This window comes from Notamacropus eugenii, chromosome 4 (assembly GCF_028372415.1).
Source record: "Notamacropus eugenii isolate mMacEug1 chromosome 4, mMacEug1.pri_v2, whole genome shotgun sequence".
Classification (NCBI taxonomy): Eukaryota; Metazoa; Chordata; class Mammalia; order Diprotodontia; family Macropodidae; genus Notamacropus; species Notamacropus eugenii.
In genome coordinates this window covers 395982545-396126723 of record NC_092875.1, presented here as the reverse complement: position 1 = coordinate 396126723, position 144179 = coordinate 395982545, and the positions used below count along the sequence as shown (strand labels likewise).

Here is a 144179-nt window from a genome sequence, read left to right as displayed (position 1 = left end):
AGCAGCAGAAGACACAGAACAACAGAGTGAAAGAGGTTTTCAGCCAAAGGTAACCTGGAAGGCCTACAGGAAAGGTCTATCCCATGGGACTCTGAGTGGAGCAGAGCCCAGCCCTGGCCATATGGAACTGGGAAGAACAGGACCTGAACAGACCTCTGGGGGCACAATTCCCAGCAAAGAGGGTTTCAGATCCCTCAACCTACAAGTGACAAAGAAAGCTCCAAAGGACACTGTGAGAGGGATTTCCCAGCTAGGCAAGAGAGGAGCGGGATCCCTCCAGCAGAGGCAGCAGCAGCAGCAGCAGCAGGCAGCTATGGTGGCCACAGAAGCAGCCTGGGTTCATTGCCCAGGCAGCTCAGCTTAAAGTCTCTGGTGGAACTGAGTAGCTGATGTGAACCTCAGCACTCAGTGTGGGCCTGCTGCCACCCACAGACCCTGGAGGAGTTGAGCAGCTGATCTGAATCTCAGTCTTGAGCAACACACTGGAGAGAAGAGGAGCTCTAGGACCCTCCTCTGGACAAAGGATTCAGAAGGCAAGTAATTGGCTAGGAAAATGCCCAAAAAAAGGGAAAAATTAAGACCATAGAGGGTTACTTTGTGGTGAGCAAGTGTCTCCTTCGACGCTTTAGGATGAGGAAGAACAAGGCATACTTTCAGAGGAAGTCAAGGCCTCTACCTACAGTACCACCAAAATCAATATGAAATGGGCTCAGGCCATAGAAAAGCTTGAAAAGCATGTCAGTAGGCTGCTAAAGGAGAACCAAAAAAATGCTAAGGAAAATAACACCTTTAAAAAGAGGCTAACTCAATTGGAAAAAGAGATCCAAAAAGCCAATGAGGAGAAGGAGGCTTTAAAAAGCGCAATTAGACAAATGGAGGAGAAGGTTCCAAAGTTCACTGAACAAAATAGTTCTTTAAAAGAGAGAATCCAGTTCAGGGAAACTAATGACTATGTGATAAAGCAAGAAGTTAGAAAACAAAACCAAAAATTTGAAAAAAATAGAAGGTAATATGAAACATCTCATTGGAAAAACAACTGACCTGGAAAACAGATCCAGGAGAGACAATTTAAAAATTATGGGACTACCTGAAAGCCATGATCAAAGAAAGAGCCCAGACATTATCTTTCATGAAATTATCAAGGAAAACTGCCCTGATATTCTAGAACCAGAAGGCAAAATAAATATTGAAAGAATCTACCAACCACCTCCTGAAAGAGATCCAAAAAGAGAAACTCCTAGGAACATTGTGGCTAAATTTCAGAGTTCCCAGGTCAAGGAGAAAATATTGCAAGCAGCTAGAAAGAAATAATTCAAGTATTATGGAAATACAATCAGGATAACACAGAATCTGGCAGCTTCTCCATTAAGGGATTGAAGGGCTGAGAATAGGATATTCCAGAAGTCAAAGGCACTGGGATTAAAACCAAGAATCACCTATCCAGCAAAACTGAGTACAATACTTCAAGGGAATAAATGGTCATTCAATGATATAGAGGATTTTCAAGCATTCTTGATGAAAAGTCCAGAACTGAAGAGAAAATTTGACTTTCAAACATAAAAATAAAGAGAAGCATGAAAAGGTAAACAGGAAAGAGATATCATAAAGGACTTTCTAAAGCTGAACTGTTTACATTCCTACATGGAAAGATAACATTTGTAACTCTTGAGACTTTTCTCAGTATTTGGGTAGGTGGAGGGATTACACACACACACACACACACACACACACACACACACACACACATATATAGACAGAGAGGACAGATTGAGTTGAATCAGAAGAGATATCCTTAAAAAATAAAGTAAAAATCAAGGGGTAAGAGAGGAAAGTACTAGGAGGAGAAAGGGAGAAAAGGAATGGGGCAGGCTTTAACTCATAAAAGAGATAAGAAAACTCTTGTTCAAAGGAGGAGAAAAGGGAGGAGGTGAGAGGGGAAAAGTGAAGCTTACTCTCTTCACATATGGCTTAAGGACAGAATAACATGCTCATTCAATTTGTATGAAAATCTATCTCACACTACAGGCAAGTAGGGGAGGAGGGGAGAAGAGAAGTGTAGGGGGGATGATAGAAGGGAGGGCAAATGTGGGGAGGGAGTAATTAGAAGTAAACATTTTGGGGGAGGGTCAAAGTTCAAAGAGAGAATAGAGTAAATGAAGGGGCAGGACAGAATGGAAGGAAATATACTTAATCTTTCACAACACAACTATTATGGAAGTCTTTTGCAAAACAACACATATATAGCCTGTACTGCTTGCCTTCTCAGTTAGGTAATGTGGCAGATCCTGCAAGGGGCTGGGGAGAATCTTCCTCAGTTTCTCCACACTTGAGAAGCCAGTTTGGGCAGTGGATAGAGCACTGGACCTGGAGACAGGAAGACTTGAGTTCAAATCTGGCCTTAGGCATCTACCAGCTATGTGATTCTGGGGAGGTCATTTAACCTCCATTTGCCTCAGTTCTGCACTTATAAAATGGAGACACACCAGAGAAGGAAAGGGCAAACCACTCCAGCATCTTTGCCAAGAAAACCTCATGGATAAAGCCCATGGGGTCATGTAGAGTTGGACATGACTGAACAACTAAATAACAACAAAGACAACCTGAGTGCTATGGCAGAATCCAAGAAATGTTCAAAGAACTCAATAAAGGCATTCAATACACTGAATCAATCTTCCATGAAGAATTTATGAGTATGTAGATAAAAATCATGAGGATGACAGTGCATGCATGTGTTGACATAATGTACCTGCATACTTACTAAAGCTAGTAACACACTGATCGAGATAGAGTGCTCTCTACACTTGGCAGCATGTGGTTCTGAAGAGATCTCATTCCCCCAAGTTCTGCATCACAGAAATCACATGTAATGTGGGACCTCAAGCAAATCACATAACCTCTCCAAGTTTTACTTTCCTTATCTGTAAAATGGGGATAATTATACTTGTATTACCTCCCTCACAGGGTTGCTGAGAGAAATGTGGTGAAAGGAAAACACAAAGGTGGATGCTAATGAGCACTATCCTTATAATAGACTATAATAGTCTTTATATTTTCTTAGCTCTAAGAAGAGATCCCAAACCAGTCCAGTATCTTTGCCAAGAAAACCCCAAATAGGGTCATAAGGAGTCAGACACAACTGAAACGAATGAACAACAACAATATAATCAATCAATCGACAAACCCATTATGTAATTTCATAAGTATGCTAAATACAAATCTAAACACAGCCTGGATGTAAAGATCTTCTTCAATCTGGTGCTGTTGAACTAACCTCATTTCATGTTCCCTCCCAATTCCCACATTAGGCTACACCCTAATTTGTCATCTACAAGTTCTGCTCCATGCTTGGCTCATACTGTAGCCCTGCACCAAAGTCCTCTCCCTTCCTCTCATTTGGTTCAGAAGGCCAAACCCTTACCTTGCTACTTCCATGAAATATTTCCCAACTATTCCAACCCACAGCGATCTCTTCCTCCCTTCCTTCAGTCTGTCCCATACAAACAGCTCTTAATCGCATACTCTGTCCTGTTCAATGCTGATTATTTAATGTGTTTCATTTTCAATTTAAATCAGCAAGCTTTTATTAACTTCCAACTAAGTGAAGGTAACACACTAGGCTTTGTGAACACAAAGACAAAAATGTTAAAAAGTCCCTACCCTCAAGGAATTTATATTCTATTAGGGTATAAATCCAACAAAAAATCAGATACATAAATATTGGTCAAGTAGATAAGAATGTAGCCCCTGGTTCAGGTACGGTTTTCTATACAAGGTGACACCTAAACTGAGGATTCTTGGAGGAGAAAGTGAGGAAGAAGCATGATTATTTTAAAACCTGTGTGGCATGCCTGTCATAAACCTTTTCCCTAATTTTCTCAGCTGTCTCCCTAACGTGAGCCTGCCCTCACACTGACAGCTCTGGGGTTTCAAGAGAAGAACCACCACCTATATCCTATGTATTTCAGTGTCATATGTAATTATATTATGACTCATAAATATAGCTCTGAAGCCCCCACCAGCGTGATTTCTATTTACACAAAATCATCTATTCACTATTGATGGCACATTAGATTTTAATCGTGACTGTTTACTTAACAATAAAGTGAAAGTAATGAGAATCATAACATCAGAGATAGTCACATAAGATAAATGAGGGGATAATAACTACATTCCAATACACACATAAACCTGGGTCATATTCCATTTCCAATGCACATAGTATCTATGGAGAAGAGTGAGCATATACTTATAGAAATGTAGCAGAGAGTTACATGAGTGGGAAAAATCCATATGCTCAAGGTAACATAGATTTGGAACTGTACATTTTGGTGTCTGCCAAGCCTAGAGGCCTGTATTGGGCTACCCGAGTCTTCCTTACCTCACCTCCCGAGGTCTTCGGCTGGCCAAAACCGGATGCACATATGAGAGAAAGGACGTTCCAGAGTCGAACAAGGGTTGAGCTTTATTTCAGGGTCTAGTTACAAGTGCAGGGGAGTCTTCCTTAGGAGGAAGAGGGGGAGATTTCCTAAGGAGGCTAAGCTTAAGGGATTGGAAGTAGAAGTACAAGCAGGGAGAGAGGGGGAGGGGAGAGAGGAAAGAAAAGAGCGGAGCCTACTGTCCTCTTGGCTCCTCACGTGCTAAGAGAGCTTTCAGGCTTCCTCAATCCTACTTAACCTTCAGCCGCACAGTTTGCATCTCAATACCGTGCTGTTAGGTAACTAGGTGTGCTCCAATCCGGGACAATCTCGAGGGCAGGGAGACTCCACCCATCACGTATCTCCCGGGGAGAGGCGGAAATACCCGAGCTAGCCGAGCTAGCTCAGTCTGACCTTCTCGAATCCCCGCTGTTCATGGAGGGCCTCGTAAGACTCTAAGATTTAGAAGTCCCACTTTTACCCGCCCGAGACCGTCCACACGGAATTGAGCTTCCAATCCCAACAGGTGTCCTCTTTTTGTCACCAGAACTACCCATAAAACTTCCTTGATGAAAGTAGGATCAGTGTTAAACAGATCCTTCCACTGTTGGGTTGAGTGGATTACACAAAATACTTGATTAACATCCCACTAGGATATTTCTGGCAAATTTTTTGATCTCCTGGGTGACTTCTCTGATTCTTTGGTTCCAAGTTGTTCCTCTGTTCAGTTGGACTTACTTCTCAACAGAAAACATACCACTAGTTACTTCCACCTTCAGGCTGCTTCCAACTAAAGTAATGCTATACCCTTTTGGGAAAAGATTTTATCCTCAAACTTTTATTCTAAAGTGTGCCAAAGTTGCCTCAATCCTACTCATTTGTAGAATTCTTCTCCTTTTTCACATCCCAACAACAACAGGTAACTATGCTGCTAAGTATTTTCTATCCTCCTTATTTTTTCTTCTCAGCAGAAAATTATGCTAGAGAGCTATATAAGTTCTCTCAGTATTCTTTTCTCAGCAGCAGGTGGTAGTAGAAAGCACTTCAAGCCCTCTCTGGGCAACAAGTGATGGTCTCAGAACTTGGAGGTAGGGATTAACTTCAATAATTTCTTCTTCTAAAACTTTAACCATACCTGTCAAATGTCATTCCTTTACCCAAACATAGACAACAGCCTTTACAGAGGAAGACAAATAGGAGATAAAATGACAAGTTTTGGACATTGAGTGCAGGCTAGTTTCTCTGGAACATTGAACGTGAGATGAAAGGTGTTATGAAATAACTTATTTCATGATAAATCTGGAAAGGTTAGCTTAGAGATATATTATGTAAGGTTTTTAAATATCAAGCTGAACATTTTATATTTTAAAGGATCCACTGACAGTTCTTAAACAGAGGAGTAATATGTTAAGATCTGTACTTTAGAAAGGATATCTGGAAGCTCTGGGTGGGCTGGATTGGAGACAGGGACAAGAAGAAAGAAAACCAATGAGGAGAACTTTGCAGTAGTTCAGGTGTGAGGTAATTTGGCCCCCAGCTAAGGCAGTAGTGGAGGAAGCAGACAGGATAGCTGTGAGAATGGTTGGGAAAATAAAATACTCTGTCTCATATTTTTCATGTACCCCACACATCACATATCCTAGTACTCAATAATTCTACACCCTATAATTCTATGAGTCACTCAGTGATTCAACAAGTATCCTAAGCACCCACTGTGGAAAATACAAAGGGCACGTGGTGAATTGAATAGGAAGGGATGATGTCGAAAAAAATAAAATTAAGGGGTGAGAGAGCAATGTATTGGGAGTAGTAAGGGAGGAATAGAATGGGGCAAATTATCTCTCATAGAACAGGCAAAAAAAAAAGCTTTTTCAATGGAGGGGGTGGAAAAAGGGAGGTAAGAGGGAAAAACTGAAGCTTACTCTCATCACATTTGGCTTAAGGAGGGAATAACATGCACACTCAATTTGATTTGAAAATCTATATTACACTACAAGAAAGCAGGGGAGAAGGGGAGAAGTGGGGTGTGGGAGGATGATAGAAGGGAGGGCAAATAGGAGGAGGGGATAATTAGAAGTAAACACTTTTGGGGAAGGACAAGGTCAAAAGAGAGAATAGAATAAATGGGGGGGAGGATAGGATGGAGGGAAATATAGTTAGTCTTTCACAACATGACTTTTATGGAAGCCTTTTGCATAACTACACATGTATAACCTATATTAAATTGTTTGCCTTCTCAGTGGGAATGGGTAGGGAGGAAGGAAGGGAGAGTAGTTGGAATTTAAAGTTTTGAAAACAAATGTTAAAAAATTGTTTTTATATGCACCTGGGAAATAAGAAATACAGGTAATGTGATATAGAAATCTATCTTGCCCTACAAGAAAATAGAGGATATGGGGATGAGGGAAAGGAGGAGTGTAATAGAAGGGAGAGCAGATTGGGAGAAGGGGTAATCAGAATGCACAGTGTCTTGGGGTGAGGGAAGGGGAGAGCTGGGGAGAAAATTTGGAACTCAAAATCTTGTGGAAATGAATGTTGAAAGTTAAAAATAAATAAATAAATAAACTTAAAAAAAGAAAGAAAGAAAACCAGATCTAAGAACCTGTGCAGCAGGCCCTCCTGGGTGCCAGGGTGCTTGCTGATATACCTACCCTCACAATTCACACATATCAGGTACCTGGAAAAATCTTTTGTGGCATTGAGATTAGGTGAATGAGTGAATACTTTTAATGACCTCTACTCTGTTAGGCATGGGGAGATAAGCCCCATGGTCTGTCATAGATAAAAGCCTTTCAAAGGAGCAAAAGAATGGAAGCTCAGGAACTCTGCTCTAGTTACTTGAACTACAATAAGGGGGCAGGGACCTGCTTCTGGAAGAAGACATCTGGCATAGCAAGCCATGAACTAAGCTGGATGGCGCAAGGTCTACCTCCCCAAATTCTGGGCCCTGTGACCCTGAGAAAAAGGCTTAAGGTTTGAGTCTGGTTAGTTGGTGTGTTTGTTTTCTCCTTTTCACACACAAGAGCTCAAGCCATGGTATTCTTGGAGGTCGGATTTCTGGCCAGAATTTGCTAATAGTCCAGCAAAGGAACCCTGAGAAATCAGTGTGCCAGGGCTAGAGACTCAAACTTAGGAGAACTTTGCACTTGGAATTTGGTAGTATCATGCTGTATAGAAACTGAATCAAGCTGAGGTAGTATAAGGAGGAATATTGAATGGATTTTGTATAATCATCATTCTTGCAATACCTCTAAAATAAATATCCTTTGCAAAAAAAATATTTACCAAAATTGAAGTAGGATAAAGGGGAAATATGACTCCCAGACATTTAGGGGATACATGTATACTGGTTCTTGAAACACCTTTCAAGTAAACATTCCTTTATAAATAATAAGTTATGAAATAGCAAGAGGATACATGGCACCCCTGAAATTGAGGGAATACAATTGGTGGGAACTTGAGGCAATGGCAGAGAGATTAGATACCTGGATACTCCTAAGTCCTCTTAAGGATGCCAGAGAACACTGGGGAGCAGTGAAATGTATAGCACACCTGGCCTTTCTGGCAGTGGGGGGCAAAGTAGTCACTGATATATTGATATAGAGATAGTTACATGCATACATATACATATGTATATATACACATATAATATATACAATATTATGCATGTACACATATGGTATTGTGGTATATATGCATGTACATGTGTATGATGTATATACACCCTATACTCCCCTTGCTTTTGTTGGGTCAGTCACTTTCATCATTTCAGTACCTCATGGTAGTATGGCTTCCTCAACATGTCCTAGAATAGTGGCATTTAGAAAAATCACATTGGACTGATTTTACTTTTTCAGTTCTGGATTTTGCTTAGATGTAGAGTAATTTTTAGTTGCCCTATTACCACATTGTCTTAGTTTCTCAGTGTCAATAAATGTGGGGTGATTTTTTTTAACACACTGATACTAATCAATGTTCAGTAATGTGGTACATAGGTAGGATGTTGTACTTACAGGCAGGATGACCTGCATTCAGATCTTCCCTCAGATATTCACTGTTATGTGACCCTAGGTAAGCCAAGTCAACAAGCATTTATTTAGCACTTACTATGTGTCATTAACTACACTAAGTACTAGGGATTCAAGGAAAAACAAAAAACAGTCTGTGTCCTCAAGGAGCTCACATTCTAACATGTGAACAACTGCATAAAACAACATAAGTGAGATATATAAGTATAAAATTGTAGATATTCTCAAAGGGAAGGCATATTTGTACTAACAGGAACTGAGAAAGGTTTCTGGGAGAATGTGGAATTTGAGCTATGCCTTGAACAAAGTCAGGGAAGCCAAGAGAGAGAAAAACAAAGAAAAAGAACATTCCAAGTATGAGGAACAAGTTAATGAAAACGATGATAGAGCGTTGTGTGTGAGGAACAGCAAGGAGGCCAGTGTCCTTGGATAGTAGAGGACATAGGAAGGAGAAAAATTTAAGACTACTGCAAAGGTAGGAAGAGACCAAGTTGTAAAGGGTTTGTGTCTCAAAATAGGTGGCCCAGTGGATAAAGCACCACGCTCTGCTGTGTCAAGAAGACACAAATCCAGCCTCAGACATGCATAGCTGTGTGACCCTGGACAAGTCACTTCATCCTGTCTGCATCAGTTTCCTCATCTGCAAAATGAGATGGAAAAGAGAAAAACTATTCTGGTATCTTTGCCAAGAAAACCCCAAATGGGGTCATGAAGAGTCAGACACAACTAGACAACAAACAAGATTTAGGAAGCTGTGGAATACTTTGGTATTTGGTCCAATACAAGAAATCATGGAGCATACAAGACAGTAAAGCAAACCAGTTTTATTGAGGGTACATATTTACAATGGGAGCAACCAAGGAGAATGGCAAAAATGGGCCAGGTCCACTGACTGGGGCCCTGAATGAAACTGGGACCCAAAACTGGGAAAGTCTGATGAGTTTTTATTGGTTTTTCTTACCCACATTGAGCAATATCAGATACTGGAGGCAGGAAGCAGAGAATCTACACCTGGAGACTGATGCTGATTCATACAAGCTGGAGGATGGGGGAAAACATTCCTCTGGAATTTTAAAGATAGTTGATGTCTAAACTCTCCAGAAAAGGGACTTTCAACCCTTATTATAGGTCTTACTCTGATGGATTTAATTTACCAGATTTGAGTTTTCCCAAGGCATCGTTAGTTTAATGGGGTGAGGAGCCTACCTAAAGTCCTTAGGGATTGAAAAGTCAAAGATGATCTTCATTTGACCCCGGAGGTGAAAGAAGCATGGAGTAGGAGAGGGGGAGGTGATCTGATCAGACCTTTGCTTTAGGAGCAGCTAGGTAGGGGACAGACAGAATTGAGGAGAGACTTGAGGCAGAGAGACCAACCTAAAGGCTAATGCAATTGTCCAGGTATGAAGTGATGAGGGCTTGCACCAGGGTGACAATAGTTTCAGCGAAGAAGGAAGTGAAGCCAAGAGGATAGAACTTGGTGATAGACTGGATATGGGAAGTGAATAAGAGGAAGGAGCAGAGAATGACACCTAGGTCATGGACCTGGGTGACTAGGAGGATAGTGGTATCCTCAACAGTAATAAGGCATTTCAGAAGAAGGAAAAGGAAAGCACTCCAGACTGAGCTGGGGAATGGCTGATCCAGTTGTGGTGTGTGATCATGACAAATATGACTGTGATACAAGAAATGACAAGCAGATGGTTTCAGAAAAACGGATGATGCCAAGTGAAGGGAGCAGAATCAGAACAGCGTACACAGCACTAACGACACAATAAAAATCACCTCTAAGAGATTCAGTAACTCTCATCGTTGGAATGACTGGCCACAGATTCAAAAACAAAATGAAAAATCTGGCCATCTCCACCTAGAGAACTGAGATGGCCTCCACAAGGATGACTCAGAGTGCAGACGGATGTCTAGTTTTTCCCCATTTGTATAATGGATATTGTATTTCTTGTCTTCTCCATGGGAGGGGGAAGTATAGAAAGGGAAGAGTTGAAACCAAAAACAAGAATAAAATTTTAAATAAAAAGAAACATCCCAGTTATTCCAACCAGTTCTCATTTGGCATGAATAAATTCAATTCAACAGACATATGGATTTGTTAAGTGCCTTTTATGGGACAGGTTCTGTGGGGATACAAAGACAACAGTGGGACAGTTCCTGCCCTCAACGAGCTTCTACATATTGGTTCCCAACTGCTCTTTATTAAGGGGCAGCAACTCTGCCATAGAAGAGAATACTCTTGCTTTTGTTGTGTCGAATGAGAAAGAGAAATGGATGGTCACAATTAAATTCTTCCTTTCTAGAAGAGTTATATCCAACTACAACACCGGTGGCAGCTGCTGCTTCAGTGCCTTCCTCATTCACTTCCACATAGGACTTATGGATAATTTTGGACACAGCCAAGCCCTTCTGGGTTGTCATTCCTGAAAAGTCAGCATTTTGTGTATCAAATATATCTCTCATCCCCATAGCTTCCAATATGGGCTTCAGAGAGTAAGTCTCTTCTACTCTAAACCGTGGAAAATGCAAATTAACTTCTTTTCGGGCCATATTCTCAGGATTCATCAACTCTACTAATTTCTCAAAGGTGAGATCTTGTTCGAACTACAAAGAAAAAAGGACAAATTTCATGATTATAAGGGAGGTTTTAAATCATCAGAATCATAAAATGTGTGTGTATGTGTGTGTAGAAAACTGGTTTCCATTCATATTGTACATGAAAAAACTGAGGCATGGATTAACAATGTATTTTTATGCTTGAAAAGTGTTTTTATCCCTGTTCCCCACAGTCAAGAAAGGGGGCTGCTGGAAGCTGTCTGCCTGCCCCTCACCTTCTTCTCTTCCCTTCCCCAACCCTGCTCCTCCCCTGTCACACCCTACTCCTTCACTCTGCTCTTTCCATACCCCACTTCTCCTTTCCCTTACCACATTCCCCTATCCATCCCCTCCTTTATTCCCCTCTCCTTGCCTGGCAGATCCCTGAGGAGCGGGTGTGTGCATGCATGTGCAGAAGGGTGTGTGAGGAAAGGGAAAGTCAGTCCAATCTGTTGATGCATTCAGAAAACATGTGCAGTGTCTAACACCTGGGGATCCCTCACCATCAGGAAGGAGGAGAAAAAACTAATGTCAGCTCAATATGTAACACTTAAAGGACAAGATATTTGTGACTGGAGACATCTCAGAGAATGATCTGGTTGCTATAAGCTTGCTCTCTGTGGAAACATATCTAATCTCAGAACCCTCAGAGGATAAGATACTTGGGACAGGAGACACTTCTGAGAACAGTCCCTGTACTAAAGCCTTGTTCTCTGTGAAAACACATCTAATCTCAAAACAATGAGAAGACAAGGCACTTGTAGCATGATGCACAGTAGCAGATAACATTTCAGTTGCCTCCAGCTTACTCTCTATAAAAGCTAATCTTTTTCAAGAAAACTCAGACCTCTCATCCTGGTGATGTTTTGTGAGAAATAAAGGTAATCTGAGGCACCAAAAAGTATTCTTTCATGCCTTTTACTGTAATCAACCACAAGGAAGGTGACTAATTGTGTCTATTTGTGATTTCATAAACTTAAGAGCAAATTGCCAAGAAAATGTTGGAATATAATCTGAGCAAAGAGCCTCAGTTTCTTTACCTTCTCTAAACTGATGTTATCAGAAGGTAGCAGCACAAACATACTTAGATGGTTGTTTGTATATGGTAGTTCAAGAATCTTCCCCTGAGATTCCTCAATGTATCCTATATTGAAGAAGCCTGTCTGTTTCATCATCTGTACAGGTCTGCTTGTGTCCTATAATAAAAGAAAAGAACACATAATTATCCAGTAAATACTTTATTTCTCTGAGAATTTAGCCTTTTAAAAATTCAACATAAAAATGTCAGCATATTTTCAAAGAAATAACTAGCAACTTCAGCAAACTGTTCAGCTTTGGCCATGCGTGCATGGGGTTTACTAACTGATCATTTCAGAACCAACTTTAGGGTGCAGGCCATGTTAACAACAGATTTCTCTAGAAAAAAAATCAGATTAACAATCTGATTTCTACCTTGGAAGTATTTCATAATCCTTTTTTCAGTTTTATAAATATAACCATCAAGCCAGGGGATATGAGATATATAGCTCTACATTAAAAAGTCTTGAAATATAAATTAAATGCAGTGATTAAAGAGTAGTGGGATGCATCTGAACCTTCAAAAAAGTGTCAGGTTGTTATTTCTGCCTTCCCTCAAATGGAATCTAGGAGAAGCCTTGCAAGTAGTGTGAATAAAATGGCTAGACGATAAATTTGAACTGGTTAATTTCAGCAGGTTCATTCAAAATCATCTTTCATTTTAAGCTTAAAATAACTCTTCCTTTCATGACTAAAATGTTGGCATAGAGTAGTACAAAACAGGAATTTTTTTCTCATCTTATCATCAAAGTTCTCATAGATGTTCCATCATGTCTGACTCTTCATGACCCCATTTGGGGTATTCTTAGCAAAGATACTGGAGCACTTTGCCATTTCCTTCTCCACCTTATTTTATAGATGAGGAACTGAGGTCAACAGCCTTAACTGACTAGGCCAGGGTCACACAATTCCTAAGTGGCTGAGGCCACATTTGATGTCAAGCCCAGTGTTCTATCCATTGCACCATCTAGCTGCCAACATGAGTGAACCAACGTTAATAGAAAAAAAATTTATCATCCCTTAAAATAACGTTTGATTATGCTAACATACTGGCCATTTTTCATTTCTAACATTGTTAAAATGCATTAAGAGGGATGATTTTTTTTCTTTTAATGGATGGTGGCTAAATAATTCCAAAGATCAAGCTCAATAATAGAGCCACAGCATTTACCTCTCCTTCCCCTTCCCCTTTCCAACTCCTCTTTTTGTGTTGTTTTCTCCCATTAGAATATAAGCTCCTTGAGGTTAGGATACATATGCAAACATACATGTACGTTTCAGTATATGCACATATATTTACATACACAGACATATATACATAAAAACATACACAATCTTTAACTTTCACAGGAGTAATGTTCCTGGAAAACAGCAATTAAAAATATGAATGTTGATACATTAAACCAATAGGTAACAGGGTTAGGTTCCTGTAACTACCAAAAACTGTATTCTTTCACCAGAGAGAGCTGAAAATACACTTTTCTGCATAAAATTCTCTATAACAAAACATTAATTCTGATAATATGCACTTTTCCTAACCAATAACCATGAAATAAATCACAAAATTCAGTACACAAAATAAAACTGACATTTTGTCTTGCTAGTAATTCCCTAGAATTCTATGACCTTTTGTGCTAACATTTTAAATCTATATACATATATAAGACAATATTAACTTTTCATAATATAAAATCTACAGTACCATAAATACTATGCAGCAAATAAACTGCTTAAAACGAAAATATTTTGTAACCTCCATTTTACCTGCCACTGCATGTGGTATGAGAGTGTTGCACTGCTGACTACATGCCATAAACCTCTCTACTTTAGCTACCATCTGAAAACCAAGGGAGAGGTTGCTAGGATTTTAATCACTCAGCTCAGTTGCCCAGCACCCCAGCATGATCACCATGTACCAGGTTTCTAGTCCTTTTTTTGAGTGCTCCAGCAGGGCCCAGGCTTCCCAAGGGCTTCCAAAAGAGGATTCCCTCCTTCTTCCAGCCAAGCATCCCAGGCCATGCAGCTGTAGTGCCTTCTTTCCTTCACTCCCTCGGCAACCAAAAGAGTTTGGTTCTAGCCTGAGGACGCAGCTAAGTTTTGCTTCCAGCAACTTCCCCATTTGCTCAGAAGCTTCTGAGACTAGTGAGGTCTCAATATCACCCCTGACGTTCCAACATTCTATCTCTGCTGTGCATAGCTGAAAAAGTGCATCATTGCCAAAACAAAATCACATGAATGTTTAAAGTTATGCAAGTTAAAGGCAGGGATGCTGAAAATTGACTGTATATATACACATGTATGAATATGTACATATATTCATAAGTGTATATGTATGTATATATAACTATACCTCTAGTTATATAACATATATTATTTTAGAGACATTATAATTTATAATATATGTGTATATAATTTATATATATCTTAGATACATATTTCTCTTTCTATATCTCTATCTCCAACACCAGTCTCTCTCCTAAGTATTAATTGTGTTATATATGCTTACACGTGTACTTGTTTCCTCCTTTAGAATATAAGCTCCTTGGGAGTAGGAATTCTTTCATTCTTTACGCTTGTATTCCCAGCACACAGCACACTGCCTGGCAAATAACAGGTACTTAATAAATGCTTGTTGACTGACTGAAGATAAAATAAGGGAGATAACTTGGAGTATGGTATCTTCCTGGTTCTCCTCAAATCATGTATTTCATGTATTTCACCTACTCAAGGCTTTACTTACTTGCTCTCTATAATACAGTCCATGCTTTCTATAAGACAGATCCTTCTCTTGAATTTACTGAACCCCAGTTGTCCTTAACCAGAAAAATAACTCAATGTGACTGATTTCTAGTATCTAGTGGTCCCCAAGAGTCTGTCATTTTCCTTTTCTTTAACATAACATACACAAAATAAATTCAGTGAAAAAAGTATGCACTAGATTCCTGGAAGAATCAAGTCTCAACTAATACAGGTAAAAGCCAACAAAGAGAAGGTTTGTGCTGACTATCCAAACACACTGCACTCAACCACAGAGGGAAAGCCAGGAAGCCTGCAGCAGGCTTCAAGAACAGGAAAGGGATTGTTTTTACCTCCTGCTGGAGTCTAGCATTGGCCTGAAGGTTGTGGAACTCTTTCTGTGTAGGGACAGTGGGGGTGGGTGGAGGGTTGGTTAGGAAGGATGCCCACAAAAAGAGAAAATGTGCCTGGCATAGTGGAAAAGGACTAAACAAGGAGTTAGATCGGTTCTTGGTAGGATTTTATCTCTGGTTATTTGAGTAAATATGAATAATTTGCTTAACTTTTCTGAGTCATTTCCTCTTTGGTAGAATAAAGGGATTAGGCTCAACGATCTCTAAGATTCCTTCTAGCACTAGATTTATCAACAACAATCAATTAATAAGTATTCATTAAGTGCCTACTATGTGCTAGGTACTATGCTAAGTAATAGAATCAATCATAAATTTAAGAACTCAATAACCAAACATTTATTAAAAACTACTATGTACTATACCAACGCACCTAGGTGGCACCATTGTGCACAGAGCACTAAGCCTGGAGTCAGGAGGACCTCATATGGCCTCAGACACTTACTACCTGTATGTCTCTGAGCAAGTCACTTAATCCTGCTTGCCTCAGTTTCCTCATCTGTTGTTGTTGCGTTTGTCCTTCTTTGTCGAAGAGGACCATGCCATCAAGATGAGGACCTAACTTGCAGCTGACTTTGATTTGAGTGAGGGAGGGCCATGCGAGGTCACCAACCTCAATTTCTTCTCCTGAGTCATCTGCAAAATGAGTTGGAGAAGGAAATGGCAAACCACTCCAGTATATCTGCCAAGAATATCTCAGATGAAGTCACAAGACTCACACATGATTGAGAAGCAAGTGAACAACAACACAACGCCCTGATTCAGGCCACATCTGTGTTTAGTCCTGAACATTACAATTTAGGAATAATTTTGATAATCTGGCAAGCACTGACCAAGGTGAACATAATGGTGAGGCACTTAAAAATAAAAGTACGAAGAAGTAACTGGAGAAGCTTAGCTTATAGTAGTATTCCTTTTGGACATGGGTTGTACTAAATGGTCAATGGACAACCTGAATCTATGATTCTATGCTGTAGAATTTTTTATAAGGTCATGGAATCACAGATTTAGAGCCGAAAGGTACTTCTAATGGCATTTATTTCTAAGTCCTTCATTTCACAGCTGAGAAAACTGAGGACAAAGCAGGTTACATGACTGAAAACAAGGCAAGTCCATCATCATCAGAGATGTTTGAACAGGTATGGTGAATGGACTGGTCTCTGAGGTCCCTTCTAACTCAATAACCTATGCCTGTACCCTATGCACTAGGAATATAAATCTGAAATAAACCTCCCAAATAAAATAAAAATAAAAGACTCCCAGGGTGATTCTACCTGCTTCTTCATGCAGGAAATAACAATGCCATTTGTGTTTGCATGGAATTTTTAAAAATACAGTCTTTATCTTATCATTATCCTTTCCAAGTAAAATTCCCTTTGCTCTTATCTTGTGCTTCCCCTCCTGCCTAGGATACCCTCCTTCCTCTGGTATGACTTTTGAAAGCTTGCCTGCGTTTAGCAGGTACATCAAATTCTTCCACCAACACCAGCAAGATTTCCTAATCACTCTAACCTACAGTTATCTCTCCATGCTGGAAACTATGGTATTTCTTATCTGTAACCATGATTCAGAAATTTACTATGATACTGTGTTGAGAAATCTCTTCCACTGCTTCCAGATACTTTACCTGTTGGAGTCTTCTTTCCCCAGCTGAATTGTAAACCTCTTATGGATAATAGCTCTGTTTCATGTGATTTGTGTGGAGCTTCTTCCTATACTGTCTGGTACATAGTTCTTGGTTAGGAAGTACCTGCTAGTTTGTTCCTTCGTTAGGAGACCTTGTGAATGGACATAACCTTAGGATGTAAAATAACATTTTTTTTCCTAGTCTAGTGATATAAAACGACTTTTTCTTTTTGCAGGTAAAACAGCAAGCATCATTGAAAAGTTTAACAAAATTGCCATGTTTGTTGGCTTTTCTGAACTGCATTTTTCTCTTCATTATTTTATTCTTTGTTAAGAGGTAAGGCTTGTTGATTAAAGGAGAAGTGATATAAAGGTAATACAAAAAACAAAAATATCAATTAAAATAAAATTAATAAAAGGGAAACCAGAAAACATCTTTTCAGTACCTTGTTTGTCCTGAAATTTCTTTCTTGAGTATTTTCTTGCTTAAATTTCATGGCCCACTTTCCTTTGAAATAAATGGCATTTGCCAGTACCAGGACAGTAGCTGGGTCAATAGTACCTGCTGAAAATAGCTCCTTGATTTTTCCTTAGATATAAAGAGACAAAAGAAAAAACATCACATTTTGTAATAATTGTTTTCATTTACAAAAACTGAGTCAAGAAGTTTGCCAACAAAAGCTACTTCTCGGTATGTCAGCAGATGGCATTCTCCTGGTTGGAAAACAGTTCTCCCTATGGTGTGGAACTAACGTGTAGTCTTTGTAGGGTAGAGATGAGGTTAGAGAAAAAAAATTCATCCACATTTTGAAACAACTCATGTTTGCAAGTCCAGCTCTTAGAAAGGGATCACAATGCATCAGTATCCTTTCCCCCATCCTCACACCACTTCTGGAGTACCAAAGGCCGCACCTACTCTATTCAGTTCAACCAGTGTGTCTTCAATGCCTTCTATAAACAAAAAAAATGCCTTCTATACTAAACTCATTTAGATGAAGAGGGAATCCATCCTCGTAGAGCCATGCCTACCCAAATATAACAGCCTTCAATGGTGGCACCACCCCCTACTAAAAAGTTTGACTAGCCAGAATCATTAATGAATTAGACAACAAAAACAAGTATTGTCTCAAAAACGTTTTGGTTAATATTTCTTGGGAGCAGGTCCTCTAGCCCTGCCTCATTAGCAAATTACCACAGGAATTAGTTTCTTGCCATAGGTAGTTAACCCCTTGAGTCAGAGGAGATTAGTTTCAGTGAAGACAGGGGTTGGAGCAAAGCAAGCACAAGAAGTTAGACTATGAGGAGAAAAGGATGCAGCATAAAGGTTCTAGGACACCAATGTGGCACAGTGAATAGAGTGCCTGGCCTGAATTCAAGAAGACCTGAGTTTAAATCTGGCTTCAGGACATTTACTATCTATAAGACCCCAAGCAAGTCATTTAACCCTGCTTGTCTCAGTTTCCTCATCTGTAAAATGAACTGGAGAAGGAAATGACAAACCACTCCAGCACTTTTTCTGAAACAACAATAACAAATAAAGGTTCAAAGCTAGAGACAGCATGTGAGGAAGCCCCTCCTATGGGAGAAAAAAGACTTTTTTTAAAAAGGTAAAAAATACGAATAATGGGAGAAAATAGGATAGCATCAAAGACTCATTTATTTCACATGCTTACCGAAGGACATCCCTGAATTTCCATGCCACTAAAAGGATTCCCAGGTTGATAAAGATACCTCTGCTTCATTGATATCCATCTTTTCCCCTGAGATTATTTGTTCCTTCTCACATCTTTAGTTGAGTTCAAAATATAAATCTGTGTCATTAGGATCTAAGTCACATCTAAAGAAATTGAACTGCTAGGGCAAATGCAGTCAAACTGCAGCCTCAGTCCCTAAAACCTCCAGCTGATCCGACACAGATGGGGCATGGCACACACTACCAGGCCACCAACACCATGCCAAGCTGCTCATTTAGAGCTGCAGAGGCGCAAAGAAAACAGTTAGTTCCATCCTGGCAGAAGGCTTTCAATACTATAAGACCCTGAGAAGTAGCAACCTGGACCAGGCAAAGGAGTGGGCAAGACACTGCTTGGCCTTCCCTGGGAAGGGACAAGGGAGCCCTCCAGCCTATCAGAATCTGGGGACTGGTCCCTGTTGCTCTATGTTCATTTCAAATTCTTTGTTTTATAAGCCCTGCTGATACTGTGTGGATCCTTCACAGTTAGAGATTATATCTTTGCCAGAGGACAGACCATTAAGCAATGGAAAGGTCAAGGTTCCAAGTCATTCCAAAGAAGTATCAGACTGTATAAGAGCTAATACTATCCTTCAAAGATTCTTTCTTTCCATGGCTGGAGATCTGTGTCGATCAAGTTGCATAAGTCAATAAACACTGACCATTAAAGGAAATTAGAGGAAAGAAAGCACCAGTAACTGCAATCAGTGCCTCTGTCTTCCCCTGAAGTGAAGCTGACATAGAGTGTCCAGAAGCAAGAACAGGTGATGGACAGAGATTGTAGTCTTTGAAATAGCAAATAGTTGGGTGGGAGGGGAGAAGGGAGTGGGGTGGATTCAAGAGAAATCATAAGAGGGATGAGAATAGAACTGTCTTTGGTGCTAGATCCATCTTAGATGCTACAAGTGTGACAAGTCATTGATCAATTCTTCTCAATAACAGCCTTGTCTAAAGCACTGGAGAGGACTCAGAGGTTATCTAGTTAACACCCTTGTTTCCAGATTTAGAAACTAAGTCATTTACCTAGATTACTACCAATTATTACCAATTAAGACAGACCCCAGACTTCCTGGAAATTCCTAGCTCATTAATTTTTCTATGTCTAGCATCCAATTTAACATGTATCTAAATATTACCCTTTAGAAACATCAGGAAAATTAAAGCTCTTATTCCTTACTTACCATTTGTTTGATTCTCAACCCATGAATTAATCTTCCCTCGACTGTCTTCTGAAGCATGTAAAAAGTCCATAGTTTCCAGCCCTGCTTTGTAAACATCCTTTACACCATCTAAGTAGGGCTTTGAAAAAACAGAGGCATATGAATATATACATCCATGGACTGACCAAGTAGAGGGGACAGAGAATAAAAATAACTAATGCCATGGGAGAAAGTGCCATATCTTAAACAACATGGAATTCAAAATCTAGACATATAGTCTCTCTGAATCACTGTACTACTCAACCACTCTAAAACATGGCCCCAGTGCTTACAGACTGAGAGCTGCAAGGAACTTAATAGATTATCTAACCCAACTCCATCATTTTGCAAATGAGGAAAACACCTATAAAGAGAAGTTAAACATGCCCCAACTCACACAGGTAATAAGTGATAGGCCCTTTGGCTCCAAGTTCAACCCTCTTTATGTGGCCCCATATTGCCTCAGTGGTAATTGGTCATGAGTTTCTGTGGCTAGTCACAAGAAAAACAATGATCAGCTCATCTGGAAAGTTCAAGTAGAAACAGAACCGAAAGAATATTAAGAAGACAGGCAATGTTTACAAGTCCTTTTCTTAATTATAAAAGCTCTGGTTATAAATATGACTAACTGACCTACTGACAGATTAATGAAATGAGAAAAGAGCCATTTACATAAATAATTATAAAAAGCATGTGATGGCACCTCAAATACTACCCTAACAGTGGAACAGGAAAAAAATAAATGAGTGTGGATGAGTATGGAACATAACTGTCAGTTATGTTCTTCAGTAATCACAGAAGATGGTGGCATGGGAACCCCACATGACTGAGTGGTTCAGGGGGTCTTCTTTAGAGTTGAATGGTTTCTTCTAATAATTTTCCCATTGTTGGATATGGCTTCAGGAACTGCCACCTCAACACTTAATGATCACCTGGACTGAATACAGGAATCAGATATCTAGAGCAGGGAGGGACCACAGAGACTGACTGGTCCGGAGTGGTCATTTCAGAAATGAGGAAACCAAAGTTCAAAAGAGTTAGAGTGACTGGATCAAAGTCACACAGACAGTAAGTGGCAGAGCTAGGAAGTGATTCCACATCTCCTGACATTCTAATCCAGCACAATTTCTACTGCAACAAGCTAACTTCTAACATTAGACATGTGGACACTCTCCTCAGATGCTCAGCGGTTACAGAGTTCCCATTCTTGGAACTTCAGGAGTCTCATGAGAATCTAAGCTTGCCTACCAGCACTTCAGAGCAACTCAAGGCAAGCACCTTGGACAGGTCAGCAAAAAGCCTGTAGAGATTCAATTCTGGAGCTACAGGAAGAAGGCCTCAAAAATTGGATGAGATATTATGGAAATAGTTCACCATGATATAGTGACTACTTGCTTTTTTGTTCTGGATGTATGACAGATCTCCTACTATCACTATAGGAGAAACCCCTCTTACAATGCAGATCAGCAAGCATGCTTAAAGGCACTGAGAGGTTAAAGAACTTGCCCAGGGTTACATAGCTAATATGCACCACAAAGATGGGACCTGTTTGTACTCAGATGTTCCTGATTCAGGCCACCTCTCCATCTAAGATTCCATAAAACCTCATCAGAAGATGCTACTCTCAAAAGGTAGCCAATTTAAGATAAACTGGAATTGTCACTGCTGTGATTTGCCCATGATAAAGTAAATGTTGCTATAACAGAAATGTCAGTGCTCTGTACATGTCAACACCTTAAGCAAAACAGAGTACCACATATCAGCTGACAACATCAAAATTGGCACCCTACCCATGATGTAACCATGTGTAGCCAATGCCACAGTCATAGCTATTATACCTACCAGATGAGCATGTTGATACTGGCAATAAGGACGATTCTTCCTTATTGATGGCTATCTCCACCATTATGGGCACTACCCAACCCCAATTTTCTGGGTTATTTCCTTTCCAAATGAACCAAACTTCGGATAGCCTCTGCAGTAATAATATTATAAGAGCACCTCTAGACTTCTTTGTAAATGGTGTTTTATTCTTTGCCTTTGCTTTGCTCAGAATCAAGGATTTTGGTTAGGGAGCCAGGACAGTTTTCACATCTTTGTTTCTCAATAAATGGTGTTTGTTTTGTAGAGGCCCGCTGATCTGGGTGGGCTGCTAAGAGTGGAAAATCCATTTGGGAAAAGGTCTCAGTATGCATAACTAATGCCTGTTCTTGATCAGTGAGACAGCGTGGCTCCCACATCATAATTGAAATGGAATCAGAGACCACACTTTGCTCAGGAGAAAGGACAAATGGTAGAAGAAGTTTACAATTAACTGGAAAAGAAACATAGTGACAAAGAGGCAGCTGGGAGTACAAGGGATACAGTGTTGGATTTGGAGTTAGGAAGACCTAACTTCAAATCCTGCCTAGCCATTTAGTCACTTTGTAACCCTGGGTAAGTCATATAACCTCTTCAGCCTCAGTTTCCTCTTCTGTAAAACAGGGATAATAGCTGCACTTACATCACATGACTCTTAGGAGGATCAACTGAGTTAATATGTAAAGCGCTTTGCAAACCTTGATGCTTAATATGAATGCTAGTCATCATTATTTTTAATACTATTAATAAGGAATACTGAGAAAAATCTGATTGGATAGTAAAAAATTCATTGGTCCATCTACAATGTCACTATTGTAGGGGAGAAGGATTATATACCAAGCTATAATAGCTCATTGTAAATCGCCTTTTGTCAACAATCAGGTTTCTTTTCTGATCCTTTACTTACAGAGCAACAAGGTGATCTATAATTTAGACTCTTGATGGGACAAGCCCCAGTAGGCAGAGTCCTTATGCAAATGACTAGTCCTGTATATCATACCAAATATATATCCTCACTGTAAATTAATAAATTAGTAACCTGTTTTATAAATCAGCCTCTAGTGCTCTCAGTTAATATAAACTCTTACTTCTGGGCTAATCTGAAAACTGAGTTTCTGAACCTAAAAACCTAAGGATTCTGAACCCTGAACACACAGTGAACCCAAAAAGGTGAAAACACTTCTGAGAACCAATGTGAAAATGTCAGACATCCACTATGCATCTTCACCTATTACATCTTGTGACTTCTATTAACTGGACTTTGTTGGGGGAAGAGAAAATGATGTGATCTTGAGCACCAACATATTCAGCATCTACATTGAAATTATCAGTGATAGAAGCAGAGTGCTTACCTGCAGGAACTCAAATGTCTGGCTTCCATAGAGTCTGTTAGCAACAGCCAGTGAATAATCATCATTGGGTTTGTTGATTTCTTCCAATAGGGAATGAAACTGGGAATGGATCTCTCCAGGTGTGCCAGAGACAGCCTTCAGATAAAGAGAAGATTCTTGAGCTGATCCTAGCCCAGGAAAAGCTTCCTTCTGCTCTCTTCTGTATATTTTTAATGTATCATGGATGCTCTTTTTCACATCACTGTCAATGCCCCCCACAACTCTTCCAACCATCTCCTCCCAAAAAATATAAACTCCCTTATGACAAATAAACAGGTGTACATGGATACAAGTCTCTGGCCTAGAGTCAGGAAGACGTATCATCCTGCATCCAAATCTGTCTTCAGACACTTACTACATGTGTCATCCTGGGCAAATCACTTAGCCCTTTTGCCTCAGTTTCCTCATCTGTAAAATGAACAGAAGAAGAACATGGCAAATCACTACAATATCTTTGCCAAGAAAACCCCAAATAGGGTCACAAAGAGTTGGACATAAAACAACTGAATAATAACAACTGTATCTTTTTCTTTCCTCCACACCCAGAGCATGTTGCAACATCTTCCACATTTCAAATATTGTACAACCAGCTGAAAGCTCCTTCCTTGAACATTAAAGGAGAGTTTCTTCCTTTTTGAGTCAACAGAAAAATCCTACTAGTGAGATCTTTCCTTATCAGATGCTAGTCTAGATCCCCTTTTGGGAAAACTGGTATGCCAGAAGGGCTAATTTTTTCTGACACTCCCATTTGTGTAATAGGGGGCTGAATCTGGAGCATGAATTGGTCACGGAGGGATCACCCAGTCCCTGCTGTTATGTAGCTTACCTCTACTGAGATACCACGACTGTCTCCAACACTTGGCCTGCCACCTTTTGTAACTTCATCTAAGCAAAGCACCTGAAAAATATATGAAATATTGTTATGGGAGTTAGAAGGAAGAAAAATATACATCTCTCAATTATACATTTGGGAAAAAGTACTAAATGGATCATAGATATATAGCTGGAAGGGACCATAGAGATCAGGTCCAACTTTCTCATTTTACAGCTAAAGAAACTGAGGCCCACAAACTGAATGAGATGATTTTCCCACGGTTACACAGCTAAAATGGGATTTTAATCCAGGACTTTAAATCCAGCACTATACATACATCCATATTTTATTTTCAGTTTCTCAATTTCAGTTAACACCCCTTCCCAAAGGAGTCAGTTAATACTTCCTAAACAGAAATATCTTTACCTGTGATATGGCATCAGACTGAGAGCTCCAGATTCCTACCAAGCAGTTTTGTGCTACTTTATAGTTAATAACAGACATGCTCCGTATACTTTTCAGATTATGAAAATAAAGTTGCTTTAAAAATGTAAGAAAACTTCCCTCCAATTTGGTGTATGCTAAGAAAATGCAAACAAATCTTAACTTGTAATCTAAGCCAAGTACAATTCAGAATACATTTCAACTGTGTAAGGGATAAGCCTTAGGCAAATCTGACATGAAAGTCTGTTTTTATATGCCAGACCTTGAATTAGTATTTGTTATAAAATTTCACAAGTCCGTATTTGGAACACAGCCTAAAAAAACCAAAAACCCTCTTTCTGTAACAAAACCACCAGAAGACCATTGGAGGAAATGAAACCCAGCACAGTCTGCATTTATTTACCTTCTGCATCTCAAATGCAGTTTTCTCTCTGGCTCCAAGTAAGACCATGGCCATTACCGTTGAAATGCTCAGAGGGGAAATGACCAGATTATCCTCTGCATTTTGCTTGAATTCTCGGAAAATACTAAAGCCAAATTTGGCATTTGCTTCACTGAGAGAAGGCATTGTCAAGCTGCTGAGTCCTAAGAAAACAAGAAACCCCAGATTCTGAATTAATCAGGCCAAGTGCTGAGCTGGATAAAAATACAGAAGAAAGAGGAAGAGGAAAAGCAAAAGAAAGAAAGAAAAATGATTCCTACCCTCAGTGACTTTGTCATAGTGGATTAAGTCCTAGACTCGGGGTCAGGAAAACCTTGAGTTCCACTTGGAACGCTTTCTAGCTGTGTGACCACGGACAGGTCGCTTTACTTGTCTAGCTTCCCCCTGTCCATCTGTCAGACGAGGACGAAAGTCACTGATCACAGGGCTGTTGTGGAGAGTTGGGAAGGTCCTCCAGCTTAGCCAGTAACAGAGACAGCACTGGAAGCCACTACCCCACACTAGCGGTGATCCCTTCCTTCCAAGAGCCTAGCACACCGCTTGGCACACTGCACGCCCTTAATAATGCTTACTGATTGATAGATGGCATCTATTACAGGAGGGACGGATGTCCTCGGTCAAAACTGATCTCGTCAACAAAGTTAAAGTATATTCTACACGACCGCATCGTAACCAGTGCTCTCAACATACAGCACATGGCAGGCCAACGAATACTGACTTCGGCTTCTGTTTTTCTTTGTTTACGGTCAGCCTTAACACTTGACTTTCTTCCCAAGAAACAACTTAAGCAGTGTTCCCCTCTTCCAGAAGCGCACGGCACGAGAACGCCTAAGAAACCTAGAGCCAAGAAAAGAATAGTAAGGCATGGCTGCATTTACCTTCTGATTTTCAGCTGCAAAGTTGTCGGTCCGTCCAGCGAGTTTTTCTTTTTGTGACCAGAAAAGAATGAAATTGTATAAACCCCAGGGTGGCTACACCCACTCCGCCTCTCCCCAGACGGGTGATTCATCTCTGCGAGGGTGGAGGTGCCTGTGCTGTGTGCGCGTGCACCTAAGCGGAGGCGGGGCGGGGCGGGGCGGGGGGGGGGGGGGCGCGCGCATGCGCCTGGATTCGTGCCTGCGCGTGGAAGTATCTCCCGGCCAACTTTGTATTAAATGTGAAGTGTGCGATGGGGAAGGAGCATTAGATTTGAAGCTAGAAGACGAGGGTCTGAAACCTGGACTTGCTAATTAATGTTTGTGCCAAGTCACTTCGTCTCTCTTGGCCTCAGTTTCCTCATCTGTAAAATGGATGGGACCGTCCAGCTCTCAAAGAGGTAATACTTTAAAGCACGTAGTTTTCCTCTACTTTTTTCTTTTTGAAAATTGGAGATTTCCACGTAGGATTTGCCTATACTGTGTTAAAAACTTGAATGCTAAAAAAAACAAAAACAAAAACAATTTTCCACCCACTTGCAGAAAGAAAAAAGTCTGATTAACGGGTGAATATTTGCTTTACAAATGGTTACCATGGGATGCGTCTGTTAAGTAGAAAGTTGTTAATGTCTCAGAAATTTGACGCCATTTACCATAAAAATATTCTGTCATGGAACTGTTCAGGAACACATCTGCTTCGTGTGGGGAGGGGGAGGTCTGCTTTGCCTCAAGGAGACGCAAACAGGCGCATCTTCTGGGAACACTGATCCTCCAGAAGTGGCCGCACACCCTCCGAGGGCCATAGAATCCTGCTGCTAGCACAGCGTGAATGGATGCTCAGGACGTCCTGGCTGAAAGCTGTACCTCGGCGTCTGTCTTGCTAAATGGTAGGACATAAAACGTGGATGGGACGTTTTGCCTAATGGTCGTTTTCCTCAACTCAAACACTTGGGTAATCAGGGATTTCCTAGGCTACCCTCTCTATTGCTGCAGACCAAAGTCCCTCTAAACTTTAAGCAGCTAATCTTTGTACTTGTTCATCTCTCTCCTCCTTCTCCCCTCAACCTGCCCCTCGTGGGAAAAAAAAAATCTATACCCTGAATCCAACCTTCTGCTGATGAGCTCCTCTTAACTCAGCTGACAGTCCTGGGACAGCACAGATGCAGTTTGCTGCCAGACCCCTATTCAAAGTGGATCTTCCAGAACTTGGGCTTGGCTGATATAGGCTTGGGAAACTCAATTGTAAATGTGAGACGGTAATAACAGCACCGATCTCCCAGGTTGTTATGAAGATCAGTCAAATGAGGTGGTATATTTAAAACATATATTGTATTATGTATGTAGGTACATATGTATATTAACACATGTAAAACATTTGCAAGTTTTAGATCACCGAATGAATATTAACCATTAAAGTTCCTTAACCAGCCCCTAACAAGTCCTACTCCAATACTTCATTGTAGCACAGAGATGAGCACAGGTTCTTGAAGGCTATGTCAGCAGAGCATTACCTCGGGCTTAAGTCCTCCTTTCCAGGACCAGCCGAGCAAAGGAAAGAGAATCTTGTTATTTATAGGACTGGTCACCATGAGATAATTTCTTTGGCCATGGCAATCCATGAACTAAAGGAAAACAGGAAATGATTCTCTTCAGCCTCCACAGTGACAATGGTCAAGTGGTAGGAAAAAGGATAGGGAACATAAGGAATTAAGTAGTTTTAAATGCCTTGTAAACATTAACTTAAATGTTCTAATGTAAGGTTCCAGGGAGACCCCAACCCTCTCAGATGACCACTTTGCCTCATTCACTGAAAAACTTGAGGCCATTTGCTGAAAACTCCCTTTTCTCCCCTCCTCTGCATCTCCCCTCCCCTGCATCTCCCATCATTCATTTCTCTTCCTTCAGTAAATCGTCCTTCACACCAATCTCACATTAAGAGGGTGTCCTCTTTCCCAAGACCAGTCCCTCTCTACGTCCCCTTAATCCCATTTCATCTCATCTTCAGCAGATTGTTCCCTCTAGCATTCCCACTCTATCATTTATCTTCAATCTTGCCCTGTCTACTGGCTGCTTCCTTTCTCCATACCAGCACACTCATGTCTCCCCCATCCTTAAAAACAAAAAACAAAAGGAAAAAACTTTCACATTTGATCCAGCCATCCCTGACAGCTATCATCCTACATCTCTCCTCCCTTTCATAGGTAAACTCCAAGAAAGTCTTCTACAATGGGTCCCTTCATTTCCTCTCCTCTCACTCTCTTCTAAACTCTCTGCAGTGCAGTCTGACGTTCAACCTCAACACTCAACATAAAAATCTATTCTGTCCAAAATACCAGCGATCTCTCAATTGACAAACCTAATGACCTTTTCTCAGTCCTCATCTTCTTGACTTCTCTGCAGCCTCTGACATTATCACCCTCTTCTCCTTGATACTTCTTCTTTCTCTAGGTTTTCATCACACAGCTGTGGTTCTACTTTTACTTGTTTGAACACTCATTCTCAGTCTCTTTTGCTGGATCATCATTCAGGTTCTTCCTACTAATTATGGCTATCTCCCAAGGTAATGTCCTGGTCCCTTTCCTCCTTTCTCTCTATTCTACTTTGCACCATGATCTCATCAATTCCAATGGATTCAGTTATTGCTCTGCAGATTATTATCAGATCTCTTTATCCAAACTTAATATCTCTTCTGACCTCCAATCTTATATCTCCGACTGCTTATTGAAGATCTTGAATTCAGTGTGCCTTGAACATCTTAAATCCAACATGTCCAAAACTGAACTCATCTTTGACTATGTAATTCCTACTTGTCACTCTCACTCCATGTATCTGATCTGTTACTAGTTCCAGTGTATTCTACCTTTGAAACATCTCTTCTGTAGTACCATTCTCTCCTTTGATAAAAGCCACCACCCCAGTGGAGGCCTTCATCATCTCAAACCTGAGCTACTGCAATAACCTTCTCCTTGTTCTCCATGCCTCAAGTCTCTCCCCACTCTAGTTCTCAGCTGCCAAAGTGATCTAGCTAAAATGTAGGTCTGATCATGTCACCCCTTTCCTTAATAAACTTCAGTGGCTCCCTATTACCTCCAGGATCAAATAGAAAATTCTCTAACTTTTAGAGCTCTTAATAACCTGATCCCTTCCTATCTTTCCAGGCTTCTTGTACCCTCCTCTTCTCTACATACTCAGCTATTTAAGGACATCAGCCTTCTAGCCACTTCTTAGGCCTAATACTCCATCTCCTGACTCCATACACTTTCATCAGCTGTCTCCTATACCTGGAATACTCTACCTCTTCATTTTCACCTCCTGGCTTTCCTGGCTTCCCTTGAACGTCAGTTCAAATTCTAGCTTTTATAAAAAGCTTTTCCTGATCTCCCTTTAGGCCAATGCCTTCCCTCTGAGATTAGGGCTCCTGGACCCCCCTAGCTTTAGAGTGATTATCAATAGTAACTGTTGCAGTTTCCCTCCTAGCTTGATGTCTTTCTTTTTCTTGGCCTCATTAAAGGGACTGGCTATTTCTTAAACAGGCCTATTCAATAAATGGGCATTTCCTCACCCTAAGTGAGTACCTGCAAAGACCTTGACCTAAAGGGCCCAAGGTCTTCCAGTGCATCCTGGGCCATTCCTTCTTTTATATGTGATCTCTGTACATGCTTGCAAGTGGGAATTAAGTCACAGTGCCCTGTGGGATACCAGGCAGAGATTTTCCCATGTTCCTAGGATAGGATCTGTTGGGGGTGTAAGCTCAGTTCTCACGTGGACAGTCTCGGGCAGGTAAAGGTGAGGACTTATAAACCTCAGAGTTCTCATGAGGCCCCTCAGGGAACAGCTGGGAATTGAGGCCTGAAACACGGGCTATCTCGTGCATTTCCGCCTCTTCTCAGTGGGAAACGTGCTGGGGAGAGCATCCTGCCCTTGAGATTGGCCCAGGGTCTGAGCACACCTGTTGTTGACTAGCTAAAGGCTGAGAGCACGCCCAGTATTCACGTGCAAACTATGTGGTGGGAGAGCTTAAGTAGGGTCAGGAAAGCCTGAAGGCACTCTTCGAGCTGAGGGTCCCTTAGAGGGCAGAGGGTCCCTCCCCTCTCCCGCTCCCATCCTCTTGCTATACAATCTTTGCCCCTTAGGAGGAGAAGGATTCCTCTCTCCTGAGGAAGAATTCACCCTGCACATGTAACCAAGACCCTGAATAAAGCCTAACCCTTGTTCAACTCTGGAAAGTCTCTTCTCTCAATACGTTTATCTGGTTGGCCACCAAAGACCTGCGAAGGTGAAAGGTAAGACTCAGGTAGCCCATCGGAACAAGGATCCCTGTTCAAAGGAGTAAGAAATCTCACAAAATCTACCTCGGCCTTTTGTGTCAAGAAAGAGTCCCAAAGCAAGGGTCAACACATATGCTTAAAACATTTTTTTTAAGTTTTCTTCGTGCCTTTTGGTTTTACCTAACAGTCATTTTGGATATACTCCTCAACTCCAACCATCCAGTGTGACTTCCTTGTAACAAAATCAGCTAAACAGGGGGGCGGAGCCAAGATGGCGGAGTAGAAAGACACAAATATGGAGGCTCTCCCCACACAGCCCATAAAAAACCTGTAGAGTGGGACTCTCAACAAATTCTGGAGCAGCAGAGTGGATAAAAACAGAGTGAAAGAGATTTCCAGCCCAGGGTTACCTGAAAGCCCCACGGAAACGTCTGTTGCACAGGACGAGGAGCAGAGCCCAGCCCATCCTTGGCCCTGCGGCAGGGCTCACGAATAGCCCTCAGGGGCAGAATCTTCAGTCATGGAATCTCCAGTCCCAGTAGCAGTGCTTCCCAGATCCCTCAACCCACAGGCACCAAAGGTCAGTGACGGGGTTTTTTCAGCTGTCCTGGAATGGAGAAGTACCTTCCCATAGCTCCAGCAGCAGACAGCTGCCTCAGAGGCCACATTACAGGCCCAGCAGCTGATCCATTGTTGGAGTGTAAAACGCTGGGGGCACCTAAGGAGCTGATTCTTGCATTGGCCCTGTGTGGAGGCCCTGGGGGAGCTGGTCTTTGTCTCACACTGAATGGTGGCCCTGCCCATCCAGCTTATCTGAAAATCAGCCCCCAGTGCTGACTTGGCAGAACTGGAGGACAGGTGGCTGTGGAAAGGAATCTCTGCTAAGATTCTGGGCACAAAAATTCCTCTCTGCGCCCAGACCAGTACATGCTTGATTGTGCCACCTTGGAGGAACTGAGATCTTACAGATTCCCAGAGTATACCCTACTCTTGACAAAGGACCCAAAAGTCAAGTAACTGGTTGGGAAATATGCCCAAAAAAGGGGGAAAAAATACGACAATAGAAGGCTACTTTCTTGATGAACAGATATCTTCTCCCATCCTTTCAGATGAGGAAGAACAATGCTTACCATCAGGGAAAGACATAAAAGTCAAGACTTCTGTATCCCAAACACCCAGAATAAATATTCAATGGGCTCAGGCCATGGAAGAGCTCAAAAAGGATTTTGAAAATCAAGTAAGAGAGGTGGAGGAAAAACTGGGAAGAGAAATGAGAGAGATAAAGGAAAAGCATGAAAAGCAGGTCAACACCTTGCTAAAGGAGACCCAAAAAAATGCTGAAGAAAATAACACCTTGAAAAATAGGGTAACTCAATTGGCAAAAGAGGTACAAAAAGCCAATGAGGAGAAGAATGCTTTCAAAAGCAGAATTAGCCAAATGGAAAAGGAGGTTCAAAAGCTCACTGAAGAAAATAGTTCTTTCAAAATTAGAATGGAACAGATGGAGGCTAATGACTTTATGAGAAACCAAGAAATCACAAAACAAAACCAAAAGAATGAAAAAATGGAAGAAAATGTAAAATATCTCATTGGAAAAACAACTGACCTGGAAAATAGATCCAGGAGAGACAATTTAAAAATTATATGACTACCTGAAAGACTTGATGAAACAAAGAGCCTACTCATCATCTTTCATGAAATTATCAAGGAAAACTGCCCTGAGATTCTAGAACCAGGAGGCAAAATAAATATTGAAAGAATCCACCAATCACCTCCTGAAAGAGATTCAAAAAGAGAAACTCCTAGGAACATTGTGGCCAAATTCCAGAGTTCCCTGGTCAAGGAGAAAATATTGCAAGCAGCTAGAAAGAAACAATTCAGGTATTATGGAAAAACAATCAGGATAACACAAGATCTAGCAGCTTCTACATTAAGGGATTGAAAGGCATGGAATATGATATTCCAGAAGTCAAAGGAATTAGAACTGAAACCAAAAATCACCTACCCAGCAAAACTGAATATAATACTTCAGGGGAAAAAAATGGTCTTTCAGTGAAATAGAGGACTTTCAAGTGTTCTTGATGAAAAGACCAGAGTTGAAAAGAAAATTTGACTTTGAAACACAAGAATCAGGAGAAGCATGTTAAGATAAACAGGAAAGAGAAATTATAAGGGACTTTCTAAAGTTGAACTGTTTACATTCCTACATGGAAAGACAGTATTTGTAACTCTTGAAACTTTTTTCAGTATCTGGGTAGTTGGTGGGATTACACACACTCACACACACACAAATATAGAGAGATAGAGACAGACAGAGACAGAGAGCACAGGGTGAGTCAAATAGAATGGGATCATATCTTTAAAAAATGAAATTAAGGGGTGAGAGAGAAATATACTGGGAGGAGAAAGGGAGAAATGGAATGGGGCAAATTATCTCTCATAAAAGAGGCAAGTAAAAGACTTTTCAGTAGAGGGGAAAAGGGTGGAGATGAGAGAAAAAACATGAAGCTTACTCTCATGACATTCGACTAAAGGAAGGAACAAAATGCACACTGATTTTGGTATGAAAACCTATCTTGCAATACAGGATAGTGGTGGAGAAAGGGATAAGCAGGGTGAGGGGGAATAATGGAAGGGAGGGCAGTGGGAGGAGGGAGCACTCTTAGGGAGGGATAGGATCAAAAGAGGGAATAGAAGAAACAGGGGGCAGGATAGGATGGAGGGAAATATAGTTAGTCTTACACAACACGACTATTATGGAAGTCATTTGCAAAACTACACAGATATGGCCTATATTGAATTGCTTGCCTTCCCAAAGGGAATGGGTGGGGAGGGAGGGATGAAGAGAAGTTGGAACTCAAAAGTTCTTGGAATAACTGTTGAGTATTGTTCTTGCAACTAGAAAATAAGAAATACAGGTAATGGGGTATAGAAATTTTTCTTTCCCTACAGGACAAAAGAGAAGATGGGAATAAGGGAAGGGAGGGATGTTAGAAGGGAGGACAGATTGGTGATAGGAGTAATTCGAATGCTCGACATTTAGGGGTGAGGGGAGGGGAGAAATGGGGAGAAAATTTGGAACCCAAAATTTTGTGGAAATGAATGTTGAAAACTTAAATAAATAAATTTTTTTTAAAAATCAGGTAAACAAAATCAACTGCAAGGCAAATGTTCCCCATTCATAATCCCCAACTCCCGTTGGAAAGGAAGGATGTTTGGTTCTTCATCTCTTCCCCAGGGTCAAGATTAGTCTTTAGGATTAAGCCCTTGGCCCATAGTAAGGACTTAATAAATCTTATTGATTGATTAATTACCTAAAATTCAGTTTATACAATATCCTTTCTGATTAATTTTTTTCAATTAACAACTTTTTCTTTTCTGTTGACTTGTAGCAAACATTCATGATCAAGCAAAATAAATTCCCATATTTGCTATTCCAAAAATATGTTTTGTTTGGCATATTTGATCCATTACCAATCTGTCAGGAAGTGGGTAACATGGTTCATCATTAGCCCTCTGTAATCATGGCTGGACACGCCCTTGATCAGAGTTCTTAAGTCTTTTAAAGCTGTTCATTTTTACAATATTTTTGTATAATATAAAGTGTTTTCCTGGTCCTACTACTATTTTGCATCAGTTCATACAAGTCTTCCCTGGATTCTCTGAAACTGTTCCTTACATCACTTCTTATGGTACAATAGTATTTCATTTCATTCATAAACAAACCATAATTTGTTTAACCATTCCCTAACTCATGAGCACCTCCTTAGTTTCTAGTTATTTGCCATCATGAAAAGAGCTCAAACATTTTTTATAGGTATAGGATATTGATCTCTTTAGTACATAGACCTAGTAGCAACTATAACTTGAACAAAGCTTTTAAAAACTAAATTAGCAAATTACCTATGCATCTGTATCAGTCTCTTTAGACCAGTGCAGTTAGTAAGATCTGAGTTCAAATATGGCCTCAGACATTTACTAGTAGTCTGACCCTGAACAAGTCACTTAACCCTATTTGCTTCAGTTTCCTCATCTGTCAAATGAACTAGAGAAGGAAATGGCAGACCACTCCTCATACCTTTGCCAATAAAACACCAAATGGAGTCACAAAGCGTTGTACTGACTGAACAAAATCAAATTCAAATAGAAAGGAAAGGGATCCCAAAACTCTATATTAACTTAGAAAACCACAAACTATTTTCTGTTTGTACTGTCTTTTTATTGATTTTGTTAAACATTTCATAATTATATACCAACCCATTTTGACAACACTAGCTATCTCAGCAGAATTTCATCCTTACTTATACTCCATGGCTTAGTAAAATGAGGAAGCTGGAATAAACAACATCTAAGTTTCCTTCCAGTACTTGATCTATGATCCTGGGTCAACTTCCACTATAGAAGTATAGACATCAAGCCTATTCTTCTTTTTTTTTATCTTCTCTTTTTTTTAATTTATTTATTTAACTTTTAACATTCATTTTCACAAAATTTTGGGTTCCAAATTTTCTCCCCATTTCTCCCTTCCCCCCACCCCAAAACACCCAGCATTCTGATTGCCCCTATCACCAATCTGCCCTGTCTTCTATCATCCCTCCCTTCCCTTGTCCCCATCTTCTCTTTTGTCCTGTAGGGCCAGATAACTTTCTATACCCCATTACCTGTATTTCTTATTTCCTAGTAGCAAGAACAGCACTCAACAGTTGTTCCTAAAACTTTTGAGTTCCAACTTCTCTTCACCCCTCCCTCCCCACCCATTCCCTTTGGGAAGGCAAGCAATTCAATATAGGCCATATCTGTGTAATTTTGCAAATGACTTCCATGATAGTCGTGTTGTGTAAGACTAACTATATTTCCCTCCATCCTATCCTGCCCCCCATTGCTTCTATTCTTTCTTTTGATCGTGTCCCTCCCCAAGAGTGTTGACTTCAAATTGCTCCCTCCTCCCACTGCCCTCCCTTCCATCATCTCTTCCCCCTCCCCCCCAGCCCCCCACCTCCGCCCTGGCTTATCCCCTTAATCCCTACTTTCCTGTATTGTAAGATAGGTTTTCATACCAAAATGAGTGTGCATTTTATTCCCTCCTTTAGTGGAATGTGATGAGAGTAAACTTCATGTTTTTCTCTCACCTCCCTTCTTTTTCCCTCCACTAAAAAGTCTTATGCTTGCCTCTTTTATGAGAGATAATTTGCCCCATTCCATTTCTCCCTTTCTCCTCCTAATATATTTCTCTCTCACTGCTTAATTTCATTTTTTAAAGATATGATCCCATCCTATTCCATTCACTCTGTGCTCTGTGTGTGTGTGTGTGCGTGTGTGTGTGTGTGTATGTAATCCCACCAACTACCCCAGATATTGAAAAGTTTCAAGAGTTACAAATATTGTCTTTCCATGTAGGAATGTAAACAGTTCAACTTTAGTAAAGTCCCTTATGATTTCTCTTTGCTGTTTACCTTTTCATGCTTCTCTTCATTCTTGTGTTTGAAAGTCAAATTTTCTTTTCAGCTCTGGTCTTTTCATCAAGAATGCTTGAAAGTCCTCAATTTCATTGAAAGACCATTTTTTCCCCTGAAATATTATACTCAGTTTTGCTGGGTAGGTGATTCTTGGTTTAAGTCCTAGTTCCTTTGACTTCTGGAATATCATATTCCATGCCCTTCAATCCCTTAATGTAGAAGCTGCTAGATCTTGTGTTATCCTGATTGTATTTTCACAGTACTTGAATTGTTTCTTTCTAGCTGCTTGCAATATTTTCTCCTTGACCAAGGAACTCTGGAATTTGGCCACAATGTTCCTAGGAGTTTCTCTTTTTGGATCTCTTTCAGGAGGTGATTGGTGGATTCTTTCAACATTTATTTTGCCTCCTGGTTCTAGAATCTCAGGGCAGTTTTCCTTGATAATTTCATGAAAGATGATGTCTAGGGTCTTTTTTTGATCATGGCTTTCAGGTAGTCCCATAGTTTTTAAATTGTCTCTCCTGGATCTATTTTCCAGGTCAGTTGTTTTTCCAATGAGATATTTCACATTCTCTTCCATTTTTTCATTCTTTTGGTTTTGTTTTGTGATTTCTTGGTTTCTCATAAAGTTATTAGCCTCCATCTGTTCCATTCTAATTTTGAAAGAACTATTTTCTTCAGTGAGCTTTTGAACCTCCTTTTCCATTTGGCTAATTCTGCTTTTGAAAGCATTCTTCTCCTCATTGGCTTTTTGAACCTCTTTTGCCAATTGAGTTACCCTATTTTTCAAGGTGTTATTTTCTTCAGCATTTTTTTGGGTCTCCTTTAGCAAGGTGTTGACCTGCTTTTCATGCTTTTCCTTTATCTCTCTCATTTCTCTTCCCAGTTTTTCCTCCACCTCTCTTACTTGATTTTCAAAATCCTTTTTGAGCTCTTCCATGGCCTGAGCCCATTGAATATTTATTCTGGGTGTTTGGAATACAGAAGCCTTGACTTCTGTGTCTTTCCCTGATGGTAAGCCTTGTTCTTCCTCATCAAAAAGGATAGGAGGAGATATCTATTCACCAAGAAAGTAGCCTTCTATAGTCGTATTTTTTTTCCCTTTTCTGGGCATTTTCTCAGCCAGTGACTTGACTTCTGAGTGTCCTCTCCACACCTACCTCGCCTCCAGATCCACCCAGCCAGTGCTTGGCGTCTGAGATTCAAATGCTGCTTCCCAGCCTTAGGGCTTTGGGTGGGGGCGGGGCTGCTATTCAGTGTGAGATTAAGTGCAGGTGCTCAGGTTGGTGCAGGGCCACCACACCTCAGGGGGTTTATGTAGAGACCTTCAACAATGGATCCTGGCTCCTGCCTGCTTTGGGAGCCCTTGTCTGCTGCCGCCTCCACTGCTGCCTCCCGAGGGGGCCTGAGTTATGGGGACACCCCACTCCCCTCTCAGCGAGCCAAAAAGACTCTCTCACTGACCTTTCCACCCGTGGGTACAGGGACCTGCGTGGCTGCTGGAGATTCTGTCCCTGAAGCCTGCTCAGATCTGCTTCTCTCGGTGCTGCGAAGCCAAGTCAGGGCTGTGCTCTGCTCCAGGTCCGGTGTGTGACAGACCTTTCGCATCAGTTTTTCAGGGCTCTCTGGCACATAAATCTCCTCCACTATGTTGTTCTGTGGCTTCTGCTGCTCCAGAATTTGTTGGGAGTTCTTCTTTACAGGAATTTTATGGGCTGTGTGTTCAGAGCTAGCATATGTGTGTCTTTCTACTCCACCATCTTGGCTCCTCCCCAAGCCTATTCTTCTTCTGAATTTCCTAAAGCTAAAAAACTTGAACAGTGATCCTTCCAAAGTGTGTGTGTGTGTGTGTGTGTGTGTGTGTGTGTGTGTGCATGTGTATAAGGAATGCTAGTCAATAATTTTAGTAGAAAGAACAGTACTTTACCCTTTTTGTTGTTTAATTATTTTTCAGTCATGTTTCACTCTTCCATGACCCCATGAGGAGTTTTCTTGGCAAAGATACTAGAGTGGTTTGCAATTTTCTTCTCCGCTCATTTTACAGATGAGGAAACTGAGGTAAACAGGTTAAATGACTCTCCCAAAGTCACACAGCTAGTAAGTGTCAGAAGCCAGATCTGAATTCAGGTCTTCCCAAATCCAGGTCTGGAACTCTATATACTGTGCTGCCCAGCTGTCCATGTTTTACCATGGCAGATACTAAATAAATGTTGGATGAATTGAGGGATTCAATTAGTCAAGAATCAGAAAACTGGGGCTCTAGTCCATATACCTCTAACTAGCAGGATAACATTAGGTAAGTCACGGAATGCTCCTGGGTTTCAGGTTTCCTCACCTGTGAAATACGACTTATAAAACCTGCCTTGTCAACCTCACAGGCTTGTCTTGAGGATCAAATGAAATAATTGTAGAGCCTTATGAGATACTTTGAACATAGTAAGTGCCCAATAAATATCTTTTAGTGAATAGGGGAAGAGTTTCTGCTTATTTGTAAAAGGGCAGTGTTTCTTGGTTTGTAGTATTTATGAAAACTGTATCCAAGTACTTTTCACACCATCAAGTGATATTGTTATAGTATGTCCTTCATTTTCGAAAAGGACCAATGCCATGGTAAGGCCAGTGAATCAGAGAAAGTGAGCAAATAAGAGAAGGGTAAGCCAGGAGCCTCATAGGAGGGCAGGGGTAGGAAATCTGCAGCCTGGGGGCCACATATGGCCCTCTAGTTCCTCAAATGTGACCCTTTGAATCCTCACCCCTGGACTAGAGTCTTCATACACTTCTTGTCAGAGATCTGCAGGTCCTTCCACAAGAGGGCAGCAAGAATCCATCTTGGCTCATCTACAAGTCTTGTCCCAGCAATTCCCCACCTCAGTTACCCGTTGGTCTTACTAACCGATCGCCTGAAATCTATGCTGTGTTTTTCCTTTAACTACTACTATTTCTCAGTATTGAATAACTCAGATCCACAACTGTGCTGATTTGAAACCTAGTTGTTTTTTTTTTTATGATACTTCTCTCACGTAGCTTCCTTGATAGAACTGCACAGCCTGATTGCCCTGCCTTCAGCTTTCTCTGAATTGTCTCTCAGAGATCTTAATGAGATGTTTTCTTTATCAACGGATCTGAACTCTCCTCTCTCATTCTTTCATTATTTTATTATTATTAATTTTTAGATTTTGACATTCATTTCCACAAAATTTTGAGTTCCAATTTTTCTCCCCATCTCTCCCCTCCCCCATCCCATAATACCTTGCATTCTGATTACCCCTTCCCTCAGTGTATCCTCCCTTCTGTCACACCCTACCCTTCTCTTATCCCCATCTTCCCTTTTCTTGTAGGGCAAGATAAATTTCTATACCCCATTACCTGTATTTCTTATTTCCCAGCTATATGCAATAATAATTCTCAACATTCATTTCTAATACTTTGAATTCCAACATCTCTCCCTGCCTCCCTCCCTATCCATCCCCACTGAGAAGGCAAGCAATTCAATACAGGCTATATATGTGTTGTTTTGCAAAAGACTTCCATAATATTCATGTTGTGTAAGACTAACTATATTGCCTTCCATCCTACCCTGTCCCCCCCTTTTTTTTCTATTCTCTCATTTCACCTTGTCCCTTCCCAAAAGTGTTTACTTCTCCCATTTGTGCTCCCTTCTGTCATCACCTTCACCCCACTTGTCCCCTTCTCCCCTACTTTCCTGTAGTGTAAGATAGATTTTCATACCAAATTTAATGAGTATATTATTCCCTCCTTAAGCCACATGTGAAGAGAGTAAGGTTCACTTTTCCTCTCTCATCTTCTCCCTTTTCTACTCCATTGAACAAGATTTTTCTTATCTCTTTTATGAGTGATAGCTTGTCCCATTCCATTTCTCCCTTTCTCCTCCCACTATTTTCCTCTCTCACTCCTAAATTGTATTTTTTTTTTTTTATGGATATCATCTCTTCTGATTCAACTCACCCTGTACTCTCTGTCTATGTCTGTCTGCGTGTGTGTGTGTGTGTGTGTGTGTGTGTGTGTGTGTGTGTGTGTGTGTGTGTGTGTGTGTGTAATCCCTCCAGCTACCCAAATACTGAGAAAAGTCTTAAGAGTTACAAATATTATCTTTCCATGTAGGAATGTAAACAGTTCAGCTTTAGGAAGTCCTTTGTGATTTCTCTTTCCTGTTTACCTATTCATACTTCTCTTGATTCTTATGTTTGAAAGTCAAATTTTCTATTCAGTTCTGGTCTTTTCTTCAAGAATGCTTGAAAATCCTCTATATCATTGAATGACCATTTATTCCCCAGGAAGTATTATACTCAGTTTTGCTGGGTAGGTGATTCTTGGTTTTAATGCCAGTTCCTTTGGCTTCTGGAATATGCTGTTCCAAGCCCTTCAATCCCTTAATGGAGAAGCTGCAAGATCCTGTGTTATCCTGATTGTATTTTCACAATACTAGAACTGTTTCTTTCTAGCTGCTTGCAATATTTTCTCCTTGACCTAGGAACTCTGAAATTTGGCCACAACATTCCTAGGAGTTTCTCTTTTGGGGTCTCTTTCAGGAGGTGATTGGTGGATTCTTTCAGTATTTATTTTGCCCTCTGGTTCTAGAATGTCAGGGCAGTTTTCCTTGATAATTTCATGAAAGATAATGTCTGGGATCTTTTTTTGATCATGGCTTTCAGGTAGTCCCATAATTTTTCAATTGTCTCTCCTGCCTATTTTCCAAGTCAGTTGTTTTTCCAATGAGATGTTTCACATTACCTTCTATTTTTTCAAACTTTTGGTTTTGTTTTCTAACTGCTTGGTTTATCTCATAGTCATTAGTTTCCCTGAACTGGATTCTCTCTTTTAAAGAACTATTTTGTTCAGTGAGCTTTTGAACCTTCTCTTCCATTTGGCTAACTCTGCTTTTTAAAGCCTCCTTCTCCTCATTGGCTTTTTGAACCTCTTTTTCCAATTGAATTAGCCTCTTTTTAAAGGTATTATTTTCCTCAGCATTTTTTTGGTTCTCCTTTAGCAAGCTGCTGACTTGCTTTTCAAGCTCTTTTATGGCTTGAACCCATTTCATATTCATTTTGTAGGTACTGGAGTCAGAAGCCTTGACTTCCTCTGACAGTATGCCTTATTCTTCCTCATCCTAAAGAACAGAAGGAGACACTTGTTCACCAAGAAAGTAACTTCTATGGTCTAATTTTTTTTCTCTGTTTTGGGCATTTTCTCAGCCAGTTACTTGTCTTCTGAATCCTTTGTCAATAGGAGGGTCCTAGTGCTCCTCCTCCCCCCAATACCTTGCTCAAGGCTGAGATTCAGATCAGCTGCTCAATTTCCACAGGGGCTTTGTGTGGGGGCAGGGCTGCTACTGAGGGCTGAGGTTCAGATCAGCTGCTCACCTCCCCCAGAGGCTTTAAGCTGAGCTGCCTGGACAATGGACCCAGGCTGCTTCCATGGCCATCGTGGCTGCCTGCTGCCCGCTGCTGCTGCTGCCCGCTGCTGCTACTGCTGCTGCTGCTGCAGCCACCCACCACCTCTGCTAGAGGGACCCTGCTCCCCTCTCATCCGGCTGGGAAAGACACTGACATTTGGAGCTTTCTTTGTCACTTGTGTTGAAGAATCTGAGACCCTCCCTGCTGAGAATTCTGCCCCAGAGGTCTGTTAAAGTCCTGTTCCTCCCAGTGCTGCACAGCCAGGGCTGGGCTCCACTCCACTCAGTTTCCTGTGAGATAGACCTTTCCTGTTGGCCTTCCAGGTTACCTTTGGCTCTAAACCTCTTTCACTCTGTTGTTCTATGGCTTTTTCTGCTCTAGAATTTGGTGAGAGTCATTTTTTACAGGTATTTTGTGGGCCCTGGAGGAAACGCTAGAGTATATGCATCTTTCTACTTCACTATCTTGGCTCCACCCCCTCCTCTCCCATTCTTGTGTAAACTGGACAAGTCTTATAATGAGGATCAGTAATAATTTTTTATGTTATCTCTGGAACCTTGGGTAAGTCACTTCATCTTTCTCAACTGTCTAAAACTGAGGGTACTGGGCTAGATCAGATGTTCTTAAGTCCAGTCTTTTCCAAGTCCTCCTCCACCTCACCCTTTTCAGCTTCCTTTTAATGTGTGTCTTTCCCCTTTAGAATGTAAACCCTTTTAGGGCAGGGACTTTCTTCCTTTCTACTTGGATGTGTGTCCCCAGCACTTAGCACAGGGCCAGACACAAATAAGCTCGTAATAAATATCTGTTGATTGACTTACTGACAAAGGGTCAAAAGATGGATTTAAAGGGATCCAAAGAATTTGGAAGGGGAAAAGGCATTTTTTAAATTTTATTTACCCTTTTACTAAAATTTAGCATTTCCTTCCATTATAAATTATTCCAAGAAGAGGTTCATAAACTTCACCAGACTTCCAAAGGATTTATGATAATTAAGTCTTAAAGTTGAGAATCCCTGCACTGGATAGATGATCATTCAGAATTGTTTCTATGATTACATGATCTCAAGGCTTTCTCCCAGTTCTAGCCCAGTGTGGTATATACAAATAGCACTGTATTTGTCTGTAGATGATTTGAATTTGAATCCCCAGCCCTGCCACTTGAAATAATGTGCTGAAGCTGGTTCTTACAGCTTGGAGAGCTAAGAGTTCAATTTTCTATCTGAGCATTTATACCTCAGAAATCTGCAAAATCTACATATCTGGGCCTGATTTATTGTTTTATTGATTGTCTAGACTTAACAAAATGATGGAGGAAATATTAGTAATGCATATTAAACTTTAAAATGTATTATAGGCATTTCCATCCCATCCCTCAGCCTACTATAAACATTTGCCAATACAGCCCTACTTATATTTTATGATCTTAGGCAAATCAGCAGATCACTTCGTCCCAAAGGGCTTCCTCTGCCATAAAGTAAAGAGTTTGGAAAGATGACCAATAAGGTCTCTTTGAGTCCCAAAATCTAAGATTTCGAGAGCAGCTCCTATTATTAACCACTTATTTACCAATGGAACCATGGACTTTGGATTGTAGGAAAGATTCTTTGCCAAAGGTAATAAATAAATGCTGAGTCATCCACACCCCAGCCTCCAGCCTTGCATGTCCTTTGCACATTCTTGCGAGATGTCTGGATAGGATAAAATGTATAGGCTTCGGCCACTGGGAAATGTTTTTACCTTTCAGTAGATTTAATAATAAAAACTTTATAGGGTACTTTAAGGTTTCAGAAAGCATTTTACATCTATTATTGCATTTGAACCTCAAAATAACACTGTGAGGTATATAACACAGATGTTATTACACACATTTTAGTGATTAGAAAACCAAGCCTCAGAAAGACTGCCCAGGACTGCTTGGTTAGCAAATATCTGAGACAAAATTGGAACCCATGGCCCTACCAACTTCAGGTCCATGGCTCTTTCCACTGTACCTTGCTTCTAATCCATGGTAACAGACTCATTGATGCAAAAACTGGATTGTCCGCCTTGATTAATCTTTAATCAGTAATCTCAAACTTCCTTTGTGATACTAGCACTCTAGACTTCCCAAAGCCCTTTGGTAGGGTTTAAACTAGTCAAAATGGGCAGCATCTTTGGGCACAATATATATAGTAGTGGAGAAATTTTTGTATCTGCTGTCTATAGTTCTTTATTTGGCAATCAGTTAAATTGCATTCTTCCCAGTGAAGGATCAAGAAAGAGAGGGTCCTCCATATAGAATAATACACAGAAGGCATTCAGTGTTCAAAAATTGCCTCAGATATACACATGCTCCATTTTGGCCCTGTAGTTAAGTGGCCCATAGGGAATCAATCTTACTGACCTGACAAAAAGAGTCACAAAACATCGCTCTGGAAAAATTAGTCTCTGTTGCCAGGTTCTGCAGAGCAATTTGGGATCAAATCCTGAGAGGCAAAGAAACAAAGGATCCAGATAGGTACTCTAGAACAATGGCAAGAGATCTCCACATGAATGGGTTCCACAGAAAATCTTTCAGGTAAGGTCAATCTAAATTGGATATCAAAGAAACTGAAAGTCAGTGAAAGGAGTCTGCGAGGTACAATGGATAAAGACTGGAACCTGGAAGATCCAGGTTTCAATATAACTTCTGATACTTGTCAATTGAGTGATCCTGAAACGTCACTTAACCTGTTTTTAGCACCAGCTTCCTCACCTGTAAAGTAAAAATAATACCTAGAACACTGGAATACATCCATCCTAGGGCTGCTTTAGCCTGAAAAATAAGTAGTCAATGTTTCTAAAAAATGAAAGATAAGAGCAAATTTCTGAATCAGGAAAACAATATTCACAATAACTACAAAAAAGTAATAGAAAGAAATTAAATTAAATGCTATTATAATGATCTAGCTTGGCATTGGGAAGAGTTGAGAAAATGCACCTCCCTTTATTGTGTATCTGGGGATATGGGTTTGAATGTTTTATGTTGCTAGACACAATTCAGTTGGTCAGTTTTGCTGAACTACTTTTTTCTTCTCTAATTTTATAATCTTGCAACAAAGAAAGGCTTGTAAGACTGGGAAGCAAGTCAATAAAAATCAAAAAGCATTTATTAAGCACTTCCTATGTACCAGGCACCAGGCTAAGCACTGAGTTATGAACAAAAACAAAAACAAAAACAACAGCCATCCCTATCCTCAGGAATCTTATATTCTAATGGAGAGAAATAATACATGTAAAGGAAGCTAGAAAGTGGGGGAGAGGGGAGGAGAATGTACTTATCCCAGGGCATGGTGGCTTAATTAGAACAATCTTGAGTTATTTGTAGGCTTCCCCAAAACTGAGGTTCCAAGAAGAATCCACCAATGAGAAAAAAGGCCTTCAGGAGCAGAGTGAGGAGACTGCTGAGGTATGATGGTATTACATATTATATATTTGGAAAAAAATGTGATATAAAAATAAAAGCTATTAATGAAAATAAGATCAATATTTTTAAAAGTCAATGAAAGAATGAAAAATGAGATTTTTCATTTGATTTTGGCAGCATAAGAAATGTCCTATCCTGTCCCCTTCTTCTCTCTTCAAAAATAACTTGAAAAAATTTAAAGTGGAAAAAAAAGTATTTTAAGTCCAAAAAAAGCTTCAAAATTTAGTTGATGGCAAAGAACCCTTATAAAGAAGCAGCTTCTGCCTCTCTCTCTATTTCTGTCTCTGATTCTATCTTTTACAGTCTGAAGAAATTCTGAAAGAGGAACAATATTCAGCTTAAATATACTGAATTTTTAAAAACTTTGTAAAGCATCACACTCATCACTTTCCCATTTTGTCTTATAGAACTTTTGAGACTAAACACTAAGAATGAGAGCCTCTATCTTTTTATTCCCTCTGGACCATTGGTGTCAGTAAGATGGCTCAAGTTTTGGTGCCCTGTAATTCCTCTGGGAATATCATGTTAAAAGATTTGGATTGTTTGAGCATATGCTCAGATTTGTTTCCATTCTGCAGTCAATGTACATGGTAAACGAATGCCAAAATAAGAACGAGACTAAAAAACTAATTCTCAGAAATAAAAATAATTTCTCCTAACTTCAAATGGGAGCATGGAATACATAAAATTGCAAGTCAATCAGAAGTGATTAGCATTATTTCTTGGATTTGATTAAATTAATTTTTCAAAATAATAAACAATTAAGTAACAACGTGCACTTTCACATCTTTACTATTTTGTCTTATATCCCTAAACTATTGGGAGCGATTCACCCTGTTTTGCAAAACTGCTCATTCCAATTGATGTAGTTTTTTATAGCCTCCTGGTTCTTAAAGATAACATATTACTGCAGCCTTCATTAGCAGAGAGAAGACTAGACCTTTTGATCCCATTTTCAACACCCCATTCAGCCAATCAGTGCCTTACAAGCCCAAGGAACAAGAAAACTAAACATCTCTAACATTCATCACAGATGGGACATCTAGGATAGATAGCCTCTTCCCTTTCTCCACGTTTTCCCCATTGGCTGATCTAAAACTGCAAGCTTCTGTTGTCTGGGCTCTGACAACTTTTGGAGACCCAACTCAAGACAGAGACCTAAGGAACATTTCATTTTATTTCTTCTGGGCCTGAAATCTCTACTAGGTAGGAAGAATATGCTTAAATAAGTCTCATTCTTAGATTTTTTTTGTGTGAGACATGCTTTTTCTCTTCCTTCAGTGTGATAATTTATCACACATAAGAGAGAAGTTGCTGATAAATGTGGGAAGTGATATAAATAGGAACTGATCAGTCCTCAGTTATTTTGTAAGACCCCCAAGAGTGCTGAATCCAAATGGAAATCTTGTATCCAAATGGAAAATTTTTAATTCATATAGGAAAAGGATACTAAAACACAGCTCATTGTGTGTTTATGAAGTTGATTTCTTGAACATGAATGTAAGAATTTTATCCCTGTTAGATTTCATCTTATTGTATTCAGTCCAACTTTCTGACTTTTCAAAATCTTTTTTCAATTCTCACTCTACAATTCTATGTGTTAACATTCCTTCCAGCTTCCTGTCCTCTATAAATCTGTAAACCTTTGCCTTCATTCAAATCCCTGATAAAACATTAACCAACACAGAGACAAGCACAGATCCATGATGTGAGTCACTAGAGGACTACTTTCAATATGATCAGAAACTGTTAATGACTACTTTTGGGCTCCAGCCATTCACCATTTTCAAATCCATCTGATAATACATGTCTCTCCATCTTTTTGACAAGAAAAAGATGAGACACTTTACCAAATAGGTAAACTATATCTACAACTTTCCTTTCATCTGTCAGGTTACTAATCTTGTCAGTAAAAGAAATAAGGTCAGTCTAACATGATTTGACCTTAATTGATCTTAATCAATTGGACTTAACCATCCATATTGGTTTTCTGTGATTAATGAAAACTAACTTTTCCTTCACAAGAATCTGCAGAGTACTTTACGCTACTTTGATGTTCATAGCATATTTTATATTTGTCATAAGGGTATATAGCATACAAGAGACTGGAATTGACATATATTCCTATCCCTTCAGAGGGAGCTTTCAATGCATGATCCTCACAGAGAAAACCTTGAGAGTTATAACTGGAGGATATGGAATTTCAATTATTAATTGTGTGGCCCCTCAGAAGTTATGTAGACACATACATAAAGCTTTTGTATAAATCATTTCTTAATATGATGTTCTTCAGACTCTATCTTCTTCAGGAACTTGTCTCTACCTATGCCGGCCAATCTGCCTCTCTCTCTCTTTTATGAATTCCTCAGAAAGGCAGTTTGTCATAATGAAAAAGCATAGGATTTAAAGTCAAGACCCTGTTGAGTTCTGGCACAAACATTTATTAGGTTTGTAGCTATGGATAAATCACTTAACTTATCCCTTCTCTCCCCAATAGAGCATAAGTTTCTTGAGGACAGGAATTGTTTTTCTTTCTTGGTATATGTGCTTTTTTTGGGGGGAAAAGGAATACAGTCATTGTATGCCTAGTGCTTTGCACACTGTAGGTGTTTAATGTTGATGAATTAAACTAAGTCAACCTCTCCGAGTCTAAGGCTCCTGCCTATCATGTGAGGATAATACTCATACTACCTATTTCACAAGGTTGTTGTGGGGGAAAAAAGCTGTTTACAAACCATTAAACTCCATAGAAATGTGAGCCATTATTATCATTGCAGTTACAGAAAGTACAATAGAGCTTACCATTTATTTGTTTTCACACTCCATGAATATTGTCTTTGTCTCCCCAAATAGATTATAAGTTCCCTGAGTAGAAGGACCATGTAGTATTATGGAACCTGATCAGTCATTGTGATATTGATATAGTGTGAATTATGTCTACAGATTTAAATGGCAGGCTGTGATGTATGACTTTGCGTATTGCAACCCTCCATGGCATTTGCTTCCAGGATAATTCTGCTAGAATTTGAGTACAACACAAGGTTTCCTTCCCTTCTGATATTTACACCTTGATTGCAACAATGGTGCCACAGATTGGTTTAACAAGGCAACGCAGCAACACTGGACTCATATTTTCTGATTACCCTACATGCTTTGCTTATGTTGTTCCAGTTCTGCCTCTTCAATTTCTACTCATTCTTTGAGTCCCTGTTTCAACGACACCTCCCACATGGAGTCTTTTCAGTTCCATCCAATCTAAGGATAGTGTTCTTTGCCTCCTTGAAATTCCCTCAGTCTCTTCTGTCTTTCTTACTGTCTTTTCAGATTCTACCAAATGCAAGTGTGAGAGAAAGACTTCTTGATTTGATATCAGAGGATCTGGATTAGAATTCCTGACTTGTCACCAACTAGCTTCCCCTGCCTCTGGACTCTTTACATCTGCCTTTACACCTTTGGGACTCTTCATCTGTAAAATGAGCGAATTAAATTAGATGATCTCTAGACTAGATGATGTATAAGATTTATTATAATTTATTGTAAAAAGTATTTCTTGTTAATAAAACCATCAAAGAGATCTAAGAATTCTATATATAGAATTCACCAAATCTACTGGATCTTAGGGCAGCTAGGTGATACAATGGGCTTAGAGTGCTGGGTCTGGAGTCAGGAAGACTCATCTTCCTGAGTTCAAATCTGCCCTCAGACACTTACTAACTGGGTGACCCTGGACAGTCATTTCACCCTGTTTTCCTCACTTTTCTCATTTGCAAAACAAACTGAAGAAAGGAAATGGCAAACCACTCCTATAACTTTTCCAAAAAAAAACTCCAAATGGGGTCATGAAGATTAAGACATAACCAAAAAATTAATGAATTGAATCAGATTTTACTTTCCTCATCTCTTAAATAAAGGCACTAAACCAGATGATACCCAAGGTTTTTTCCATCTCTGACTGTTTTTATGATTTTATACTTTGTAACCTTGTGACTCCTAGCATAGCACTCTTAACTCATTAAATGCTTACAAACTGATTTATCCAGCAGTAAAGACTTACCAACCCTGCTGTGCATATATGCCCCACATCTACCTCTAGCCAGGTATGCTCAGTTGAGTCCTCCAGTCAGATAGCAATGGCAAAATTGCACAAGAATTGTGATAGATAATTAATCAGACCCCTATTTTATTCCAATCAGCATTAATCAGCTTAATATGATTCCACAGGGGTAGTGATTAAAAGTTCTGTATATTAGGCCCCTGAGTCATGAACTACTACTTATGAAGTTTACTTGCCTAACCACAAGAATACTGGTGACCAAACCCAGCATGGATAGGATCCCTTGACATGATATAGAAAGCCCCCCAACTTATTTTTGTACCTCCCAACCACCCTCACTTGCTCAACATAAGCAGGTGACCATTTTATGACCATTTAGTCAGCAGAGATGATCCCTGCCTTGTCCATCCTGTGACCACCCATGCTGATGCATCTTTCTTGGCCTTCCTGGAGGCTCGAAAACCAAGTTCTGTCAACCAATGAGACTCCAAATTTTACTTTACCTCATCTCAGTGTCTGGGTATCAAGCCTTATAAAAGTAAGGCCCTGGAGAAAGGAGGCACATCTCAGGTCATGAAGAAGTTCTAATGTCCACTTCATTAGAGAGAGTCATGGACAATTTAATAAAGTATTACGTAGCCTTGGAGCTCTGCCTCAGTAGTTCTTCCAGTCTGGATAATTTTGGACCCCACAGAATCTCTCTTTTGGTTCCAGTGAGAGCTCCTCCTACCTAGAAGGATTAAAAGTCCCTTCCTTATATCCCTGTCACCCCCCTTGAAAAAAACCAGCTGATGAGGCATGTGTATACTGAAGTAGAAACTAAAAACTACATGAGCTTTCACTGTTGATTGTCAGGTGCAATGATGTCTCCCTACTTTGTTGCTGAAGATTTGAATTTAGGCTAAGAGGCCAAGAATATTTCTAGAGTGGGAAAAGAACTCTAGCAATGACTTGGTCTACCCTTTAAGAGGGGAGATGAAACCATTGAAGATATTATCTGATATTAAGATGGATTAAAATGAAACACTGAATAAATACAACAGTATACGTAGGGTTTAGGGCCAGTACAGCTGAAAATTAATTAGGAGACATAACTTCTTACTAATATTTTTTTTTTTATCTCTTATGGCTCTAAACAAATACTTCTTGGTGGTACAGTGGAGAGTGTCAGACTGTCAGACCTGATGTTAGGAAAATCTGGGTTCAAATCCAGCCTCAGACAATTACTAGCTGTGTGACCCTGGACAAAGCATTTAACCTCTGTCTCAAACTTATTTTGCAACATCTCAATGGATCCCCAAACACATGGTGGCATAATAGCAGAAAATCTCCAAGGAAAAATAAAATATAACAACTATGTAAAGATATAGTAAAACAGACGGTTTCATCCACTGTTGTGACAACTGCTTGCTCTCTGGATAATCTCTGCAGTTTTGTCTAAAAGGACTGCTTTCAACAATAATAAAAGTATTTGGAACTTCCCTTTGTTTCCTGCCCTTCAACACAGAATATTTTCTTGTTTCTGTAATAAAGCTTATCAGTTGCAATCCATATACTCCCTTTTTCTCCCCTGCCTGGTACCCCTCTTTCGCAAGCCCTTCCTCCCCTGTGTTTGGGTTTTGATGGCTCTGAGTGAATATAAATTGTACCTGTCTCTTTTCTGGCCAGAAACCCTGAGGGTCTTCCCCTCCCAGAATGATTCTGTTGGGAAATCAAACTAGGCCATCTTTTGCCTCAATTCTTAGCTAGTCTTTAATCGTTGAATGGGTGTTGCCTCAGACAGTAAACTGTGTTATGGGAAAGATCATAGCTTAAAAAGGCCAAAGTCTCCACTGCATCTGGGGTCATCGCCAATCATCCTGACCTGTTTTCCCACTGAACTTTAATGACTCTGGAGGAGAGAGTGAGACTGATAACTTTCCATGGCCCTGCCTCACTTAAATCCAATTTACTTGCAAATCAAGACATCACCCTCCTGATTGTCATTGGCCCTCTTCGATAATGAAAAACAAACAATGACAATCTTTTCTGTGAAATGTTTTAGCTATCTGTCCTAAGTTACTGCAGAATGCTGCTGATTGGCTGTGTACTCTAAGTAGGCCTGAAAGTTTATAAAAACCAAATCTGTATCCTAAGAAGTTTAAGATGCTATTTGATAAGAGCAGTATGCCTTAGCATGGTAATAAATTTTCAGATTTTCAGTCTATCCTCCTATCTTTGACTCATAGTCATGAGACCCTCACTGACCAGTACACCTGTCCCAGGAGGTATCATTTCTCTTGGTCCAGAAAATCCCCCAATACCTCCTAGGTTATTGAGTAGATAAATTGAAAAAATATGTGCAAAGTACTTTGCAAACCTTAAAATGCTATGTAAATTAATTAGGAGATATAACTTTTTACTAATATATTTTTTTAATCTCTTATGGCTCTAAACAAATACTTCTTGGTGGCATAGTGGAGAGTGTCAGATCTGATGTTAGGAAAATCTGGGTTCAGATCCAGCCTCAGACAATTACTAGCTGTGTGACCCAGGACAAATCATTAACCTCTGTCTCAATCTTATTTTGCTATTTTTATTATTATTCTTTGTGGTATTTAATGCCATTGTCCACTGTTTCCTTCTGGATCAGGTCTCCTTTCTTGGCTTCTATGACCCTGTACTCTCAAATATTCCCTTCCATATCTCTGACCACTGCATTTTTGTCTCCCTTGCTGACTCTTCAGCCTTTTCTTGTCACTTAAATTAAGGGGACCCCAAGATTTTATCCTTTGAGCTTTGACCTCCTCTCATATTTTCAAGGCAGCTAGGTGGCACAGTAGATAGTGCACCTGGAGTCAGGAAGACATGGGTTTAAATCCAGGCCCAAGCACTTACTAGGCGTATAACCCTAGATGAGTCACTTAACCTGTCTGCTTCATTTTTCTCATCTGTTAAATGGGGATAATAATAGCACCTACAAAGATCAAATGAGGTACTTATAAAGTACTTAACATAGTGCCTGGCACATAGTAGGCACTTAATGCTTGGCACCTTCCCCTTCAACAATATACTATGGAAATTAGCTATTTGGCTAACATAAGAAATTTAATGGGAGAAAGGGGAAAGTGGAAGAGAACATTTTAAGTGTAAGAAGTCAAATACTTCTTCTTATGAAGCCCCCCTTATGGCTAAGGTTTAGCCTTGCCCAAAATAACACCTGAAACCCCTCTGGAATGAGGAATCATACATGCTAAATGATTTCAAACTGTAAAAGGCCTTAGAGGACATTCCTTCTAATTGCCTCATTTTACAGATAAGGAAACTTAAGGCCCACAGACTTGCCCAAGGTCATAACAGGTACAGCATCCATTTCTGGCTCAAAGGTAAATGAGATTTTAAGCCACAAGAATGTGACATTATTTCATGTGGAGGTAAAAACTCCTTTGTAGCTTGAAAAGAAAGCTCCTCTCCTTTGGGATGACCATTTATTAAACACTGTTCCAGACACTATGCTGAGTGCTGTGCATAAACTAAATAAGACAGTGCTTCAGTTTCTAATCCTTAGTACCACAGCAAATCTGGGCTTTTTAAAATAGTCATGGATTATCCTTGTACTTTTCCAAAGCATTTGTTTCCTATTGCATCTTGCTTTGTACTATCTTTGACTTCTCCAGGTTACACTGCAAAAGCAACAAACTTTATGTAAGATCAAGAGGTGTGGGCCACAAACTATGATGGCCTTGCATAAAATTTATGAATTACACATAGGCTCAGCTGCATTACACTATGGCACCTATTGTGTTCTAGATAATTAAATGATACTACATAATCCCTGAAATTAAAAATGAGTAAGGAAATGCTGAGTGACCCAACCAAAACCTTTGGAGTAGCCAAATGGTATTAGATGCCAACCCAGGACAAAATTAAGGAACCTCCCCTTTCTGTGGCACCTTTCCATTTTCTCCAGCAGGGTCACCAGGACTTATCTTTCATTTGATAACTACATTCCTACTATTAGCTCCCTTATCCTACAAAAACCTGCTCTCACACAAAACTAAACATCATTTCTCAATAGTAACTGAACAAATGATATAAAGTTCTTGAAAGAAGCATAAACTTAACCATATGAAAGAATGTTTCATGCTACAAATAATAAAATGCAAATCAACATAACTCTGGTTTTCACCTTGCACCCTGCAAATTGACAAGAAGGCAAAATATTAGACTAGTTAATGTTGGAGGAGTTGTGGAAAGATGGACATACTAAGACACTATTGGTGGCACTGTAAATTGGTCCAACCATTCTGGAAAGCAATTTGGAATTATGTTAAGAAAGTGACTAAAATAAATCCAAGTCCATAGACTATTCATTATTCAGAAATCCCACTGTTAAGCATATACCTCAAGAAGGTCAATGATAAATATTTACATCAGCACTTTTTGTAGTAGTAAAGCACTGGAAACAATGTACAGTATCCTTGGAAAATGGTTAAATTAATCATGAGACATGAACATAAAATATTATTGTGCTCTGAAAAAGAATGAATATGATATATACAGGGAAACTTGGGAAGATATATTAACTGACACAAGATGAAATAAGAAAAACTAGGAAAATTATATTAATAATGAATAGAAAGAACACCACTACCAAAACTATTGAAATTTAATGCTGTGACCCCAACCCATCCTTTCATGGAGGTATTTACACATTACACATGTTTTTGGACTTTTAAAATGTATTGATTGTGCTGGTTATTTTTTTCTTCTGTTTCTTTTGTTGTTTTTTGTCTTTAATAAATACTCTTTATTGTATGAGATGGCTCTCTAAGAGGAAGAAGGAGAAGGATAATGAGGGAAACTAAGATGATGTAAAAAGAAAGACATCAATAAAACTTATTTATAAAAAGAAACTTAATGGCAATAACCAAGCTTGGCCCCAAAAAAGGACATGAGAAAAAACCATCCATCCCATTTTTACAGAGGTGGGGTCCATGGCTGTAGAACAATGCATGTACTATCAAACTTTTTCTGTACTGGTTGGTCTTACTGGGTTTTTTTTCCCCCTCTTTTCTATTCTATATTATAGGAAATGACCATCTGTTGTGGGCAACATAAAGGGTGAGAAAACAAAATATATTAACAAAAAAATTTTAAGTTCCTTCAACATTTCTCCTCAGGTGCACCTGTTCAGTGAGCTTCTTCATTTCTTTTCCCAATTGGTGACCCATTCATATTCATGAGCTTTATTCATCAGTCTAAATGGCCTCAGGTCTCATTCTCTAAAAGTTTCACACAAATACATTTACTTAAGAGTCTCCAGAGTCACCCCTTCCTTAGGATATAGCCCACATAGATAGAAATAGCAACTCCAGCCAAACGTCATCATTTCTCTCTGCTAAACACTGAATTCATCGTCTGGTATAATGAGCACCATTTCTCCTATGATCACCATCTTGTGGTTATCTGGAAGTCTTCAGTCTCCTCTGGCTTTGGACCTCCCTCCATATAAATCCTTTGGTTCTACAAATGGGTTACATGGTTTCAAAGAGAATTACCAGGTAACAAAAAAAAAATTAAGAAAAATCCAAAAGTATGAGGATTTATAAGGGTACAACACTTGAAAATCTTTCCCTATAAAAGCTATAATCTAGCTACAGATTTGCTGGCACAATTGCTCCATCCCTATTCTTTTTCTTATGTCTGTTTGAAGAACCTGGTTGAGAATGGACTCTTCCTCTTCTGGCTGCCAAGGGAGCCTGGAATTTCTATAGTAGTTGTGTCACCTTAGTTGCGTCAGTATACTTACCTCTACAATGAGAAAGTTGTAGTACATGACCACTGAGGTGTCTTCCAGCTTTAAATCTAATATTCTGTGACCCTATTACTTTCTTGCCCTTCTCCTAGAGATCTGTCTTACTGTTGCCCCTGGAAGGCCTGTTCTCAGACATTTCTATATCCAGGTCAACAGCCCAAAACATTCTGGTTGGCCATGACACTGATCATATTACTGCCCTTCCCATTAGTAACTCCAACGGCTCCCTTCTCAAGCCCTTCTTAACCTAGCCCCTTCCTACCTTTCTAGTCTCCTTATAACTTCATATACACCGAGATCCAGTAACATTGCTATTGTTCACACAGGACACTCTGGAATCCATGCATTTTTCCTGGCTGCCATCAATGCTTGGAGGCCCTGCTCTATTTCCTGACTTCCCTAGCTTCTTCTTTTTTGAGGCAGTCAGGGTTAAGTGCCTTGCACAGGGTCACACAGCTATTAAGTGTTAGGTGTCTTGAGGTCATATTTTAACTCAGGTCCTCCTGATTCTGCCATGCACTGCACCACCCAGCAGTGCTTCTTTCAAGCATTATCTAAAATCCCATTTTTGCAAGAAGCCTTTCCTAATTCCTCTTAATGATAGTGCCCCTGAGGTTATCTCCAATGTTTTCTATATATACATATACGTATTATAGTCACCATGCTTTCCTGAGCACTTAAGAGTCAACTCACTTTTTCTTCCTATTTTAAAAGCCTTGCCTCCAGTTGGCTCTCCATCCCAATTTCTCTTTCCAGACATCTCAGATAATTAGAGGTGTCCATTCCCAGAAGAGAAATGAGGGTCACACCCTGGGCCTAATGAATGATCACAGCTTTCCCAGGACTGATTATCAACCTCAACTATTTTCCCAGCTTAAGTCATACTTGGGTGCCTTTTCCTCCCCAGGTGATTAACTTTCCACGATTCCACAAAGGATTACATATAGTAATAATAATATAGCATCCTCCCATGGAAAGAGAAGGGTCATTTCTCCTCCCACCTAGAAAGACACATTAACATTATTGACTTTATAAGCTAGCCTAATGCTATCCTTTTTTTCACATCAGTATTTCCAAACCTATATTTAAATTTTATTACATCCACATATCCATCCCAGCCTGTCTTGGGTTACCCTTCAATCCATACATATTTGGGAAGGGGAGAAGGGACAGTAAGGGACATTCCTTCACTATAGCCTTTCATTTTCCATTAGTAGTTGGGAAGATTTCATTCTAATCTACTCATTTGTAACTATCGCCACAAGACCTTGTTGTTTATTTCTATCTTGACAATGTGCCAAAGGCTTTGGGAATTCAAAACTCATCCAGAAATGAACCAGCGTCCCCAAGGTTGTTGTTTATCCTTTTCGAAGATTTGATTTACATATGAATTGGATTTAAGTGAGGCAGAGTTGCACAGAGTCATCAGCTTCACACTCTCCTAGTCATCGAAGTCCAGTGGCAGGATAAAAGTTGAGATGACTGGCAATGGCCCAGGATGCAGTGAATGACCTTGGCATCTTCAATGTCTGACCAAGCTCTAACTCCTGATTCACCACTTTATTAGGAAAAACATGGTAGAGTTGATAGAAGACTGGCCTTGGTGTCAGGGAAACATGGGTTCAAATCTTACCTCTGACATATATTATTAATCAATAAACATTTATTAAGCATTTGTTCATTATTTATTAATACTAGCTGTGTGATCATTAGTAATGTCACTTAACCTCTGTTTTCCCAGAAACTCTGTGAGTGAGAGATTTGCATCAGTGACTTCATCAAAGAAAACTTGAATTCATTACAGATCGAGACTTAGATGAATAGGGTTTTTGAGTAGACAATGACATATATATATATATACACATATATATATGTATATATATGTGTATGTATTTTGAAGTCCTTGACTATGAGAATAAGAATTGTAGTGTCCAGGTACTAAACTCCTGAAAGGCGAATGACTTGGAGGCTGATCAATATATATGTCATTTTCTCCTGAAATACTCTGGCTTCCCAGTCCATCAGATTCAACTCCCAGAAGGAAGGCAGCCTAGCAGTACCAGATCTTAAACTATACTACAAAGTGGTAATCAACTTTTTAAAAATCTGGCACTAGAACATTTAAAAAACTTAATACTCATAATCTATATCTTCATTCCACCTCAGCCATACATAAAGATGATCACAACTTAGATCTCACCATCACCCATAATTCTGCTATGATCCAGAACTCTGAAATTCCTTTCTCTGATCATAATCTCCTATCTTTCTGTCCTTCCTTTTGACTTATTCTTCCTATCTCTACTGGGAACTACAGTCTCTCTACTTCTCAGAGATCTCCCCATTCATTACCTTGTACTCTGGCCTCATTTTCCTCCCTTCAGCTTTAATCCTATTGTTAACTAGTTCAATTATACACTAACACAGGAGTAGGGAACCTGCAGCCTCAAGGCCATGTGAGGCCCTCTAGGTCCTCAAGTGCAGCCTTTTGACTGAATCCAAACTTCACAAAACAAACCACCTCAGGAAAGGGATTTGTTCTGTAAAACTTGTACTCAAAAGGCTGCACTTGAGGACCTAGAGGGCCACATGTGGCCTCAAGACTGCAGGTTCCCCACCCTTGCATTAATATATGCTTTTCAGTCATTCTCAGTCAAATTCCAAATCTGGGTTACCTCCACAATATGACTTCCCTACCACATCCATTCTCCATGAAAAATTACATAACCTTATCAAATAGTTTTATCTAATTTTAACTGAGCTCTTACTGCTTCATAGCAATTCTTCTATTGTCTCGATGGACCATATAGCATGCTCTCAACAATAGCTATTTCAAACATTCTCTTCTCTCCTCAAGTCCTTTATATTATCTCCTATCCCCTTCCCTCTCAGCAAAGAACATTTCTTTCTGCTTTATCAAGAACCAGGAGACCCACTGTGAGGTCCTTCTTCTTCCCTACTTCATACCTCAAAATTCCCTTTATTTTGCTCTCCATTTTCATTTCCCTCACTCCATTCACTTTTACCCTTGATCTCATTCTCTCTTGTCTCATCCAGGAGTTTGTCCCCTACGTCTTTCCTTCTCTTCAATCTCATCTTAACTCTCTTTACCTATTGTGTCTTCTTATTTGCTGCCTGTAAATATGATCAGATCTCCCCATCTATTAAAATATATTTTTCATCTGACCTTCATCTTCCCAAACTATGATGTTTCACTTTTTCCTTTCACATCCAGTTCCTAGAAAGTTGTCAACATTTATGGATTCCATTTCTTCACTTTCTATTCCTCAACCTCTTGAATGTTTCTAACCTTACTACTTAACTAAACTTGTTGTCTCCAAGGTACTAATGATCACTTAACTTAAATTCAATGCCTTTTCTCAGTCCTCGTATTTTGGCAGTTAATTTTGGCACTGTAGACTATCCACTCTTTGGCTTCTGTGAGATTTCCCTTTCTTGACCCTCATCCTACTTCAGTATTCCCTCTTGCTCTCCTTAGCTGGATCATCATCCTGCTCCCTTTGAAAAATCCCTAAGGCTCTGTCCTGATCTTCATTCTACATTCTCTCTCAGTTATTTCATCAGCTTCCACTGCCTCAGTTATCTTTGTGTAGATAGCTTCCAACTCGACATATCCAGTCCTAATCACTGTCTTATATTTCAGTCCCATAATACCAACCAACCTTGAGGTTTCATTGGCAACTCAAACTCATTCTGTCCAAAATATAAATCATTGTCTTCTCTCCTAAACTCACCCCTCCTCCAAACTTAACTGTTTCTGTTTCTCACCTTCTATTCACCCAGGTTCAATCAAAGAATCTCAACACTGGAAGAGACTTTAGAATTCATCTATTCCAATCCCTATGTAAACATAAATGGGACTGATACCCTACAAACCTAACAAGTAGTCATTCAGACATTGCTTGAAGACCTCTCTTTAATTCTCAACCTCAGTGTCAGCTAATTCTTCAACACTCTTCTTTACCCCAGCCCCCAGTCATGCTACTACCTATTCAACATCTCTCATCTCTGTCCCCTTCTCTCCACTCTACTCTAGGCTTTCTTGCCTCCTAATTGTACTTCCAGTTTCTAGTCCTTCCCTTCTGTCCATTTCTCACAGAGCTTCCAAAATAAAATTCCACAAGTTTAGCCATTTTATTCTTTTGAAAATCTTCAGTGCCTCCCTGATGCCCCTAAAATACTCGACCTAGCACTTAAAACCCTCTGCAATCTATCTCTATCTCTCCAGATTTATTTCACATTGTTCCTCTACTACATTCACTATATTCCAGCTAAACTAGCCTACTAGCTGATCGCAAAATTCAGTGTCTCCATGCCTTTACAAACCCTGTTCCACACACACCACCAAAAACATCAAAGAAAGTAGAAAAAGGTCCATATATACAAATATGTTGATATAGTAGCTCTTTTGTGCTAGCAAAGAATTGGAAACTGAGGGGATGGCCATCAACTAGGGAATGGTTGAACAAGTTATGGTATATGAATGTGGCTGAATACTATTGTGCTATAAGAAATTTATGAAGGTGATGGTTCCAGAAAAACCTGGGAAGACTTATATGAACTAATGCAAAATGAAGTGATTAAAACTAAAACAATTTATGTAATAGCAACAATTAAATTAACTTCAAAAGACTCAGAAACTCTGATCAACACAATGACCAACCATGGCACCTAAGGATTCACAAAGAAACATGCTATCTACCTGCTATCTACCTCCAGATAAAGAGCTCTGAGTGCAAATTAAAACATTTTCATTTTTTTTAGACACTGCTAATGCAGAAATTTGTAATATATGATTATAAATATTTGTAATGGGTTTTGTGTAATAGGGAGGAAGGAGAAGAGTATTGAGATTTAAATACAACAAAAAAACCTGTCCCCTACGACACCTGTTGGAGTCCTTAGCTTCATTTAAGGTTCAGCTTACTTACTATCTCCTAGGCAAATCCTTTCTTAATACCTCCACAACTGTTAGTGCTTTCTCTCTCCTGAAATTATCTTGTATTTAGTTATCTGTGCAGATGCCAAGTCCTTTCAGTAAAATGTACACTCCTTCTGGGCAAAGATTATTTTATTTTTGTCTCCCTACCCATAGCTCCTTGAACATAGTAGGTACTTGTTGTTCAGTCATTTTCAGGTGTAGCCGGCTCTTGATGACCCAATTTGGAGAGTTCTTGGCAAAGATACTGGAGTAGTTGGCCATTGCCTTCTCTAGCTCATTTTAGAGATGAGGAAACTGAGGCAAATAGGGTTAAATGACTTGCCCAGAGTCACCCAGCTAGTAAGTGTCTGAGGCCAGATTTAAACTCAGGAAGATGAATCTTCCTAACTCTAGGCCTCACACTATCCACTGTGCCACCTAACTGGTACTTAATAAGTGTTTACTAAAGTGATGCCACCAAACCAAAATCCTTAAGGCAGACACCAGAAGGTTATGCCTAAATTGAAGAAAAGATACTACTATTTTTCTAGAAAAAGTGGGCAGTAAAGTTCAAAGTTCAAAACTAATACTAAGCGTAAAATTACAACAGCCCAGATATAATAAAACCAACCAAGACAGTGTCATAGTCTGAAAAGAAACAGTAACAAAGAACACAAAAGATTTTTGTGTTTGTTTTTAAGGGATTTTTTTGTTTAAGGGATTTAAATCTCTATGTACAGTGAATTTCAATTGTATGTAACACAACTGAAGACTCTGAGCCCATACAGGTTACATTTGTAAGGTCTCTTCCAGGAGAAAAGTCTTTAATTTTTCTGTTTTGTGTCTCAGTTTTTTTTATCAGCATTGATTGAATTTAAACAAACTTTTGCAAGCATCAAGGCAGCCCTGGGCCTGGAGGGACAAGCATTAAGAGTAAATTGAACTAGACATGGCTGCCCAGTTATGGTAGATCTGAAGCTATACAAAGGGTTGTTGCTATATATGGCTATAGATTGTTAGGGTAGTATATTATTTCTGGGGAAAATATTAAATAGGACAAATTAGCTGCTATGATAAGTGAAATGACTAATACTCTGAAGTCCTCCCAAGTCACCAGAGAAATAACCAGTATTGGGGCTGCAAGTAGGGTAATTTTTTGCAGATGAAAAATTATAATTGAGTGCACAGGGTGAGTGGTATTGGATGGGAATGAAAACGGTAGTAAGACATAAGACAGGTTGAAATTTCCTTTATAAGATTTACTTCTTGTCAAAGTAAGGTTCCTGTAACAAAGTTAAGAGGGCTAAGGTCCTTGTTATGTCATTAATCACTTCAGATTATCCTGAATACTTTTTGGCTCACTAAAACCACATTTGGAGAAGATGGATTTTGTGGCTAGCCTTGATACTGGAGTTTATTCATTTGGACTTAGTTACTGAAAAAAGAGCTTCTAAAGCAATAATTCTTCACCCTTTTTTGCGTATGCTATGAATACAGAATATTCTTAAATTCATAAAATAGGAAAAATTACAGTGGAAACCAATTATATTGAAATGGTTATCAAATATCAGTTTTTTTATAAAGCTTACAGACTACCTGTTTAAGAGATTCAGAGAACAGAAGGACTACACAGAAGGCAACCTTAGATCATTTACTGGTGGTAAATCTGTAGATCTGTGCAAAGCACCCTGGAATCTTTATACACTCTAGAGATGGCAAAGGTGAAATGGCAACAGCAGAGAAACATAGTTCCCAAAGAAACATGCAGTGGAGAAAATGCTGCAACAAACAGAGCCAGGAAGTAACAAGGCAGAGACATGACATGAAGTCAACAGACCGTGCGCTTCAATTGTATTATATATAATTGTGTTTATAGTCAAGTAGACTACAAATGTTTAGGAAGGCCAACTCTGCGATAAAGAAGAAAGCAGTAAACAAGTCTGGAAAGTTGTCTAGGTTTCTCAGAAGATGAGGCTCTCCAGATGGAGACATTTCAACCCTTTCTTTTTGTAGGAAGGCTTCAACCTTAAGTTAGTACTCTTAAGTCTGGATAAGTTTCTGTTGAAAGTTGAGACCCACTGGGAAGATAGTTATGTTGACCAATTATGGGTTCAGATGCAAGTCCTTTCTAGCTTATGTTTTCTATAAGGTTTGCCTGTATTCAATATCCTAAGTTTTTTGCATAAAGACTTACAGTCTTCTTCCTTTGCTGCAGATACTGAGGCATGAGTTAGATTCTGATGTCCTCAGAAGATACAAGGCAGAAGCCAAAATGAGAAATGTGTAAGAAGATTGAGGCTAGTCTGACTGCACCCAGAGCTTAAGGTGGGTCATGGCTAACATAAGCAACTATCAATTCCTGTCCCTCCTGAAAAAAGGTAAAGGAATTTGAGGAATACCTGTCCTTCTATGAAATTATCAGATGGAATGAAGAGTTAATTTTTAAAATGCTAAAAACAAAGAGAAACATGATCAGAGACTGGAAGGTAGAAGAATGTGACAAAGAGACAGAAGAAGAGGGAAAAAGAACTACTGAACACTTGTAGTTAAATAAGAAATATAAGCCTTTCAGGAGAGGAGGGATCTTCTTAAAAGAGGAAGGAATCTTCTTGTTATCAAAGAAATAAGGACAGGAATCTGTAGATGTCATCAGGAGAGAAATCATTAAGAAGAGGCAAGTGGTGTAGCAGGTAACTCTTCTGTATACTAAGGTAACTATTTGTCAATGTGACGTTAACAATAGAGTTCAGTTGTATTCCTAAGGCATGTATCCTAGATATGATGGAGAACCTGCCAAGGCTTATCAAACTTGATAGCTATTACCAACCAATTTCTGTTGATTCACTTGGGGACAAATAATACTGCCTAATGCATCTAGAAAAGCATGGGCAAAATAATAACGACCTCAGTACTAGAGGTAACATTTTAATCACTGCTGATGGTAAAAGGAAAGGGCTTCTGAAGAGATTTGGGAAGTAAAGAGATAGTTAAAATGGTATTTAAGAAAAAGTTTTGTATTTCTGAACCATGGCTTAAGATACAGAAATGATGGGCACTACCAAGGATGGAATGTACCTAATAAGAGCTGGTTTAGAAAATCCAAATTATAAGATGGCAGAGTAAAAGTAGGGACTTCCAGAGCTCTCCCCCTAAACCTACCCCAATGCCTATAAAAAAATGAATCTGTAAAAAACAAGATTCTGGAGCAGCAGAACTCACATAATGACAGAGTAAAGCAAATCTCCAGCCCAAGACAGCCTGGAAATGTGGTACGAAGTGGCTATCTCAATGGGCAAGGAGCAAAGCAGAGTGTAATATGGGCCACACCAGCACAGATGGGACCCGAGCAAGGGGGTGGGAGTTGGGGGTGTGAGGGTACTGAATCTCTGACACCTGTGGCAGTTTCCAGACTTCACCACCCCAAAACCCCAAGGACAAACTGGAAGGTCAGTGGAAAAAACCTGTCAGACCTGTGTGAGGGAATAGAGTGGTCCTTTCCCCAGCCGCAGGGCAGCAAAAGGGGTGGAAGAGCCCGCAGCAGCAGCTGTTTCTGGAGCTCTGGGCCGACAGATTGCGAGGGTATCAGAGTGGCAGACACCCCACTGGAAGCAGAGAATTACCTTGATAAAGAGCTCAAAAGTCAAGTAAATGACTGGGGAAATGAGCAAAAACCAGAAAAAAGAATCAAGACTATAGAATCTTACTTTGGTGATAAGGAAGATCAAAATATACAAACAGAAGAAAACAAATCAAAGCTTCTACATCCAAAGCCTCCAAGAAAAATATGAATTGGTCACAGGCCATGGAAGAGCTCAAAAAGGATTTTGAAAATCAAGTAAGAGAAGTAGAGGAAAACTGGGAAGAGAAATGAGTGATACAAGAAAATTATGAAAACCAAGTCAACTGCTTGCAAAAGGGGACCCAAAAAACCACTCAGACTAACACAAATGGCAAAAGAGATCCAAAAAGCCAATGAGGAAAATGCCTTTAAATGCAGAATTGACCAGAAGAAAAAGGAGGTCCAAAAGCTCACTGAAGAAAATAATTCTTAAAGATAACAATGGAGGAGATAGAAGCTAATGATTTATGAAAAATCAAGAAATTATAAACAAAACCAAAGGAATAAAAAAAGAGCAGACAATGTGAACTATCTCATTGGAAAAACAACTGACCTGGAAAATAGATCCAGGAGAGACAATTTAAAAATTATTGGACTATCTGAAAGCCATGATTAAAAAAAAGAGCCTAGACATCTGTATTCTAGAACCAGAGGGTAAAATAGATATTGAAAGAATCTACCAATCACCTCCTGAAAGAGATCCCAAAAGGAAAACTCCTAGGAATATTGTAGCCAAATTCCAGAGCTCCCAGGGTCAAGGAGAAAATACTGCAAGCAGCCTGAAAGAAGCAATTCATGTTTTGTGGAAACACAATCAGGACAACCCAAGATTTAGCAGCTTCTGTATTAAGGGATCAGAGGGCTTGGAATATATTCCAAAGGTCAAAGGAGCTAGAATGAAATCCAAGAATCACCTACACCGCAAAACTGAGTAAAAGGGGACTGTCAAGCGTTCTTGTTGAAAAGATCAGAACTGAATAGAAAATTTGACCTTCAAACAAAGAATCAAGAGAAGCATGAAAAGGTAAATAGAAATCATAGGAGACTTACTCAAGTTGAACTGTTTATATTCCTACATGGAAAGATGATATTTGTAAACTCATGAGACCTTTCTCAGTATTAGGGTAGGTGGAGGGAACACACACATATAAATATACATGGAAAGATGATATTTGTAACTCATGAGACTTTTCTCACTATTAGGGTAGTTGGAGGGATTTTATATCTAGATATCTAGGTATATAGACAGAGGGTACAGGGTGAGTTGAATATGAAGGGATGATATCTAAAAAATTTAAATTAAGGGGGTAGAGAAGAATATATTGGAAGAAAAAAGGGAGAAGAGAATGGAGTAAATTAACTCAAGTAAGAGGCAAGAAAGAGCTTTTTCAATGGAGGGGAAAAGGTGGAAAAAGTGAACTTTACTCTCTTTGGATTTGGCTTAAGGAGGGAATAACATGCACACTCAATTTGGTATGAAAATCTCACATTACAGGAAAGTAGGGGAATAAGTGGTTGGGGAGGAATGATAGAAGGGAGGACAAATGGGATGAGGGAGTAATTAGAAGTAAACACTTCTGAGAAGGGGCAGGGTCAAAAGAGAGAACAGAATGGGAGGCAGGATAGGATGGAGGGAAATATAGTTGTCTTTCACAGTATCACTGTTACGGAGGTGTTTTGTATGACTACACATATGTAACCTATATTGAATTGCTTGCCTTCTCAATGGGGTGAGTCGGGAGGGAGGAAGGAAGTTTGAATTTAGTTTTAAAAATGAATATTAAAAATTGTTTTTACAAGCAGCCAGGAAATAAGACATACAGGCAATGGGATATAGAAATCTATCTTGCCCTACAAGATAGAGGGGAAAATAGAGGGGAGGTGGATAAGAGAAAGGAGGGGTATGATAGAAGGGAGGGCAGAATGGGGAAAGGGTTACTCAGAATGCATGCTGTCTTGGGGTAGGAGGAGGGGAAGGGGGGGGAATTTGGAACTCAAAATCTTGTGTAAGTGAATGTTGAAAAGTAAAAATATATAATTTTAAAAAGGAAAAAGCTCACAACAGCTTAGATCCAAATTATTGATAAAAAAAAAACATACAAGACCAAGCACAAATCCTTGAGACACTATATGGGAGCCTACTTGTTTGCCTAGAGTCTGGCTTATCTAATTTTTTAAAAAAAGGTTCTGAAATGAAAAGGAAGAAACTTGCCTATTTATAACTACCAAACTAGATAATACAAAAGTGTAGCTACAGAATAGGAAAAAAAAAAAAAAAGCAGATGTTTCAAAAGTCAAGAAAAGCAGCTTACAATAAAACTCTGGGTTCTGTTTACAAACACAGATTGGATAATAAACAAGGTATACTAGAAATCTAAATTCAAGGAAGCAAATTTAACCTTAAGAGACTTGAGATGGGGTCCATGTCTAGAAAATTACTCTGGAAGGACATGTGCCTTATATAAAAGATTAAAAGGGGAACAGAAAAGAATAGCTAATTAAGAAAATGTTTATGTGAGAAAATCCATGAGTCAGAAGGGGAAGCCTGGAGAAAGAGCACTTAAGTGAAAACCAGCTAAAAGAGGAAGAGAATATCACTGTGAGAGTATACTATAGCTCACACATTAAAAAGGAGCAAATAGAGCTTTTTAAAAACCCTAAATAGGAAGATTGATACAGTAGTGATAGCAAACTACAACCACCCGGATATCTACAGCTTTCCGTGCCCAAAGCAGAGCAGCCAGCAGTTTTTTGGCTTGCCTTTATAACTGTATCCTTCAAAAGGTAAGAGAAGCAACAAGGTGAACTGTATTCTAGGGCTGACTCTCACTAACAAAGAGAAACTGGCTACTGAAGTAGAAATGGTAGCAACCTAGAAGAGAACAGACCATTCCATCAATTAGCAAGCACTCTGAGATAGGTGAACAGATTTCATAGTTCAGAGAAAGTAGGATCCCATGGAGTAAAATTTTGCAAAGCAATCAGTCCAGAAGGGTCTCAAGGATAAAATTCTGAAGATATAAAAACAAGCAACTTTGAGAAGGAAAAGGAGGCTTTGTCTCAAAAGTCCTATGTAGATACACAAGGAACTCATTAACCAACTCTGATTTTTAAAAGGTGGAAGACTGAAGGAAGGTTAGGTAATTGAGGACAAATACACAAGCATACTATGGTACTCTAAAAAGTGAAAATACTAAATACAGAAAAAGCTGAGGCTGATCAGGAATATAAGGAAAACAAAAAAAATTGGATTTAGCTTATATTGGTAAAAGGAGAAGAATAAAAGATGGGATAGTACTACTGATTAGAATGCATAAAGCATAATTAAAAGTTAATGCATAACAAGTAATAATAACAATAATAAACATAGCACTCTAAGGTTTACAAAGTGCCTTACATAGATTATCTCATTTGATCCTTAGCAAAGTTACTCAATTCTTTATTTCTCTTCCAAATGGAATAGTCTTTGGACTGGAAAGGACAGAACAAAAGTGGGTAACAGATAATAGAAACATAAGCAAGAATATATCAAGAAATCATGACTGAATAAATTCAAATGACTAGGCCCACATGAACTACTTTCCAGGGTACTTCACTTAAAAGAGTTGGAGAATATGATTGCTAAACCAGTCTGTGATATCTGAAATAAGTCAATACTTATATACTTAAAATTTGTAAAGCATTTTACATGCATTATTTCATTTGCACTTCATAACGACCCTGTGGGGTAAATACAAGTATATTTTAGTGAGAGGAAACAAGTTCTGAGAGATTACAAGTTCCCCATGATTACATATCTGCTGTCAGAGGAAGGACTTGAAACCAGATCTCTCCTATGTCTAGAACTCTTTCCAGAATAGAAGTGCCCCAGACTTGGAGAAGGGTGAAGTTGTACTGATTTTCAACAGCTATAAAGGCCAAAGAAATTAACTTTTTGATACCTATGAAAATAATAAAATGTATTGGAAAATAAATCATTCATGAGTATCTAGAAAAGGTTACAGTGCTCATAGTAAACCAGCATGGATGGCATCAAGGAACAGGTCATGCCAGACTTCTTTTCCTTTTTTGATGGTGTTGCTACACTGACAGATAAGAGGAATGCTAAGAATACAGTTTATCTAGATTTTATTTATCGAGATCTAAAAATTAACTTTTATTAGTTGAGTGATCAGGAATTGACAACTTAAGATTATACATTTTAGAGACACCAAGGCCTAGGCTCTGAAGTTTTGCTCAGCCTCTTCCAGCCCTTGATAGGGTTTTATGGGAGAGGCATCATAAATAGAGACAAGGCAAGGTTAGCAGAATGGCTTCAGGTCATTACTTCCCAACCTTTGGACAAGCTGCTCACTTCTTGGCCAGGGTGGGGAAGAGCCAACACATTTGGGGGGAAAAAAATCCAATAAATAATTCTAGATAATACCATCCTAGTATTACAAGTTGGAAAGTTTTTGTTCCAGGCTTATTTTGCTTAAGATCTAAGTTCTTTCCAATGTGTCTTTCGCCTTCAATAAATAATCTAATTTCCTATGTATGAATATAATCAAGCAATCTCTTATCACATAGTTCAAGAAAAATCTTAAAACTTTATGACAGCTTCATCTTGCTGGAGGAAGGGGAAATACAATTATTCTGCTTCTCTCCTTTAGAAGGCCAAACCCATCCACAGAGTAAAAAACATCTAAAATATAATTTATGACATTGAAATAAGCACAAAAGCAGCTGTTTTCCTTAACTGGCTCATTAAAGAAAGTGACCCAAAGAGGGCAACTTTACCATTCAAACAAGTTTCTTTGGAAATTTCCCCTTCCCCAAAACAATAAGTAGTCCTTTAAAACGTTCCATGATTGTGTCCAAGTCTATAAGGTCCAAATAAATGCTGCTTTGCCATCTCATGAACCAGGCTCAAGGCTAGCATGGGAATTATTGGGATGAAGAGGTACAGTGGCTCCACGTGGTGTGACTTCAATAATCCCTGGTTTGTCGATGATGCGGGCAGTCTGGTTCCCTTTTTCCACAATGCCAATAATCCATGCTTGGTGACCTTCTCCATACTTAGGAGACTTAATTTCAGCACAGAAGCGAGCTGCATGCTCTCGGGGCAAACAAATCAGTAAACCCCCAGAGGTTTCTGCTGATGTTCCCTGGAGAAGACCAAAACGCCCACTGGCCTTACTAATAGCAGCCATCTTAGCGATGATTGGAAGATTATGAATGACAAAGGATACTTGACTTCTTTGTTGCTTCGCCAAATTCTGAGCGTGTCCCAAGATTCCAAAGCCAGTGACATCGGTGGCAGCATGAGCATTAAAAGTGTGCATCAGTCCAGCTGCAGTTCTATTCAGCATGGCCATATTAAACATAGCCTCCTGATAGGCCAGTTCTACATCTTCTCTGGTTACCACCAACTTGATCTTATTCCACCTCTCCGGATTATCGAGCCACTGGTGGGCATTGACGGCCACCTGAGTTCCTAGAGGTTTGGTCAGCACCAGCACATCCCCAGGCACTGCACTGTCCGGCATGATGAACTCATTCGGCTGACAGACCACAGTGGCAACCCCTCCAATGATGATCCAAGGGTTGATCACCGTCTGCCCCCCGGTCACCGACGTTCCCCCTTCCTCAGCCGCATCCCTAAAACCTTTGATCATAAGAGGCATGATCTTCTCTTTCTCCTCCTCATTCATCTTTTGGCTGACACTGAGCAGCATCAGCATATTATCACATTCGGTAATGCCCATGGCATAGAGATCGCTCAGCACGTTGGCGCAGGCGATTCGTCCCATCATGTAGGGGTCTTCCACCAAAGGGTAAAAGAAGTCCGTGGTCTGCACCAGCGAAAGCCCTCCGTGTCTCAACGGGATCACGCAGGAGTCCATGCCTATGCCGAGGGTGGGGGGTGAGGGGCTGGTGCCCGCCGCCGGCGCCAGGAAGGGCCCGGCATCCGGCCCAGGCTCGGGGGCGGCCGGCCCCGCAGCCTCCTCCGCGGCGCTGTCCCCGAAGCCGAGGCCTAGGCCGGGGGCCCGCGGGGGCCGCTCCTCCGGCCGCGTCAGTCCCGCCAGGAGCGTGAGCAGCGCCTCCTGGGGGACCTTGCAGCCTCATCCCTTCATGTCGGAGAAGCTCGTCAGGCGCCAGTTCGGACTCAGCCCCAGCGACTGGGGCTCGAAGGGGCGATAGGAACCGGCGAAGGAGCCGCCGACCGCCGGGGTGACGGCTCCGTTCCCAACCGTCGCTGCCGCCGCCGCAGCCATAGCGCCTGCTCAGTTGCCCCCGCCCGCGCCCGACTCTCGCGAGGTTACCGGTAACTGCCCTTTTACCGAGCGTTCCTTCCGCTGAGCCTCTGACGAGTAGAAAGAGCGGAGCGGCTCACGCTGCCTGGTGCGCCAGCTCCCGGGCCGCCGCCGGACGCCCGACGAGGACGGGGTTCCGTGCTGCCGCTGCCTGGGGCGGGAGCTTCCAGTGCGGCGCTGGGGCGCGAGCTCCCGGCGGCCGCCGAGCGGGTCTCGTGCTGCCTCGTGCGCGAGCTCCGGGGCCGCTGCCGCAGAGCGCGCGACGAGTGGGAGGAGAGGATGCGGAATGCGCCGAACGGCCCCACGCAAAGAGCGCCGCTCTTACTGGCTCTGGGCCTTCTGGCGGAGAGGCGGCCCGGGCAAGTGCCCTAAGGGGGAAGTGGGACCGTGCTCTGGGGGCCCGCGGTTTTATCGGTGATGAAGGCGGGTCTGGCCGTTAATAATCAGCTTATGATTGGCAGCCAGGTGTTGGAGCTAAGGAGCCGCCTCATTTTTACTGATAGGAAAACTGTGGCGGGTTAAGTGACTTGTCCAGGGTCACACGAGTGATTTGGGAGATCAGATTCAAATCCAGGTCGACCTCACTCTAAGTCCAGCCCACACGCTGCTGCTTGTCTGCAGATGAAACAAAGTTGCAACAGTAAAGGTCCAAAAAGCTCTTGACGGACTGTATGAGTCGGGTCAGTTTCATAAGCTTGTCTGCAGATGAAACAAAGTTGCAACAGTAAAGGTCCAAAAAGCTCTTGACCGACTATATGAGTCGGGTCAGTTTCATAAGAGGGAATTTAATAGAGACAAATAAATGAAAAGTTTTTATGTTTAAAAACTCATTTACAGATAATGACAGTTTTCTCCTCCTGCGCTCCCCTCCAAAAAATCTGAGGCTACGAGCTCAGTATGGACTGTGATTTGACAGCCAAGAAATATGGTCTTCACTTGCATTAAGGTTCAGTGTCCAGGACTAGGTAGGTGATGCTCCTTCTACTCTGATCAGACTCCAGCTCCCGAGGATTGTTTTCATTTATGACCCGCACATGTTTGGAAGGAACTTGATAAGCTAGCGAAGATCCAGAGGAGGGCAAACTAAGGGCTTGGAATTCACAGCTATGTAAGTTCTGAGGCAGCTAGGTAACCCAGTGAATAGCACCCAGGGCCTGGAGCTCCCAGTCCAGCCTCAGACACTTCTACCTGTAGGACCTTAGGCAAGTCACTAAAACGTCCGCCTCAGTTTCCTAAACTGTAAAACAATAGCACCTACCTCAGGGTAGGGAGGAACAAAAGAGATTTTTGTAAAGTGCTTAGCACGAGTCCAGCACGCTGCCGGAGTTTAAAAAGTGCTTGTTGGCCCCACCCCCTCTCCCTTCTTGGGTCCTGTGGTTTGTTGATGTTTGTCCTTGGTTCTGGAAGAGGACCGCCTACGACATCAGGAAGGCAAGAGAAAGATCTGAATGACTAGAGATAGCTCTGAAGCGGTGGAGACCTTGGCCTTTCCAAGCTAAGGTTTTCGCCAAGTCTCAGTTCGCCTGAGGCAATGCCCCTAACGGATTAAGGCTAGGTAAATCTAGAATGGCCTTTTTTACCTTGTCAAGATAAGAAAAAAATCACTCTGGAGGGGAAGACCCTTTGGGTTTCTGGACAAAACAGAAAGAATTGCTATTGACACTTACTCTGAGCCATCCGAACCCAAACAGTGATCAAGTAAGGCTCCCCTCCCTATTCCTGCCCCATTCTTAAAGGAATTCTTGCTATTTAGACTGGAGAACAGAGGACTGCAAAGGGGAGAGGAGACGATGAGGAACAGCAGGTATCTTACAGTCTGTTCTTCAGTGATAGACTCCGTTTATTTTGCTTAACATCAGAGGGCAGAAAGGCTATGTTTTATTATGGTTTTCTTCATAGCCATAGCAACGGTAATACTAAGTAGGATCACCGAAATGTGATTTTAATACAGTTAGATTTGATGTAGGCTGTCTTCCCATCCAAAATGATTGGGGAGGGAATGAAATTGGATTCCCATAAAACAGAGATTTTAAAAGACTGATTTGCCTCTTATGTATCTCCTCTTACCACCTTTCCCTCCACCTCCCAGCCCCATTTTAGATAGGATAACACTTTAGCTCCTTTTAGTTAAACTAGAAGATTGTAGATTTAGACCAGGTGGAAGAGACTTCAGAGCTAATCTAGTCCATTCTCCTTTGTCTAGATGAGGGAAATGAGTCCAGTAGAGGTTAGACCTAAGTAACAGGGGTCTTATGACTGGACCGTGAGGGTTATAGTTGGTCTTGGGAGTTTCTGTCTGTAACTCTTTAAGTCGAACTGTGAAACACATACAAGTGGCCAGGCACCTACTAATGCCTGCACCCAATGTTCTCTATAAATGAGTTTCTATATAGTCAAAAAAGGTGTCCAAAAGAATAAAGGGTGTCACTGTTCTTTGTTGTATCAGATATCTAGAGAATTTTGCATGGGAGGAATTTCTTTTTCTGTATTGTATAAATGAATATTCTCATTTGAAACCTTTCTTTGAACTTTTGACAGTGTGACAACTTTAACTGTCACCACTGCTTTCCTGGGATACCTGGGATTGAATTAAGCAATTCTATGAACTAGAATCTTTTATACTCTTCTTTTTTACCTAGCTGTTTGACCCTGGCCAAGTCACTTAACCTCTGTATGCCTCAATTTCCTCAACTGTAAAATGGGGATCATAATAACACCTACCTTCCAAGCATATTATACGGATTAAATTTGATAGTATTTGTAAAAAACTTAGCACAGTGCCTGGCACATAGTAGGTACTTAATAAATAAATATTTCCTTCCTTTCTACCTTAACTATTTAAATAACATAGGCAAAGGTTATATGGATTGTGCTTTACATCTTTATTGTTTTGTTCAGTAAAAAACAATTTTTTTCATTACTTGGTAACATGATTTGGACATTTAAGTTAGCAAAATATCTTTGTTTACTTAAAAAGAACATTTTGAATCCATGTAGATGATATGTTAGCAAGGAAGACAGATAAGAAAGGTTAATTATCTCCCCAAATTCACCAGTCTACAAATGTGAGGATTTTATTACAGTGGACAAAACATGATTTTTCTATGATTCCTGAGAAATATCATCTTGGTTCTCTCTGAAAAAGGTAGATACTTAACACACTCCTGTTTACGTAGGAGAGAATAAGTCTGATTTTCAACCTTTGGTAAGTTTTAACTTAGGTATTTGTGTGGACTGGAGCACTGTTTAAATTTCTGTAGTAGGCAAGTGTTTATGGAATGGAATTAGCACAGTGTCTGACATAATAAATGCTTGTGAATTGATTGATGGATGGTAGAGAGTAATTTTTCCCTGCAGCTAAAGATGTAAGGAAGAAAGACAGTACATTTTCCCTGCTGATATCCCTGTATGTCCTCTCCCCAGGACTGTTATCTCCCCTGTAGAGGCAGATGTGACTTATGGAAAACATTGCCCATTTAACTGTGATCTCAGGCTTCTGTTTTTCCTAGGTTCTCTAATAGAATCAGTTCCTTTTCTGAGTAGTCTAGGGAATCTGATCACTTGGTTTCTTAGTAACACAGGAAGACAAAATAGGAAAGATAATAAGCTTTTTTCTAAACTTTGTTGATGTGGAAATCTGGGGGTCAGTGAAGATAAGTGGACCTGGGAACTGGCAGGGGATCTGTCAGCAAAGAGAGAAATAGTACTGGCTAAGTATTGTGTGGAGTAAGCGTCCAGGAGAGAGGAACAGGAAGTGACACTAGCAGATAGCTGGGGGTTGAGGCTAGTGGGATTAGGCAACTGACTGATAAACTCTAATTCAGGTCCCTAATGCCCATGTTATAACAAAGGGAGGCTGCTACCATTTTCTTGCTGCCCCATAAAGTAGAGAGAAATAGACCCATTCTCAAGGGGAGCAGACTTTGCCATAGAAAAGGATGGTGTCTGTTTTGTTGTGTTTGATGAAAAATAAAAATGGGTGATTGACATTAAATGTTACAAGAGGTGACGCAGACTTTGTAGTAACCACAGCTCCAGTGGCAGCTGCTGCCTGGGTACCATCCTCATTAACCTCCACAAATGTCTTGTGGACAGCTTTTGACAAATACAGGTGGGAATTTGAAGATATTCCACTAAGATCAGACTTGGCTTCATCAAAGACATCTGTGATCCCCATTTTTTGGAGAATAAAGTTGAGATCCAAGTTGCTCTCCATGGTGAATTGGGGAAAGGAGATATCTACCTTTTCCTCGCACATAATAGTGGGACTGGTCCATTCTGTTATTTTCTCATGAGTCATCTGCTTTTCAAGCTACCAGGATGAAAAAGGATAACCAGTATTAGTAATGAAAAGTCTGTTTCCAAAAACTGAGGTTACTATCCATAGGTGCTGAATATGGCAAGGGTTTCTCTCAAGCATATTTCATTTTAAAACTGTTCCAGGTTAGTTCTTTTTTTAAAAAGCTATCTTAAATACTTCTGTCCTCAGCTGGAGTAGTGACACATTTCCTGATCCTTTAATTATCTTTGGAGTCTAGTGGTTGTGGTTTGTCCTTGTTTCTCAAAGAGGACCTCATATGACATCAGGAAGATGATGACACGACTTGCAATTGAATTGGGTTTAAACAAGGGAGGGCCGTGCAAAGTCACCAGCCTCACTTTCTCCTCCAGAGCCACGGGGGATCCTGTGGCCAGATATAGATCAGGAAGACTAGAGATAGCCCAGGATACAGTGGGAGGCCTTGGCCTTTTTAACCTAAGGACTTTCTGAGTTCTCACTTCAAGTGAGACTGTGCTCTTTCAGTGAATAGGCCTGTTTAAGAAGTGAGCCTAGGGATGGCCCCTTTAATAAAAATAAAAAATCAAACTGGGAGGGGAAGATTGCAGAAAGAGAAACAGTTACTATTTACATTCACTCTGAGCCTTGAGGGCTCAAAAAATAACCGTTAAGTGGTGCTTAGGCAGGGACTTATTGTTGGCACATCTGTGAGAGTGGGAGTGAATTGGGTGTAAGAAGTGGTCTTTAAGAAAGAAATCTAGCCAGTAAACCCAAAGATAACTAGATAACAAAGAAGGCGCTTTCCGTATTTGATGTCTACCTTCCCCTGATTTGTAATAGGAAAAGATTAAGATTTGAGAAGGTATAAATTTCCCTTTGGCTATAAAGACAAGAGAGAGAAAGATCCATTTAATTTGAGCATATTGTCTATTCAAGAATTTGTTGGACAGATATTTAAGGATAAATATGTTTAATTGATGGATGTTTTTCTCAGTATTTCTGACAGTCGAGGTACAGTTGAACGTCAAGAATTAAAGTCATCAAGTGTCTCTTCTATGTGTGTAATCCACAGAATAACAGAATTTGGGGGTTAGAAAGGACCTGGGGACCAGCCAATCCAGTATGTCCTCCCCACTACAGGTCCCTGATAAGTGATCATCCAACCTCTGCTTCAAGACCTACAAAGAGGGAGAGACTACTACCTCTTCAATCGTTCCATTCCACTTTTGCAATTCTAATTGTTAGCAAGTTTTTCTTTATTTAAGCTAAATTTGATTCTTTGCAAACTCCCACTCATTGCTACTGATTTTTCCCTCTAGTCAAGAGAAACAAATTTAATCCTTCTTCCACATGACAGTCTTTCAAATTCTTGAATACAGCTACCATGATGTCCCCTTGAATCTTCTTTTCTCTAGGGTAAGCACCCCCAATTCTTTCAACTCCCTCCCCTTGTGGCATGGATTCAAGCCTACTCACCATCCTAGTTGCTCCATCTCTGAAACTCCCATATTTATCAGGGTATATTTAGTTAATTCGTTTGCTTTTACCTGGCCTATGATTTCATTAGGTAGTTCCCAGCCGAGAGACAAAAATATTAATTTACCTCTTCCAATCCAGTGGAGTCCTCAGCAGGGAATGTGGGCAACAGCACAAACATGCTGAGTTTTCCCTTGATGTAGTTCATCTCAAGAATCTGTGTCTTTAATTCCTCAATGTAACCAATTCTAAATGTATTCTGTTGTCTCATCATTTTCACATTTTTCTGCTCATTCTGTCAACAAAGGCAGGAAAGGTTAAGAGAGAACTAGCCTTTCTCACAGATATTCAGTCTTGCTCATGATTGCTTCAAGCAAAGGGGCATGTTTTCCCGGAATTCAAGAACTTGCTGAAGTTAGAATGATTAGGTGATCTGAATTACGCTGATTTCAGGCTTTTGGTGCATTATCCTCTGTGAGTCACTGCTCTTTAGTACATGGGAGTGACCACATTATATAAAACACTAGTGCGGGATGCTAAGGGTAATGGCAGATTAGAATTCAAATATACATCTTACTCTTCCCACTCACTCTGATTTTTAGAATAATAATCCATGGGAAATTAAACAAGTAAAATCGATACTCTGTATTTCATTCTCCATTGAGTTACCAATATCAATATATTTTGAAGTTGCAATTATACACAAAAAGATACTTAATAGATCTTGGTATTTCCGTGTATGGGCTTAACCATGGTTCACTGTGTCAAGGATATATGATCTTATCCATGCAAAAAAATACCTCCACTAGTATAGAACACAAAAAATCTACAACTTAGTGGATAGGTTTTAGGAAATTGCCTAAGTCTCGAAGAAGCAAAATGTCATGGTCGTGATCAGGTAATAAGTGTCAGACTTAAATCCAGGTCTTCCTCACTGCCAAGTTCCATTAGGCCATGATACCTGTGGTTAACCATAGGGATCTAGACAGAATCTGTGATTTCATTAACTTTGGGAACTCACAGGTGAGGAATTTCTCTTTCCCAATGCAGGTTAGCACATTCTCTGCAATTTATATTCTTAGAAAGTTACCTAGAGCAGAGGTATAAAACTCAAATATAAATGGGTTCTTCTGATGCTTATTGACTTAGAAAACCACAAATTAACATTGTCTATTTTGCATTGTATTTTTATTTTGTCTAACATTTCCTTATTACCTTTAAAACTGCTTGTGGCCTTGCTTCCTTCCCCTGTTTGAGTTTAACACCTTTGGCCCAGAATACTAAGTAGTTAATTAGCAGGGTCACACAGCTAAAATATATAAGAGGTAAAACTTGATCCCTGTTCTTCCTGGTTTTGAGGTGAACTCTTTACTCACTGCTCCATGCTGTATCTATTTAATACTATTCTCAAAACTGATATAATGACTGGTGTCTTTAGAGTAATATGTATTTAGAGATGGCTACCTTATTTATCCAGAAAGGTGAATCTTCTGTTTTTTCATAGTCAAAACTTTTTTCCCATTTGGCCTTGAAGTAGACAGCATTCACCAGCACCAACACTGTAGACTTAGTAATGTTGTCTTTGTCAAAAAGGTCCTTGATTTTACCTGAAGGAAACATCCCAAAACGCATTCTAAGTGTGAAACATTTTGCTGTTGTTCACTCGTTTCAGTTGTGTCCACATCTTCATGATCCCATTTTGGGTTTTCTTTGCAGAGCTACTGGAGTAGTTTGCCATTTCCTTCTCCAGCTCAATTTATGGATGAGAAAATGAGGCGAAAAGGATTAAGTGACTTGCCCAGGATTACATTGCTAGTAAATATCTGAGATCACATTTGAACTCAAGTTTTCCTGACTCCAGGTCTAGCAGTCCTAGCACTGTCCACCTAGCTGCCCAAGTATGAAATACCACGGTCATGTTAAAAATTATGAGCTGATATTTTTTGTCTTTAAAGTTTGCAATTTTAATTTCCTCCTTACAAAAACCCTGAAAGTTGGTGTTTTATTCTTATTCTCATTTTAAAGATAAGGAACCTGAGTCATGGATCTTAAATGATTTTGCCAAGGGTCATAGAATCAGTGTCTGAGGAGGGATTTGAGCCTAAATCCCTAATCTGAGTCCAGCATTCTGTCTACACAATCATGCAGCTTCAACCAATAGTGAGCCAGGGTTCCATGATATTTCTTTTGTTTGTTTGTTTTTAACTTTTTAGGCTATTTTAATTATTCACATGAAAAATGTATACCTCAGAACACTGAGTGGGCAACACTCCCCTCTCTATAATGTGCCTCAGGCTTGATCTTAAAGATATAACAGCACAATCACAGAATCATGGAATCTGGAAAGGGCATTAGGGTCTATTTAATCCATACTACACCCAAGAAGCAGCCATTTATCACTAAGTAATCAAGAACCTCTTCCCTCCCAAACCAGTCAAAGTCACTCTGCATGGGCTCTAATTGTCAAGAAGATTTCCTTATATCAAGATGAAATCTTCTTTGCAGCTTACACCTAATACTTGCTCAGCCTACTGAGAACTAGAACACGTGTAATCCCTCTTTCATGTGACAGCCCTTTAAATCTATAATAGCTAGCATGTCCCTTCAAGGTTTTCTCTTCTGTAGGTAAAATATCCCCATCTTCTTCAACTAATCCCCTATGGCATGTTCTCCAGTCCTTTTACCATCCTGGTGACTCGTTTCTTTCCCAAAAAGTGTCACCCAGATCTGAACACAATACTGAAGATATGGTATAACTAGGTCAGTGTACAGTGGGACTGTTGCCTAGACACTATGACTCTCTTAAGCCTAGGATAGTATTTACTGTGTTTTTAGCTTTTGTATCAACACTGTTGACTCATACTAAGATTGCGGGTCAACTGAAACACTCCCATCTCTTTCACGTAAGCTAATTTCTCACCATGCCAGTTTCATCCAGTACATGTTCTGGTTTTTTTTTAATTCAGGCACAGAACCTTGCATTTATTTTTATTAAATTTCATTTTATTAGACTGAGCTCAAATGTCTAGCCTGTAGAGATCTTTTGAGTCATTGTTCTTATTGAAGTTTTTAGCTCCCCTCTCCGCTTTGAGTCACATTTCTCTTGTCAATGCTGCAGATTTAATAAGCATGCTACCTTTATCTAAGTCACTAATAAATATTATACAAATAATAAATATGACTAATATAATAAACATAACTAACATGAATACAAATATAACTAATATGATAAATGTATCTAATAAATCATATATACATAATATAACTAGTAAATCATATAAATATATAATATGGCAAATATAACTAAAAAATACAAATGCAACAGTAAAGGCCCAAGGATAGATCCCTGAGGCACTAAACTAGAGACCCTGCTCCAAGCTGATATCAACCTATTAATCAACTACTTTTTGGATCTTGCCATTCAGCAGTCTGATTCTACCTAACTATACTGTTGTCTAGTCTGTATCTCTCCATTTCAACCACAAGGATGGTAGGAAAGACTTTTGTCAAATATGTTGCTGACTTCTAGATTAACTATAATACTGCCTGTGATTGACCAGCCCTATAACTGTTCTAGGTTAACTATAATACTGCCTGTGATTGACCAGCCCTATAACTTTTCAAAGAAAGAAATGAGATTCATCTGTCATGACTTGTTCTTGAGAAAGCTGTTTGGGTTTGTTTTTTGTTGTGTGATCACCAGTTCTCTTTCTAAATGTTCCCTAACTCTCCTTTTAACAATACAGTAAACTCTAGAATTTTCCAGGTTTTGAAGTCAAGCTCGTTGTTTGTCAATGCTACATTTGTCTCTCTTTGGTCCTGCAAATTTGGTCCCTTCCATTCTCCATGATCTGTCAAAGATTACTAACAGTAGCTTGGAAATCTCATCTGCAGTTCTTTCAGTATTATCTGGCCCAAATGACTTGAACTCATAAAATATATCTCCCCCATAACCATGATTAGATGGACCATTTAATTTGGCTCTGAGAATACTCTTCCTTACATTGCTATTGACCTTTTTATTGAAAAGAGGCAATACGTTCTTGTCCAAAGATCACTGACTTTGGAGTCAAAGGACCTGTCCTATTGTGCTCTAGTACTTATTATTTGTGAGTCCACCATCATGTCAACCTTTCTGAGTCTTAGTTTCTTCATTTCCAAATAAACAGGTAGATGAGAAGACCTCTATAGCCTCTTCCAGCTCTAAATCTTATCATATTATACATACATCCTACCTCCCCAACTGGAATATAAATTCCCTGGATGCCTAAAATATGCTTGTATCCCACACAGAGCCTAGAGCAGTACTTTGCATATAGCAAGAGCTCAGCAAATATCTGTGAATAAATCAAAGACAACATGCATAGCTCCATTATTAGAAATCCCAGCAAGTAGCCTGATGGTCAATGAGAGAACACGGGAACAGGGTGAGAGTTTGTTTTGTTTGACCATACCCATTTGTTACAAGGATTTTGTTTGTCTTCCTTTTTTCCTTTTAATTTGTGGAATTTAAGAGAAATGTTCATTGAAAAATAAAGAAAATAAACAGATGCATTAAAAGACACACACATGCTACAGACGCATTCCCACACAATTCCAGTAGTCTTAAACTTAACAGAATTAAGCTTCTTATTTTACCAACTTAAATACAAACGTATTATTTGTATGTCACAAAGGTAGCATCTTATTTCCAAATATGATAGTAGAAGTAATGGAAAGAATACTGCTCTTGGAATAGGAAGACTAGAGTTTGGGTGTGACCTTAGGCAAATCATTTTAGAACTCGGGGGCTCATTTTGCTCATCTATAAAATGAAAGGGTTGGGACCAGTTATGTCTAAGGTACCTTCTAAGCTTGACAACGTATAACCTGCTTATTAGAGATAACCATAAGAATACATAATTATGACAGGGAGAATAAAGTTGGAAAGAGGATCAAGGGGAGAGAGATGTAACTTCATAGTTACTGGGTCATGGCCCACAAAATCACAGTAATTAACCCTGAGGAAAATGTGGCTGGTATTCTAGACTATAGGTATTTAAAGGTAATATTTAAATATGATTGGAGTTGAATGGCCACTTTTGAGGCTTCATCCATAGAAGGTCCTGTCCAATGACTTTTTAATATAGACATATCAAAATTCGAAGTATTTTGATCCTACCCACTGGTGATCTAATCACAGTCAAAGCTGTGCCAAGAAAGGGAGAGGTCCCATTTTTAATGAGTAGTTCTGCTGCCTCTTTAAAATCGTGGATTGAGTGTTTTTAAAAGGACTATGTATATAGATGTGGCTTCTCTTTTTCAATTCATGAAAATATTCTGTTGACGCTATATTCAGATCTCTACCTTTCTCCATTCTCTCCAGGATCCCTCTTCACTCAGGATAAAATATGCAGTATTGGAAGAAAGTATGAGGAAAATTGACCTTTATTGCTTCAATTTTGTTTTGGTAAACCTATGTCTTTGCAGAACTTAAATTCTGTGTGGTAGCTGCTTTATATTTAATAGAAATGGAAATTCTGAATTTCCTGCTGGTGTTCTCCTTTGTCATGTGGATGATGTTTTCCTCACTCTGCAACTAATTATTTTAAAGAAAAATATCTAGGTTCCATTGCCAGCCATGTTGGCACTCGCAAAACAATCTTTCTTTAAGCACCAACAAATACTTTACAGAGCCACTCACTGGGTGGTTAGCAGTATAATGCAGGAGGCAAAGCATTGGATCTGAACCAGAAAAACAACATTTATTCAGTAATAGCAACATCAGAAAGACAATTTGGGAGACTTAAGAACTCTGAAGTTCCAGGAACTGGGTGAGAATCCCAACTCCAACACTTGCTCTATGACCCTAGGTAAGACACTTAAGCTTTTCCATCAGCCTCAGTTTTCTCACATCTAAGATGAGAATGATAACACCTATAGGCGAACCTCATAGGGTGGTGGAGTTTGATCCTGTCAAAGACTTTTCAAACCATCAAGTACCATTTAGATGTCAGTTTATTTTGTCATTAGTGTTATTACTACTATTTTTATGTATTTCCTTGTGTCTTAGCAATCACTTATTCTCTCCAGACCCAAGTTATTTTATCTTCAAAGGAAATGGTTTGAATTAGATGGATGCTAAGATTCCCTTCTAGATCTAAATCCTGTGATAAACATGACAATCTAAAAATCCTTAGTTTTCCAACTCATGTTGTTGACTCCCACTTTCTTACCTTGAGTTTGACATTCAACCCAGAAATTAATCTGTTGTCTGGATTTTTCTGTGTCTTTTCGAAAATCCACACTCTCAATGGTTGTATGATAAAATTCCATCATACTATCTGAATATGCCTGTTAGATTAGGGGAGTAGAAGATATTACAATAAAATCATATACAATTACTAAATCACCAGCTAAGTAATCCAATAGTAGTAGGAAAACAAACTCAGAAAATATTGATAATCATTGAATATAGTAGAAATGGATCTTCCCATTCCTACCCATATCCAGTCTGAATGAATCAGGATCATTTGAGCAACTGCATTGAGTTAGCATGGTCATGCATTAGGGCAAAGTAAGAATAACAAATTCCTTTCCACCCCAATATCCTTGTAATTCCACATTCCATTTATATAGCCTGTGTACAAGCTGGATATCTTTTAAGGGGCATAGACTATATCATCATCATCACTAATATTCTTGTTATTATTATTCCTTGTGGAGAATCAAAATCCAGTACACAAAAATCTCTTTTTATTTGTAAGAAGAAAGTTTGATTCTACTCTAAACTAGGAAATACCTTGAAATGTCAGCCCCTTCCAACTCTAACGCATCTTAGTATCCTTTCACAAATTTAATTTTGATTCCTAAGAATTGTGGTGCCCCCAAAGAGCAAAAGGCATACTTCCCTGTTCTAGGAGTTATTAAGATTACATAAGGCCCCAACTGATAAGTGGTCAAAGGATATGAACATGCAATTTTCAAAGGAAGAAATTAAAGATATCTATAATCATATGAAAAAATGCTCTAAATCACTATTGATTAGAGAGATGCAAATCAAAACAACTCTGAGGTACCACATCATACCTATCAGATTGGCAAACATGACAGAACAGGAAAATGATAAATGTTGGAGAGGATGTGGGAGAGCTGGAACACTAATTCGTTGTTGGTGGAGCTGAGAGCTCATCCAACCATTCTGGAGAACGATTTGGAACTATGCCCAAAGGGCTACAAAAATGTGCATACCCTTTGACCCAGCAATATTGCTACTAAGACTGTATCCCCAAGAGATCATAAAAAATGGGAAAGGGTCCCACATGTACAAAAATATTTATAGCAGCCCTCTTTGTAGTGGCCAAGTACTGGAAATCAAGGGGATACCTATCAATTGGGGAATGGCTGAATAAATTATGGTATATGAATGCAATGGAATACTATTGCGCTATAAGAATCTGATGAACAAGAGGACTTCAGAGAGGCCTGGAAAGACTTATATGATCTGATGCTGAGTGAAAGGAGCAGAACTAGGAGAACTTTGTGCACAGCAAGGACCACAGTGTGTGAGAGTTTTTTCTAGTAGGCTTGGATCTTCATAGCAATGCAAGGAGTTCAAAAAAAAAAATCCCAATGATCTTCTAAGGCAAAATGCCTTCCACATCCAGAGAAAGAACTATGGAATTTAATCACAGAATGTAGCAGATCATTTTTCTGTGTGTGTTTAATGTTTTGGTTTATTATATGATTTCTCCCATTTATCTTAGTTCTTCTTCGTAGCATGACTATAGTGAAAATGTATTCAATAGGAATGTATGTGTAGATACTATATAGAATTGTACGCCATCTCAAGGAGGGATGGGGGAGGTAGAGGGTAGGTGGGGGGGAAATCTAAGTTTTATGGTAGTGATTATAGAACACTAAAAATAAATAAAATTTATATTAAAACAAAACAAAAAAAAAGATTGCGTAAGGCTTGATCATAGAATCATTGGTTTAAAGCTGGAAGGAATTATTAGAGGCCATATAGTTCAGTCTCATTTTCCAGAACAACAAGGCCCAGGGAAACAGTGACTTGACCAGTGTCACAGAGCTAGTATCTGAGGTGAGATTTGAACCTAGGTCTTCCTAATTCTAACTCTAATATGTTATCTGTTCTACCATATTGCTTCTCTTTCTGTTTAGAATGTCTCACCATCAGTTGAAATGGAACAAATGGATCCTTGTAGGGCCCACCACTCCATAGAATCCATTGTTGCTAGAGAAAATAGTTGCTAAGGGGAAACCAAGACTGGGTATGCAGGTAGATTATGCAAATTGGAATACTTCCAGTCTAACCCAACACCTTGTTCCTCACTGATTCAAAAATCATTACTATATTTCCTCAGTTTCAAGCTTTGTCTCCCATTGCACACATACCCTCTCCCTTTTTTATACTCCTTATACTTTTTACCTGGCTTCTTCTTCAGATATGTAGATACATAAGATACTACTACCTGCAGCCTGTGAAGGTCTGTAATTGGCAACCCCATCTACTGACTTTGGCCTTTGTTGCAGACATCATTACTCTCTTTTCGTTCTAGTTCTAAAAACTCTATCTCTGGTCACTGACCTCTGCTTCCCATACGATTCCCATCTTCACCTTGTTGACAAGATGTATGGTGCCCAGACATCTTGACTGAAGCCTTTCAGGGAGGCTTCAGGGTAGACCATGCAGTGCATAGAACCACAGCTGAAGCTAGATGGTTAGGCCATGGGAAATGGAATAGTGAGCCAGAGAAGTACACAAAGCATAAATGGGAGCTGTTTCAGTGTGAAAGCAGAATTTGTTGTGGACTGTTGCCAAACTGAGGTTGGACAGGAATGACCTAGTATGCAGCAATCATGGTAACTTTCTCAGAACTAGCAGGAGGAACATATGATTCTCAGTGACAAAGCTACAAACCAAAAACAGGAGCTGCAAGGAGGAGCCTTGTATGGGAAAAAAATCATAGTGCAAAGTTCAGACACACAGGCACAAGTGGTTACCAGTTACCATCTCTACCATGTTCTTTTGTCCATCTGTTGCATTGCCCTCAAGAGGAGCGTTGTAACACACTGCCCTGAAAGGGGAAGAATTTCAAACTTACTTGCTAGCTGTGTTTTACTTACAGCACAAATTGGAAATTCCTGCTCTCCATACAGCCTGTTGGCCATACTCAGGATATAATCACATTTTATCCTGTCCAGCTTCTTCAGCAGCTTCCCAAAGCAGGAGTCAGAATCTCTATACTCATTACTCAAGCACTTCGTATTCTTGATAGGACATAACAAAATTGGATAAAGTGTCATTAATCTGTCCCTTGAAAACACTCTCTTATCAGGCATTCACTTGTTATTATTTAACTAATTTCATACAAGTATAGTAGTATTTCTATGTCGTTTTTAATTTTTAATTGTAGTACAGAATACTTAAGTAACAATAAATATTTTTAAAGGAAGCCACATACAAGGCATCTTCTTTCATCCTACTGGATTGCCCTTAAAAGGAATGCTATAAAATATTGCCAAACTTCATACAACCCCCTTACCTGGATATCAGGATCACAACAGGAACTTGCTATCCATCCTCCCCTGAATTCTACAAGATGGTCCCAAGAGAATTTTTTAACTATTGCTGCAGCCAAATTTCTGATAATTGAACAAAGAAAAACTTCTTTGTATTTTTTAGGTGAGAATCATTATAGATACCTCCCTGAACCTGCCCTGTCCTAAGTCACAGCCTCATCTAGGGTAGGTAATATCACCTTTAGACCTCTGGGGTAGCAATTCCTACCTTCCTTTTTGCAGTTTCAGAAAAAAAAATTACCAAATCCACTAACCCAGAAACTGGCAGGTGAGAAGAATCACAGAGATACTTTTGGTCTCACATTGGTTTTTTTCCTTGGTTCGTTGGGTTGTTTTTTTGTTTTTTTTTTTTTAAGATGCATGGGATCCAATGCTGTCTTGAGCTTTTATCTTCAAAGAAAACCCAAGCAGCAAACAGAAGACTGTCTTTATTGAGAAGGGAGATCAGTTGATTATGATAAGATAGATACCTGTGGATTTGGAGGTTCTGATGTCTTTTGCTGGTCCTTTTTGTCTTCTTGACTTATTTCTTTCGAAGAAATTTCAGGTTCTGTGCCTTTACTTTGTGAAACTTCATTGAAGTGTAGCACCTGCAGAATGGGAGTGTGGATATAATTTAATTAAAAAAAACAAAACACCTAGACCAAGAGCCAGAAATTTTCACATCTAATCCTATCACTTAACAGTCCATGACTTCAGAAAAGTCATTTAGCCTCTTGAAGACTCAGTTCCCTCATCTCTAAAGTAAGGACCATATCCACATCTCTCGCTCCTGCCACTCCCCTTTTCAGGGTTGTTACAAGAATTGGAGGAGGTCATTGGAATGAAGGCACTTTCACAGAATTGAGTTGAAAAAGACTTCAGAGATAATTTATTCCAACCCATACTTGAATATGATCCATATCTTATTCAATATTCTCACTTGGTCCTCCAACCTGCCCTTGAAGACCTCCAGAAATGTAAAACCCACTACCTTGTGAAGCAATCTATCCACTCTTGGGTAGCACTAATAACTCTAATTATTAGGAAATATTGCCCTAAAGAGAGGCCCAAATCTGCCACTATATCACTTCCTACATCGCCACTCATTCTGCCCTCCAGAGTCAAACAGAACAAGTCTAATTCTGCCTTCTATATGTCAGTCCTTTGAAGATTTGAATATAGTCATATTCTTTCTAAGTGTCTCCAAGATTAAACATAAATCTATCCTTTCTGGGAATATCTTCCAGTCCTCTCACCAATATTTCTTCTGTCTCCTGGAAGCATTCCAATTTCTTAATATCCTTGCACAGAAGTGAACATGAGAGTTTGGATGTAGCCAGATCATGGCAAAAGATAGTAGACCTATTACATTAACTGACAGAGCTGTGGCTTGAATCCAGATTTTCTGATTGCAATGAACTTTTTAAGTGTTAGGACTTAATTAGTATAATGCCCATAACATTGGTTTTCTGCTTCTAAAGCCCTTTCCATGTGTTAAGATTATTAGATAAATTCCCATGTTACAAATGTTAAGGGAAAATTAATACTGTCCTTCAGACAGACTTTTGTAATCAATCAATTAATAAGCATTTGTTAAACTCTTAGGATATACCAGACACTGTGCCAGGTAGTAGCAACACAAAGATGGAAATGATACAATCCCTGCCTGCAAGGGACTTAGATTCTTTTAGGAATTAGTATGGATTCTGTGGTTTTCCTTAACCTGAAGTTCTTTTCTTTAGTAAGTGACCATTTAAAAAAATTTTCTGGCCAAAAAACTCCATTTATCTATTAATCATCCACTATAGACACTGTCAAAAGAGAAACTAAGGAAGCATGGTTTGAAGCCCTGCAATAGACATGAGGAAAGTGAGTTCATGTCTCCATATGCCGCTTGTGGCAACTGTGACAGGCCCTTATTCACTCCCCTCCCCCGGGCCTTAGTATACTTGTCTGTCAGATGAGGGCCTTGGGCTAGAGGTTTGCTCTCTCAAATCCATTTCAGCTTTTAATATTCTGCAATTCAGATTGTGTTTCAAAGGCTGCTCTGAAGGTTCGTGAGGGTTTCCTATGATGATGTTTTGCAGTAAGCAAAGAGTTATTTAGGCCCTTATGAAAGGGCACCATTCTAAGATCAAGGCCGCAGCAAGATAGGACAGTGGTTAGGGCGCTGGCCCTAGAGTCAGGAAGGCCAGACTTGCCCTCCAAGATTACCTCGTATCTGTTTTGTAAGTGTTTTTGTATTTGTCTTTACATGTTCATATTGTCTGTCCCATTCAAACATGAGCTCCCTTAAGGGCAGGAACCATATCACTTCTGTCTTTGCATATCCAGCACCTAACACAATGCCCTCACACATGATGAGTGCTTAATGAATGCTTGTGGATTGATTGATCAATTCCATCCATAGTCAATACTAAATCACTAGAGCAAGAAACTGAAGGTATTGTGGAATCATGAATGGAGACCCAGACTCAGAGTCAGGGAAAGTGGATCAAGATCCTCCTTTGCCATATATAAGCCATGTGAAACTGGGAAAATCACTTAACATCTCAACTCTTAAGACGGCAAGTTGCAGTGTAAGTGCTGACTTACTTAGTGGAGATTCCTATGCCCATGAAATCACAGGTCTGGTTCACCAAAAGTGAAGGTAGGGAAAGGAAGGAAGAGAGGAAGGGAAAGAGATAGGGAGGAAGAAAGGAGGAAAGAAAAGAAAGGAAAGGAAGGGAGGAAGGAAGGACAAGAAAGGAAAGGAAGGGAAGGAAAAGGAAAGAAAGAGAAAGAGAGAGGAAAAAAGAAAAAAAGGAAAAGAGAAAAACCAATAATTGTGTAGAGAAACAGAAAAGGAAGCATACTTCCTCAGAAAGAGAGGTGAGATACTACTACTGTGTCAGAATGTTATATGCATTGTCAGCTAAAGTCATTTTCTCAGGTGTTTTCCCTTAATTGATTTGCTTATTACAAGGAAAGGTTAAATCAGAGTGGGGAGATGGGGCATTTCCAATAATGACTGTGATGTAAAAACAAAAGACATTAACAACACATTTCAGAAAGAACCCCAATACGTTGCATGTAAGTAAAAAAGTATAGCACCTAGAACAGAGTGAGTGCTTAATCAGTGTCCATTGACTGACTGATTTACAAATCAGCTCCTCTTAGCAACATTTACATACAGTCTCTTCTCTTAGTCTGACTCTCTACAAGGCTATTGAGTGATAACTGTGTACATAATCTTAAACTTTTGGAGGTTGAATTATTGCAAGGATCAAATGATATCTTGTAACTCACTTTATCAATATTACATATATGAATGTGAGTATCCTTCCTCTTTCTTGCTTTTTTCCTCCTCGTCCCTTTTCCCAATAAAAGAAGTCCTGGGTTGGAGTCCTCACTTTGGCCTCTGGGAAATCCCAGCCTCCATGAATCTAATTTCCTCATTCATAAAATGGAGATAATGATACTTGTTCACTTTCCTCAAAGAGTTACTGAAAGAACCAAATGAAATAATGGATGTTAAGCACTACCTAAATGAAACATATTATAATTATTTAGCCCAGAGGTGCTGCCTTCAAAGAATTAACCAGACAGTTGAAGAGACACTAGATTGGGAGACAAGAAACCTAAGGTTCTAGTCTCAGCCCATCTACAAATCATCTGTATGACCTTGGACTTGACCTGTCAGCCTTAGTTCTCTCTTCTCATAAATGTTAAAGTTGGCCTGGGCCCTTTCCAGATCTAAAAATCTCTGAGTCTATGAATCTGCAAAATATACAAACAGAAAAATCATGTCCAACACCAATCAGGATATCATTGGTACCACATGAATGATACTGACCATCACTGTCGCTCCTGGGAATTCAGAAAAGGGACAAGTCAACATGGCTTTGCAGGCTTTGTGAGAGATAGGAATACAATTGGTGCTTGAAGGACTTAGATCAAAGGAGAAGAAGGAGGAAGGGAATTGTAGGCAGAGACAGTATGAGCAAAGTGTTGAAGAAAGGAGTATGAGATAATGAGCAGATACTGGGCACAGTAAAGGATTCAAGTTCTTAAACTGAGCTCTTATTCAGACAAGAGAAGGGAAAGGCATTGAGTAAGTACTTTCTATATACTAGACACTGTGCTGAGCACTTTGCAAATATTATTTCATTTGATCCACATAACAATCCTGGGAGATAACTGCTATTTTATAATCCTCATTTTATAATTGAAGAAATGGAGGCAGACTGAGGTAATTGATTTGTCCAGGGTCACATAGCTAGCAAGTGTCTGAGGACAAATTTGAATTCAAGACTTCCTGACTACACCCTGTGCTTAATCCACTATACCACCTAGACCCTTAGAGAATAACTTTTACCATGCAGGTAAAGATACTAAATCTGAAGGATAGTAAGAAATGAATCTTGGGCTCTAAAAATGTAAAGTATAAACAGAATGGGGTCCTACCTGAGGAGGACTTTGCAAAATCTCTACAAAATCAACTTAATTTTTTCCAGGATACTTTTGATAAATTCCCTTTTACCATGTTTGCTTGGGATCCTGGTGGAGTTTGTTTTGCTTCTTTTGGTTAAGTAGCTGGTTTTTTGGGAAGGACTGGCCTACCCAGCATATAGAAGTCCTGATGTGACCTCTCTAGGTCAGGCTTTTCATCATGGTTGCCACAGAAACAAGACAATTCCTGGCCCTTCATTTGGAATCAATTCAGTCTGAACCATAAGTAATGGTGCTGCCAGGTTCAAAGAAGGAAGCTATCTGTGGCACAAAAGATTCCCCAAATCTTCACAAAGATGTGTCTGCATATAAACTGTTATTTCACACATCATTTTCAATTTAAATTTCTTCTTCAGTTTCTTGATAATGAAATGAGTTTGATTATATAGGGACTGATCATGGCAGTCCATTGAGGACAAACAGCAAACAGCAACTTTGTATGAGTACTTGCAGTGAGCACCGAGGTATGGGAAACATGACAAGAGACACTTACTTCACTGATCTGGTCTGCAGTAGAGCCTTTAGCCCCTAGGCTGATCATGCCAAAGGCAGCTGAAATGCTCAGAGGACAGATGAAGATGTTTGCCTGTTCATCAACTTTACTTAGCTCTTGGAAAAAGTCCAAGCAAAACTTGGTATTGGCTGTCACGAGGGAGTCCATTGTGAAGCTGAAAGTAGGCTAAAAAAAAAAAGAAAAGAAAATTCTTGGATTAAAATATGTCACTCTAAATTCCACAGCATATTGCTGGGAGCACTTATTCATTAAGATTTGAAAATATAAAATATGAAATTCATAATCCTCCTGATACAGGTCTGCTCCACTGCTGGTGCAATGCTCTCAGGAGTCTCCTTTGTTCTATAGGAATTGAAGTGAATCATTGCTCTTCTCCCCAGGTAAATGCCCACTCTGGTCAGCAGCCAAGAAAAGCATCCTTTTCTGTTTTCCCCTCCTCACAATGCAGTACCTGGTTCTGTCTAAATGTTCTGCCTGTTTCAGTTCAATTTGTCAAATGTCCATTAGGACCCTACTGCCTACCATGCCTTGCCCTATAGAGGATACAATTTAAAAAATACATAATGCAAGCTACAGAGTATACAGTCTAGTAGGGGAGATGAGAAATATACATAAATGACAGAGTAATATCAGGAAGTGAGAACTATATTGGATAGTGGTTAGAGAGCCAGGAAGAGCCGGGTTCAAGCCTCACATCTGACACACTATCTAACTGTGATCAAGTCACTTAAACTCTTGGTCTTCTAGGCAAATCTCTAGGCAAGGAAGATGACCATCTTGCATTGCTCCTGGAAGTTCCTCACCAGATGTTCCCAGTACCAAGGAAGTCAGTAGTCCAGTGGGAAAAATAGGAGGGGGACAAAAAAGAAAGTAGGACATGATTAAATATATGAAAGTCAAACAGAGTGAAGTGAGTGATTCACAGTGGTAGGGATCACTTCTTGCTGGGAAATTGGGAAAGGTGACACCTGAACTGGACTTCTTTGAAGGAGGAGAACTATGTCAGTAACTAAAGCTGAGGGATGTGAAGAGAGAAATCCAGGACAGGAGAATAATAAACAGTTTATATTTATAAATTTTTATATTTAAAAATTTATATATATGTACAATTTGTAATATTTATAAATAAAAATGCACAGAGATAGAACAGGAGGAGTTCAGGGAATGACAAGTCATCTAGTTTGGCTGATGTATGAAGAGCAGTGGTGTGAACTGAGACTGGAAGGGTTATTTAGAATGAGATGTAAAGGTGAGGTCCTGAAATAGAGTGGTGTCAATGGGAGTTGTCCCAACCCAAGATGGGAGGGAGGGAGTTCCGCATCAAGTAGAGACTAAGATGGCCATTTGCTAGAGATATTACAGAGAGAATTGGTCAGATATGGATAGGATCAAATGACTGCCAGGTTCTGTGATACTATGGAATAGGCATTAAAGATATTGCAGAAATAGAATATAAAGGACTGGATAACTGATCTGATGTACACAATGACAGAAGCAAAAAAAGAATAATTCTGAGTGACCTTACACAAGTCATTTAACCTCTCATCTGTAAAGTAAGGGGCAGCTAGATGGTGCAGTAGATAGAGTGCTGGGCCTGGAATTAGGAAGAGCTGATTTCAAATCTGGCCTCAGATACTTAATAACAGTGTGACCTTGGGTAAGTCACTTAACCCTGTTTGCCTCAGTTTCCTCATCTGTAAATAAAATGAACTGGAGAAGGAAACGTCAAATCACTCCAGTGTCTTTACCAAGAAAACCCCAAATGGGGTCATGAAGAGTTGGACACGTGTGAAAAATAACTGAAGAACAGCCTCTGGATGAAAGAGTTGGGCCATGTGGTCTCTAAAGTCTCTTCCAGGTACGATACTATAACCCTATGGTTAGGGGGTTTCAAGCCTGAGTAATAAGGAAGGAGGAGGTGCCACTGACAAAAATGGGGAGGTGAAGAGGAAGGACGTAGTTTAGAAGGAAGATCATGTTAATCCTCTGCCGGATACATTTCACATGTCAGTGTGCCAGTCAGGTGGAAGTGTCCAGCAAGCACCTGGAAGTGAGAAACCGATGCTTATGGGAGAGGTTGGCTCTAAAGCTATAGATTTGAAGGTTTAGGAGTCATATTCACAGAGGATAGTTAAACTCATTCAGAAGGATAACATTGCTGAGAGAGAGTATAAAGAGAAAAAGAAGGCAGGTGAGATCTTTGGTAGTTATCCATACATAATAGGCAAGGGGAGGAAGAGGAACCAAGATTGAGTGAAGATCAAGAAAGAGCTATCTATTCTTTTTGTCATTGTTTCCTTGTTTTAGTTGCATCTGACTCTTCCATTTTGGGGGTTTTCTTGGCGAAAAATACTGGGGTGGTTTGCCATTTCCTTCTCCAGGTCATTTTACAGAGAAGGAAACTGAGGCAAACAGGGTTAAGTAACCTACCCAGGGTCACACATGTAGTGACTGTTTATTCTTGAGACTCTACATTTTCTGCAACTGGATTATATGATTTGAGATTATCTACAGTAAACTGTTATGCCTTTTTTGTTGACCTCATGTTATTCTCTATTTGTATAATCTTTAGGAGCTTAATCAATTCATTTCAAAAGCTATAGAAAAGTAGAACTTACAAATCATCTCAGCTCAACTCTACATTTTTCACGATGGGAGGAAACTGAGAGCTAGAGAAGTTAAGGGACTTGCCAGGGGAAAGACCCTGACTTCTCCCATAATCTATTTCCAGTATTCTTAGAGATCTCTAAATACTTCCTTATGTCTTATTAATATCATTTTCCTCATGTTATTTTCTCTTATTGTTTATGGATTTAAAAAATAACTGGTCAACATTCTCCCTGTGTATTTACTTTTCTTTTACCTTTTGACTTTCTGTTATCTCAGTTTAGCAACCCCAGCCTTTTTGCTTTTTTTCCATACTTCCTATTTTCCCTTTTGCATTTAGGTTGATATTCTCTGATTTTCTCCGTTACAGTTACAGACAGGTAGTAGTTACTCAATGCACATTTATTCATTTAAATTCTATACATTTCTTAAAATACAGAGAAGAAAACTAGAGAGAAGACATTCTCAGGTCAAATGGATGCTAACCAGCAAAAGTTTACATCTCTACCCTTGAATAGTTAATGCCAAGGCATGCTCCTATTAACACAGCCAAGTAGGTGTTTGCAATTTTTAAAAATAGCATTATACATTTTTCAGCTTTATGGTTCACACAGACCACTGTATTTTTTCCTATCATACTTTGCCTTGCTTATATTTTCCTACTGTTGACATCACACTTCCTAAATAGCTAGTGTTGTGTTTACTGAACTAGATGAATTTCATCTGCTTTGTAAGGGAAAAACAAGCTAAGGGTCTCACAGTACTTAAAACAATGTTACTGGATGAGAGAGATGGTTCTCCTTGTGAAATAGGATAGATTCCCGGGTGGCCCTATGCAGCATATTCCAAAAAAAACAAACCATAGGGCTGTTGCAGAAGATGGAGAAGAACAATTTTATCCCTAGCCTCCAAGAAAAACTGAAGGGTGGCAAGAGATCTTAGAAAAGTTGTGATTTTAAAAGCAAAATGGAAGAATACAGGACATGGGGACTGTATATGTCTTAGAGCTTTGAGATCTTTTCATGCACTTCGCTGTTATCTTTTGGGGCCTGGTAGAGACAGGTGGCATGGTTCAGAGGAATCTGAGGCCCGCAGTTCAAATGCAGTCTCTTAAAACTTGTGGGACCTTAGGAAAATCTCAACCTCTCTGAACTTCCTAAGTATGTATATGACCTATGTCCATTTTTATGAATGTTCATGTGAATTTTTTTAAAATTCTTCATTAAAATCAAATTCCTTGCATGTGGAAGTTATTTTGGTAGATTGACATGTGCTTCTTAGCTAAAATTGTCAAGGTAGTTAATGCATTCTTTAGTTTTAGGTATTTAATAAATACCCCCATTTTCAAGGATGGTGCGCACGTGTGCGTGCGTGTACCTGTGTGTGTGAGAGAGAGAAGAGGGAGATAGAGACAGAGACAGAGAGAGAGAGAGAAAGAGAAAGAAAGAGAGAGAGAGTTTCTGAGGTACAATCAATTAGTAATCAATCCATAAGGTATTAGGGATACAAAGACAAAAGTGAAAGTCCTTGCCCCACGAAGTTTACATTCCCTCAAGGAGGACAAGATGAATATGAATTAAGTACATACAAAGTAAGCACAGGGCAAATGGGAGTGAGGGGGCCACGGGGCAGAACACCACCAGTGCAGGGCATAAGGAGAGGCTTTATTTAGAAGCCTCTTCTAAACTTCATCAGAGTTTTAAAGAATTTCTAAAGTCAAAGGTGAAGTTGTAAGGCATTCCAGGTTGGAGGTAGGTTATGAAATACTTAAAAAGTTGAACAGAGGAATTCAGATTTCTTGATAAAGGCAATAGGGAGCCAATGGAGTTTAGCGTGATATATAAAAAGTTTGAGAGATATAGTTTCTAGATAATTAATCATTATATTATCAATTATACTGATAACTAATTAGTAAAAAGTTTCAGTGGCACTCTTGAATGCCAAAGACCCCTTGGAAGAATGGGTGTTCCCTGAGGGTAGCAATCATCTCAGACTGGTTAATAATTAATGAGAAAAATGAATATTATAATAAGAGATGGACCCATTCTAATGAGGAACTGGGATACATGACTGATCCCCAGCCTTAGACAATCTAGATCTACCTCCTCCCTACCCAAACCCAAGTAGAAAACAGACTTGGGGTCTGAACAAGATTGAGGAGAAAGTTAATCCAATCTCATTATCAGCAATGTCCTTCAGATGCTGGCATGATCTAGTAGAGAATGAGAATCTAGAAGGGGAAAAAAATACACAAAACTGAGTCTCCCCAATAATTGGTTACTTAATAATTATTTTTCTCATTAGTCAGCTAGTTGACAAGAATTTTTGAGTTTATTGAGTATGGTGTGACCGTCAATCCTGCACTTTCCGAAATATAACAAGATGTTATTACTACAATTAAAGTTTAAATCAGAGTTTAAAAGACTAGTTCTCTGAAAGATTAGGAGAAGCAGTGTTGTTTAGCATACACCCTCTGGTATATGTGAAGTTTGGTTTAGACGTTTGACAATTTTCTTCACGCAGTGGCTAATCCTTTAAAAACATTTAATTGCTTGACAATTACACCTTTTATTTTGTTAGAGCAATTACTTCCAAAAATGGAGATTTTCCAAAATTTTACATGTATACATACACCGTGGGCGCATTTAGCAATTCAATAATGTTTCATACCTCCACAGAGCAATTTTAGATGTATTCTATAACATCTGCATGCCCACTGGGTTGTCCACCTCCCAACAACAATTTCAAAGGTAAGTGGAAGCAAAAAGAGATGAAGACCAAAGCCACAAAAAACTAAAATTAGTTCCTTTCTGAATAATTATTAAATTCTACATAAGAGAAAACTAACCGTGATTGCTGAATCCATCCCCAGAACCATAAAACCATAGAATGTTAGAGCTGGAAGGAACTTTATATATTTCAATACTCTGTTGTTTAAAAAATAGCATCCTGCATTACTTAGTTTTATGATGGACTCAGACCACAGTATCTTTTTTACCATACTCTGTCTCTCTCATATACCCATTGTTGACATCACACTTTGTCAGATAAAATGAGTTGCTCTAATATCTTCAGTATCAAGCTGAGAGATGACAATTAGACATGATTTCTTCAGACAAAAAGAAAAAGGACCATATGAGGCATTTGTCTAGATAATTTAGATTTCAAAACAAGCTATATTGAAAAAGAAGATAGTCCCAAATGATCAGGTGGCCCAACTTGACTCACGTCCACATTGTATAACTTGAAATTTGTCTTTGGCCTTTGGAAAGAGGTAGCAGAAGAGAGAAGGAATGTCAGTCTAAAAGGTCTGAAGAGAAGAGTGACAGAATTAAATATATGCATAAGGAAAATGCTTGGCGGTAGAGCAAAGAATGGAATATATTGGGGATGGGATAAGAGTGGAGTCTGGAAGATGGGTTTAGGGGCTACTGCTCCAGTCCAAGCAGGTGATAAAGGAGGCCTATATTAGCAGCTAAGAAAATAAACAGAAAGAAGTTGGGTACAACTGGCACATCTTTAACTGGTGGGGGAGAGCCATGAAAGAAGCAAACAGCCTCAGTTTCAAACACGGGGTCCAAACTGTGTTTTTCAATGAGAAACAAGGCAGCATTATAACACAAACCTCCAAAACCTGACCCATCTCGATTCCCTTTGTTTTGTCGTGTTGTTCCAAAGAGTAATAAATCAGCTTTGTTATTTCTCAATCCTAAAGTACTCTCTCAATTGCCTATATACCTAGGAGGGTTAATCCCAAAGACCAGCTTGCTTACTTTGGGAGACTGGTTACTGGAATGGCAACTTTCCCAATGGGGACAAATTGGAATAACAAGACAATATATCTTTCACTAGAAGATGTGCCTCCACCAACAATTGTTCCCTGCTCCTTAGGCCAGCAAGCTAAACTGCTAACAGTCAAGGCTTCCATTTTTAATTGCTTGGGAAAGGTTAGGTCATTAATCACAAATAGCTTTTAATTAGAGTCTCCATCATGAATCATTTGTAGAAAACAATTACTTTTAGAGCTTTTCTGGTTCAATTACAGTTGTAAATTTGGGAGGCTATAGCATTTTGTCCTTAGTAACCAGTATTTCTCATCTCTGTTACTATGTATGCATTTACTTTTGACAGTAGGTTTTCATATGGGAAGAAAGTTAGTTAAGCAGCATTTGGGGCTGTCTATCCCTGGAGATCAGCTGAGCCCTGAAGGAAGGGAACACATTCCGTGAACAGAGATGTGGGCTAGACCAGTGCTGTTCAACTCAAATTGAAACAAGACCCATTCACCTGTACATATGGGTTCATATGACTTACACATTACCTCAGTAATATGACATTAATATATTACTTATGTTTTATTTTATTTTATTCATTTTGTGGACTATTTCACAGTTATATTTTAACATGATTTGGAACACATTAGGGAGTTTTGGGGGTTGCAGGCAGCTCACAAGTTTGGCACCTTTGGTGAAACCATTCTAAGTATGGGGAACAAACTTCTGGATCTTGTATTTATTTAGAAGCATAAAATCTTTTGAGCTGGAATAAAACTTAGAGATCATTTAATCCAACCCCTCCCCATTTTATAGCTGAATAAACTGAAAATGGTCTGTTGTGGATAGTATTTAGAATGCTGTATACTGTAACTTCTTGGACAGTGATCTGAGGACCAGAACACTGCTCTATGGGCACCTCCACCTCTGCCAGTGATGGCAGAGTGATCTGAAAGCCAGGAGAAAAGCCCTCATTGTGGCTTTGGCTACCAATGGCATGGCACAAGTCAATACAAACCTTCATCTATCATCACAGGGAAAATATATTCTTGTCTTCTCTGGAAATCTGATGCCTGGATGCAATTCAATTCTGTGAACTACTTGTGGTCAGCATTGTTTGACATTTGGTCAGTGAAGTGCTTTCCTGCTGTTGTTGCTTAGAGGTTTCAGTGGTCTGATTCTTTGTGACCTCATTTGGTGTTTTCTTGGCAAATATACTAGAATGGTTTGCCGTTTCCTTTTCCAACTCATTTTACAGTTGAGGAAACTGAGGTGAACAAGAATAAGTGACACAGCTAGCATCTGAGGCCAGATTTGAACTCAGGTCCTTCTGACTCCATGGCTGTCTCTCCATCCACTGTACCACCTAGTTGCCTACTGTATTTTTTTTATTGAAGGCTAAAGCAATCTGATCACAGTGTATGCTTGAAGTAGAAATTGAAAAGGTGAAAGAGCCTCAAACAAAAAGATTGGTCACCTCAGTAGCCTTTATCTATATCCCAAAAGTAATCACCATTTCTGGAAGAAACTTGTACAGCAGTTAAGAGACTCATCAAAAGGAAATGGTCCTGTTAATAAAGAGCTGTGTGGACCCTGCATAAGTCACTTTACTTGACTTGCTTTCAGTTTCCTCATCTGTAAAATGATTGGATTAGATTGTCCATGTGATCACTTACAGCAGGAAACATCGAGAATAAATAACTCATAGGCATTTACTCAATTTAAAGATTTCAACGTACTTTATGTACATTTTATCCTATAAGCCTCACAGTAACCTTTTATAGCAGGGAGTATGGGTACTGGTATGCCTATTTTACAGATGAGGAAACAGAAGCTCAAGGAGCTTAAGTGACTTGCCCACAAGCACAAAGGAATTAAGTATCAAAGGCAAGATTTAAACCTATGTCTGTGGCATTCCAGACCTATACCACTCTGCGACTCACTGTACCCTGCCTGTCCTATAATAGCTTACATCTGTGTAGCATTTCACATTTACAATATACAGTTAGCCTCTCTACTGCACAGGAGTTAGGGGTATGGTGCAGCCACAATCTGGAAAATCCATATGAAATTTTTTTGGTCCTCCCTTTGTACCAGAGAAGTCTGAATTATTATGTTATTAATAGATAAAAATGTTGATACTAAACATAATGTTGATATTAAACTATATTTTATGCATTTCTGAGTTTCTAAACTTTTTCTGTGTGTCATCTGCAGCCTCCACAAAACTTCTCAAGAATTTCCATTTAATTTCTTATGCCAACCTGTGATATATCAAAACTGAGATGGGAAAAGTCACAATGAGGAAGAGATAACTGTATATCATATATCTTAGCTCATTTGATTCTCTGGACAGCTCTCTGAAGGGCTGACACCTATTATTTATATTGCACATTACTGTTTATTAAACAATTCAATTAAATTCAGTAAGGAATCTATGTTTCATTGTGAATAAATGCAAAAGCATTTTTTGAACACTTACTATGAGCCAGACATTGTGATAAGCACGGAGGGTGCAAATACAGTAAGCAAGACACAAGATAATACTTGCCTTCATGAAGCTTTATGTTCTAAAAGAAGATACTACATGAAGCTGACAAGAGGAAATGTAGAAATAAGACAAATACACAAATTACTAGAAGGTATAGTATGATAAGTGCATAGGAGTACAAATGAGATTCCAGAAGGGAGACCTCCTGTCCATCTGGTTGGAGATGGGAAGAGGGAACTCAAGGAAGGTTTTGTGAAGCAGGTAGGCCATAAGCAGGGATGTGGAGAGCAGACCCTTTAAGCAGGAAAATCAATATATATCAAGATACAAACACAGGAAAAGGCAAGACAATATGGCAACAGTGAGTCATCTGGTTGGGCTGGGATATGCAGTAAATGAAGGAGAGCAGTTTCCAATAAGTTTAGACATTAGTTTGAAGTCAGATCAAAAAGAGTCTAACTTGCTAGACCAAGGATTTATTGTATTTGGTTAGCAATAAAGTCATTGAAAGATGTGAATAAGAGCATGACCCTGTCAGACCTATGAATTAGGAAAATTACCCTTTGACAGTGGAATCATCTTTGAATTAAAAAGGGGGAGAAGCTAGAAGCAGGAAGACTAGTTAGGATGCTGCTGCAACAGGTCAGGTGGGTGGCAATGAAGGCATGTATTAAGGTGATGGGAGTGGGAGGAGAAATGAAAGGGTGGATACAAGAGGACTTGTAGAGATACAATCCACAGAATTGGCCAATGATGAAATGTGGAAACTGAGGAAGAAGGCAGAGTCAAGGGCAATCCCAAGGCCTTAAGGCTGAGTGCTTGGGAAGAAGGGTGGCATCCTCAACAGAAACAGAGAAGTTAGGAGGTAAGATAGGTTTGGAAGGAGAGTTTAGTTTGGGAAATGTTTAATTCATGACAACAGTAGGACATCAAGGTGCAGGACTGAAGATGTATTGATAGAGGCCTTCACTGAAACCATAGGAGAGGATAAAGTTACAAATGAGACGATGTGGAGAGGAAAAATGAGGTACCAAGAACAAAAACCTAAGGAACCCATATTTAGGGTTTAGGAAGAAGAACTAGAGAAATAAAAAGATAACAAACTATTAGGAAGATAGAGGGAGAGTCAGGGGACTACAGAAGCCAAGGGAAATGAAAGAAAGATTAAGGAGAATAAGGACTTTTTCATTCTTAAGTCACTAGATTTGGTTATAAGGGCCCAATTATTGACTTTAAAAAGGGCATCATCAATAGAGTGTTGAAGATGGCAGCCAGATCTCAAGAAGTCACAACTCTGTAAGGTAATATAAATGTTCTTAGCCCCATTTTACAAATGAGAAAACTAAGGCCCAGAGCAGTCAACTTGCCTAAGTTCACATGACTAATAGTTCCAAGCATTATTCTCCATTTTATGAAGCTGAGATTTAGAACTATAACATGACTTGCCCAGGGTCATGCAGCTAACAAGTTAAACGCAAAGCTTAGAGTCAGACACAGTCTTCTTGCTCTGTTTCCTATGCTACTAATGATAAGCCACATAAAATAAGATAAAAATTAATAAGGGTAAATGTCAAATTCCACACCTGGTTTCATAAAGATCAGCTTCACAATATAGCCTAAGGAGATGTGTGGCTAGACAAAAATTCATTTGCAAAAGGGTTTTAATTGACTACAAACTCAGTAAGAGTTAATTAACTGTGATACAGCAGCCAAAAAACAGCTAATGCTTTCCCAGGCTTCATTAAAAATAATATAGTGTCCAGAACAAAGGGAATAATTATTCTGCATTACTCTGTCCTGTGCTTCAGTACTCCATGTGTGGAATACTGTGATTGTCCCACTGTAGAAATGACATAGACAGCTTTGAGGTGGCAGAAGATGGCAACCACTGTGGTGACTGTGCTGGCTATCTTGCCATGCGATGAATGGTTCAAGGAACTAGGGATGTTACTTAGAGAAGAGTAGATCCAGGGGAGTATGATTGCCATCTCCAGATGTTTGAAGGTGATTTGATTTGGTAATCCCCAGAGTTCAGATCTAGGAACAATGTGTCAAAGATTCAGAGATGCAGATTTTGGTTAAATATATAGGAACCTTTCCTTAAAAAGCTATGCAAAAGTGAAATAGACTGCTTCTTAAGATAGTTCCCCCTCCCCAAAAGTCTTTAAGTAACAGCTGAATAACCATTTGTTGGACAGCTTGTAGAGTTTTATTCAGTTAGGGACTGGATGGTAAGATATTCCAGCACTTATAGTTCATAACTTTGTGCTTCTTCCCCATAGATTGCACTGCCATTTTTGACAATCTGTGGCACATTTAGCTAACCAGTGATTTATAAACTGTGTATTGTTGTGATGGGTGTGTATGTGTCTGTGTGTGTGTGTATGTGGTGTAGCAAGGTGGTACAAAACTTGACTAAGAAAAACAATGCAATTTAAAGTCATTTTTAGTTTGCCTTTCCATCTCTACTGATCTGAACTACTTACCAAGCTACCAACTCCATGCTCACTTTGTTTACAATTGATAGCCAAAATGGTAACAAATAAAAGAACCAGAAACATCATGATACTAAACAAGTTATCATATGGGAAATTCCTCAGCTATGTTTATTTAAATGACTTCTGTGTTAAGGAAACATTTTATTGTGCCATTTTTCTATTGTATACTGTAACTAAAATATAGTTAGGAGTGTCATTACAGGGTGAGCTGTATTTACTATAAGAAATGATTATGGACAACTGAAAATTACCTTTTCGAGATGACATTTTAACTAAGTAAATGGTCACTTAATCCAGATATAAACAGTAGGCAATTTGAGAAAAATCCACCACACCAAAGAGTTGTTGTATAACTGGGTGTGATGCAGTCTGTCTCAATAAAGAATAACTTGAAAAACTTGTACAGTATTTTAACTCAGTCATCATTAACTTTGATCAGACCTGAAATAATTTTCTAAAATAATTAGGGCCCCAAAAGTTTATTCATCCCATGTAATTGGCACTGCCCCTTTGCACAATTACTTAATACCATTCCCTTCATATCCAAATTCTCATCATTTTCTTCTCCCAAACCCCATAGCACTAAACCAAAAGATTGGAAAACAAAAATAAAAGAAATCTGAAAGAAAAAAGTAAAAGGAACTTTATGGAAGATAGTATCCACAAGATAGTTATGTCATATCAGGAACTTTCCCTGACTACAGCCATATTTCCCAGTGTGGTATACTGGAAAATGTATTAGATTTGAAGTCAGAGGGTTGGACAAATTACTTAATCTCTCCAGGCCTCAGTTTCCTCATCTGTAAAATGAAAAGATTGGACTAGATGGCCTCTGAAGTCCTTCTCATTTCTAAATCGATCTTTTGATCCTGTCCTAGCTATGAACCTAAGTACAAATTTGTTTCCAAGTTTACCATCCTCCTATAATTCATATCCAGAAACACAATGGTGTGTAAACTCAGCATGTAGATTTGAAACCAAACTTATTTATGATTCACAGAATAACAGCACTTTCTCCCCAAAACTACCTTGCATTTTCCTATTTCTGACAATAATGCTATTCACTTGGTGTCAGAAATCATTCTTTATCTTTGACACTTCTTTGTCTTTTACCTAGAGCTGCCAATTCTACCAGAACAATAACTCTTGCATCCACCATCAACTTTCTATTTCCACTGCTGCCATGTCAGTATCATCTTGAAATAATGGAACTTCCTCCAGTTTCTAACTCTCCCTCCTCCAACCCATCCATCATATCATCACATGAGTAATCTCTCTTACTCATGAATCTGATGGTGTCACTCCATGGCTCAAAGCCCTGGAGTAACTTCCTGTTGCACACTAGATAAAGCTAAACTGCTTACTTAGCTTGGGATTCAAAGCCCTTTTCAACCTGACACCTCTTTACCTTTCCAATATTATTTCATACTACTCCCCATATGTGCCCTAGGCTTTAAGTAAATTGGATTCCATGTCCTATTTCATACCATTCCATATTCCTAGAATGCTCTCTCTTAATCTCCCCATCGAAATCCTACCTGTTCTTGAAGACTCAGCTCAAACGTCATTTCCTCCGTAAAGCCATCCCTGATGTTTCGCACATCACAGGGTCTCTGACACAGCATAATTCTTTATACTTCCCATGCTATTATAGTTTATTCTATACTATATTTTGTTGTATTACTGTATAGTTATTGCAAATTTCCTTATGTTTTGTATTCCTCCCTCCCTACTAGATTACATATAAGTTCTATGACGGCAAGTGCCATGCCTTAATTATACTTGTATTATCCCTAGCACCTAACAATTATAATGATAATTAATACGTACGTACATGGTACTTTATGGATTATTATGTATTTTGTGTATATTATCTCATTTGATTTGATGTGTCATCATAGTGCTTTGCACATAGTAGGTATCCAATGTGAATGAATGAATTTATTACAGCAAAGGAAATTCAAACTTTTAAGATTAAAAACTATCCTTCCACAAAATTAAGTTGACTCATATATTAGCACTTTCCCACTTCAAATGCCAGAGATCACTGATGTATAAGAATCAGATGATAGGCAAAAATCCCCTCAGCCTTGACTCAAGGAAAATATGAGACAAGAATAAGCCTACATTAGTTGATACTTAAATTTTTATTTAAAAAAAAAACTAGTAGGTATTTTTATAACTTGTTGGAATACAGGAGTAGGGTTAGGAACTGAATAGATGCTGGAGAATGAGTTCTCCCCTGAACCAGTGTCATTGTACCAATGATCACACTCTCCTCTGTGCTAGTCTCTCTGTTACATCGATGTTCACATGGTAGGCAGTGATTGTACGGTAAAGGATGGCTCCTTATCCATACTGTGACCTCCTCTCACACATCTCTGCTGCCCAGACAATGGCTTCTTGCCCTTTAGATTTTCTAGAAATAACTCAGCCAAAAATTAGTAGTTTCAAACAGTAGTGTTTGGCATACAACAGATGTTCAGTTTAACTGATTGTTTTTTCCCTTCTAAGAATTGACAAGTTGTTTTTAGCATCATGTAAACAGAATAATAAGCTGTGTATACAAGATTCAGAAACAGCCAGTTAATTCAGTCTTTCAATACCAGAAATCCAATTAAAAATGTCAGCCAAACCAGGGATGATACTGAATGGAGTGCCCTATCAGTATCAGTAAAAGTATCTGTTAATCCTGTATAGACCCAGCTATAGTTAGAGGAAACCCCATTTAGTGAAGACCTTCCCAACATTTATAAAACATGGAATGGCAACATGGTGGTGAGGAAAGGAGGGTCCATTTTGGGAGATCCATGGTCCCATTTTTTATAAATATGGCTCATGTGAAAGGAAAAATATTAAGCACAAAATAATATCGTGTTTCTGCATGTTAACAAAGAAATCCAAGGAAGCATTGTGGAGAACCAGGGGGCAATTCATGCACCAACATCTAAGATAATGAATGCCCAGTGCTCAGCACACCATAGGCACATTACTATAAATATTGCTAACTAGCTTTTGACATTAAGTACTAAATTAAATGGAGACCTAATAAAATCAGTAGTTAAGACCCTAACCCAGGCCCCAAGAAGTTGGAACTCACAAAAACCAAAGACAAATGGCATAAAACATTTGAACAATGACCTCTCACATTATTTACTTGACAGGTGAGAGCCATTTAAAGACTCCTTTGAGGACTGTTGCTGGGATTCCAGCCCCATTTGATAAAAGTGGAAGCTGAGGCCCAGAGAGATACAATGACTTACCCAACTCCTTCACAGATGACCTCATCGTTATATGATTTTCTATTTCTGATATATGGTGACATGCTTATTAATAGCTGTAACACCTCAAATATGGGACAGTGTATTGTCATTAAGAGAAAACTGATAACTCCAAGAGTTGTTCTGGAAAAAAATGCAGCCAAGTTTTCTATCATCCATGCTTTCTTGTTTTAAGACCCAGTACTGTATGAAATTCATCTCCACTTTATAAAATCCTCCTTTTTCTCCAAAGTTCAAGCACTGTCTTCTATGTGAAGCCCCTCCTAGTGCCCCCAACTAGTCTTATCTTAGTTATGTTGCATTTTAATCCTTCACATATATTTGTATTTTCTTCTATATATACTTCTATACATCTTTGTTATCTCTCTGTTTGAATAAATGTTTACTGATTAATTGAGTGCCTGCTCTGTGAAAGTAGAGGTTGTTTTTATCCTTTGCTCTTGTATACCCACCACCAGGGACTATATGAGGTGATTAATTAATATTGGGATTAATTGATTGATAACTGACAATTTTAGCCTCCTGTGTAATGTTTTTGGGAGATTGATATCATTCAAAAGGACTTTATAAATTTAAAATTTCAACTCTTTCATTCTTTTACAATGTAAATTCAGTAAATTCTACAAGTATCTCTTCTCTGAAGTAAAATAAGAATGATTGTCCTAGTGGAGAGCAGCATGGTATGGTGAAAAGATTCCTGAGTTTGGAGGCTGAAGACCTGGGTTTGAATCCTGCCTCTGCTACTGACAAACAGTGCTTGTCACGTGAGCTTTCATTTGCTTGTTTGCAAAATGAGGATGTTGGACTTGATGATGTCTCAGGTCCCTTCTAGGTTTAATATTCTCTGACTGTGAAATGGAAAAGGATTTAGCTCCTGCTGTCATTTGTTTGTTAATTTATGGGCAAGGCAGACAGTGAGGCACTTGGGACTAGTGGTCTCAAACCGAAACTGTCTTTTGCTTCTTAACCTTTTATAACAAATCATATGACTAGCATTTTAAATATTTATTTTCTCTTCTCAAAGACTCAGAAACACAGAATGTCAGAACTGAAAGAAACTTTAGCAGTTATCCAGTCTAGGGGTTCTTAACTTGAGCATGTGTGTGATGTGATGTGTGTGTGCATGTGGTGTGTGTATGTGTGTGGTTGTATGTGTGTGTGATGTGTGTATGTTTGTGTGATGGACCCTTCTGACATTCTGGTGAAATCTATGGACCCCTTCTCATAATAATGTTTTTAATGAATAAAACAAAATGTGTAATATTGCAAAGGAGAACAATTATGTTAAAATAAAGTTGTCAAAATATTTTTTAATAGTTCACGGACTGCATGTTACGAACCCTTGATCTAGTCCAACCCTTTCATTGTATACATAAAGAAAATGAGGCTTTGAGAGATGAACTCACTTGCCTGAGATCATTTGGCTAGTAAGTGGCTGAATTAGTCCTTGAAACTGGTTCTCCTGTCCTTTTGTCCAAAGTGTCTTCCATTTGGCTACCTAGCCTCTTTTGCTAACTCAATCACATATTTTTCTGAATGAAGAAATGGGGGGAGGGGGGAGGTGTTAACATAGTACACTGGAAAGTGCATTGGTTCTAAAGGCAGAGGACCTGGGTTCTAACCATACCCCAGTACTTATGATTTGTATGACCTTGTGTAAGTCACTGCAACTCTCTGGGCCTCAGTTTCCTCTTCTGTAAAGTGGGGGGGTGGTTGAATTAGATGACCTCTAAGGTCCTTTTTAGATCTCTAGTCCAAAGTGATTCTATAAGCATTTATTAAGCTTTTGCCATGTATTGGGCATTGTGCTACATGCTGAAGATACAAAGACAAAAATGAAACATCCACTGCCCTCAAAGGGTTTACATTCTAATGGGGGAGGGAGGAGATAACATGTACATATCTAACTTTCTATAATGTAATGGAGTGGGGGTTTCATTAGCAGTTTAAAGGAATCAGAAAAGATCTCAAGTAGAAAGTAGTGCTTGAACTAAGTCAGGATAATTTATGAAGGGAAATAATGTATAATGAGACTGGAAAGGCAGGTTGGAGTCAGTTTGTGAAGGACTTCAAATGCCAAACAGAGGAGTTTGCGATAGATTGCAGAAGTAAGAGACAGTCATTGGAATTTATCAAACAGGAACATGCAGCGGTCAGACCCATATTTGAAGGTCTGTTTGGAAGAAGGATTGGAAAAGAGAGGGATTTGAGGCAGGAGACCAACTGGGATATTATCATACTAGTCCAGAAAAGAGGTGATGAGAGGATGTATGTGGCACAGGTAGAGAGAAGGGGGGTGTATTGAGATCGGTTGTCGGGGTAGAGTCCATGCGGTAGGGTAGGATAAGGAGCCAAAGATGATGCTCAGGTTGCAAACCTAAGTGACTGGAAGGATAATGGTAATCAGGATTTCAAAAGAGGGATGGAATTGAAAGAAAGATCATGAGTTCAATTTTGGATATGTTGAATTTGAAGTTCCTATGTAGCATACAGTTCAAAATGTCCAATTTTGACATTGAGAGCTCAGCAAAATTAACGCTATGCCCCACCCTTATTTATTCAAAAGATAATAAAACACAATACTTACCTTTCTCAGGTGTACACCTTTTTTTGGAGGGGGGGTACAAAGTAGAATATGAAAGCGCAACAAAAGAAGTTCAGAATGCTATGATGGGTCAATTTCAATAATGCATTTCTAAAACCACTTTTCTAAAGTATTTTTTTCCTGTGAATTCTCTGTTCTCTAGTTTGTGCTTTGCTAAAATCTGTATTATTTGTTGTTCAACCCTCATCTTAGAAAATAATTTTCATTCTTGATATTGTTTCCAATCAATTAAGTAGCTTGGTTCAGCAGCTATTTTAGAATCAGTCTTTAATTGTCTTTCTTAAGAACTTCTTAAATACTTTGCAAGTATTTAACTTATTGAGTGCCATTTTTGCCAATACAGGTCAGTTTGAAGAAACTTCCTGTAACCCCCAACCCTACATATACCATTTATACTCTTTTTTTATGCAGTAAGCAGAGTGAACTCTGAAAACAACCATTTACATCCTCAACATACCATTTTCCAAACTGAATCATTCATATATCTTTCCCAAACCATGAATGCAACAAGAGTTCATTTGCAACTTTGGGAACCAGGAGTTACCATAGTGTAACTCTGAGTACTGCTCAGAATTAAATAATTATCTTAATAACTGCAAAATAATTCTATATGACAGATGAATTCTTGTCACCATTGCAACCATAAAATTTTCTAAATCTCTTTGAGAATAGTAAAAAGCAAATTCTGTATTAATGTAGATGTCCATTCTACAAATGGGCATTTTTCTTGCTTGAGTTTTAATATTTGCTTGAGTATTAAAGGATAAAACATAATTTTGTCCATTCTGCTAAGTTACTAAGTTGATCAGACATCCCCATGAATGGTCAAATGGGCAGTAGAAACTTCTTTTTCCCAGGTTGGAGTGTGGGAAGTAGAAGATAGGAGAGGACAAGCACTGAAGATATCAAAATCAAGAGAAATCACTCTACTTTCATTAAGTTGTCATTCTGTCTCCAAAGTAAAGAAACTTTCTGCTTCTTTAAAACAATATGATTTTACTCAATTAAATGATCACATCCCTCATTTTAAGCTATGATCCCTTTAAAATCCTGTGATTTGGAATCACTTCTTCAATTACAAACATTCATTGGAAAGAAGAAAAGAATTTAACCTGTGCAGATATTTACCTTCGTGTCTTCTGAGTTGAAGCTAACAGCTGGTCAGGTAAGTTTGTACCTGTTCCTCATCAGTCACTTCTTAAGTATATGAAGTCTTTGCCACTCCCACTTGGTAATGTTCCATTTTAGAGAGCTAAGCTAAAATTATCTTCGATTTACTCAAGAAAGGATGTTTGTAAAGGCAAAGCTGTTTCTGAAATGGTTTTCTCATAGATGCTCGTCTCTTTCAAAAACACAATCAAACAGATAGGTTTGATAAACTATCTGTTATGGTTGTAAGTTATAATGAATAATAGTTGTTATAATTACAACTAAGTTAGATTTAAACTTTATTTTCCTACTATAAAACATGCTTAAACTTGAAATTCAGATGGGAATTTCAATGGTTAGCTCATCAACCACCACCTGTTGCCTTCCTTCTAAGTTAGTCAAAGAATTGACCAGCATTTATCTCATGTTGACTGTGGGAATTTCATAGGTAACTTAGTTTCTTAGTAGTAAGTAATAATAGTAATAATACTTGGTGTTTAGTATAAAACCAGATGAGATATTGTACTTTTTACCCAAACAGGAGAAACCCAACAAAAGTAAAGGATACTTTTAAATCACAAATGCATATGAGTCACTGAATAGTTGGACGGAAGAGTTTAAATATTATCTGAGTCTTTTCATTTTATAGATGAGAGAAGACTGAGGTTTCCTTCCTAATCTCATGATATGTCCCACACCAAGCTTCCCTCCATACTAGTGTAAGACAATCAGACTGAGCACTTGGAGCACTTGGGTGCTGAGGAAATTAATAAAACAAGTAAGGTGTTATTGTGGAAAACAACTAAAGAAACTGGCAAACAGCTACTTACTTTATACTTTACCATTAGTTGAAAGTGAATTTTCTCTCAAATCTTCTCATGACCAGATTCTGGCATAATTTTTAGAATGACTTGGGATTTCCTGTGATGTGTAAAAACCAGAAAACTTAACTCCACTTATTAATGTTATAGGGTTGTTGCAATGATCAAATAAATTCTATCTATGCTTTGTGCCAGTTTGTTCCTGTGAAATAGCCTTGGGATCACCATCGATTATTGCTGCTGAATTGAGCCGTTGTCCGATGGTGAAAACCATACCAATTTTCTCTAATTTTGTGGTTGACATTACTGTGGTTGACTATCTAAACATGATACATGCTTAGCCTCTAGATGCATGTGGTAATTCAAAGTAACATTTGCATATCTACAATCTGGGCTTGTGTTTGTTTATTTTTCTAAATAAGCAGGCTCAGAATTGACTATGCAGGTTGAAGGTGCCAAGTCCCAGAAGGTGGTGTGCTGATTATTGAATCAGCTCTCGTGATGTTACTGATGAGTTCAAAAACTCATTCAATCCTCAGGTCCCTAGATGTAGCTTGATGTGCAAGGAACATGGTAAAGGAATGAAGAAAGAATGTCTCTTTGTCTGCCGGTGACTTGAAGAGAACTGGCTATGTGCTATACACAACACACACACACACACACACACACACACACAGTGCTTTGCAAAGACAAACCTTAAGATGCTATATAAAGTGAGTTATAAGAATAACATCTATTCATATGGCAGCTAGGTGACAGAGTAGATAGAATTATGGATTTAGAGTCAGAAAGACCTGAGTTCAAATCCTGTCTCAGGTACTTACTGACTCTGTGACCTTGGTAAGTCACTAAACCTCTCAGTCTTACTTTCTTCATCTATAAAATGAGGATAATAATATTGATAATACAGGGTTGTTGTAATGATCAAAGGAGATTCTAATATAAGCAGCCAGCTGGTATAACAGCTAGAGGGGTAGACTTGGAATTAGGAAGTTAAATCTGAGTTCAAATCCTGTCTCAGACACTTATTAGCTGTGTGATCTTAGGTAAATCACTGAACCTCTCTCTCACAGCCTCAATTTACTTATCTATAAAATAGGTAAAAAAATAGCACCAACCTTACAGGCATGTTGTAAGGATCAAATGAGTAACATATATAAAGTGCTTTGTAAACCTTAACACACTATATAAAAAGTTAGCTATTATATGAATCAGTTATTACTGTTACAGGATTGTTGCAATGATCAAATAAGATAATAAAGCATTTTACAAATCTTAAAGTCCTGTACAAAGATAAACTATTCTTATCCTTCATTTTGTACAGTATCATAAAGTTTACTTTTGCAAGGCACTTTGCTCAGAATTTTGTGAGGGAGATAACACTGATATTATTATCCTCATTCACCAAATAAGGAAACAGAGGTCTAAGTTCACACAGTTAGTCAGTAGCTGAAGAAAGACTCGAACCCAGGCATCCTAACTACAAGTCCAGAATTCCGTCCACCAGGTAAACACTGTTCTTTGACGTTGCCTTCTGCTGGTATGTTTGTTTTTATTGGGAGCTTGATGGACTTAGGCTATGATAATAGGGTGTATCTCAGCAAGTAGAGGATTAGGAAACTACTTCCAGGTTTTTTACTTACTCATCAGGAATTGTAGGCAAGTCTTCTAACCTTTTAGAAACCCCAGTTTTTCTATCTACAGAGTGGAGATTTATACTCTCTACTCAAGGATATCATGATGATTCACTAAACTGTCATAAAAGCAAAACAGTGGTAACAAAAAACCTCATCTGAAGGAAATATAGCATTTACATATCAAAACATTACATGGTAAAATAAAATATTTTTTCATATGGGTTTATATTGTAACTCTGAGGGAGTAAAATGTATTTTTAGATGACCATCTGTATCAGGGGTGGGGAACCTGCAATCTCAAGGTCACATGTGGCCCTCTAGGTCCTCAAGTGCTTTGACTGAACAAAATTCTGTAAAGTTTGGATCCATTCAAAAGGCCTCACTTGAGGACCTAGAGGGCCATGAGGCTGTAGGTTCCTCACCCTTGGAATGAAGTTTCTTTGAGCTAAGCCTAAGACCCTCGGATCTGACCTTGGATCTCTCTACTAGTCCCAAAATGAAAGAACTGCGCATTGGAAAGGACCTTATTTTTTGCTCATATCATGATATTCACTACTGTGAGGACTACTGGAGGTGGCAAACCTATGGAAGGGTTGGGAGAAAGTTGGTACTGTTTCCAATGGTGTACTCAGAGAGTCAGTCCGTCAACAACTACAGCTACCCTGTAAAAAGAAGTTTCCTTTGCAAATTTGAGTTCTAACATGATTTGAATTTAATAAATAGGTGCGTAAGGCAAGTTCTGATGGTGTTGTTTTTTCATTTTGAGAATTCGATACTTATCCTACTACATATTCTGGACAAATAAAATGTATATTAAACAAATCTATAAAATTTCTCTTGTCTATAATAATATAACGTTCATGATTTTGTAGCATACCTAGCAAAACTTGTGGCACACCCCTGGAGAACCACTGATCTTGTCTAAGGCCCTTCCTTCAATTAGGAAAAAGAAAATGAGGCCAAGGGAAGTGACTTGTCTAAGATCACACAGAAAAGAAATTCACTCTTAGACAGCCCTCATCCAAATTCAGGGCTCTTTACACTGCACCACACTGCGTTTCTGAAGAGAATAAGCAGATCCAGGAAGAATGAGTTCTCTGTTAACTGAAAGAAATAACAGTCTGAACTGTTATGTTATGTCACGTCATGTCATGTCATGTCATGTTATGTCATCTTATGTTATGTTATGTTAATGATCTCTGAAATTCTGTGGTTCTGAGAGTCTGTCTATGACTGCATTGTCGTTCTTAGGGTTATTAAATCAGATTCATCTGAACCTCTTCCTATAGTGTTGCTATGTGATAGCAGTAAAGTCCTAGTGTCTTGAAAATGTTAATACTCCATCCTGAATGTTCAATTTATGACCAGAAAGTGGCCACTACTGGAGAGAATCTGGATTAATTAAATTGTCCTTTATTTACATAATTCTGCAACATAACCTAGCACTTAACACAATTAATCAGTCAACAAGCATTTATTTTTCTTTCAGTCGGTGAACAAGTATTTATTAAGTATCTATTGTGTCTCAAGTAATGATACATTAGTGATACAAAGTAAAACATAGTCACTGTCCTTAGGAGGCTCACATTCCTTTTCTTTTTTTCTACTAAAAAAGCATTTATTTTCCTTGTACCTATCTTCCCATACCAACTAAACAAAAAAGAGAAGTGTATGGGGTGTTCAGAGAAGGTCAGCACTTGTGGTGTGAGGGCTTGCTGAACCTTTTTCAGGACTGCTCATCCATCTTTGGTGTCCACCTTCACCCAACTCTCACCTGTGGCTTCAAGAATCTGTAGCATGTACAGTAGACATACCCTAGTAAATCCATCTCAACAGATGAGCTAGTCTATGTTGAAGGTCACTGACAGATCTGAAATCCATCAGTGACACTAGTGGAAGGGGCAGATGAGAATACTTTGTTCCAATGGTCAGGAAGTAGGCTGAAGCAAGCACTGTGGGGCGCTTAAAGCTTAGTTAGACATCAAAGACACCTAGGTCATCCACTGCATCCTGGGCCATCACTAGTCATCCTAATTTTTGTCTTGCCACTGGACTTCAGTGACTCTAGAAGAGAGAGTGAGGCTGACAACTGTGCAAATCTGCCTCACTTAAACCCAATTCATGCACAAGTTAAGACATGATCCTCTGATGTCATGGGTCCTCTTTGGAAATGAAGGAGAAACAATAGCAAACAGGAAGGAAGGAAGGGAGGGAGGATCCGTTTTATCATGTCAGTATAGTCATGCAAAACCAATTCCCACGTTGGTCATGTCCAAAAATAAGCTTCCCATTCTGCATATTGGACCATCATTTTTCTGTCTTGAGGTGGGCAACATTGTTTATCAGTCCTCTGGAATCATGCTAAATTATTTCATTGATCAAAGTTCTTTTTTAGAATTGTTCATTTTTGCAATATATGTGGTATAACTATTTACAATGATATTTTAAAACATAGTCAACATCATTAATATTGTATAATATTTATACAACAAGAATTTATCAAGAACCTTGGTGCCAGACCTTGAGCCAGATGTTGGGAAACAAGAACAAAAACATCACAATTCATGCCCTTAATAAGTTTACAAGATAATATTTATAACTCTCAACAACTTTATTATGATAAGAATACTTAGAAGGAGTATATATAGACAGAGATGTGGATATAAGGTGACTTTAATGAGATGATCCTCAAAAAACAAAATAAAAAGGTGAGAAAGAAAATTGCACTGGAAGGAGGGGAGAGGTTGAATGAGGTAAATTATCCCACATGAAAGGGGCATGAAAGAGCTATTATAATGGAGCAGAAGACTGGGGCAGGGGAGGTGGCAGGCAAAGTTTAAACCTTACATCAAAATTGGCTCAAAGAGGGAATAACATATAGATTCATTTGGATATAGAAATCTATCTTACCCTACAAGGAAGTAAAATGAGACAGGGATAATAGAAGGGGGCGCGGTACTGATAAAAGGGAGGATATATTGGGGAAGGTGGTGATCAGAAGTAAAATATTTGTGAGGAGGAAAAGGGCAGGGGAGGGGCTGAGAGTAAGAGAGGTACAAACAAGGGAAAATGGAATGAAGGGAAATACACAAATCATCGCAACTATAAATGTGAGTGGAATAAACTTACCCATAAAACAGAAGCAAATAGCAGAATGGATTAAAAATCAGAATCCTACATGTTGTTTACAAGAAACATATTTGAAGCAGAGAGATACACACAGGGTAAAATCTATATGCTTCACCTGAAACAAGCAAACCAGAGGCAGTGATCACGATCTCAGACAAAGCAAAAGCAAAAATAGATCTATTTCAAAGAGATAAAGAAAGAAACTATATGCTGAAAGGTACCATAAACAATGAAGTCATATCAATACTAAAGATATATGCATCAAATGGTATAGCATCTAAATTTTTGAAGGAGATGTTAAATGAAATAGAGGAGAAAATAGACAATACAACTATACTAGTGGGAGACTTCAACTTTCCCCTCTCAGAACTAGATAAATCTAGCCAAAAAATAAACAAGGAAAAAGTTAAGGAGGTGAATAAAATTCTGGAAGAGTTAGATATGATAAGTCTCTGGATAACAGAGTTCATTTGGAAGAGCAGAGGGTCAGGAACTTCAAGGAAACCAGGGGGAAAAGATGTGAAGAAACTAGATTCAATATTATCAGTCCTTAAACCATATTATAAAGTGAGAGCAGTGTTGAAGTGTAAAATGGATAATTTTGATTTTTTTTAATTAAAATTTTTCTATGTAAATAAAACCTATGTAGTGAAGAATAGAGGGAATACAGAAAAATTAGGGGAAAAAACTCTCATAGACAACCTCCCAGATAGAATATAATTGGGTCAGAATACTAGTGTCATGTAGGAAATGATGAACTGGTGGATATAGAAAAATATGGAAACGGTTGAATCTATGAAGGAAGCTGCTATCTGCCTACAGAGAAACAGATGACAAGTGGAAATAAACATTATACAGACTTACATACGTTTATGCATTTGAGTGTATGTGTGTATATATGTGTGTGTTTATGGATCTCTATGTTTATATGTATATATGCTTATGTATATGTATATTTATATATAAAATGTAAAATTTAAAATAAATAAATAAAAAATTCACACTTAACTGTAGCCTTCTTGGGGGGGAGGAAAAGGGGGGAAAATAAAGTAAAAAGCACAGCAGAGGACAAAAGAAAACATAGAAGGAAGCAAAGAAAAGATGGACAGCTTTGAAAATAATGTGCAATATTTATTATATAAGTTTTCTTGAAATGTAAATTTATTGTTTTATATTGAATTCTCTCTTATGTTCCACTGAGTACATGGAAAAGTTTTTTTTTTCCCTTTTCTTATTTTGTATTTAAGTTTAAAATAAATTCAAATGTAATGAAAAAAATTATAAAAAGAAATGAAGTAGCCTTAAAATATTACTAAAGGACTTCCAAAATCTGAAAATAGATACAATGATGAATGTGATTCATATAATTTAGAATGTGACTCTACTTAGTGGAACTTATTTAAGAAAAATCTAAACTTAAGAAAAGTTTACAATATCACTAGAGGAAATGATACGTAAAACCGATAAAGAATAAATAAAAAATAGATGAGATTATTTTGGAAGGAATGCACTGGGAACCGTGAGGATCAGAAAAGACTTTGACTAAAAGGTAATATTTGAGCTGAGACCTGAAAGAAATTTGGGATTCTAAGAGGCAGAAGTGAGGAGGGACAAACACGGGAATAGCCAGAGGCAAAGGCAAAGTGGGGAACCAAGACCCACCACTACTATAGCCTCTTGCTATGCAAGACATACTCAATTAGATCTGTGATCTTATCAATCTGAAGTTCCCTTCAATGAAATAGATCAGAACTCATATATGCCTGCCTTTCATGTTCAATTTTCCCCTGTATCCTCCCCAAAGTTCTCACTCACCATGCTGGAAGCCTCCTTCACTTACTCCTGACATCATGAAGGTACCAGTGGAACACCGTGGCTCTCCACCTGTCATCCTGTGCTCCTATCAGTTGGCCAGCCCATTTTCTCTTTCTGTCATACAGTTCATCAATAATATTCTGTACTCCTCTTCTTTGGAGTTCCTCATTGGTTACATGTTACAGCCTTATTACCCTCCATAAATCTTTCCATTGCCTTTGGATAATGCTCATTCTTTGTTCTCTGGAGGCTTCAATGTTCCCAATCTCGTTGCCATATGACAACACAAGTGAAATGTATGTGTTGAAAAAAAATGGGCTGTCATGGGAAGCTTGTTATGGGAAACTTGGGACCAGTAAAAGTAGAAATTAAAGATAATGTTTAAACAATAAAAGTTATATGTCCTAAGACCTCACAAATTTAAAAGATAATTTAGACCACTGGGTATAATTGGCTTTACAAAATGGCAGATATCTATTCTTAAGAATGAATTTCCAGAGGAAGTGTGGGGAGGTAGAAAGCAGCACAACCATACTGGGAGGGAAATAAAAGAGACACAAAGAAGTTAATTAACTAGATGAAAACTTCTCTAATTTTGTGGTTTTCTCAACCCACAATTTCACTCACTCAGAGTCAGTTCTCCATTTTAGGAACTTGGACTTCACCTTGAGCAAGTCCATAAGAATTTTCTGCCCTTTAGTAAATCCATTTCTTTTATTTACTGAATACCCATGTGGTCTCCAATTTAGAGACCTGTCTTGTTGGGAGTTGTAGTGCAAAAGGCTGTGACAAACCAGGGAGACAAAACACAGCCAAGAACCAATGAAAACTTCCACCATCCAGGACTTCACTGTTTTTCTGAGACCAAATAGCATCCCTGACCTTTGAGGAGACAACATTACCTCAACAGCTAAAGGACCAAACCAAGACCAACTTTAATAAAGTTAGATTGGTTAAGGAGTGACCTTTCTGCCTGTTTGATAACCGGGTCAGTGGACATGCCTGGAGGGCTGAGAGCCACCTTGCTTTTTCAGTGTGACCAAGGTAAGAAGTAGCAGTGGCCTGTACTCTCACCTACTTTGGCATCCTGGACATTGACTTGACTAACTCTGTAAGGATATTTGGGAAGTTTATTAAATTTCATCTTTACTTAAGATAGGATCATAGGTTTAGAGACAGAAGAAACTTGGAGGCCATCTAATTCTACCCACTCATTTTATAGATGAGGAAAGTCACACCTAGAGAAGTTTACGTAGTACAATACATAGAAATAAGTAATAAGTGACAGAGGTGGTGGGATTCGAACCAAGGTCCTCTGACTCCAAATCCAACAAACTTCCCCTGTATCACACTGATTCCCTTGCATCTGGCTTTTCTAAAAAACATCCCCAGGAAGGAGAAAACACTATTAATTTATGTATTTTCCCCTTAAGACAATCCATGTGGAAAAATACCCTTTGACCTTAGTTTACTTGTGAAGGTAATAAGCATGGAGCTAGTGAGCAACTACCTGACTGCTGTCTCATCTTTGTTTTGGTTATGAATCAGAATGGGTATCTATTTCCAAAGTGTAGGAACAAAACAAAAGGCTATGTAAGATCTGTGGCTGTCAATCAGCACATAATTTAGTGGCTTCTTAATTAGTTGCAATTATCTCAAATGTCTCCAAAATTAGAATTACTTCTGTACCTACCTAAGTATGCAGTCTCTCAAAATATGGAAGAAAGGAAGGAAAGTAGGATAGAAAGAAGAAAGAAAAAGGGAGAGAAGGAGAGAGAGAGAGAGAAGAGGAAAGGAAGGAAGGAAGGAAGGAAGGAAGGAAGGAAGGAAGGAAGGAAGGAAGGAAGGAAGGAAGGAAGGAAGGAAGGAAGGAAGGAAGGAAGGAAGGAAGGACAGAGGAAGGGAGGGAGGGAGGAAGGAAGGAGCATTTATTAAGTACCTACTATTTTCCAAATACTGTGCTAAGTGCTTTACAGATATCTCACTTGATCCTCACAAAAACCCTGGGAGATTGGTGCTATTATTGTTCTCATTTCAAAATTGAAGAAACCAAGTCACACAGAGATTAAGGGACTTGCCCAGGGTTGTTCAGTATCTAAAGCCAGATTTGAACTCAAGTCTCCCTGACTCCAAGCCCAGAACTCTATCAACTGCCTAATCTAGCTGTGGATAAATCATATTATTCTCAAAGACATAATTTTAAGGCTTTTCACATACATTGTTGTCGTTATTAACATGCCGCATTCTGCTTACCCCTGTCTTTACACCTACTGAGTCTTTATGCTGCCCCTTGAATGGTTTATAATATTAATCCTCTCAATATTATAGCATCTGAAGATTCTCAGCTGTATGGCATCAACAAGAAAATATTTGTTGGGGTCTTGCAGCAGCAAACTCTTGGGATCAATTAAAGTTCAGGGCAAATAAAACCCAGTCTCAACTTACGGAGAGCAGGGTGGAATTTGAGTATTTGTCTGAAGATATCTGTTGCATCCAAACACCCCATGAAGAATTGAATTTAAGGTTCTCAGTAGAATAAAAGAAATAAGCACTCTTGACCACTTTCCTCACATAAATTATGACTGACCACATCTGAAGGAGTGGCAACTGGCAAGGCTACATGCAAACTATGTGACCAAACTGCTTCTGGATGCATTTGTCAGAACACCCCAAAAAGTGACCCAGTAAAATGATGGTCATTAATCATCATCCTAACCTTGAGTAATAGAGTAGAGTGAGCAAGACTGAATGATCCCCACAATGTGTCCTGACACAATTTTGGAGAAGGAGCAACACATGATAATACCTTTCTTCCCCAACAATTATTGTCTTTAGAATCCCTGGGAAATGAGAAAATCAGAGACATGTCAAGAGCCCACATCATAGTTGGAACTCCTTTTGTTTTATAAGAAATGATATAAGAAGGCATTTTGGTACTGTTCGAGTACACATGCCAAGTGGATCTGAGGCTGTTGGCATTTAGTAGTGCATAATTCTGACACCGGATTTAATCCATAGACCTAAAGCAAGACACGTTCTTCCTAGAATAGTGCCTACCATTTATACGGCACCTTAAGGTTTGCCAAGCACTTTAAATACCCTGTTTCATTTGACTCACACAACAACCCCGTTATTTAGGTGCTGTTTTTACAGATATTTTTACAAGTAACTGAGGCTGGGAGTGGTTAAGTAATTTGCCCTAGTCACAGAAATAGCAATTGTCTGAGGATGGATTTGAATTCAGGTCTTCCTAACTACAAATCCAACACTCTATCCACTGAGCCACCCAGCTGCCTAGAAGAAAATCAAAAGTGCTGATGTCTTTAGCCTTCTATTCTTTGCTGAGGACCTGAGCTGGACTATAAAACATCTTTCACCAACTCTCACTAAGCTATATCAGTTTGGAATGGGGTCTGAACTTTATCTCTTTGGTTGGATGAAAAACTTTTATAACCATCCAATTAAGATAGACATATTTGCTACCAAGTGATGGGGGAAGGATAGGGGATACTGATCAGCTTTCCAGTGTTTAAAATTAAGCACTCCAGGACCTTCCACAGACATGTCTACATGCTTTCATTGTGATTAAGAAATGCAAATTCATTTCAATATTTCCCTAAGTCAGGCATGAGCAGGATACAGTAGGGCTACCAAGGGCAGCCCATGAGACAACTATAGGGCAATCACTGTCACAAGGGACCAAGGCAAAATCAATTGTATTGGTTGTATTTGGTAATCTCCTCCCTAATGACCTGAGAGAGTTCCCTCTTCCTTAAAGATACAGCTTAGACACTGCTTTCTACATGAAGCTTTTTTTGATCCCCCTGACATTAGCACTGTTCTTCCCACAGTACTTTGTATTTAATAGCACTGTATTTGTGCATGTATATATGTGTATATGTTTGTGTGCTTGTGTGTGGATATATAGTTGGTTGTTGTCCTTTGTTGTTGAAGAGGATTAAAATGACATTGTTAGAGTCAAGTTACAGTGTGTCCGACTGTGACTGATCAGATTAATTTGAACTTGGAATGCTCTACCACAGGTAGTCAGTGCGATTATTTGGGGTAGATTCTCTAAATTTGTGCATCTCATATGTCTTTTGAACTACTTCAAATCTGCTTTGCTCATAGAGCATAGTACCTTTTTTGATGTGGGCACTTCATTCTGAGTGGTCCTGTGCCAATGTCTCCCATGTCACACTATCAATTCCAATTGGAATTAGAATATATGCATATATATGTATATTATATATGCATATGTACATGTATGCATGCATGTCCATATACATATATATTTATACACACGTATGTATATCTGAGTTTATCAACTTTATTCTTGTGCTGTATTTTTTGTATATGTGTATTCCTTGCCTCTATCAATAGAATATAAGCTGGTTGTGAGTAGAAAATGTCTTGTTCTTCATAATTGTTTACCTAGTGTAGTGCCCAGTATACAGTAGGTGCTTAATAAATCCTTCTTGATTGGTAAATTCAAATGGATGTATATATGTGTGTTTAAGAATGAGGGAGATGAGCATATTTGTAGGTAGTGGGAAAAGAACCAGTAGGTAGGGAGAGATTAAAGATGAGAAAGAGGGAATGAAAAAGGAGAAAACTCCTAGAGGAAGCAGGAAGAGAAGGGAACAAGAACATAAGTAGAGAAGTGTTAACTTTAGCCAAGAGGACAATTTTTTCTCAAATATTAGAGCAAAGAAGGAAAGAAAGAATGAACTGTAGAAGGTATGGATTAGATGAGATGAAGGAGTTCACAATGAACGACCAGCAGTTTCTTAGTAATGTAGGAAGTGAGACCACCTGCTAAAGAAGGGGTGGAGAGCCTACTGGACACTTAGGGGAGAGGAGAAAGTTTGGCATTGTTTCTATGGGGATCATAATAAGTGATCAATCAGGGAAGAACAGAACACTTCCATGAAGCCATGTAATCAGATGGGATCAAGTAATATGATTCTGTATTAAACCCCAGTGCTGCATAACTTGCTCTACCACCACTAATCGTTGGCAATAGGAGCTCAGGAAGCATGAGATGGGGATGACTCAAGGTTGAGGACTGACAGAAGAGGAATGATAATGGCACAGGGGGCAAAGGATTCAAGGGTGTAGTTGAAGTTATTAACTATAGAATCGCAACTATAAGGTGAGTAAAGACAGAACATGAGGAACAGAGTAAGAGGAAAAGGAGGTGTGGAGGGCTGGAGGTCATGTTGAAGATGAAGAATATGTTTAGAAAGAGTATGTTATGAGAAATTGAAGGATAAGAGAACATGACCAGAGAGAGAATTCTCAGAGTTCAAGAAAACTATGGTACAATTTTGGCTGATGGTAGGTGACCACCTCCTGTGGGCGGTAGACTTATGATGAGCTGAGTAATTGACCAATTGAGAGGCTATGGTATTTGATGGAATAATCGATGAACATTGAAGTTCTCAAGTATGAGGGCAGAGGTGGGCTTTGCTGTTCTCCACTCTGTATATCTTGAGATAATCATAATAAAATAATGATAAGGAAAAATCAGAGAAGGTTTATAAAAAAAATCCTAAATATGTTCTAAATCTTTGAGTTCTCTCCTCTGTGCCAAGAGCAGTTTCCACATGTCATTCAAAATAAGGTGTTGCCTCTTACTTTTTTGTTTGTGGTTTCTTTATCTTTTTGATCATTTTCTTCTGTCACAGCTGTGACTAACATGGAAATATTTTTACATGATAGCACATGTATAAACTATATCATATTGTCTACCATTTTCAGAAGAAGTAAAGGGAGAGAGGGAAAAAATTCAGAACTCAAAAATCTTGTAAAAATGAATGCTAAAAATTTTCTGGACATGTAACTGGGGAAAAATAAAATATTATTTTAAAAAGTTAATGTTATTTATTTATATTAATCTCTTTGGAAATTTGGTTAGGATCCTTTTTTTGTGTCTCAAGATTTTAAAGTCTTCAATAACAGTTGATGGGGGGAAAATATCCACCCACACTCTCTACTTTTTTAGAAGAATGGGTGTGGGACTAATTTGTCGTTACATTTGTCAATATCTTACTCAGTGGTTTCTATGATTGCTCCATTGTTACTTACCTGTACTGTGTCATTAGTCACTAACTAACATTTACCAGGGAGATGATTATGCTTTTATGTAACAACCTAAGAATATATCTGAACACATTGCATTCTATCATGTTGCCTTGAGTATAAAAGGAATAAAATGGAATGTACTTTATAAGGTTTTTCTTTAAGCCAGGGCTTAAGTTGTATGATGTGTCACAGGATCTCATAGTTGGTCTTTTTTTCTAGGAGGTACAGAATTACATAGAATTACAGAGCTGAAGGAATCCCAGAGGTCATAAGTTCATACATGCAGAGCCAAAAGGGATTTTAAAGGCCATCTAGTTCAGTCTTATCATTTTATAGATGGGGCAATTGTCTCAAAAATCACAGAGCTTTATTCAAGAAATAAAAATCCTAGATGCCAACTAATAGTATCATGATGTAATTTGTATTTCATGACTTAAAGTCTGAATATCTTCTGATTAGAGTTTAGTGATATACTTGGATCAGGAATACATTTAGTGGCACTTATGCCTGACAAAGAAGGGGTCAGAAAAGCTAAATGACTAATCCATGGTCCCATAGTTTGAGATGCAGAATTTGAATCTAGGTCCTCTGACTCTATCAAGCAACATGCATTTATTAAGCGTCAATTCTGCGTCCCGTGCTGGGAAAACAAAAAAGCAAAACAGTCTGTGTTATCAAGGAGCTGATAACTAGGGCAAACAACATCTACATATGCAAAATAGAAGATGATTTTGTGGGAGAGGTGCATGCTAGCTGCTGTCTTCTCACTATGCTATGATAATCAAATTCTCCATGGTAGATACATGAAAAACACTGGAGGCCTTCATCTAGTCCTTTCAGTATCTTAAAGTACCAGTGTTCCATTCTGGCTGTCCATTTGATGACTCAAGTTCTTGCTAACTGACCAGGACCACCTCTTTTGTTGGTCATGCTAGTCATTGATAATGTCTTTCATGCCAGTTCACAGTGTAAGTCTTTATTAGAAATAAATTATAATCTGCTTAGACCCATTACTCATGTCTTTATTGCCTTTGGAGTTGCTTGTCATCTGAATTCTTTTAAGAGCATTATTTGAAGCCATATGACATCACCACAAGAATATTGGTACTGAAGACACATGCTTTTGTGGCAGCAAGGAGGTTTGAATCATTAAAACCATTGTGTGGTTTTCCAAATTAATCAAGTCCAAACTCATTGTTCTACTTAATTCTAGGTTCTGCTTATTGTTCATTTGCAACCCCTTTTCATTTGCAAACACACATATACACATATTTTTATATATTCATATATGGATGTGTGCATATATATATATATATATATATATATATATATATATAGTGTGTGTGTGTATGTGTGTGTGTGACAGAGAGAGAAAGAAAGGGAAAGAGGGGGAGAGAGAGAAAGAAAGAGAAACTAATGGAATACCTCAGTGGACCGTCTATCGATCATATCATCTTCATATCTACATTATCCATCACACTTTGTTTTTCCAATATGATTAGACCAATTTCTCACATAATTGTTTATTCCACTGAATAGTGTTCCAGAGTCCAATACAATTACAAGACAATTCAAGTGCCTGAGACATTTTTATTTTCCCAGTTACTAATGATATACTTCCAAAATTATCTAGTTTTTACCACACACATATACACACAATTTCATTATATAATAAATATTTATTTGTTTTTACTATATGTTTATATAAAGAGAAGGTATGTTTGTATATAGAGAAGAGTGGGAGAGAGAGAGAGAGAAAGAGAGAGAGAGAAAAGAAGAAAAGAGAATTTATATCTCTACAGGTTGTCTATCCCAGTGGAATGCAGGCTCTGGGAAAAGAAACTGTTTCATCTTTGTGTCTGTATCTCTAGCACCTACCACAGGACTGACACACAGTAGGCACTTAAAAAATGCTTGTTGACTTGACATCTGAGAGGTAACCAGAACAAGGGCACAGTGGGGAAGAAGGGTTGGGGATGGACTGCTATGGATAGTCTGGGCTCTCTGACATCACATTTTAAGGTGATGGAGAAATATATTTCCATCTCTCTTTGGAGATGTGAAGATTTGGGTAGATTGTGATGCCAATGCAGACTCCAGGGTAAGTTGAGTTCTGACAATAAAGCAGTAGAAACTTGCCCTCCAAAACATGCACATTCACACACACATACACACTTATTCATGCATACACACACACGGTAGCTCTGCCCTGCTCATCCCCTATGACAAAAATGGGATCCAAGGGTCCAGGTTCCCAGACCTTTTGGAGGTGATGAAGGTGAAAAGGTAGGAAAGCAAAGAGAGAAACTAAGAGTTTCTAGGTTTGAGGAGAAAATCTTATGAGAGTTTAACCTGAGTTCCTCAAATCTGCCTCACTCCCAGTCAGATATCAGTGTTGAAGTACATATCATCTATGGCACATTCTTTCATACTTGGTACTTTAGCGTTTCAAAACTGTGATTTCCTTGGCCTGGACAATCCTTCCCAACAACAGATCTCAATCCCTCTATAACTCAGTAGGGCATCTTCAGAGTTACTGTGAACAGCAGCCACAACAAAACAATGATCATTTTGGGACTAGGCCAGAGATGGTCTTTCTTCAAAATAGGGATAATGATTGAAGGGGAAAGTGACAAATGTTGGAGGAGATGTGGAGAAATTGGGACACTAATTTACTGTTGGTGGCACTGTGAACTGATCCAATCATTTTAGGAAGCAATCTGGAATTATGCCCCAAAAGTTATCAAAGTGCCTATACCCTTTGACCCAGTAATACCACTACTAGATCTGTTTCCCAAGATGATTAGGGGAAAAGGAAAAGAACCTATATATTCTACAATATTTGTAGCAGCTTTCTTTGTGATGGCAAAGAACTGGAGGGATGCCCATTATTTGGGGAAGGGGTGAACAAGTTGTGGTAAATGAGTGTGATGGAATACTACTGTGTTATAAGAAATGATGAGCTCAATGATTTTAGAAAAACATGGAAAGACTTGAATGAAATAATGAAGAATGAAATGAGCAGACCCAAGAGAACATTGTATACAGTGACAGTAAAATTGTTTTAAGAACAACTTTGAGTGACAAAGTCATTTTCACTATTGTAAATACCCAAATTAACTACAAAGGACCTGTGAAGGAAGCCACTGTTTGCACCCAGAGAAAGAACTGATAAACAGAAGCATGTATAGAATGATTTTACATATGTATGTATATATATATATATGTTTGTATGTGTACATATGTTTGTGTGTATATATGTGTATATATAAACATACACACACATGTTTGTATCTAATGGTAGCCATCTCTTGGGGGGACACAAAGAGAAGGAAAAAGAAGAAATTTACATGATAACTTTATTATATATTTTAAAAGAATAGCAAGTTACACATAACAGATGTGCAGTTGCATGTAAATCATCTTTTTGTCTATTCTATGTTTTATTTCTTAAGTTCAGAATAAAATAATTTTTTTAAAAAAGAAATAAAACATAGAGACTATGCCAGTGATTTCATCGGTGTAGGAATTTCAAGGTAAGGATATTTCCTTTACAGATTATGCAGGTTGTCACCTCTGTAATTTGTAATGAGAAAACACTGAATGATTAAGCGACTTACTCAAGGTCACAGAGCTAAGAAGCATGAAAGACAAGACTTGAACCTATGTCTTCCTGGTTTTAAAGTTAGTTCTCTATAATAACGTAATAGAGACCACATTGTCTCTATTTCATAAAAATAAAAACAAAATTGGTAAGAAAGAAAGGAAGGAAGGAAGGAAGGAAGGAAGGAAGGAAGGAAGGAAGGAAGGAAGGAAGGAAGGAAGAAAGAAAGAAAGAAAGAAAGAAAGAAAGAAAGAAAGAAAGAAAGAAAGAAAGAAAGAAAGAAAGAAAGAAAGAAAGAAAGAAAGAAAGAAGAAAGGAAGGAAGGAAGGAAGGAAGGAAGGAAGGAAGGAAGGAAGGAAGGAAGGAAGGAAGGAAGGAAGGAAGGAAAGAAAGAAAGAAAGAAAGAAAGAAAGAAAGAAAGAAAGAAAGAAAGAAAGAAAGAAAGAAAGAAAGAAAGAAAGAAAGAAAGAAAGAAAGAAAGAATCCACCAAAGGATTATGTGGACAAATTAGTAAAAACTGAATAACTTTAATTTTAAAATTAGGGAACTTATTTCTTAATATTGTTTAAATAGGTAACTTGTGTATTGGTAAATTTTGGTAAATAACTGAAAATGCTCTCACTCCATGGGTACCAATTTAGCCCTCTAAATGTGCCTGGCATGCAATGGGCTGTCCTTAACGTCCAAGTTGTTACACAGGAATAAGTTGTTAGTCAACAATGATCAAGAAGAATTTATGGAATTCCTGTGGGTATGTGGCAGTTCTCAGGCCCATGGCACCCATATCCAGGAATGAACTCAGTCCTTATCCTCTAGGACTGTCAGATAAAACTGATATGTTTTTATTTAATAGAATTATGTGCACATAAATAAAATAATTATAGAAACAAAATTGAATCTGAGTGGTAAGGGAAGGGAGGATGAAGACTAACTAGAAAAAGGCTTTAGAAAGAGATAGACCTTGAATTATTTAGCATGAGACAATGCTCCTCTTACATCATTGAGGCTCCATTGTGGCCCAAACCCCTACTCCACTAGTTATTAAGTGGAAGTCTTAAGGAAATGAACAGGCTTCCTAACCTCTATTCTATCTCCGTGATAAGGAATTGGGGGAGAGGAGGGGATGGCAAAGTAAAAGAAGATTCTGGTCTTTGACTCACCCACAGACCTAAAATTTAAGGCCCCTTCCCGGATGTAGTCACAATGAATCTCAAACTTTTAAATCCATCAGGCAGAAAATTACATTTCAAGTACTACATGAATATCTTCAGTACTATATGAGGATGAAGAGTGAAATTACTTATCTGATAACTCAATGATAAAGAATGAGTCCAGAGCACTGAAGAGGAGCTATGACACCCCCCTCTTACCAGAGAGACGATGGACTTAAAATCAAGAACGAAATATGCATATTTGGATATAGTCAATGTGAAATTTTCTTTTTAAATTTTCTTTTTTTGATGTACTATCAGGATGTATTTGTTGTGAATGCTTTGGGAGCTTTTAGGCAGCTAGGTGGTATAATGATTAGAGCTCTTGACTTGGAGTCAGAGAAATCCAAGTGTATAATCCTCTGTTGGACATTTACTAACTGTGAGACCTTGGACAAGTCATCTACCTCTCTTAACCACAGTTTCCTCACATATAAATAATAGCAACACCTATTTCATAAGGTTGGTGTGAATATCAAATGAGATAACAAGCAGAACTTTGTAAACCTTAGGGCACTATATAAATGCTAGCTATTCTTTTTTCTTTTATTGTTCTATGAGAGAGCGAGGGCAATGGAAGGAGAAATTATGATTTATTTATTTATTTTTTAGTGAGCAGGGTCTGAGACATGACAGTGACCATGTGAATGGAATGGAAAGGAGATCAGATACTGTAGAGAGGACCTGATTGTGTGAGGGGAGGAGTCCAGAATAATATCAAGTCTCAGGAGAGATAGGGAAGAATGGAAAAGGAGGAGTTTTAAGACATTGGGGAGAGGGAGAGTTGAACTCTGCTTTGGATGTATGGATTTGAGAAGCTAAGAAAAAATTCAAGTGAAAACATGCAACAGACACTACTGTGATTCAGTAGAGAAACTGGAACAGACTATATAGATTCAGAACTATACAAAGTGAAATGGACTGGTGATGACTTGCCAGCTATATTATTGTTGGCAGGATTCTTTTTCAGGTATAAGTTGAACTAGGAAGAAAAAAGAAAAAAATTTGATTACAGTTATCCCCTCCAGAGTGTGACTTTCCCCATCGTGGTTTCAATATATCATGAGTAAACATAAGAAATTAAATTGGGAGTTTTGCAGAAGCTGTAGATCACATGCAAAGGCCAGCAGATGACACTGAAAAAATTTAGAAACTCAAAGTGCATAAAACACACACACACATATATATATATATATATATATATATATATATATATATATATATATATATATATATGGAGAGAGAGAGAGAGAGTATTGTATAATATCAACATATTTATTTTTAACACCATAATAATGCAAACTTCTTCTCTGGTACAAAGGGAAGGCCAAAAATTTCCTGTGGATTCTCTACAGTGTAAGGGTGCCAGTCCTCTAATTCCTGATATGTGGAAGGAGTAACTATTGATCCAGGGTCAAATGGAACTATTTCAAAGATGCTACAGGCTTTTGACTATGACCTGAATGAGAACAGTAAACACAAGTTTATGGTGCAGACAATTTTTGTTCTGTCGAGTCCTTTAGATATGGAAACTGTAAAAAGAAGCAAAACCTGAAGAACAGACAGATGCCAAACTGAGATGTGTATTTGAAATGTTCAGAAAATGTAAGTTAAGGGATAGCTAGGTAGTACCATGGATAGAGCACTGGCTCTGGAGTCAGGAGGACCTGACTTCAAATCTGACCTCAGACACTTACTAACTGTGTGACCCTGCACAAGTCAGTTAACCCTGATTGTCTCCAAAAGAAAGAAAAAGAATTTAAAGTAATAGCTATGGAGCCTAGCAAAGCTGTGCTACTGAAGGCATCCAAGCAAGATAGCCCCAGGCCAAAAACCTGTGCTGTTTCGCTCAACAATCCTGAAATAAGAATACTAATGGAAGAGTGGATATGTATATAAAACTTTGAGAAGAATGATGAAAATATCAGAAGAAAACCAGCACCTGAGAAAGGCTCAGAATGGTAGCTCGCATGAACAAATCTGGAGCAAGCCCAGCCATGTCTTTCAGAAAGAATGTTGCCAGTCCTCTTCCTTTTTGCTGCTTTTGTAACTGAAGTTATTTTCATTGTATTCTTTCTAGGGAAATTCATTTTGTAGAGTGAAGCATGCAGAGACTTTTTTGTTTATCTACCATTTCTTTTGTTTATCTACCATTTCATTATCTACCATGCTGACTATTTGTATGTGTGTGTGTGTGTGTGTGTGTGTGTGTGCGTGCGCGTGTGTGTGTGTGTGTGTGTGTGTAATGTCATATAGCCTTTGCCTTTAATGATCTCCTAAAGTTAGAAAACACAATAAAAACAAACTGTTCAACTATTGGAAAATGTATATTGTTAGATTATCCATAGTAGGTATCACTTGGGCATTCAGTCATTTATGAAATTTATAAATGGAGTGATAAATTTTGAAATATTAAAAACCATAAAGTGTTCTTTCTTAGTGTTCAGAGTCTTGTAAATGTTATTTTAATAAGCACTTTACATTTATCTGCTGCTGCTGCTTCTTGAAATATGATTTATTTAGATTGTACACCCCACAAATTCAAGGATATGCTAGGGATATTTTGTGAGGAAATGGATCCTCTAAAAGTATATATTTCTTATTTTACCTCTATTAATATCATGGCATAATTTTCCTTATTATCCCTTGTGGGGTAGTTGCTGACCAAGTTTTCTATCCTGATGATCCTGTCCCATGGTATTTAATGTAAAAAGACTGTCCATAAGTTTAAGAAGAGGCTCCCTGAGATCCCAGTCACACTTGGTTTAAAGCTCAGAAACTGAGTCCAATACCCTGAATTTACAAACAAATGAAACCCAGACAAGGAGTTGGTCTTATCTAAGGCCACTTATGCAAGGAGTGCAGGTAAGATTTGAAACTAGGTCTTCATACTCCAAATCCTTGCTCCTCAATCAACCTCTATTTTGTTTGTGAGCAGATGGGGAGGAATGGGCTGGAAAGAGTCTAACAGAAAGGGAATAAAGATGACAGATTAGAGGCATCTCAGTTGAACTCTCTCAACATCCCCCTACAAACAACTTTAAAATAATACCTCAAATTAAATTTGAAGCAGGAGAGTCAACAAAAGATCAGAGTAAGATATTTTTCCAGCCTAAGAAAACTTATGAGGTCGGGGGCGGGGAAGTTGGTGAGATAGGGTAGAGATCTGTCTAGAGCCCACATAGGTGATGGCAGAAACAGCAGCTGTAGCAGGAGCTTTGGGAGGTCTTAACCCAGGAATGGTGAGAGGGTCAGACAACTGATCAGAAAGAGATTACATGGGACCCTTTGCTGGTCCTGGGTGCATTTGACCCTGTTGGGCAATTCTATTGCCTATACACAGTTCTGGATTGTGATTACAGGTTGGAGAAGAGTGCTGAGAGTCAGTCACAAGGGAGCAAATGCCCTGATCTCAGTTCCAAAGCAGAGAGCATTAGCTCTTGAAGCTTCAAGGTGCAGAAGACCTTCTTTCACAAAGATCAGAGCACAGACTAGAAAAGCAGTGACTATACCTCCCTCAACATCACACCACCTTGGAAACACCAAGAAATTTGCAGAGTCCCAGAACTAACTCTGAAAACAATAGCATGAAAAAGCCTGAAGCTTCTCCACCCCGAGGTGAGCAGAGCCCAACCTTAACATAAAGTTCAAAGTCAAGAAATAGGCTGGAGAGATGAGCAAACAATAACAACAACAAAATTGACCATAAAAGTGGTGGCACAGAACACCTAGATACAAACTCAAAAAAGATAACAAAGGGCCTCAAAGAAAAATGTTAATTGCACTCAAGTTCAGCAAGAATTCCTGGAAGTGTTTAAAAAAGAGAGAAAAGTAATAGAAGAAAAATTGAGGAAAGAAATTAGAGTGATGAAAGTACATTATGAAAAGATAATTAATAGCTTCATAAAGGGACACAAAAAAGGAAAATACACCTTAAAAAACAGATTTGGCCTAATGGTAAAAGAGGCACAAAAATTCACTGAAGAGAAAAACTCCTTAAACAGAAGAATTGACCAAATGAAAAAAGAAAATAATTTCTTAAAAATTAGAATTGGACAAGTGGAAGTTAATGATTCTCTGAGAGATCAAGAAACAATAAAACAAAGTCAAAAGAATAAAGAAAAAGAGAAGAAATTGTTAAATATTTCAACATAAAAAAAAACTGACCTGGAAAATAGATCAGGGAAAGAGAATATAAGAATTAGTGAACTAACTGAAAACCATCCCTAAGAAAAAGCCTAGACATCATATTTCAAGAAATCTTTAAGATTAACTGCCCCAATATCTTAGATCCAGAGGGTAAATTAGAAATTGAAAGAATCTACCAATCACATCCTGAAAGAGATCCCCAAATGAAACTCCCAGGAACATTACACCCAAACTCCAAAACTCCCAGGTTAAAGAGAAAATCTTTCAAACAGCCAGAAAGAAACAATTCAAATATCGTGGAGCTATAGCCAGGATCATACAAGATTTAGCAGCTTCCACATTAATAGATGAAAGGGCTTAGAATATGATATCCTAGAAGGCAAAGGAGCTAGGATTACAATCAAGAATAGTTTACCCAGTCAAAACAGGGTATGAAAAAGGGTAGGGAGGATGGATATTTAATGAAATAGAGGTATTTCAAGCATTCCTGATAAAAAGACCAGAACTGAATAGAAAATCTGACATTTGAACAAAAGATTCAAGAGAAACATAAAAACTAAACATGAAAGAGTAATCATAAAGATCTCAATAAAGTTAAATTGCTTAAATTCCTAAATGGGAAGTTGTAAGTCATAAGAATTTTATCATCATTAGGGCAGTTAAAAGCAGTTTACAGAGACAGAAAGCATGGATGTGAGTCAATTATGTTGAAATGATCTCTAAAAAAGCAAAATGAAGAAGTGAAAAAGAGAGATGCACTGGGAGAAGGAGAAAGGGAAAGATAGAATGGAGAAAGTTTTCTTACATAAAAGAGGAACACAAGGAAGAGCTTTTACAATGAAGGGGAAAATGGAGTGGTGTTGGGCAATGCTTGAAACTCACCCTCATAGAAATTGGTTCAAAGAAAGAAGAAAATATATAGACATTCAGTTGTGTATAGAAACTTAACTTACCCAACAGGGAAATAGGAGAAAAAAGGGGATAAGAAAAAAAGAGGGGTGAGGATAATAAAAGGGAGGACAGACTAAGAGAGGCAGTGGTCAGAAGCAAAATTGTTGTATTTGTCCTTCAGTTGTTTTTTTGTTTTTTTTTTTTTTATTAAATTTATTTATTTAACTTTTAACATTCATTTTCACAAAATTTTGGGTTACAAATTTTCTCCCCTTTTATCCCCTCCCCCCCCAAACACCAAGCATTCTAATTGCCCCTATGACCAATCTGCTCTCTCTTCTATCATCCCTCTCTGCCCTTGTCTCCATCTTCTCTTTTGTCCTGTAGGGGCAGATAGCTTTCTATACCCCTTTACCTGTTTTTCTTATTTCCTAGTGGCAAGAACATTACTCGACAGTTGATCCTAACACTTTGAGTTCCACCTTCTTTACCTCCCTCCCTCTCCACCCCTTCCCTTTGGAAGGCAAGCAATTCAATATAGGCCAAATCTGTGTAGTTTTGCAAATGACTTCCATAATAGTTGTGCTGTATAGGACTAACTATATTTCCCTCCAACCTATCCTGTCCCCCATTACTTCTATTCTCTTTTGATCCTATCCCTCCCCATGAGTGTCGACCTCGAATTGCACTCTCCTCCTCATGCCCTCCCTTCTATCATCCCCCCCACCCTGCTTGTCCCCTTATCCCCCACTTTCCTGTATTGTGAGATAGGTTTTCCTACCAAAATGAGTGTGCACTTTATTCTTTTCTTTAGTGGAATGTGATGAGAGTAGACTTCATGTTTTTCTCTCACCTCCCCTCTTTATCCCTCCACTAATGAGTCTTTTGATTGCCTCTTTTATGAGAGATAATTTGCCCCATTCAATTTCTCCCTTTCTCTTCCCAATATATTTCTCTCTCACTGCTTGATTTCATTTTGTTTTAAAGATATGATCCCATCCTATTCAATTCACTCTGTGCACTCTGTCTCTGTGTATGTGAGCGTGTGTGCATGTGTAATCCCACCCAGTACCCAGATACTGAAATGTTTCAAGAGTTACAAATATTGTCTTTCCATGTTGGAATGTAAACAGTTCAGCTTTAGTAAGTCCCTTATGACCTCACTTTGCTGTTCACCTTTTCATGGTTCTCTTCATTCTTGTGTTTGAAAGTCAAATTTTCTTTTCAGCTCTGGTCTTTTCATCAAGAATACTTGAAAATCCTCTATTTCATTGAAAGACCATTTTTTCCCCTGAAGTATTATAGTCAGTTTTGCTGGGTAGGTGTGTCCTTCAGTTTTGAAGAAGTCCATGACATCAGAGAAATGTTGACATGACTTTCACTGGACTTTGTTTTGTTTTGAGTGAGGGAGGGCTGTGCAAGGTCACCACCCTCACTTTCTCCTCCTGAGCCATCTGAATCCAGTGACCAGATATTCATCAGAATGACTGGAGATGACCCAGGATGCAGTGGGAGACCTTGGCCTTTTCAGGTATTCACTTAGAGGGAGGTAACGCCCATTGAGGGAATAGGCCTTTTTACAGGATAAAAAGTGAGAAGAAACAGAAGAAAATGGGATGGAGGGAAAAAATACAGTAACCATAATTGTGAATGTGAATGGCATGAGCTCACCCATAAAATGGAAGTGGATAACAGAATGCATTAGAAGTAAGAATCCAACAATATATTGTTAACATCAGACATACTTGAGACAGAAAATCACACAGAGAATCAAAATAAAGGGCTGGAGCATAATCTAATGTGCTTTAATGTAAACTGAAAAAAAGGAGGTATAGCAATCATGATCTCAGTCAAAGCAAAAATAGACCTAATTAAAAGAAATAAACAGGGAAACTACATTTTGCTAAAAGAAACTATACACAATGGAGGAATATCAAAAATTTTTACAGCAAAGTTCTCTGATGAAAGTCTCATTTCTCAAATATATACTGAGTATAGAACTGAGTCAAATTTATAAAAATAAGAGCCACTTCCCAATTAATAAATGTCCAAAGGATGTAAACAGGAAGTTTTCAAAAGAAGAAATCAAAACTATCTGTAGTCATATGGAAAAAATGTTCTAAAACACCACTGATTAGAGAAAAGCAAATTAAAACAACTCTGAGGTACCACCTCATACTTTTTAGAAATGACAAATGCTGGAAGGGATGAGTGAAAAATAGGTACCCTAATGAACTGTTAGTAGAGTGGTGAACTGGTCCAACCATTATGGAGAACAATTTGGAACTATGCCAAAAGGGCTATAAAACTGCGCATACCCTTTGAACAAGCAATACTCCTGTCTAGATCTGTATCTCAAAGAGATCAAAGGAAAAGGAAAAGGATCTATATATACAAAAATATAGCAGCTCTTTTGTGGTGGCAAAGATTTAGAAATTAAGGGGCTGCTCATCCACTGGGAAATGAATGAACAAGTTATGGCATCTGATTGTAATGGAGTACTTTTGTGAGGTGGGAATGGCAAGCAGGGTGGTTTCAGAAAAACATGGCAAGACCTGTATGAATTGATGCAAAGTGAAGCAAGAAGAACTAGATCATTACACATAATAGCAGCAATGTTGTACTGATGATCAACTGTGAAAGACTTGGCTACTTGTAATAATACAATGATCCAAGATAATCCCAAGCACTTATGATGAAAAAAATGCTGTCCACCTCCAGAGAGAGAACTGATGAACTCTGAGTGCAAATCAAAGTGTAAGTTTCTCACTTTATTTTTCTTCATTTTTTGTAATATTACTAACATAGAAATATTACATGATTTCAAGTGTAATTGATATCATACTGCTTACTTTTTCAATAAATGAGGGAGGAGTGGGAAGTTCCAAGGAAGAGAGTTTGGAACTCAAAATTTTAAAAGAAAAGAATGGTAAAAATATTTTTTTTTTAAAAAAAGGGTCTAACAAGGATAGGCAATCTGAATCAGAATTTGCTTCTCCCAGATTACCAAACCACCAGGAAAATGCCATATAATCTTGTTATTGGTGCTGAATTCATGTACACTGAGAGATAAAATACATTATTAGATGATTTTACTTAAATAGGTCAGGAAATATCTTTACATCCATTATTTTTTCTCTTGTCACTGCTCTAGTAATCAGTGCTCTTTCCTGATAACTTATACCATTTACTGCAATGCTACACTGAATTTCAGAATGGAAATATAGGTGGAGTTGGAAATGGAGATATTAGATATGTATTAGCAAGCCACACAGCCATACACACAGACACAGACACACAAGCATACACACATATATACATATGTATATGTGTGTATATATATATATAGACACAGACACACACGCATACACACATATATACATATGTATATGTGTGTATATATATATATATATATATATATATATATATATATATATATATAATTTTAACAAGAGGGAGGAGAGAATTCACATCTGTTGTGACTTCTTGACTCTTTCCACTCAGTTTTAGTTATATGTAACAAAGTGTCCTCTGCCGTTGTCCAAGAGCCAAGACTATTTAGAAAGTGGCTGCTGCTTTGCTATATCGTCATAACTCATTGTTATATATCTCTTTTAAAATATGTAAAATGTTTTTTCTTACAATAGCCTATGGGAGGATGATGTACAAGTATTCACATACTCATTTTACAGAAAGAGAGAATAAGGTTCAAAGACAGTTGTTTTATTTGTTTGTATTAAGAGGCAGCAAGGAGTGGTAGATAATCCTTGAACTTGGTCTTAAGACACCTAAGTTCAAATCCCACCTCAGACATTTACTAGCTGTGTGACCTCTCAAGTGTCTCAGTTGCCTCATCTGTAAAATAAGGATAATATTTTTAACTACCTACCTCAGAGAGCTGTTGTGAGAAAAGTTCATTACAAACATTAAGGCAAAATATAAATGTGATTTCTTAGTTTGTTTTTATTTGGAATGTCCCAAAAGTCAATGTATTTTAAGCTACTAAAGGTTATTAAGGCTTACAAAAAAGCTTAAAACTGCACCAAGACTTTTGGGACACCATATCTATACTATTGGGAAGCACATCACTCACCTGAGCCTCAGTTTCTTTATCCGTGTAATGGAGGTGATGATATTTGGTACTTGCTCTATCTATTTCACAGTGACATCTGTCTAACACTTTGAGGTCTGCAAATTACTCTAAATACACTCCTTCATATAGTCCTCCTGATAATGCTTGGAAGTAGGTAATACAATAATGCTACAGGTGTGATTGTCCATAGGTTTCCTCAAGACTCAGATCTCTAGATCTTCTCCCTCCTTCAGAAGTTTGTCCTGAGCATCCCAATTGCTAATGCCCTCCCCCCAACTCCCAGAGACCCAGATCATATGTCTATTTTGTACCAACCACCAAGGGTACTAGTATCTGTATCTTGGAAGTGAGGTTTGATTAGCCTAGTAGAACCCATGGGATTCATTTTATTCTTTGAATTACAGAACCAGCATTGTATCATGGAAAGAGTACTGTTGTTCAGTTGTGTCCAACTCTTTGTGACCCCATTTGGGTTTTTCTTGACAGAGATACTGCAGTAGCTTTCCATTTCCTTCTCCAGCTCATTTTACAGATGAGGAAACTGAGGCAAACAGGGTTATATGATTTGCCCAGGGTCACACAGTTAATAAGTGTCTGAGACCAGATTTGTACTCAGATATTTCTGACTCCAGGTCCAGTGCTCTATCTGCTGAGCCATCAAGCTGCCTTTCATGAAGAGAGGGCTAAGTCTGAAATTAAGATGTGGCATATGGCATGCATGTGAATCCTGGCTCTGCAACTTGCTGACTACAATACTGTATTGCAATCTCATCATAGACTTAGATCTGGAAAAGACCAGAGGCTGTAGGGTCCAACTCTTTCATTTGACAGATGAGGGAGCTTTGTCCCAGAGAAGTTAGTTGATTTGCCCAAAGTCACAGAGGTAGTAAGGTTAAGTGTCCAAGTCATAGTGACAGAGATGGGATTTGAACTTGAGTCCTACTCCAGATCCATTGCTCTTCCTACCATGTCAGATAGTAGGACTTAGAAGTAAAAATAACCTTACAGGTGATAGAATTCAACTCTGTTATTTTACAGGTGAGGAAACTGAGACAGGTCCTCAGATTAAATGATTCACTCAAGGTCATGCTGCAATAAATAGTGGAGGCAGGATTCAAACCCAAGCCTAGTGTAATTTGCATAGTAGCATACTGCCTTTTATCTCTGTATCTGAAATATCTGCTCATACCATGCTCCACCCCTAGCAGAATATAAGCTGTTTGAACTAAGGCACCAAGTTATTTTTTATTTTTGCATCTTCAGTGTCTAGCAGAGTTCTTTGCACATAGTGGCAATTAAAATGTTTTTCAACTGAATCATTTGAATGAAACTATCTATTGTCAAGCTATAAGATATTTAATAAAGCTCTTTCTCATTACATAGTGGTATAGTTGAGAAAATGTTAGACTTGGAGTCAGGAAGTCCTGGATTCAAATCTTGAATCCAATACTTACTAGCTGTGTGACTGGGCAAGTCTCCTAATCTATCTTAAGCATCAAGTTCCTCATCTTTAAAATGGGTATTCATTCATTCATTTACTCAATAGGAATTTATGCAGCACCTACCATGTCCCAGGCTCTGCAGTAGACTGAGCATAAAAAGACAAAAATTAAATATTTCTTTTTATCAAGGAGCTAATCTTCTATTAAGGAGAATCAACATGTACACAGAAAAGCAAATACAAACATATATGCAAAATAAATGAGAAGGAATTTTCTGGGAATGGATACAGTGGAAAGAGTGTTGGAGAGAGTTGAAGGGCTTCATCTCCCCCTAGCTGCCCACATCCTTGGCAGCTCTTGCAGCCACAAATTGACAGGATGAATTTCTGCCAAGTACCCAAAATCTATGATGAAGAGCCAGAAAGTGCATTTGGCTATGTGCATGGAGCCTCAGGACCTGTGCTACAACATGGACAATGTAGTTATAAACGAACTGGTAAGAGTGGGACAGAAGAAACTGGTTGGAGAGATTATTGGATTGGAAGGTGACATGACCACTAACTAGGTGTATGAAGAAATTTCTGGTGTACCTGTTGATGTTTCAGTACTCTGGATTGGCAAACCCCTCTTAGTCAAGCATCGTCTTCACATTTTGATGAAATTCAAAGAGCTTTGTCAGTCATCAGCTAATAAACTCAAAGCATTTATATTCCCAGAAGAGTCTATGTATCTGCTCTTAGCAGAGATATCAAATGACTTTACACCTTGTAAAAATCTTCAAGTTGGCACCACACAACTGTGGCTGAGGTACAGAGACCTACATTGTTCCACAGCAATTATGATACCTCAGATCTTGTCTTGGAGCTTGAACTTGAGGGACTAAAGAAGTTCACCATTTTCCAGTATGACCTGTCCATCAAGTCCATTCTGTGACTGAGAAGCTGTCATGCAATTATCCTCTGTACACTGGCCAGCAAGTTCTCAAGGTGTTTTTCTCATGGATACAAGGAGAAACTACTTCTATCTCTGGCACTTTGGGCTCTGGAAAAACAGTGATAGCAAAGCCTCTCTCTAAGTATTCCAACAGTGATGTGATCAGCTAAGTGGGTTGTAGAAAAAAAGGAAATGAAATGAATGAAGTACTCAGAGACTTCCCAGAACTAACAATAAAAACTGATGAGAAGGCTGAAGTATGTAATAAAGAGAACAGTTTTAGTGGTTAGCAGCTCCAACATGCCTATGGCTGATAAGAAAGTTTATGTTTACACTGGAATTACTCTATCTGAATATTTATGAGACATGGGCTATCATGTCAGTTTATCAATCATGTCAGGCTGGCTCTACCATTCAATGGGCTGAAGCCCTTGGAGAAATTTCAAATTGCTTAATGCCTGCTGAGAGTGGTTATCCTGCATATCTTAGTTCTCATTTTTATGAGCAGGCTAGTCAATGTCTTAGAAACCCAGAAAAGGAAAGGAATGTCATCAGTATAGGAGTTGTTTCTTCCCCTGGTAGTGGCTTCTCTGATCCTGTCATATCCATCACTCATGTGGTTCGGGTGTTTTGGAGCTTAGATAAGAAACTAGCTCAGCACAAGTACTTTCTGTAAACTGGCTGATCAGCAACAGCAAGTACATGTGTGTCTTGGATGAAGAAGACTTTAAAAAGCAAAATTAGCCAAGTGGAAAAGAAGGGTCAAAATCTCACTGAAGAAAATAGTTCTTTAAAAATGAGAGTGGAGCAGATGGAAGCTAATGACTTTATGAGAAACCAAAAAATTACAAAATAAAACCAAAAGAATTAAAAAATAGAAGATAATGTGAAATATCTCTTTGGAAAAACAACTGACCTGGAAAAATAGATCCAGGAGAGACAATTCAAAAATTATGGGACTACCTGAAAGCCATGATCAAAAAAAGAGCCTAGACATCATCTTTCATGAAAAGGTAAACAAGAAAGAGAAATCATGAAGGATTTTCTAAAGCTGAACTGTTTACATTCCTACATGGAAAGATAATATTTATAACTCTTGAGACTTATCCCTTCTTTATGATGTCTTTAAGATAGAAATTTAGTAATGGTATTGCTGGATCAAAGGGTATATACAGTTTGATTGACCTTTGGGCATAGTTCCAAATTGTTTTGCAGAACAATTGAGTCACTCCACAACTGTGGAAAGGCTTCTTTAGCAAAAATGGATAAAATTACCCCAAGTAGCAAAACTTGACAAAGATGACTTCCTGCAACAAAATGGATATACTTGTTATGACAAGTTCTGCCCACTCTACAAGACTGAAGGCATGCTCTCTAATATGATTGCTTTTGTGATATGTCACACAGAGCTGCCCACAGTGATAATAAAATAAAAAGTCCATCATCTGAGGACATAGAGGAAAGATTCTATATAAACTTTCCCCCATGCAATTCATGATCCAGTAAAAGATGGTGAAGCAAAGATTGTGGTTGACTATATTCAACTTCTTAAATATATGCAAAATATATTCCAAAGTCTGGAAGAAAAGAACCATGATTTCTTTTCTCCTCTTCCTCAGTCCACTCATGTGTTCTTAAATTCCGTATCTCTTTCCCCTTTGCTTCCTCATTGTGCATCTTTGAGACCAGTACATTTCTGTTTATGCAATCATTTATTTTCCTGCTCATATTTGGTAAGTCTTATATAAAACAAAATATTTCTTGGTTTCAGGGTTTGATGGGCCTCCCCGATTTTTGTCTGAAGTGTCAAATATGGTAAATGTGACCATCTGGTTCAAAGTGAGAAGTAGTTACACTAATATTCACTTGGATAGAGGTTGGTTGCCTTTCCTCCTTTCTCTTTATTTTTGCTCTTCCTCAAGTTACAGAAAAGAGTAATACAGGTACTTTTTTAAAGCAGTCTTTTTGACATGGAAAGTCTTAGCCTTGTACCTTTTGTAGGAGAGTCAGTGCATGGAATGACTCATTGTTCTTTGTGGTGAGGGTATTTGCAGCTTAGTGTTTTGCTAGTTATCTACTTAGCAGGAAATTAGTAGGTTGGGTTTTTTTTTGGCAATGAAATTAATTAATATTGGGCCAATTATGGGCTACTCCCACTAATAAAAATCAGGAATACTTGTAGAAAATTGTGGCGAATTGCACTTTCTCTCTGATTCTGCCTGAAGCATGGTGAGTGCATCGAAAGGCAGTTATGAAACTGCACAAAATACTTTAATCATTTAAAAAAAAAGGAAGCCAGGTTGCCAGTTTAACATTAAAATCATACTATAAATGTATACTATGTTTCTATAGGTAAATTTATTGTATCAAGGAATGTTACACTGCATTTCTGTCGAATTCATTTTAAATGTGTGATTCAAACGATCATCAGGGACTTGTACCCACCCTTCCTCTCTTTCTTTCCTTGACAACCAACAACCAACTCTTCGAAGTGATGTAGAGTATGTATGAGTAGTAAAATGCAGTGGAAAATGGTAACTAAAAGGCTTAGGAAAAGTTTGACTATAAAAATGGTACTCTGGTCTCAAAAACATTTTTTTTGTTTGTTTTGGAGGTGATAGGTTTGAGTAGGTCACACAGCTAACGTGTCCTGACTCCATGACCAGTGCTCTGTCCACTGTACCACCTAGTTGGCATCTCAAGAATCATTTCTTTGAAATGATCGCCTGTCTGCTACACTTAATCAGATGCTAGCTTGAGACCTGGGCAAGTCACTTAACCCTTTTTGCCTCAGGGTCCTCATCTGAAAATGAACCAGAGAAGAAAATGGCAAACCACTCCAGTATCTTTGCCAAGAAAACCCAAATGGGGTCACAAACAGTCAGACACAATTGAAGCGACTAAAATATGTGGGTGTCTGTATTTGTGCATATATGTATAGATAGATAGATATAGATAGATAGACAATATGTATGTATATGTGTGTTTGTGTATATCCTATTCCCCAGTTTGTGAAAAATACCTATTCAAGAGCATTTTTTCCTTCTTGTGATTGGTGATGCTAGCTATGGCTTTTATATTACTGGCACAAGAGATTTCTCAGATTGTCTGTTTGTAGCCATAGTAGAATGACTCCAAAAATTCTCCACCATTTTATTAGGCTAATGGGGTGGTAGATTTTTGGGTTTGATACTGATCCGTGAAGGTGTTGGTAACAATGGCCTTTACATTCCACTCTATAGAGAAACTTAAGTCATCTGAAAAAGGAGATGGTTTTATCTTGCCTCAGTGCACATTTTAAAATGTACTCATTGCAGGGTACATGAGGAAAGAAAACCACAGAGCAATCTTGAGAACAGCAGTTTCCTATTAACTATCAATTTTTCAGAATTAATAGACTTTAGGAGGAAAACAGGAGAGTTTCTGAAGTGAGTGTTTGTAGCTATCTTAAACAGATGTAATAGTTCAGATAAATAAAGTAACTTGTTTATTTTATGCCATGATAGGTTGTGTGACTTTCAGACACTATCTTTTTGCTGGACAATTAAGAGCAGGTACAGTCATTTAAAGTTATACTGATAGTTTTGTCTGTTCATTACAGATTGCATGCTCTTGTGGTAGTCTGCTGTTCAAGAAAGGTGTTCTTCCCATGAAACTTTTTAAAAAAGCTTTTCAATATACTTCCAGATAAGAAAAATCATGCAACAGATAGTTCTTGAGCTATAGATCTCATGGTACTCCTTAAAGTTTGCTTCCAGTGCTGCCTCCTATACCCATTGTCCCCTAAGACCAAGAGAAATTCAAAAACATTTTACACACATTAATAATTCTTCCTTATACGACCATAAACTAACAGGCAAACTAAGATTGTGCCAGTAATCTATGGTCTGAGGAAGAAAGGGTGACCAAGATTTGATTGTTCTCTGAGCTTCAGTATATGCATCTCCTTTTAAGAATGTTGATGGATGAGTATGAGAAGTCATTATAGAAACAATGCTGATTCATGGTAGGTGCCCCTCCACCACTGTTCCATGTGTTGTTATAGAATTTCAGATTAGGGGACTGATCTTATTTCTTTAATAGAGGTGTGGTAAACTTAAAACAATCTTTAAAAAAATGTTGCAGCTCTACAATTATTGTGTTGTACCTGGTCCAAATGGAGCCAGTTCAACCAGTTTAATATGTATGCCCATTTAAAAAATTTCCTCCCCATTTGAGGAATGAGTAAGAGGCAAAAATATTATCTGTTTGTCTTTGAGGTTTCACTACCTTTATGTTACCTTTATGTACAATTGTTCATCTAAGAGAATAAAAAGTGAATTCAAAGAGAAAAAGGAGGAGGAGGAGGAAAGAAGGAGGGAAGGAAGGAAGAAAAGGAAGGAAGGGAAAAAGGAAAGAAAGAAGGAAGGAAGGAAGGAAGGAAGGAAGGAAGGAAGGAAGGAAGGAAGGAAGGAAGGAAGGAAGGGAGTGATGGATTTGGAACTTAGGTTCAATCCTGGCTCTGATATTTACTACCTCTGTGACCTAGAGCAATTCACATATCCTCCGTGGGTCTCAGTTTCCCAAAACTTAAAATGATGGGGTTAGACTAAATTATTTCTAAATCTGTAATGCTGTAGAAGGAGGAAGTGTATGTGAGGATTAAAATGAAAGGAAATTTGTTGATTATGGAGCAGGCCTTCCAGAGGGCACAGTAGAATGGGAAGACAGAGACGGGAGTTTGGAGGAGTAGCATTAAGGTAGATGGGAAATACTTTGCTATTGAGGGTCCCACCATCTTCCCAATCACTCAGGCTCACATCCCTAGTGTCATCTTTGACTCATCACTCTCTCTCACCCCACAAAATCAGTCTGTTGCCAGATCTTGTCATTTCTTCTTTCATTATATTTCTCACATATGCTCTGTTCCCTCCTCCAACAGTCTTATCACCCAGGTACAGGCCCTCATAACCCCACTCCTTGACCATTGCAATAACTTTCTGGTTAGTCTCCCTACTATGTTTCTTCCCACTGCAGACCATCTTCCACTCACTCAATTGTCAAATTGATCTTTCTAAGAGCAAGTCAGACCATATCACTCCCTTCCTCACACACATTCAATAAACTGCAATGGCTTTCTATAATCTCCAGGGTCAAATATAAAATCCTCTGTCTGTTTGCAGTCCCTCTCCCCCACCATTTCAGTCTTCTTACACCTTCCTCACCCCTACATATCCTGTGATCCAGTGGCACCAGACTTTTAACTGCTCCTTGAACATAAAATAACACCGTATCCCCTGACTCCAGACTATTTTCCTGACTGTCCCCCAAGCATCTAATTCTCTCCCTCCTCATTTACTCCCTTGTCTTCCATGGATTCTTTCAAGTCCCACCTAAAATCCTACCTTCTACAGAAAAACCTTCCTCCACCCCATCTTACTTCTAATGTCCTCCCTCTGTGGATTATTTCCTATTTAACCTTCTATGTCTTATTGGTTCACAGCTGTTTGAACATCATCTCCCTCATTAATCTGTGAACTCTCTGAGAACAGGAAATATTTTTTTTCTTTCTTTATATCCTAGGATTTAGAACAGTGTCTGGTACAGGGCAGGTACCTCATAAATGTTTATTGACTAACTGACTGTCCTTTGAAGAGGAAGTGATAAGGGATATGCCTGCAGACTTGATTTTTTCTCATCAAATCTAGTTACACAAAAGACCATTACACGTAGTGAATTTTAAATATGTCCATTTATCCAGTCTCACATCACCAGAGACAGAGCCAGTCCCTAGCAAAATTATGAAGTAGGTAAATAGTAACAATAACAATTTATATTCATGTAATACTCTGATGTAGGCTGTCTCACTTGATCCTCACAATGACATCCCTATGGGGTAGATAGGACAGGTATTATTACCATTTTACAGATGTGAAAATAAAGTCTCAAAGGGATTAATAAATTATCCAGGGTCACACCTAGTAAGTGGAAGGTGCAGTATTCCAGACTAAGCTTTTTTCAACAAGGCTAGTGCCCTTTCTTCCCTGCTAAGCTGCAGCTAAAGGAAGCTGTTCTTCACCTCCACCCCTCCTTTGGGCATGACTTTACATTTTTTTAAAGAATGTCTACTCCCCACCCTCAGGTACTTAATGCCTTCATGCCACTGTCAGATTTTCCAGGGATAGGACCTTAATGTTTCATATTTTCATCCTTTTCCTACTTCCGCCCCAGTCAAAGTTTCCTTCTTCCAGACGTTTTTATCAGATAAACTAAGCAAATAAAGATAATTCCTTAAGCAAGAAAAACTCACATGTCCCACTTTAAAAAGTGTCTATAATAGTGCGAACCAGTTTGTACTTTGAATTAAAAGACTTGGCTCTGTCTGTGTGACTCTGGACAAATTATTTCACCTCTTTGGGTCTCAGTTTCATGATCCAATAAGGAGTACATACTTAAAAACAGAAGATACCAATAAATATAATGGAGAAATGCTGAAAAGCCTTATAATAAGATTCATATTAAAGGAAGAATATCTACTATCACCATGATTATTTGATATAATTTTTTAAATGCTGACTATAGCAATAAGAAAAGAAAAAAGCAATTAAGGGAATAAATAGACAAGAAATAAAATTATTATTTTTTACAGATGATATAATGGTCCACTTAGGGATTCC

At 38.7% G+C, this 144179-nt stretch overlaps 3 protein-coding genes, 1 long non-coding RNA gene and 2 pseudogenes across 7 annotated transcripts; 3 read left to right on the top strand and 3 right to left on the bottom strand.

Moving 5' to 3' along the window:
* Window positions 1–9252: 9252 nt before the first annotated feature.
* On the bottom strand, window positions 9253–25842 carry LOC140501691 (serpin B4-like). 4 transcript variants are annotated; one of them, XM_072605532.1, is made up of 8 exons: window positions 25654–25842; window positions 24737–24918; window positions 23902–23973; window positions 23037–23171; window positions 19807–19924; window positions 17340–17482; window positions 12085–12240; window positions 9253–11053 (listed from the first exon to the last, which is right to left on the bottom strand). In XM_072605532.1, the coding sequence occupies exons 2-8, from the start codon at window positions 24899–24901 to the stop codon at window positions 10652–10654; spliced, it is 1191 nt and encodes a 396-aa protein (XP_072461633.1). In that variant the 5' UTR covers window positions 24902–24918; window positions 25654–25842; the 3' UTR covers window positions 9253–10651. The 4 variants fall into 4 exon arrangements, with proteins under 4 accessions (XP_072461633.1, XP_072461634.1, XP_072461635.1 ...); XM_072605533.1 differs by lacking the exon at window positions 25654–25842 and adding an exon at window positions 25036–25247; XM_072605534.1 differs by lacking the exons at window positions 24737–24918; window positions 25654–25842 and adding an exon at window positions 23431–23483 and having other exon boundaries at window positions 23902–23975.
* An 18328-nt stretch (window positions 25843–44170) lies between these two features.
* Window positions 44171–47843, top strand: LOC140501690 (uncharacterized). The gene is made up of 2 exons (XR_011966324.1): window positions 44171–44253; window positions 47596–47843. It is a non-coding gene; the product is annotated as an uncharacterized lncRNA (long non-coding RNA).
* An 18250-nt stretch (window positions 47844–66093) lies between these two features.
* LOC140501688 (selenide, water dikinase 2-like) lies at window positions 66094–69371 on the bottom strand. Its single transcript, XM_072605529.1, has one exon. It carries the CDS (start codon window positions 68938–68940, stop codon window positions 67579–67581), a length of 1362 nt encoding a protein of 453 aa, XP_072461630.1. The 5' UTR covers window positions 68941–69371; the 3' UTR covers window positions 66094–67578.
* A 2466-nt stretch (window positions 69372–71837) lies between these two features.
* SERPINB12 (serpin family B member 12) lies at window positions 71838–107797 on the bottom strand. Its single transcript, XM_072605530.1, has 8 exons — window positions 107690–107797; window positions 89286–89471; window positions 84790–84909; window positions 83864–84007; window positions 80950–81067; window positions 76199–76341; window positions 74862–75029; window positions 71838–73291 (listed from the first exon to the last, which is right to left on the bottom strand). Exons 2-8 carry the CDS (start codon window positions 89451–89453, stop codon window positions 72887–72889), a joined length of 1266 nt encoding a protein of 421 aa, XP_072461631.1. The 5' UTR covers window positions 89454–89471; window positions 107690–107797; the 3' UTR covers window positions 71838–72886.
* Window positions 107798–116110: 8313 nt separating this feature from the next.
* LOC140502649 (vesicle-associated membrane protein-associated protein A pseudogene) lies at window positions 116111–128112 on the top strand (annotated as a pseudogene).
* Window positions 128113–136968: 8856 nt separating this feature from the next.
* On the top strand, window positions 136969–139778 carry LOC140502648 (V-type proton ATPase catalytic subunit A pseudogene; annotated as a pseudogene).
* The last annotated feature ends 4401 nt before the right edge of the window (window positions 139779–144179 follow it).

Bases quoted from the DNA above. Each gene is read 5' to 3' on its own strand.
- LOC140501691 (XM_072605532.1), bottom strand. From the start codon at position 24,901: ATGCCTTCTCTCAGTGAAGCAAATGCCAAATTTGGCTTTAGTATTTTC. The intron at 19,925-23,036 runs GTAAGCACTCTG...GTTTTTTCAAAG, and splicing joins AGACATTTGAGTTCCTGCAG to CCCTACTTAGATGGTGTAAA. The intron at 12,241-17,339 runs GTACTGAAAAGA...CTTTTATTATAG, and splicing joins GAAATTTCAGGACAAACAAG to GACACAAGCAGACCTGTACA.
- SERPINB12 (XM_072605530.1), bottom strand. From the start codon at position 89,453: ATGGACTCCCTCGTGACAGCCAATACCAAGTTTTGCTTGGACTTTTTC. The intron at 84,910-89,285 runs GTAAGTGTCTCT...CCCATTCTGCAG, and splicing joins CTGCAGACCAGATCAGTGAA to GTGCTACACTTCAATGAAGT. The intron at 75,030-76,198 runs GTAGCCATCTCT...CTTTGTTGACAG, and splicing joins CACCTTTCTGGATAAATAAG to AATGAGCAGAAAAATGTGAA.